The following is a 144,179-nucleotide window of genomic DNA, read 5'->3' on the forward strand; positions in this document are numbered from 1 at the left end:
GAAGTGTTGCTGCAAGTAGATTTTTTTGTCAGTTCTTGCATGCAAATTACATGAATCATCTACAAGTCAAGCGGTGTGAAACTTGGCGATTTGACAACTCACAGCATGGAGTCTGCTCAGCCACTCTTGCACTCTTGATTTGATGTCGTTGTGTGTCGCATTTCAAGTGACACAAAAGACACTTTGAAATCCGATTTTACCTTTCAGACTTTGGTGCATCTGTAGAAATCTGATTCAAACCACCTCCAAATGTGGCCTGGATCCAATTTTCAAAGACTGCATTAAATGTGGGTTTTTGCTGTCAAGACTTTCTAAAATCAATCTGTATACAATCTTACTATGCCAAAACATGGATTTGGGATGGCAGTCTGAACAAGGCGTGTATGTGTTCTGGTATTGGCCGAGTTACTGGCTGAATTTGTCGGACACTGTTTGACCACTAAACCGGACTTCGGCATACAGGTGCATGATCTATATATATATATATTTTTTTTTCAGTTACAATTTTCAACACAGGAATGTAAGAAACTCTAAGATACTGTAATGTTAATAGAGTCATTCCACGAAACCGGTACGATTTGGATGTTCACATTTTTTGATTTTTCACCAAAATGTATTACTTTTCTGAACACCCCACAACATTAATAACATATTTAACTTTCAGAAAAACATATTTTCCCACCTCAGGTATCAAATCCCTATTTTTTTTGGTTATTACATTTTGATATGTGCACCATTAGTCTTCAACCCCGTTATGGACACTATGAAAGCTGTCTGAATATGATTATAAAATGCATTTGTCATGAAATCAACATTTTCCTGTTAAGATGTCCCTAACACTAATTCAGTAACTATAAATAGAAAAGCTACATGAAATCTCATACTTATGCTTTACTAAAGCCTGAAATTGACACTTTTTGTGACACCAACCATATAATGTTTTTATCAAAGATGTGGTTTAACTTTAGAATTTCAACTAAAATCAGTATTCTTATGATTGTTCTAAACATTTCAGACATAGTTCCAACAATATGAAATATCATAAATAAATAAAAAAGTATAAAATGTAGGTGTGATGGGGTTGAGACTGGTTAACAGGGTTGAAGATAGTAACACATCCAGCTTAGAATATAAATAGTTGTGGGTTTTACTGAAATTCACTGTATGATTTTCTATAAACATTGTGTTTAATTATTTAACCATTTGAGGACAATAGATAACATTGCAGTTGAACTGAGTTTTTTTTAATCCTACAGCATTTTTTAAAATTCATTTTAGGAAAGTGAGGACATTCTGGCTGGTTCTCATTTCTTTAAAGGCCTGTTTGAGGGTCCAGGCTAGAGTGAATGTGAGAATTGGGTTTAGGTTCAGTTTAGGGTTGGAGTTAGAGTTAAGCATTTAGTTGTGAGGGTTAGGGTTAGGGATAGGTCAATGGAAATTCTCACAAAGATAGCCACAAAGTATATGTGTGTGTGTACAAGTTAGATTTATTTATCATTTTACAACACAGGGTTGTATAATGAGCTAAAGTTTGTAGTTCCCCTTATGCTACTCACAAAAAGTAATATACACAAATTATATACACTAGATTTGTGGATATTAGCCTTATTAATTTTCCTTGACAAATACAGCCATTCTTTGCCAGTGTGGTAAAGAAAGGTGCCTCTAGGCAGAACACACAGCTTTTACATGGACATTATCAGAATCAGAAGGAGCTTTATTATTATTACATTTAACATATGCATGTGGTAGGTAAGACTCTTGATCAAATATTGTTGATCATTCATTAAAATAATTGGATAACTTCACAACTAAATAGTTAAAACACAATACAATCCAGTCTCACTACCCTGTTATAACCAAAAAGTAATGGGGTTGAGTGTGACGGGGTTGTGAATCTTTCCCTCAAGATGGCCCCTGCTCTAAATGTGGTGAATTACAGGAGAGCACAAAGTCTGCATGAGATTAAGAAATCATATCTATTGTTGAAATAACAAATGTAATTTTCACAAGTAATAGTTTTCTGTGCTTGTTTCATGTAACTGGGTTGAGTCGTTAAGCTTGACGACCACAACATCACAATGTGCATGACTAAAATGTAGTTATAAACAAGGGCGTCACTCTGTGATGAAAAGTGGTGGGGACATAAGGGCTCATCACCTAATCATCACTTCATTATTTTTATGTTGGGTGGAATGATTTGTGTAACGCAGTTGAGGGGTCACTAGGGTACGGAGCTAAATAATGGGATTTTAATGAATAATCATGAATTCATAGTCATAAGGGACATGACAAAATAGGTGGCGTCAACTAAAAAAAAATTTTGACATAGAGATAAAATGTGTGTAATGTTTTTGCACTTTATGAAAAGGGGACATTTCAATTGATATAAAAAACTTTGGTAACCCTAAAAATGTGTGCATGCTTCAATGCCACCCCTGCATAAGGGCCACCCCCCGGGTCTTCCTGGTTAAATAAAGGTTAAATAAATAAATAAAAATGTCCACAGTTAAAACTCATGGTATTAACTTTTCAAAGCTGAGATGATACCCTAAAAGACTTAGACTAGAGCTGATTAATGATTCTTAACTGATTAATAAAAAGTGATTTTTAAAAGGCCAGTCTATCACTTTGAATTCTACTTATGTGTTCTGTGTTTGAATTTCACTTTTGGATGCCTTTACTGTCCTCTTACTCTTAGTGTTACAGTGATAAGAGCGCTTGTATGCATGCAAACGAACATATACACAAATTGTCAGGCATTTAGAAAGTCAGCCCTTTGAAAAATGAAATCCACAAAGTTCCGTCTATGTGCGCAAATTAGCTGGGTGAACACATTTATACCAGTGTTTGGTAGTTCTCATGACAAATAGTAGCTTATATGTAGGTTCAATTTCGCCACATATTTCAGTCAGTTTTCGCCTCTGTCGTCTTGACGTACACTGCTTTACAAGACTAGCCTACTAACTAAAGACAAAGAAAAGGTGCCTTACCTTGGGGAATAAGTGCTGAATTACCTTAATCCAGACGCTTGATCCAGTTACGGTCCCAGTAACTTTTCAAAATGACTTTCTAACCTTTCCCCCATTGGCTATTATTGCTTGCGCCAAATGTAGTCTCACAGATGTTCACCCCCCTCAGCAGCAGTCAGAGGAGTCAAGGAACTTGAGAGCGCATCACACTCTGAGTGCCTACCACTGTGTCAGGAGGCTTCGTGATGAGCTGGAGCGCCCGATCCCCCAACCTGCAAGCTGCGCTAATCGATGAATGACGTCAATTCCAAATGAATTCAGAAACGCAGCAAAAACCCTCGCGTTTACTTCTTGCTTTGAACATAACAGTGGCGCAAACATCATGTTTTAATATTAAAACGCCATCATGTTTTAACGTGCATCTTTATTTGTGGTTTGTATACTCTTAGCAAACAATGCGTTTTGTGCGCGCGTTAGACAGTGCTGTTTTATGAGGAAGTGTCATGGGCTATTTTTAGAAAAGTCACGAATTGGGTTGGTTTGGAGGGGAATTTGGATGATTTGCCATTCACAACTGACACAATATGCTGTTTTCATTCTGAATTATGTCCTACATTTGGAACTGCTATATATTTTTATGACTCTCTGCATAGCGCACTTTTGAGGAGTACTGTACAAATAAAAAAACAAAGGGATGGTGTTTAGAAAAAAAAGACATAGGCCTACAGAAGTTAAGTGAAAAAGCAAACAGCATTTTGAAAGAAATTATGGGTGTAAATAGCTAGTTGGGATTCCAATAAATTTATATTTCAATGTTCTGAAATAATGTTCCCTAAATTCCCCTTAAAATATCCTTTAAGTAGCTTTGAAAGAAAATAAAAATGTCTTCCCTTTGTTTAGCACCAATATATACAGTATTATATCCTGTACAGTAACTGCTCATATTAGCAGATCATTTATCACACTACAGTGGACACTGACACATTTTCTATTACCTCGCCTCTCTGCTTTGGTACAATGAATTTGAAGTGAAACTGAGGTGTTTATCTTCAGCTTCAAGGGTGTTGGGGGGTGTTCACATCCATATTGTTCCCATCTTGTAGCATTTACAACCCACTTATGCATTGCTCTTCTTTGAGCAGTATGGTACTAGTGGATGAGAGTCAATTTCCACCCTGTAAACATCCCTGTCTATAGAATGATTTACCCATTATGTCTGCAGTGGGATACTGTTTTTAATTACCCCACAACCATGGATGAAATCAATCACAGTGAGTGCTACGGTGCATATATGGTGGCACTCGAAAATGAATTTTGAAAATGTCTCAGAAAATGGGAAACAATCCAGTTTGTCACACCTTGAAAGCAGGGATGAATTACCTTCAAAAGAATTACACTGTGAAAATATTGCCTCGCATGCCGCTTGCTCTCCTTTCACACTCACACACAAAACCAACACACAGATAGGTGGCTGGAACTGATTGAGCCAAAAGCTTGAGATGAAAGCTGTGTTCGAGGTGTAAAGGTGTTGTCGAAGAATTAATTGTGATGGGCCACAGAGGGTGGCCAAAAAATGAATGTCCACAATAAGATAAAACACAGCATGAACATCAAAGTGGTCTGGTGGCGGGAATACAGAATAAGCATTTAACACTAACTTTGCCTTGCAAGGAAAAGTCTGTCCTGCCTACAATTTGGGCAAAACATTGTTCATATTTATTCTAAAACAGTACTTTTTTTTGCGCATACAGTGGCTCCTTGTAGGGTTTTGTTTGTGAAACATTATAGTTGGATAGGACATTTTTATTAGGAAGGAAAAGCAACGGACTTAGTACAGTGAGATCTTTGTACAATTGCGTATCTGCCTGGGACATCTTTTCATCTCACTTGAGAGGTCAGAACAAAATGTCATTGATTCATCCTTTCATTTGCTTACTAATTTAAGGGACATTTTGATGATGATAATTGCTATAGATGTGTGTCTGTAATGTTGTTGTATGTCTTTCTAATGGACCTTGAGTCTAACAATAAAGTTTAACTGAAACTGTATAGTATTGTTGCCAAGACATTATTGAACTTGGAAACAGCATTTGAGAAAACAAGATCCATTTATTAGCTGTTCTGGAGCTTTCAATCATATTACATAATCTTCATCAGCATGGAGTTAAGCTAACATGGACAGTAAAGGAAAATCTTAACATCTACAATTTTTTAACAACTGGGCAAATTCTTAATGTATATATGTCCAAAAGCTGAGCTTGTTTTCCTCAACTGTATCTTTTAGGATACATGAGTCTCTTATAGTTAGACCCTGCTGTCCCTCTCCCTTAGCATTACATCTGATGCAAAAACTGGACAAACTAGAAAAATTACCCTTAACACACCTGTATCTATTGGAATGCCCAGTCAAATGTGAAGTGTTAAAACATTTAACACCAGCGCAGGAAGATTAAAAACCATTTATTTCATTAGCAAGTAGAAATTACTTGTTAAGTTCAGTGGCCTATTAAGTTCCAACCATGCTACTAAAGCAAACCAATTAGTTTGACAAACAGCTAGCCAGGCTCTGTCTAAAGGTAACAAAAGCCCCCTACACTGTAAACCCAAATAAGTTCAGAATACTCAAAATATTTGTAGAAACTGATTACCTCAAACTTTTATAGTAGGGGTAATAGTATTTTTGAGTAAACCTTAACTTAATATAATTTCTGCATACTAAATTGCATTGATTCACTGATGCTTATTAAAATTAAATTCCACTAATTCTTTACTCAATAAGTGTAATTGTGCACAACTTGTACTCTGAGGGAAATCTACTCAAAAATTTGTGCTAGACTCAAATACTAATGGAAACTCAAACAAAACTACTAGTCAACTTGAAATTTACAAAAAGTCAATTTTCAGATAGGAGTCCTCAAAAATACAAATACAACTTCATTACTACAATTCAAGTTCCCTTTATTAGTATCAAAATCTTAAACATCTGTCATTTCTACAATTGACAAAAGGCACATCCTGCATAAAGCTGAATAGACTAAGTAATTGACTGCTTGATCAGATAATTAACCAGCAATATTTTTGATAATCAATTTGTTTTGTTCTTTTTTGCAACAACATTTGAACATTCCCTATTTGCAGATCCTTAATGAGATTTTTTGGTGTCAAGTTATAACTTGAGTCTCTTGAGATAAATAAAACTTCCTTTTACTGCTTTACTGTGTTTTGTGGAAAAAGCGACTCTGCATAATTTTATTCCATGAGTAGCACTTTTACTTAAATAATATAAAAGGGAGCTTTAAATGTGGAGTTTTATGGAATCATAACCAAATAAAGATAGCTAATAAAGATTGTTTAAAAGAAGTCCCACACTATGCAAATTGTTAAGTCAGGTAGACGAGATAATGGAACAATATCAAGGTTTCTGCAGGTTTCACCTGGTCAAATTTAAGACCACAAAATTACTTGCAGAGTAAATCATTGTATTCAAATTAAGGTTGAGTGATGTCTACAAAATTGGCATCGGAGATGTCAACAATGAAATACCGGGATGGATGACGACATTGATAAGCTATGTAATTAACAAGCTGGCATGTAATGGACCTGCTGTCGTGAAAAATGGATCACTGGTAGAAAAATCAGAAAGAAAGTCTTTGTCGACTTTATAAAACTTAACCTACTGCTACTGGATAAACTTAGGGGAGCAGACAGGGAGACAAACTACACCCCAAAAGCTAAACTTGCTAAATAAGTCTAGTGGGGTTGAATTCTAACCGCTAGATCTGGGAAACTTAAAATAATGGAAAATAATTTGGTTAGTTTTGATGCTCTCCAGTGATTTTACGTTCATTGCGCAGCACCAAGCAGTTTTAAGCCACACCACCTTAAAATGGCAGGAAAACACCATTACATGACTTGAGAATCATTACAGATAGGACAGTTTTTGCCTTTAGTGTCTTAATTTACTGCTTTATACATTAACATAAATAGGCCACATGAGAACCACCTCCCTTCTGTTTTACAAGCATTTCATTTGTACATCAAAATCCAAAAGAATAATCTCATTAGTTTAAGGACTAATGTTAATCTGCATCCCTAATTTGCTGTAACGTTACTAACCTCAGCTCTTCCGTGGTCAGTCCTTTTTTAATTTAACTATTGAGATGTACAGTAGAGGACAGAGCTGGAAACCTGACAATGCTGATCTTATCCTCCGCTAACTTTCACCGTCACTTTCTGATGCTCGCTCACATTCACTCGTCGTTCGAAGAATGAGGAGAAATATGTGACTGAAATATGTGGCGAAATTGAACCTACTTATAAGTTACTATTTGTCATGAGAACTACCAAACACTAGTATAAATGTGTTCACTGGGCTCTGAGTGAAGACTGGCAGAAACATACACAATCAGCTATCAGTTATCAATCCCTCCTGAAGTGATCAATAAGCCTGTGTGTACTGACAGCTGTTCTTGGTGTTGCTCAAGCTCAGCCTCAGGTTGTCCAAGAGCTCCAGGATTTGTTCCAGGGTGAGCTGAGCCAGTTTACTGCTGGACTGAGGACGGAGACACAACCGCTGTTCAACAGGTACCTAGGTCGTCTTCATCTCTGTCCGATTTGTCCACAGCCGTTTGTCTTCAGGATGCTGGTGGTGAACTGGTCCTTGGGGTGACAAGGACGACTCAGGACCATCTTTACCATCTCCTCACTGGGCCTGGGACACACTGACATTAACGGGGACCCAGGAATGTCCAGGTGTGTTCCTGTCGTACTTCTCACTGCGGAGCAGCAGCAGCAGACAGGACAAGGCCTCTGGGTGTTCTAGGAACACAAAAACAAAGAGTCAGGACTGATCAGAATGGAGGACAGGGACCCTTTCCAGGACACCACTCACCTTTATATTTAAGGTGCTGCAGGATGGGGATGATGGTCTACAGGGGGATGCTGTGAGCCAGGAACATGAAGCCACCGCGAGAAGAGGTGGAAGCCGCCGCGAGGACAGGTGTCCTCAGAATGTCTCACTGAGGATGTTGAGCACAGAGTCCTTCCTGAACATCACCAGGCTCCCTATCATGTGACACATCAGCTCCTGCAGCTGCAACAGAGAGAGACTTGCTTACTGAACACAACCTAGATCAGAACCAGACTTAAGGTTCTGCAGAGGTGAGTCCTGATCAGATGTTACCTGTGTGGAGTCGATGACAGCTACGATCATGTTGAGCAGCTAAACGCTCCGCAGCGTCTCATCTGCATCAACTCAACAGAGATAGAAACGTTCAGATCTGGATCTGTGTGTGTCGGTGTAGAAGGAGGTGGTGAGTTAGCAGAGAAGCTAGACGTCGTCCTCCTGACATGCCTTCATGCTTTTTCATTTTTATTATTAATACCCTTATTGAGACTGCTTAACGATCCGATTCTTGAACAATACCACCATCGATACTTTATTATTTGGTGATGGTTATTTGGTAAGACATGAGGCATGAGGTAGGCCTGCACGGTATGAGGAAAATATTCAGTGTGATACCATTGTTATATATTGATTTGACATTTGACTCAATAAATACACATATATTGAAGTGTGCATATTAACTGCCTGGTTGTTTGTAAAGTTTATAGGATCAGAGTTTAATATTTTAAATACAACTAAATGCTGTTTCTACAGCAACAACATTAATGTCCATCCATCTGCTTATCTGGGGTCGGGTTGTGGGAACAACATTAATGTTTACAACATTAATACTGAGTGACTTTTAGAAAGAACTCTGTATCATTCCTACTCTTCCTTCTCCCCTCTGCTGTTATTCACTGCCTGCAGGTAACGTTACCTGGTAGAAGGAGGAGTGGCTTGTTTGTTTCAGCTAGCAGCTGAGTTTACAACAATGTGCTAAATTTTAAGGTTGCAGGCAGACAGCTTTCCATTTAACTTGTTTAACATTTGGGTAATTGCCAAGTTAACATTAGCCTACAGGATGACAAATGATTTACCTTACAGATAGGTGTATTGATAACGTATTGTGTTTTTACTCTGGAAGGTTTTATTGCACGTGTGTAGGAGCTGTAGGAGCCGACAGAGCAACAGAGGCCGCAGCCTGATAAAAAGTCCCGGGCCAGTTTAAATGTAAATGCTCTGTATTTGTATAGCGCCTTTCTAGTCTTTGCGACCACTCAAAGCGCTTTTACACTACATCACATTCACCATTCACTCACATTCATACACTGAGCCTTAGTGCTCAAACAGAAACTAATATTCACACACAGCCAATTCGGGGTTCAGTATCTTGCCCAAGAACAGCTTGGAGGAGCTGGGGATTGAACCGCCAACCTTCTGATTAACGGCCAACGCCCCCACCCTGTTTCAGTGCCATCATTAGAAAGATTTGCTTTCTTATCCATTGCGTCTCAAGATAAATCAGATGAGACACTTGAGAAATAATGTTACATTATAGGACCCACTAGTCTCGATAGCAGTATTGATAAGCTCGGACCTTATTGATTTTCGGGGATTGAGAAATTTTGGTCTCAATCCCCATCCCTACTTAGCACTAGCCAAACTGATTAGCATGTTAGCCATTATTTAGCTCGCCAGTTAAATAAGTTCACCAACTAGCCCTGAGTCGTTACCGAGATTCTGGTCGGCCCTTTACACTAATGCAGTTACTGTTTGTACCAAACTCCATTTAATTTAGAGAACACACTCACACTCTGGCATTGGACGATGTCAACAATGAATCACTGGGATGGACGATGACACTGATAGGCTATGTAATTAAGAGCTGGCATTCGGTGCACTTGCTGCCGTGAAAAAGGTTCACGGGTGGAAATACAGAAAAATTACGAGTTCTGTGTCTTTTCTGCAACTTTATAAAATATAACCTACTGCTTATGGAGAAACTCAGAAGACAGACAGGGAGAGAGAGAGGCGGGGAAAGCCGGTGTGTTTGCAGTGAGAGACCAGAGGTATGTGAGTGAGTGCAGGGAGAAGTCAAGGCAGGTGCAAAGCAGGTACATTTAGAAATAAAAATAACATCTGTAGGGATTAAAACATGCTTTCGTAGGCTGGAAAATGTAAAAGTTTTGCAAGAGACATGAAATTCCACATTTTTTGGAACATAGTTATTACCACATCTGTGAATAACGAGTAAGATTTTGATTAAACTACACCCAAAAGCTTAACTTGCTAAATAAGTCTACATGCAGTAATGAGCATACTTTTTGGTTGTGGAGCAGTGGATAAGACACATGCCTTTGGTGTGAGAGACCTGCATTCGATTTCAACTGAGAGACATCCATCACTGTGTCACTGAGCAAGACACTTAACTCCTAGTTGTTCCAGAGGCATGCCTCCTTTAACATATATAGCAAGTGTAAGTCTCTTTGGATAAAAGCATGAGTTAAATGACTAGATGTAATATAAGTGGAATACACTCCACCTGGTTCACTTTACTGGTCCCACCGCCCTTTCAGCACCAAGGTCTGCTGACTTTGCTTGGTGTGTATGAGGCAGATGCTGCAGCATTACATCAAACTAACAACACTCAATAACATTATCAATACCAACATTACAATCTTTAATAATTTAGCCCTGGGGCTCATTTAATACCCATCACCTAAAAGAAACAATAGTTTGTCAAGACCACCACCTATAGGCAAGGCAAGGCAAGTTTATCTGTATAGCACATTTCAACAACAAGGTAATTCAAAGTGCTTTACATAAAACATAAAAGCAACAGGGAAATATAAAAAAGTTTAAAAGCAACATAGGGATATATACACTTTAAAATATAATAAAAGTTACAGTGCAGTGTACAATCAGGGTTAAACTAGTTAAATGGAAAATAAAAACTGACTGAGTGAGGGGTTGAGCAAATAACTGAGTTACAATTATTTTGAAAAGAGAATAAACAGAGAAGTACACTTAATCTACTCTCTCTAGCTAGTCTGTACTCGGGTCCATAGTAATCTTTGGGTCCACTGAAACTCCAAAAACCCTCGGACACTACAGAGAAACCAGGACATGTCTGTTCACAGGCCACTTTGATCCAGTTATATTCTGGACCCACTTGCACGTTTACAGGTGGACAGAGGTTCACGCAAATCCCTCAGGTGCGAGATTTAAGACCACTTCCTTCACTCTGTTCAATCTCACTCTCATTATCTTTTCACTCAATTACCTACTCATTTCTCTCCATGTAAATATTTAATTAAAAGCAATGGTAAAAAGCTAAAAACAAAGAAAGCAATGGTAAAAATCTTAATTTAAAAGAACTGACAGTTTCAGCAGACCTGCAGTTATCTGGGAGTTTGTTCCAGATATACGGAGCATAATAACTGAACGCTCTCCTTGTTTAGATTTGACTCTAGGGACAGAAAGCAAACCTGCCCCAGACGACCTGAGAGGTCTGGATGGTTTGTAATGAAGCAGAAGATCAGAAATGTATTTTGGCCCTAAACCATTTACTACTTTATAAACTAACAGCAGAATTTTTTAAATCAATTCTTTGACATACAGGAAGCCAATGTAAAGACCTCGGAAGTGGAGTGATGTGATCCACCTTTTTTGTCTTAGTGAGGACTCGAGCAGCAGCGTTCTCAATCAGCTTCAGCTGACTGATGGAGTTCTTAGGGAGCCCTGTAAGGACACTGTTACAGTAGTCGAGTCGACTGAAGATAAATGCATGGATAAGTTTTTCCAGGTCTTGTTGAGACATAAGTCTTTTAATCCTTGATATATTCTTCAGGTGATAGTAGGCTGACTATGTAATTGTCTTAATGTGGCTCCTCAGAATCAGGTCTGAGTCCATGACTACACCAAGCTTTCTGGCTTGATTTGTGGTTCTTAACATTACAGAGTGAAGTCAAGCGCTGACTTTCAATCGTTCCTCCCTGGTTCCAAAAACAATAACTTCAGTTTTATATTTGTTCAATTGAAGAAAATTCTGGCACATCCAGCCGTTGACCTGCTCAATACAGTTACTCAGCACCTGTATGGGATCATAGTCCCCTTGTGAAATGGTTATGTACATCTGTGTGTCATCTGCATAATTATGGTAACATATTTTGTTGTTTTTCATAATCTGAGCCAGTGGAAGCATGTAAATGTTAAACAAAAGAGGCCAGAATGGAGCCTTGGGAAACTCCACATATCATTTTTGCTAGCTCAGATGTGTGATTACCTATAGACACAAAGTAGTCCCTGTCCTTTAAGTTGGATTCAAACCATTTTAGTACTGTGCCAGAAAGTCCAACCCAGTTTTCAAGTCTGTCTAGTAATATGTTGTGGTCGACCGTGTTGAATGCAGCACTGAGATCCAGTAATATTAAGACTGAAATTCTGCTACTGTCAGTGTTTAAATGGATGTCATTGAAGACCTTAACAAGAGCTGTCTCAGTGCTGTGGTGTGGTTGAAAACCTGACCTAAAGACATCAAAACAGTTATTTAGTGCCAAGAAAGCACTAAGCTGTTGAAAAACAGCCTTTTCAATGATTTTACTTAAAAATGGGAGATTTGATATTGGCCTATAATTGCTCATTAGTGACCTGTCTAGATTGCTCTTTTTTAAGAGTGGCTTAATGACTGCAGTTTTCAGGGCCTGTGGGGGAAAAAACGGAGAGGAGAGACATGTTGACAATTTGTAGTAGATCTGAGGCCATGCATTTACAAACATTTTTGAAAAAACCTGTTGGCAGAATATCAAGGCAACATAAAGAGGATTTCAGATGTTGTATTATGTCCTCCAGGTTTTTATGGTTAATAGAATCAAATTGTTTCATGCTATATGAATTGTTTTTAAGTGGACACAGGGACAAGACATACCTGTTACTTACATGGAGGCACTGATTGCTTGTCTAATTGTTTAAATTTTGCCTGTGAAGAAGGAGGCAAATTCATTGCAGGCCCTGGTGGATAGAAGTTCAGAGGCTACAGACACAGGAGGGTTGGTTAGCCTGTCGACAGTAGCAAACAGGGCATGTGCATTATTAGTGTTTTTGGTGATGATGTCAGAGAAGAAGGCCCGCCTTGCATTTCTCAGTTCTAAATTATAAATGCGAAGTCTCTCTTTATAGATGTCATAATGAACCTGAAGATTTTTTTCTGAAATTATCTACAAGCTCATTGACTGAGACCCGTGAGAGGGTGGGTGTCGAGGAGAAAGCCTCAATAAATGTTTCACTAGTGTTTTCAGTGATATGCCGTTTTGTGATTACCTCTGTTTGTACATTTGTGTGCACACAGACAGCACTCTCAAAGAAAACACAGGAATGATCAGAGAGAGCAACATCAGTCACCACAACCTTGGAAATGTCCAGACCCTTGGAGATGACTAAGTCCAAAGTGTGCCCCTTATTGTGTGTGCGCTCCGTCACATGTTGGGTCAGTCCATAATTATCAAGAACACAACACAGTTCTTTAGTCCCTCTGTCCTGGGGGTTGACAACATGGATGTTAAAATCACCAACAATAACCACACAGTCAAAGTCGATACAGATTATAGACAGCAGTTCACCAAAGTCATCAAAAAAGTTTGCACAGTATTTAGGGGGCCTGTAGATATTTAGAAAAATAGCTTGAGAAGAGGAATTCAGCTGAAGAGCCACATATTCAAAAGAAGCAAAATTCCCAAAAGACATCTAGAGATCTCTCAAGTGGTTAGGAGTTGCCAGTAGTCATTTATTAATGTGTAGGCCTATATTATGATGTATTATCTTGAAAATTCTTTATTGTTAAATGTGTGTTGAATATAAACTCCTCTTAGGAGTTTCACCATTCAATGTGAATTTATCTGAGAATATTCTTAAATAAGGAAATCTCTTTGATGTGATTGGTCCTTGGCTACATCGTCATCCAAAATCCTTTTTGAGGCACAGCAAAGTGTCGTGAATCAGTACTAAGACTGATACTTGAGATTTAGTCCTACACTTCACTCAAATGAGTTTCCTCAAGCTTCAAAGACATTTCGGGTAAGATTGTATCCTTAAATAGTGTTGATGTATGGCTGAATGTTTCATTTTATCAGCAGTGAACCTAATAAACCCCTCAGCCCTTCAATTGCAGACACAAGTTGCCTCATCTGAAGTGGCTGTACTATGTATTTGTAAAGGAAAAATTTTCCACTGTGGTAATGAAAGTTGGTGAGGAATGTTCAGTTTTTATTTAAGATTTGAGATGCAGGGGGGATATTGTACTGTTTTAGAAAAGTTCATTAGTCCAGCTGTGACTGTGAGATTTTATAATGAATATGTATGTAATAGGCAGGCTTTCAGCCTAGTAAGGCCATGGTCTGTTGCAGCCTCTCAATAAAGCTCCACCCCCTGTCTCTCCAGAAGCAGGCACACACCTTTGCCTCCTTAAGAGTTGATTTATAGCGAACACTCAGGATCTCTCTGTAGGCATTGTGTTCCAGTGTGGCTAGAGAGCAGGTATGTCTTGTAGAAGTCATGTCAAGGCTGACAATGTTTTAATTTGTTTTCATCACAGGCATTTTAAGCCACCTGTTGTCCAGACCTTGTCGGCTGAAGAGCCTGTTGTGTTAAAGTTCACCGCAGATAAGGCATTGGTGGTTGATAACCCTGAGATACAAATATGCTATCTAGTAGAGCTATGCAAGTTTAGTAGTTTGTGTGCCTTTGATAACATGATTTACATTGCAGTAGGCCTAAACGTCTGATCCGTAAATGAGGTGGTGTCAAAGCTGGGCTGACTATTTACTGCATTGTTTGAGGTAAATATCATTTGTCAGGTATTTAGCAGGTATGTTTTTGTAGTATGTGTTAAATAACTGAACTAATTAAATTCTTGTAATTTTAGGGTTGTATAGCCACTGCTGTTTTGCCTGCCTGATCAACTGCTATTTTTTTTTTATTTTTTTTTTTAATGTGGAATCTTATTTTATTAGATTTGTTATAGGTGAATGGGCCCCTGTGAATGTTTTTGCCAACTGCTAAGGTCTGCTGAGGGTGTGGCCGTTTTCTCTGTTTTGGCTGTGTGAGTTCCCTCAGCTTGTTGGCCATTATTTCCCCTTCTTTTAAGTGTTGTGCCAGACAGACAGGGTGGAGGATTTTGAGAACCCCTTTCCCCTTCACTGCATGTGGTGGTGTGTATGACAGCTGTGTGCGCATGCTTAACTTAGTTTTATTGTGTGGTGTTTGATGTGTGTATTCTGCTGTGTTTAGGTGGCTGCGCACTGGTGTGAGTAGCGGTGTCAAGGTGGCCCACAGCTCAATTCATAGCCACATAATATTTCACTTTGATGCAGCAAAATGTTAGGTTAAAGAACAAGTTAGTTAAAAAAAAAATTGCAGGATGACCCTACATTTTCTTTTCTTGTCAATGCAGTGGTAAAAACTATATTCTTTTTGTCAGCCATCCTGCTTAAAACAAGTAATTGATTCATTATGTTTTTCTGTTGAGGCCCAAGTTGGAAACCATTAATCTGCATACATTTATGTGTTTACAAATGTTGAACCTATGCAACCAATTCTACTGGAGCTTGAGAGATACACACCACAACTGATTGCCCTGTACAGGCAGAAGGCCAAGAGAGCAGACGCCCTGCAGAGATCCTCCGGATTTATGACCTTCAAGTGAGTTTAAGATTGCCTTTGCCGTAGCAACAATGTTGATCACATAATGGTCAGTCAATACAGATTGGGACCTCTGTACTATAATAGTGAAATTTGATTATGATATTGTCTTGTGATGGATAGAGCCATTTATTTTCAATTGTCATTTCTCATTTGCATTCATTTTTGTACGTTTTCTGGTACATAATCACTTTAAAATCCATTTACAATCTTATTTTTAAATTCTTGGGCTGCCCTGAACACATAAACCAAGACAGAAAATCAACAATTTCGCTCAGATTTTATGTGCTGAGCATGACTTTTTATTTTTCTATCCGTCTAAGAGACCAACTCCATCCATGATTGGTCGCCATACGGTCTACTGCCAGTTGCAAGCAAACAGAGAGAGACTATAAGCCTTCTCCACAAGCAGCACACCTGCGGTTGTTCCCAAAGAATCGTGGATGAAAAAGTTCAAAACGTGTTTTTTGGGCAGTAAAACGTACGGCTGACAATGAAAGTTGAAAGCAGACAGATAGCAGCCTGTATGTGTGTGTCACTGTATGATACAGCAAGAAAGAAACTGAAAAGGGCGGTGCAAGCTGGTGTGTGTGCAGCATTGTGCGGGACAGAACTGTAGGCGCTTGTGCAAATCTCCGCATCCCAAAATTGAAAACCGCATACCAACCCAATGAAGGAATAGTCAAATATTTGGGTCCAGCCCTACTGCACTGGCTTCCACATCTCTTCTTTCTATTGTGATGTTTAAGGTTATAGTTGGCTTCTATTTCTTCTTTTGTTTGAGTCACTGTGTTTGTTTAAATTTGACTTGTCTTTAGTAGTTGCAGCTGGATGGAGTTGTTGTTGTTGTTGTTGTTGTTGTTATTATTATTATTATTATTATTATTATTATTATTTTAGAATTACATTGGTAGAACTGTTACACTTTATGGCTTGATGTGCTGTAAAATATCTGTATAATAATTATTATTTTGATTGTCAGTCTAGGAACAATATGAGGTACACATGGGATGCCACCCGACCCTCCGTGGCCTCCAAGTGAACCTGCTAGCAGATGACTGACGTCTTCAAAACCTGCAATGTAAGTAGGCCTACTCAGTGTACTCACAGAAATGTCTATCAACGACAAGTAAGATGAAATGTAATATGGAAAACCAACTCAAATACCTCTTCTAGCAACTGACAGGTTTAAAGAGATGAAAGAATACATAAGGATACATCCCTGGTCCTGGGACCCAGAACCAGGGAGCAGACCTGCTGTCGAGACGGGGGCTGAGGCCCGGGGAATGGAGACTCCACCCCCAGGTGTTGGAGTTATTATGCGACAGGTTCGGACCCATAACGTGGACTTGTTTGCATCTCGAGAGACTTCGCACTGTCCCCTGTGGTTCTCCCTTTCGCCCCCAGCCCCGCTAGGGCTGGATGCCATGGTACGGACGTGGCCAATGCTGCGCCTGTATGCTTTTGCTGATCGTGTGTTCAGAAGCGGGGAGCCCAGCCTTGGGAGACCCGAAACACAACAGCAACTGGTCTGCTTTCCTCCACCGGGAGGACCTCGGAGTGTAAATACTCAGTGCTCTGGAGTCAGGCACTTTCGGTTTCTCCTCAATGCCTGGAGTTTGCCCCGGGGAGGGTCAGAGCCATCCTGCACCCCTGTCCGGGCTATGTCCCTAAGGTTCCGTCCAGGTTGGCAGGGTCTACGGTGCTGCAGGCATTTCATCCCCCACCTCATGTGGCGGCGGAGGACGGGAGACTTCATCTGCTCTGCCTGGTCAGAGCACTGAGTATTTACACTCTGAGGTCCTCCCCGGTGGAGGAAAGCAGACCAGTTGCTGGTGTGTTTCGGGTCCCCCAAGGCTGGGCTCCCCGCTTCTAAACACACGATCAGCAACTGGATTGTTCAGACTATTTCCCTGGCACTATCAGGTGCGTGGGTTACCTTCACCTATGGCCGTAAGGGCGCACTCTACTCGAGGCATGGCGGCCTCTAGGGCCCTCCTCGTAGGGGCTTCGCTCCAGGATTTGTGAGAGGCAGCTGGCTGGGCCACTCCTCACACTTTCATCCGGTTTTACAGTCTGGACCTTCCTTCTGCACCCGGCACCCGTGCGCTCTCCTCCTAGTCGTGCCCACAGGTTTTTGCACGCTGGGGGGGCAGGCAGGGGCTTCTGCATGGAATAGTGGGTATTCTCGTTCCCATAGTATCGTCACCGACGCAGTGTCTCTCTCGGGTTACGTATGTAACCCTTGTTCCCCGAGAAGGGGAACGAGACACTGCGTCGGTCGGCCACACCTCGCCCCGCCTGGAGTGCCTTGCTTCATAGCAAAGACCTAATGTGTCCGGTGTGCCGGCGTGCTTATATACGCCTCCAGTTACGCCGTCACACGCTAGCAACGCCAATAGGATTGGAGTAGTTTCATTCATGATTTCAGCCCTGCCACGCCCAGAGGCGTTCCCATAGTGTCGTCACCGATGCAGTGTCTCGTTCCCCTTCTTGGGGAACAAGGGTTACATATGTAACCAGAGACGTTCTGAACCCAACAGCCCATACAGCAAGCACTGCAGCCTCTGTGATTTCAGAGAGGAATCTTAATTAAAGGGATAGTTTCTTAGACGTAGGCTAGCTCATCTGTAGTCTATAATTGATTTCTCCTAGGTGTTTTCACATATTTAAATTGACTATATTACATTTTCAAAAAATAGGGGGTCTGGGTTAACCGACAAAAAGATCATAGATGAAAGTGTGAAATTTACCAGAAGAAAAATTGAAAATTCCCTGAAATTAATGTCACAAAAAATCGAAAATCCCTCTGGTGTGATCTTCTGAATACGCCGAATCCAAGGCAAAGTCTCTAAGGTGCATGATAGTGATTGTGAGCTAAACTCATGAGTAGGCTATTTCTTCACTGCTAAATCTGATTTCAAAGTTTAATATAACTTTTCAATGCATGCATAGGCCGACTACGCTACAAGGCAGACGTTTGTGTGTGTGATGTTGCATCCTTGCAAAGTGAAGTTTCTCTCATAAATCTGTGACTATAATGTCAGAGAATATTCAAGTCTTTTACTTGTAGATTAATCTTGGAAATTAAATTCTGTCTCGGATTATTACTTTTTACGGATTTTTAAAAAAAAAATTTTTATTACATTGGACCTTATGTGCAGGTGTACCTAATGTACCTAGATAATTGGGCTACAAATTTACTCAATGCGATGCCAACAAGCCTCCCTGGCTTTGTCGTCCGCCACGATATTAAGCCGTTAACTTGTCTTTACATTCATAATTTCCTGACACTGCCAACGTGCATTCCTCTAGAGAAATACGGAGCATGCGTCGTTGCGAAAAAAACTCTGCCTGTACGGCCGAACACACCCCTTTGATGCGAACGCGCACCAACTCCAATTAAGTTAACACTGGGTTAACACCGACTGAACTAAACATCGTATCCATCTTCGTAGTACCGTTTAACTCCAGTGTGGCAGTCAGAGCTTTCCTGATAACCCCGAGTTAACTCTGAGTAGGTTGAACTCTCTTCGTAGTACAGACCACTGGGGTTTGATTCTGTGTATTTATATTAGTAGCATTGTTTTTGAACAGGGCATACTTTTAGAAAAAATGAGTATGAGTACCCAATGTGTAACAAAGAAACAGACTTCAGAACGTGGCTGGCATGTGCCCACTAAGGAGAACTATAGGTCTAAGTTGAGCAGAATAAAGTATATGGTGCATGGATCTCAAAACCTAAATTCCCCATATGAGGACACAAGATTTTATGAGGCTAAGTTTAGCTGAAGCTAAATAAGGCTTAAGCAGTCTAGTTAAAAAAAAATTAAATGGATATTGTTGTTAGGTCATTGTGTAGGTTTACTGTTTGGAAGGAAGTATCCCACTGATGCAGCTCAGCAAGTAAACACATAAAGGCTAACTTCTAAAATTGATATGTTTTGTGGCTTGTCTAAGTCAAACTGCTGAAGTCTCATATCTTCTAATGAACTTCAGAATTTTTTCCTCGTTCTCTTAAAGTTGAGTCAGATTAAGAAAGCGTTAGTCAGTATAGACAGAACAGCCACCAGTAACTTAACATTTTGGCATGTGAGTATTGTATCAAGACAGGCTTTGAAAAAATAATAAAATATGCTATTAAGTGTGTGAGTGTGTGTGTGTGGGGGGGGGGGGGCACTGATGAGCATGCAGTGCTAGCTTTCTTTTATAATTGTCCTCATAATTGGATTGTTTGTATTTTGCAGTGCAAAGGTGAACCAGACACTGTTGACACTCCTCACTGTGTACACTGACCTGGTGCAGTCCGCTTCAGCCGAAGTGAAAGGTGGCTGTGGATAGATTTGTCGATTTCTCTGAGGGTGGTGATGGTACAGTGGATAAGACGCATGCCTTTTGTGTGAGAGACCCGGGTTTAATTCCCCATTGTGACACATCCACCAATGTGTCTCTGAGCAGAACACTTTAGCCCTAGTTCCTTCAGGGGCGTGCGACCTCTTACACATATAGTTATTGTAAGTATGTTTGACTAAAAGCATCAGTTAAATGTTAATGTAACTTATGTACAAACTCCTGAAAGCACTTCTGAACTGGCCGTTCAGGCCAGCTGTGAAGAGGTCCACAAGATGAGGGAGGCACTCACTCACTCACTCACTCACTCACTCACTCACTCACTGGGTGACATCACTTATTATTCTCTATACTAATTATTTGTAAATGTACCTGCTTTGCGCCTGCCTCGACTTCTCCCTGTACTCAATCACACACACACCTTTACCTCTGGTCTCTCATTGAAAATACACAGTCTTTCCCCGCCTCTCTGTCTGCTCCCCTGAGTTTATCCATCAGCAGTAGGATATGTTTTATAAAGTCACCAAAAAGACACAGAACTCTTTATTTTATTTATTTTTAATTTATTTTATTATTCCTTACTTTTAAAGACCATGTCAAAGTCTGCAGAAACCTTTATTGTTCCATTACCTCGTCTACCTGACTTAACAGTTTGCATAGTGTGGAACTTCTTATTTTAAACAATCTTTATTAGCCATCTTTATTTGCTTATGATTCCATAAAACTCTACATTTAAAGCTCCCTTTTATATTATTTAAATAAAAGTGCTGCTGGTGGAATAAAATTATGCAGAATCACTCTTTCCACAAAACACAGTAAAGTAAGTAGTAAAAGGAAGTTTTATTTAGCTCAAGAGATTCAAGTTATCACATGACCCCAAAAAATCTCATTAAGATTCTGAAAATAGAGAATGTTCAACATTACTGCAAAAAAGGAGGAAAACAAATTGATTATAATAATTGTTGCTGGTTAATATCTGATCAAGCAGTTAATTACTTGGTCTATTCAGCTTTGTTGAAGATGTGCCTTATTTTGTCTGTTAAATGTAGAAATGATGGAAGATGTGAGAAGATAATAAAGAGAACTTGAATTGTAATAATGGAGTTGTATTTGTATTTTTGAGGACTCCTATCTGAAAATGGGCATTTTGTACATTGTAAGTTTACTAGTAGTTTTTGTCGAGTGAGTTTCCATTAGTATTTGAGTCTAGCACAATTACTTTTTTTTTTTTTTTTGAGTCGATTTCTCTCAGTACAAGTTGTGCACAATTATTTGAGTAAAGAATAAGTGGAATTCAATTTTAATAAGCATCAGTGAATCACTGTAATTTAGTATGCAGAAATTAAATGTGTTTAGTCAAATTATATTACCACTATAAAAGTTTGAGGTAATCAGTTTCCACAAATATTTTGAGTATTCTGAACTTATCCGGGTTTACAGTGTTAAGTAAGACATATCTTTATTTTTTTATTAATTTTTTTGTTTAATCCGTACAAAAAAATTAATTTTAAAACAAAAACTTGTGGTTTTGCAGGGTGTGTTGGACTATTTTACGACCGGCTGCAATGACTTCCTTTTAATTTTTATTCATGACTTTGAAGAAGACAAAACTCAAGTCACAGGCATGCATGTAATTGCCATGGGGCAAACACTTTCTGTTTTTAATTACACTCAGTCAGGTGGAGGCAGCATTCATTTTTCTAAGCATAATGGTGTAACAAAAGAAGATACTCCGCGTGTGTGTAAGTGTGCACACATACATTCTGGCCGTGTAGTCTGAGATTGTAGATAGACCCTTTGAGGCAAAAGAGGCAGTAGAAAGTGGACTGACAAGATGCTGGTCTGAGGTGAGCGCCGAAACAATGTATTACTCAAACAAAACTCTCATAACAATATTGTTGGCAGCATGTTGCATTTAAGTTCATTATTTGAGAGTTTGTCCATGAGTTTGTAGAAGCAGCCAGTCTCCATAGGCCTATCACTAGTTGGTTTCTCTCTTTGGGTTAACTGCTTCACATTGGTGATTCTGGATAACACACACGCAGACACTTACTATTTCACTCACTCACTCAGATTTCGCCCTTGTCACGAGACATGCCAGGTATTCATATCTGCAACTCCTGAAGTGTTTTGCATTTTCAAATCCATCTTTCTGTTTGATACAGCTGTACGCAGACATATTAGAACAATCTATTCAGGTTCGAGCAGTCTTTGCTGTGGCAATATTCTACCCACTTTAGACTGAACAGCCCCTTATGATATCAGAAATTAATCCGGCCTCAGTGTGTAAATGACTGACTAATGTTTTTTCTTCTATATGTATTTCATTAAACCAATGCTGTGCCCATAGCCAAATACATATTGTGTAGCTGATTTTTATTTTATTTTATTTTTTCTCCTGACTGTATGTCATCTTCATCCTGTTTTTCTCTGCACCACACTATTATTATTATTATTTTTTTTTTATGGTAAACCAATGCATTTACTGCCTAACAAAAGAACCATCCTAAAATGACCAGGGCTTTTTGAGAAATGTTCTTAATTTACAGCATGCATGCTGATCTATACAGTGTGGAATGGATTAGGAGCCACTAAAGACTATCATTAAATGGCTCCCTATTCACATGTTGGAATTTTATGGAATGGGAGCACAAACCAACTGTATGTTGTGTGCAGCTTAATTATTTAATAAATTGTATTACAAAAGTTAGTGATACAGCTCCAGCAATCTATATTGTGATAACATAAAACAATCAACAAGCATCCTTCAAAATTGAATAGATCCAGAGGAAGATATACTGTATAAACACATTAAATTATACAACAAGCCTTAAAAGAAAATGTGAAACAATAGCTCAATGAGCTGAGAATGACCAAAATATCTTTTATAAAGAAAACTAGAATTAAAGCATAGGACCTATCAGACGCTGAAAATAACACCCCATTAAAAGGTGACATTCAAGATCAGTGGAGGTAGCAAGACAAAGAGTCTGCAGCAATGCTTTCAGTTCTATGAGGCTGTACTTGGGCACAGCGTTGCTTTGGGCCAAATGCTAACATCAGCTGGCTAACAGGCTCACAATGATTGAATGATAAAATGCATGCTGATGTTCAGCAAGTATAAAATGAACCATCTTAGTTTTGCATGTTAGCCTGCTAACGTTTAAACCAAAGTACTGGTTTTGTCATGATGGTGCTAGTTGAAAAGTCAGGGAATGAACAAAGTCATTACAATTCTTCCTGACGGGAACAGTGACCGTCTGAACCAATTCCATTATAAACTAACAAATATGTGTTGAGATGTCACTTAAAAAAAACCCAACAAAAACATGATATCTGCACCCCATTTCAACACTGCCAACCTGAGAGCCACAAAATATTTGCACACCAACAGAGATAGTTCATTGCAGAGGTTCAGTGACTTACATCTATCAGACATCCATCCGATTCCCATTTAAGAACGTATAATCAGCCTTTTCACCCTTTCTTGTTTCTTTAGTTTTAAACAGTCTCTGAGGTGTGAATCTTACTTTTTCAACTTCGGGCCAATTCTTTCCAGGTTTTCCATTTTTATGTATCATGATATTGCCTATTCATACAGCTTAAACATGTTCGATAGCAGATTATCCTTAAACTGACTGCAATAACTTCAGAATCTCACTGACAGTTTCCCTAGGTTGTAGCAATAATAGTTGATTTCGACACTTCAAAGGGAATTTATTGAAAACTTGAAACAGAATGGCCAGTCTTTCATTTAACATGTGTTGCATGTATTTCTTTTGACCTTATTGCTATGCATCATTTTCACAGCGTGTTCCATAAAAGTTTAATGTACTGAAGATTACATCTCTACATCACACCATCTCCAGATCTCCAGCTCAGATTATGACTGATAAACTAAAACATTATTGAATTTACAAAATACATTTTTATGGATTATAACCTACTGTGGTTTGTGTATGGGTTTTTTTGTTATTTTGCATTACCTTGTTGTATTGTAATGAAAAACACTTTGATCTCTAAACAGCAGTGGTTTGTTTGACAGTGTCAGGATGTGACATAGCAAAGTGTGTTTTAAGGCGTGCCTTATACTCAATTGTTTAAAAGTAGCTAATTCACACAAGAAAATCTGAGTTTCCTAAATGCCCCGTCGGACCTGCTTTCACGTGTAGCCCAGCACCACTGATTTTCAGTATCAGTCAGCCCCACGTTTGATTCAGCTTTATGGAACTTATTGAGATCAAGAGTCCCTTGTCACAAAACCTAAAGGTTTTATGTCACATTATGCCTCAAGCATAATGTGACATAAAGCCTAACACTACACTTGTTAGAGGACTAACATTTAATGTCGAAACAATTCAATATCAAAGCCCCTGTTCTGCAGGTTATCAACAACTTGCATTAATTTGCTCTTGGAGCCGTCACTGCTTGACAGAGCCATTGAGCCTCTGACTGTAAAGTTGTGGGACATTGCCGACCACTGGCAGGCAGGTGAGTTTTACTTTGTCATGTGCAATCACTGTATTGATCTTATAGATGGGGAAATTACTGATGTTCTCAAAGTTCATGGTAGATCAGTGATTTCCCATCTCTCCATTCGTGTATTTTGGTGGACGATGCATGTGAACTGTTTAGTTATTGGGGGATTTGGGTGGAAACACTGCATGAAAACTTAATCGGCACTAATAAAGAGAGGAGGAGGGTGGAACAGTAACAACAGACAGGTAATGGGGGGGGATTTAAACAACTGCAGATATATTTACATTTCCGCTATCGCTGTGGTGTAAAATCCCTGTGATGGAAGATAACATCCAGGTGTCTTTCATAAAAAAGGAATAAATGTATAGATATGCACAGAAATAATATAAAAGAGGGACATGAAGCAAAGCAGTGTATCCCTTTCTATTAAACCCCCCAGTTATATATTATATTGTCTTACATATTTCATGCATAGAACCAGAAAGCATAACTCAATAAAAATGTATAATGCTAAACAAAATCCACTTCGTGAAGCTAAAGTTAACTCAGCAGCTAGCAGTAAAGTAGGCAAGTTGTGAGGCTTGTATATGGAGATTGTCCGCAAAAGTGGCCACAGATTCCTACTCTATATATGATGACTCGACTCATCTGTGAAAGTAAATTTTATCCTTGAAAAATGTTGCAGATACTCAGTCACAGGAAAATATGGCCAAATCCTGAACTGCATCAGTTCAGCTACATTAGTTCCATCTATTTCATGAATCCATCTTTTAAATAATATAAAGCAGAGGACAAGAAATATCAATAAGTAATCACCAAAGCCTAAGACATGACCAGTCCAGGGAGGTATTCTGCATCTGAAAAAAGGTACTGAACAGCACAACACTGAAAGAGTACGTGGAAGTGGTTAGTATTAACACTTCACAGCAAAAAGGTTAAACATAACCTGGTTGGAGTTTACATGTTCTCCTGGGGTCTGTGTGTGTTTCCTCCTACAATCCAAAGATGTGCAAGTTAGGAGAATCAGATGTAAATTTGTTTGACCATTCCTGTCTGTTCAGGGTGTATGTTGCCTCAACCCTAATGCATGTTGAGATAGGCTGTAGTTGCCGTTGAGTCTGAACAGAATAACCAGCACAGAAAATGAATGAATGCGTATTTATTGTGCAGGATGAGACACAAATATGGAGATGTTAGCATTGTCCTCAAACCACTGTGGAACCCAAACTGCAAAGAAGGGCTTAGTGTCGGTGTTTAGTGTTATTTAAAATTGTTTTATGGATGTGTCCAATTAAAAGTAAAGACAAAGTTATGTTTATCTAATTTTTAACTGCGATGGTACATTTAACGTCTTTGCAGATATGAGCAAGATGTCTCTGAATATTGGTAGGTTAAAAAAATCTATGGAAAAAGTTGCAAGACATAAAAATTTCTAGCGCAGCTTCAAAAACACAAAGAACCACCTTGCCTGGATCCGCTAGTTTTCAAGGTTTAAACACCAGGATTCTTTGTCACTGTGGGCAATTGTCAGCATGCTTTTTTTTGTTCAATTGTTGAAATCTGGAGCCAGAACAGTGTTGACAGTGACTGTTTTGATGTAATCCTTTTGTGTTTCTCAGAAAGGTTACCACAATAAGAGCATCCCATTCTGTCTTGCCATTCAACAATCAATGTAGCCTGAATATCGGGGTGTTTTTTGTTGTTGTTTTTTTTAAATTATGTAAGTATGCATCCAAGATAATGGTTATCTATCACAAGGACAAACTAAACATTGGCTTGTAATGAGCTTTGAACTAAAGAGCCCAATACAGGGCTGCCCAAGCTGCATTTTTCTTTATTCACTGTATTACTACAGTGAAAAAACAGCCATAAGAATGTGTATTGATTTATCGTGCATCAATAAAAGTTGTAGTTTGATAAATAAAAAAAAAAGAACTGTTCTGCTGCCTCCTGGTTTAGTGTTTCACTGTGGTTTATCTGCAAATGTGTAAAGATTTGTTAGCAGATAGTGGAGTAGACTTAAGTGGTTGATTAACTCAGCTCTGTCAATTATCAACCTTGGTTCATGTGTACTTCTATTTTATTCCCTGTATGCACCTTTCTAATTTCGACTATCTGACTGTCTATAAGAGTCGTCACCTGCACCCTTCCATAGGCACTTTTGGACATGGCAGGAAGAAACCCACAGACGTACTTGTTCTTAACATCGTATGCCTCTTAAGTGCTACTTCCCTTTGCTTGGTGAGGAATTGGTTTATTTTGTTAATATACTGTGTGATAACATGAAACTTTATTTTCATACATTTGCAAATCAATAACCTTTGTATTTCTCTGTTGTTTAGCCAACAACAAAAGTATTAGGTAGGTGATTTTTTTTTCAACCAAGACACAGAGTGCACGTGTTCCTTTCACCTTTCTATCGCTTTCGTTGTACGTTCTTTCATATTTATTTCACATTCACTTACACAGACTATGATGTGGATGGCGGACGGGACCTTGACATTTTTGAGATCAATGAAGGTACGCAGAAACAAGGGGGAAAATACACTTTTCTTCCTCATGTTTCCAGATTGTTATTCAAGTAACCAAATTTAAACCAATTTTCTTTGTGCTTGTTCTCCATAGAGGCAGGGTTGAATCTTGTAGAGGGAGATATCGTGCTTGGTGTGGTATGTTTATTTAACTGATTCAAATTTTCACCTGCACAATTGAATTTTGTGGAATACAGCTCAGGCTTGACATATTTTAAAGTATTTCTGATTATGTTGTTCCTTTCTGCCTGACCACTGCAGAGTCAAACTCGAAATTCCATAATAGGGGATGGGTACAGGTGGCCAAAGACGATCCCATACTACATGGAAGATGACTTAGGTAAGAACACTTGGGAAAGTATATGTAAGCTCTGAAAAGCAATTCAATTCACCTGGAATTCACCTAAAATTTTCTATAAAAATCTTTTTTTTTCCTACAAATCCCAAATAAGTATTTGTGTGTACATACATACATTATATATATTTGTTAATGCAATGCCCATAGTACACAAAACACAAATATTTATTATTTAAATTATTTAATTATTTGGTGTTATAACAATGCTTTATAGTAATAGTGATATTTTTACAGCAGTGGGATCTGTTTTACAGTTGAGCACACAATCATTTTTGCAACCAAAATGTTCCCAAAAAGTGTACACGTCATCTAAATTTACCTCAGAACACATAGACCACTCGGCGTATACTGTATGTTTGATGTTCAGCCGCTGCATTGAGTCAGACATTACCTTTACATTACACCTTATGGGTAATCTTGAATGTGAGCAGACTTAAATAATTCAGCAGAGGCCTTTTTTTCCGAAGATATATGTTTTCAACTTCAACGTGTATCCTCTTCTCTGCAGAGATCAATGCAAAAGGTGTGATTCTGAAGGCCTTTGAACAGTACAGGCTCAAGTCCTGCATCGACTTTGTGCCTTGGAGCGGTGAAGCAAACTACATTTCCATCTTTAAAGGGGGCGGGTAAGGCAAAAAGAACTTTGATTCTTTTACGGTCTGTTTTAGAGGGAAGAGACGAGCTGTACTTTCTCAAGAATGAACGCATTATATACTGTATTTCAAAATTTCAACTAATGTCATTGAGAAAAGACATTGTGGATTCCACGTGATGTTCATAAAATGTTTTTTTCTTCCAAAAGCTGTTTCTCCTCTGTGGGAAACCAGCGGGTTGGGAAGCAGGTATTGTCAATAGGGACAAACTGTGACCGTATTGCCACCATTGAACATGAGTTCCTGCACGCTCTGGGTTTCTGGCACGAGCAGTCCAGGGCAGACCGCAATGATTATGTCAATATCATGTGGGACCGCATCTCAGAGGGTACTGAATCTCTCACTGCTATACTCTGCCTCTAAATTATAATTAATTTAAAGAAATTATTTTACTAATTTGTGTTCCCACGTGTCATTTATGACATGCTTGCTTCATGACTTTGATTTGTATGTGTATGATTATAATTTTGTCAGATTGAGGAGTGTAAAGTAGCTTTTTATACATTACATTTATACAAGCTTTTCACAAAATTTACATTCTACTGAATCAGAAAAATCACTTCACTTAATGCAGTGTTCAAGGTTTTTTATGTAGGACTTGAAGGGAAGAACTTCATGTGGCCATTGATATATTGCTTTTGTGATAGTAAGCATGCACATGCGTTGTTTTCCTGGCTGCAGAATCTTAACAGATTAGCAAAAGACATCTGCTCATCAAGGAACTTCACACTTTTTATCTTAGCTGCACTGACCCACGTAAGTCTACCTAAGTCTATGAACAACTGTTGGCTGTTGATAAGCAACTTTTATGAGTGATCCTAGCAAACATCTCTGAAATCCACGCCCACATTTTGAGGGTGAAAAAAGACACTGTGGTAATGAAATGAACTGACTCCTTTTTATTTACGTCCGATCTGCAGGTAAAGAACACAACTTTAACACCTATAATGACACCACCTCCAGTTCTTTGGGCGTACCCTATGACTATGGTTCCATGATGCACTACAGTAAAAATGCCTTCCGCAACGGTACTGAGCCCACCATTGTCACCAAAATCCCTGCTTTCAGTGATGTCATTGGCCAGCGTATGGAGTTCAGTGACAGTGATCTGCTCAAGCTGCACCGCCTTTATAACTGCAGTAAGCATCAACATCCCACGACCAAGCTGTGTTTTATTATATACTGTAAATTAAGAAGGGATGTGTCAGCTTGCACCACCATTGATACCAAATTATTATTAGTAATGTTGATATTAGCTGTCAGGTAGACAGCTTATCTTCTGAATTATTGCTACATTGGAATATGTGAAGCATATCATTCTCTTTACTGCGTAATCAATCACTTTATAGCAGTTCAAAGTCACACCTGTGTATGTGTTATGAAATTTCTTCTAGCCCAGGGCTCCACGTTCCTGGACTCATGTGACTTTGAACGTGAGAACATTTGTGGTATGATCCAGGGAGAAAAAATAAATAATACAAGAGACTGGGAGAGGGTTGCCGAAGCTGCTGGAGGGCCCAGAACTGACTACTCTAACATGGGCAAATGCACTGGTGAGAATCATAATACAGCAATATACATGGCACGTGGTGCAGATACTGTGAACATTGTTGCATTAAAGGATAAATTAAAAAAAATTAAAGTCTACGGTAAAACAACACTCACATGCTGCCCGTACGAAACTCTGGAGGTAGGAAAGTTAAGTGTATTAAAGAAGCTAGATAGCTAACTACTGACATTAACTTACAACGTCTCCACCAGCGCGTGTCAGACTGGACTGGAGCAGCTGCCGCTGCTAGGGTTGTGGGCAGACAAGACGTTCAACTGACGTCAAAGTTAGGAAATGGTACGGTCCATTTTAGGGGTGTCAGAAATCATACTTCAGGATTCTTGAATATAAGGCATGAGTATGGGAAATATATTGTAATATTTATAATTACATGTAAGAAAGACCCCCCTGAACTGTTGTTTTTGCCTCTTTTGGGGGGGTCGAAGTCTTAATTAGGGGGGTCAAACCCCCAATCCCCCACCGTAATTCAAACCATGTGTAGGTGGATACAATTCAGTCCTTGTTCTGTGTAGAAAGTTTTCCAAAGGTCTAACAAAGCTAATATAAGGCTTCAGCAGTCTGTGTTAGACAAATCAGGTATCTTCTAAAGTTTTTTTTAGTATGATATTCCCTATTTGTTATTATTATACCCTCACCACTGCTCAGCAAGATAACACTGTCCTGTAAAACCCAGTTGTTTTTTTAACGTAGACAGATGGAGCCTCACTGAACTTAAATATTAAACTTTAAAATTCATTTTAAAACAAGGACTGCAGATTTTGTCCCCCAATCTCTTACATTAAATTGGTATTAAGAGGGGGATCTCTTCACATCCAATATGGACAGGGGTAACAATTATGGCAAACAAATTGTTTCAGTGTACATACAGTATCATAATGTGAGTGTTGTTTTAAGATGTAAACCTTTTAATGGTTGTGATATGATCGAGTGGCCTGTATAACCCAACCTCTTATCATCATGTCACTAATTGACATTATTAATAAAGGGAAATTTTTATCTTTAGGCTCGGGATATTTCATGCACTTTAACACTAGCGCCGCCAACACTGGGGATACAGCTCTGCTGGAGAGCAGGCTCCTTTACCCTAAAAGAGGATACCAGTGTCTGCAGTTCTTCTACTACAACAGCGCCGGTCCCCGTGACACACTGAGGATCCATGTCAGAGAGTATGACAAAGCTAACCCCAATGGAAAACTGCGCCTTATAAAGATCATAGATGGTGACTATTACCAAATTCTATGATTGCTTAAAATCTACTGTAACAATTTTGCTTGTGAAATATGGCCATTGTGCTCTTGGTGTTTTATAGATTGCATTTTTTTTTTTACCTCGTGCTGTAACAGGATCCCCTCAGGAGCTGTGGCAACTGCACCACGTGAGTCTAGACGTAAAAACAAAATTCCGGGTTGTTTTTCAAGGGACCAAGGAGGGTTCTGGGCCCTCCACAGGGGGACTGTCACTGGATGACATCAACCTTTCTGAGACAAGCTGCCCAGAGTTTATATGGCGTGTGAAAAACTTCAGTCACGTTATGGAAAACACCCCAACAAACACAGCTATTTTCAGTCCCCCATTCACCTCTAAAGAGGGTTACACCTTCCAAATGGAGCTGTACCCCAGCGGTAAGGCAGGTTACCCTGGTGAGCTCTCAGCCTATGCTCATCTGGTGGCTCGTGAAGGGGACACAGGGCAGAAATGGCCATGTCCCTGGAAACAGATAACCATGATGCTGATGGACCAACACCCACACATCCAAAAGCAAATGTCCAACCAGCGCAGTGTCACCACTGACCCCAACATGAAGGCAACAGGTACTTTCAGTGTATTTTCAAATCTATGCTACTTTACAAAACAAATCATGAAAGTGCTGTTTTGCTGTAATACTATATTTATACAACCTTTAAACAGACTCTGACATGTATTTCTGGGACGACCCTCGCAAGGTGGGCATTGAGGTCACAGATACAGATGGGTCCAAGTATTTCCGAGGACCTGGTGCCGGCACTCCAACGTATCTCACCCACCTCAGAGCCAAGAGCAGGGATTTTATCAAGGGAGGAGACGCCATCTTTCTCCTCACCATGGAGGGTAAAAGCTCCAGATTACAGAATGAACTTCACAAATTTCAACATAAAAACATAATGTGTGTCCAAAGATATCAAACATATAAGATACTGGTTATCATTTTTTGTGAAGCCCACATCCATCTTACATCATAGATATCGATTACTAGTATGCAACATACTAATCTCTGCCACCCGTGCGTGTGTGTGAAATGCATACCAGTGATGCATGGTTACATCCATGATTCATATACCCACTATGCTGAAAAAATCTACAGTCAATCACACGATTGACTGTAGATTTTAGATGTAGATCCATTCATTGCCTTTCATTTCATCATTCATGTTTATTGATGCTACTCCACTTGGATCCAATTAACCACTTTCTCACTTGCTATCCCTCTTCAGATGTGTCTAATCTGACAGTGACCCAGCCTCTGCCTTCCTCAACCCCGTCAACCCCGTCAACCCCGTCAACCCCGTCAACCACCACCACCCCACGACCTGTCACCACTGCTTCCTCTGATGTCTGCCTCAAAGTGCAGTGTCTGAATGATGGAGTCTGCGTGGAGAACAATGGAAAGGGTGTTTGCAGGTGTGTGCTTTTTGACTGAGCTCACAAAACTGCACATTTAACAATCCTGTCTGACTTTTTAAAATCAAATTTTAAAATCAAATTAAAAAATTAAATTGTTCTAATTTACATTATTCCTATGTGATTTTGTTATTAACATTTGGGAAATGAACTGCTGGCAGCCAGTTAACCAGTTAGCTTAGTTTACCAAGTAACACTTTAACATTTAATAAATAGTTTATAACACGCTATAATGTGGTTGTAAGCAGATATAAGGTCTTGTTAGATAGAAGTGTTGAAAACACTGCACATTAACAAACACCAATGTTCTTTAATCTGTCTATCACTATTATGTGATATGAACAATTTATTTTGTTTATGTACTGTAATAAATAGTGGGGTTAAAGTGAAGTGTCACAGTTTAGCATAAAGACTGGAAACAGCCAGGCCAAAGGTAACAAAATCATCCTCCCAGCATCTCTAAAGCTCGCTAATTAACATGTTTTATCTTGTTTGTTTATAATGTACAAAACAAAACACACAATGTGAAAAAGGTTTTACTGTGTGTGCAGCTATTTCTTGACTGGGCAAAGTAACTTTCTGTTACCTTTGGACAGAGTCAACTCTAAGCAAGAAAGTGAGCCTAAGTCCCAAAATGTCGAACTATTCCTTTAAGAGCCTTCTGGGATTAAATATGTGAATGTTTGGTTTTGCTAGTGGGTTTCAAATATTTGATCCTCAAAAACAGCACCTCACCTACATGAAACCTCATAAAAGCTAGTATATCAGTTCAGTAGTGAACCGTTTTCCATCTCATCTTCACCCATTAGATTTAGTTCTTCTCATATTTACCTTCCACCAATTTTCCTTCACCTTCTATACAGCTCTGTATGAACACTGGGAATGTCTTCAAGTCTGACTTTACTCTCCTCATCCTTCTCCTCTGCTCTCCAGGTGTGTGGTGGGTGATGACTGGTGGTACTATGGGGACCGCTGTCAGCACAAGGGCTCCATCATGGATAAAACCACCCTTGCACTTGCCTCTTCTCTGTCTGTGCTGGCGGTAATGCTAGTGGTTACAGCAGTCAGTCTCATCTGTGTGAAGAAGAAGTACAAGAAACGCGGAAATGACAGCAGTGTCTTCATGGCAAACATGAGTGCCAATGAGAAACTGTAGTGAGAGACTCTGAAGTTTCCAATGACAAAAACGTGAATACTAACAAACAAATCAACATTTTTAATTAAATGTTCTTGTGACTATATCTACATTTGGATTTCTAGATTTAATGCCAAATGTCAAGCCATGTATACCATAGACCAGAACATTATATGAGATTGCCCCCTTCTGGTCATTCAATGTAAAAACACTAGCAAACTAAATATTATTGTAAATAAATTATTTTGAGATTCTGAAGTCTCTAATATAAACGTTTTAATATCAAATATATTTTATAATTAAAGAAATCCCAGACAGCATGACTTATATTCACAAATTTAAAATTTATTATAACAAAGACAGGAACATCTGTGTTGTCTCTTTTCCATGTGGATATATTTGTTTGTATTACTGAACTTGACACAGTCATGCCGGTGATAACGGTTACTGTAGGAGGGAGGTGTGTGTGTGTGTGTGTGTGTGTGTGTGCAAAGAACTGTCGTTAGTGTCCATTAAGTACAGTGATGACTACAAGACATCACAATCAATCAAAGTGGAGCAAACCATTGCAACTTTCTTTGTGTCATTATATGGAATGTTGGGTTTTCTGACCTGCAATTGCACATATATGTGTGTGTGTGTGTAATTTGTGGGTCTACATTGTAAGGTAAGGAAGAGGGGCATGGGGTGACACCTCCATAACAGCAAACTCTTGGTGAATCACACATCCTCCCCACCACTAAAACCTTCACCGACATACAGGTATGTAGTTCCTTTAAAAAGCATCAGTATACAACATTTCTCTTATTTACAATCATTGGAGAAAAAAATCACCATTTCTCTCAGAGAAGATTAGTAAAAGTGACTGAGTCACCATAAAGAGTATGCAACTCCTAGGAGTTAGTATTCAAATTTCTACAAAAAATTTCTATGCCATTTTACAGGCCAAGAGCCATGATTTACTGAAGAAATACAGTATTTTAAGTGCCCTATCTACAACAAGTTAAGTGTGGTATTACTGGCGTACCATTCGACATACTTCACTGATAATAAAAAGATTATGTGTCTGTTTTTAAAAAGTTCTTTCAGCAACTTCACTGCTTTCACATTAAAAGATATGGTAGGTTCTTACAAAACAAACAAACAAACCATGGATTCGTCATCCATATTAACAAGTGTTGTGGCGAGCTAATGCTATTGCAAAGAGACTAGTGTTGATTACGTACTCAGCTGGTGGTCTAATGTAAAAACAACGTTCCACAGTCTGTGAGAAGTGCACAAACATGGACACAGGAGTGTGTCCACGGGTTTTTCAAGAGGGTTGAATATCATTAAAGGGCTCATTTGCTTGTTTCACTCGAGTTGCTTGGGTAAAAATGGGTGGAGCAGGTTACAGTGCATGGTTCAATGATGAGGCTGTGTAGAGCAAGAAAGGCTGTTTAGAAAAAGTATGATTAAACTCTTTCATGTGCATTGTACAGCCACTTGAGGAAACTCATTTGTTTGAAAATCAAGGGTGATTAGGTTGATGGTAGGCTTTTGTGCAAGCTGCAGCTGGTAGGGAGATGAGGCTGTAAGTTGACGGTGTTGCTGTTCAGAGAGGGGTGTCGTAGTAGTCCGTTGGCTGATCGGTCCCAGGCGGTTTCTGCTGTTTCTGCTGATGCTGCTTCATGATTTCCTTCACCTCCTCCTCCAGCTCAGGCGGGATGATGAACTGGTCATCTGGGTCAGGCTGGGCCGGAGCTGTGAAATAACCCCCGGACTTCTTAGAGGGAGCGTCAGCAGCCACCTCAATGAGATTGTGACTCTTTTCCTGGCGTGCCACCGACCCATTAACCCTCCTCTTGCCTGCCATCTTCCCTCCATCCCCACCTCCTACTCCGACTCCCTGCCACGACTCTTCTCTCTCCAGCCCGTTCTCAGCCTCACCGAGGCTCATTTCTTCCTCCAGGGGCTCTGGCGTGCATGGCGGTGGAGGAGGTGGGGGAAGAGTCAGCAAGGCGCGCTCCTGGCTGGAGGACGAGGGTAATGACGTTTGAGGTGATGAGGAGGAGGAGGAGGAGGTGGAGGACGGGGGGGAGGACTCTGCTTTGAGGCAGTGGACATCAGCCTCAACTTCCACACGGCTCCCATTAGAGAAAACACCAGCAATGGGCTCCTCGTCCTCGCTGTCCAGCCCATTGTCAGACAGGGCGCTGGAAAAGGTGGCGCTGGACAGTTGCCTCTGGAAGGACCCTGCTAAGCAGGCGGGATGGAGGGCACAGCAGCTGCGGGCAGAGGGCAGCTCTGAACCTGGGAACAGGTACTGGCAGGGCTGGGTGGTTGTGTGGGCCTGCTGGTGCTGTAGGGACAACGAGTGCGCTTGATGGTGCAGGTGAAGGTGAGGATGGTGGGGCTGCTCGTGTAGCAGCACCAAGGAGCTCTGCGGTGGCTCATCAGACGAGGCCGTGGAGCCCACCTCGCTGCTCATCTCGCTGGTACTGATCTCACTGCTGATTTCACTGCAGGAGGAAGGCGGCACGGGGAGGGAGCCATCTGATGGTCGCTCCTTGATGGCAGAGGATGACGGGGGATAGGAGCCCAAGCCAGGGCTAGGAGGTGGCTGGGGAGGCTCAGAACAGCAGCAGGAGCAGCAGTCTTCACTCACGCTGAGCTGGACCACAACAGCGCTGAGGCTGTCTGTGCAGCCGTAGCCCTGCGCCAGCGTGCACAGCTTCTTAGCAGCAGCCAGGCCATCGGGGACGTTTCGAACAGCCTCCACAGCCTCGGTGTGAGACACAGCATCCCAAAGGCCCCGGCTTCCCAGAATGAAGAACTCATCCTGGGGGGTCAGTGTGACTGTCTGCACATAGGGACAAGGGATGACTGATGGGTAAAGGAAGGAGTAGCCCATGATTCGTGTAGAATCGGTCACGCCATTCACCTTGTTGTCCTGTGGAAAAGAGTATAAACATCAACAGAGCCCTCATGCAGTGCACATCTAAAATTATATTTACATGGATGTACTCCATTGATTTCAGTGTACTTTGGGATGCTTTCAAAGATCTCTACCTCAGTGATGATGGCCCTGTGCTGCCTGAGCCTGCAGTATTCCTCCTCAAGCCCAACATTGTGAAGCAGCGACAGTGACAACGGCTTTCCATCGCGGCACAGGATGGCCTGGCACTTGCCCACATTAGCAGCTGTGAGTGTGAAGCAGCCAGCGGGGTCGGTGGGGTCGTGGCGAATGTGACACAGAGCAGCTGAACCGCCCAGTTTCTGCCCTGCAGTTCCCAGTTTCCTGTGGTGGCACAAGAAGAGGGGACAGAGTGATTATTTAAAATGTGTAGTCTCCATCAATAAATTGAGCAGATTCTAGTTTGTGCTAAAAAATTTGTAACATATTAAGGATGATTTGTAACAAAAGAGGACGACTGATTAAAATTCCCATGGAGCCTGTAATGTACCTTTGCATGACGAGGAATGTGTTTGTCATGTAGTCCTCTTCACTCTTGGTCTTGTGTAGTTCTTCCGCCAACACATCATTCATTGTGCACTGCAAAAGATAGGGCACTTCCACATTCCTGTCCCCATCAAACACACCGTACAGAGCCTCACGACTCCCGCAGAAACTGTTTACTGACAGAGCCGCAACACACAGTCTGGAAAGAAAACAAAAGGCCATCACTGAGGCATGTCCATGAGCGAAGAATGAGGGCTTCAAAGACATAATAACTGCTCTGTTCACATATTGTTCATACTGCTCCACACACTGAACCATGAAGACAATGCCTTCTGTGATTCATTGGACTGTACAGCACAACCTCCGCCATTAAAGAAGACCAGCCTCTTGAATATCACTTACACATAAGAAAATGTGGAAACAACATGTGCAACTGTTTGAATCTCTTCTTTAGAGTTCACATTGAAGTATTAAATTGGCAGCGTAGCCCCATACAGATATGTTGTGGCACGAGCGAGTCATCTGGCTTTAACAATGTGCATTCTCAGGAGGTTTGGATTACTGAGGCTTCACCGGACTGATGTGTGTGAGTGAGATGGTGGTTGTTTTTTTTCCATCATTGATTGAAGTGAACTCACTTGTTCTTGACACCCGAGGCCTCTGTGTAACCATGACTCCACACAGCGGGCCCACCAGACGCCTCATTTGAAAAGGCTGGAGGCGGATCAATACGGAAGCAGCGAATATTACTGAAAAACAAAACATGAAATAGATGAAATTCACTGTCTCATGTAAAGACATAAAAATACACAAGCTACAGTACTAACAGTATTCTATTCAGGTCATTTACTTAAAGTGGTTTCTATCATACAATGTTAGATTCTATTAGATAAAAGTAATTGGGGGGAGGGGGGGCGGACCATTACAACGGCAGTTTTTAACTTTTTATTAACAGAAACAACAAAAAACAGTATTAAAAAGCAAATTTAAACACACTGGCAGAAAAGAATAAAATACTCCATGTGCAAAATGTAGGTTACAGTCACATTGCCAGATGTAGAATTGCACTGTAACAAAAGCAAAACAACCCACAGAGAAATAATGACATACTTGAGCTGCTCGAGGGTCTTGTGGTCCAGACTGAGACGAGGGTTTCCAGTCAGGTCCAGCTCCTGAAGCTTGGGAGGCAGATTCTCTGGTAGAGTGATCTCATTGAGCTCATTACAGCTCAGATCCACACACTGGCAACAGAGGTAAAATACATGAATACTAACAAACATGCACATCCAGTACAGTTGCACAGAGGTGTGCTGTGACTACCGGTCTTACTTTCATCTCCATCAGCTGCAAGACCTCGGGAAAGACCTCGATGGAGTTGGAGTGAGCAATGAGTGTGTGCATTCGCCGGCAATTCATGATGGTGGTGGGCACGGTCTTCAGCATGTTCCCGCTAAGGTCCACCTCCTCAAGCTCCTCCAACTTGGCCATTTTACTGAATAATGAGGTGACAGTTTTGGGTGAGTTGAGTACATAAAATGATGATGATCAATTAGTCTAACTACAGAAAATTAACCAGTTAATTGCTTTACTATTATCATATTATTACCGAGCTATAATGTAAAGTGCTGTTCATCAATCAAGGAGACTTTTTTTGACTTGGGCTCTTGGAAATTGTGTTGAACATTTTTTTAAAACTATTTTCTGACATTTTGTCCAGTAATGGTTGGGCTTTAGTCTAAATGATTAACAGACTAATAAATAATAAGATGAATCGATAATGAAAATAACCATTAGATCCAGCCGTAATATAAAATGTAAAATACAGGTGAGTGAGTACTGAGAAAAGTACATAATAGTCAGAGGGAATGTGAGTTCTTTACCTGGCTGGGAAGGTCTGAAGATGGTTGTAGGCCATGTGCAGAACACGAAGGTGTGTGTGGCCCGTTAGCATTGGTACACACTTATCTGTCAGCCGGTTATTAGTCAGGTAGAGTTCCTGCAGGATGCTGTGGCTCTCCTCTGATAGGCTGGATGGCGGCAGGTGCTCCAGTTTATTGGCTGATGCATTTACGCATCGTAAGCTGAAAGTAAAAATTAAAGTACTTTTTGTGTTCTTTCAGACAAGGGGACATAAAAAACAGCGACTCGAGCCACTTTAATTACAAAATTCTACATGAATTTCTGCTCCTATGACCCCCATTAAAAACCTCTCCCTCTTCCATCCTTGTGCTGCTTGGTTGTTTTTTACTTGCCTGTCCTCCTTGGATGTGTTGTCCTCGATTAAAATCCTATTGATAATTTCTGTCCTTCATCTTCATATACCTGCATTCCTCCTACACTTAATCTTCTTGTCAGATGTCACATTAACTGAAACAAATCACTTCCAACTGATGATTCATGCTACCTGTCAGATTTGAGGAACAGGTTGCAGGGCAGCTCCACCAGTTGATTGTGCTGTATGTCTAAAACCTCCAGCAGAGGGCGCTCCACTCTTTCAGGCAGCTTCTGCAACTGGTTATGTCCTGCACTCAGCTTCCTCAGACTGCTGCTGCATAACAACCTGCGGCATGAAGAATATACAGACAGTTGGGTTAATACAAGAACATTAAGGAAAAACATATGACTGTTATGAAGCTACAGTCATTTGTTATGAACCTACATTGGTTGGTAGATAGATAGATAGATAGATAGGAAGGCTGACAGATGCAAGACAAAGAGAAGAGGAAGTGAGAGGCTGAACGGACCTTCTAAAAGGCTATATAAAGAGGAAGAGAATGGACAAAGGCTGATGAGGTTACAGGCTATCTGTGTGATTTATGAGGCTCTATGGGGGATAGATGACTGGCCGGCAAAGGGCAGGGAGAATAACGCAGCACTGTACTCTGCTTACAGGCGATTTGACACATTCACTGAGAGTGAGACTCACCGCGCCGGGAGCTCGCTGATGAGATTGTGGCTCACGTCCAGAACTTCCAGTTTCTTAGCTTCACACAGCCAGTCTGGCAAGGACTCCATATGGTTCCTACAGGAGGAGAGGGAGGGTGATTATGATAAATTATGTGCAGTTTGTAAAGCGAGACAGCTAACATAGAATATAATATACCAGGATACTGAATGTATTTGAATTCCCAACAGTCCTGCTCTAGAAAAGACAGCAGGTTCAGGTTTTGTTTAAAAGATACCCCCCCCCCCATATTTTGTGATATTTCAGATTTACTTCATCAGATAACTGAACTGTCGAGTGTTTCAGACCAAAAAGGCAACACTAATTACAGCTCTCGTCAGATTATCCGAGGTGCGACACTCCCTCAAGGGCAAAGTGGAAAAAGGATTTAAAAAATGAAAACATCTTCAAATAAATTCAGCACTTAAATCACTCATTCCATGCCTTTTTATTAACCACAAAGAAGCTTAGTACAGTAGCTCATTTTTCACGAATCACATGGCACGTAAAAGGTCAGGGCTGACATGGTTAAAGAATGACAGCTCTCTAACATCACCTCTAACATGTCACCACACTTTCAAAGATCCGTTTACCAGGTTCTTGGCTGTGTAGTAAGATATTCAAAGCAATCTGTCTCACCTACACTGAACAGTTGCCGCTCTTCTACTTTTGTAGAGCAGAGAGGATGTACTGTAAATGAGCTACATTTTCAAAATGCCTTTTCCACTTAGTGTGTGCGTTTGCGTGTGTGTGTGTACTTCTACTTTCTCACCTCGAGATGTCCATGTAACTAAGATTGGAGGGCACAGGACAGACATCCAGTTGTCGTAGCTCTGTGGGGAGAAATCCAAACACATTAACCTACAGCAAGGACAGACACGGCCTATTACAAAAGCAGGTAGATGGAAAATGGAGGGGAACGTTTGGTGTGTGTGTGCTGTGATGGCAAGTAAGAGAGGGATGTTGGAGAGAGACCGCAGCACTGATGAGAAAAATGAATGCACGTACAGTAAAGAGGGGAGCATGGGAGGAAATTAAGTTATATGAGAAAAGAAAGGAGTCAGTAAGGTAAGACATATGTTACAGGTCCAAACAAACATTTCTCAGTTTAGAAACTAGTGAGGTGGTGATGTGAGAGGGAAGGAGATCTGTCTTTTCTAAGCACACATGATTGCCCTCGCAGAGAACATGAAGTCCTGTGTGCCGGACCCACCGTTGTTGGAGGCGTAGATGCCTTTGAGCAAGCAACCCTTGGCCTTGAGGCCGACAACGCGGTTCCTCTCGCAGTGAAGCACCTCCAGTCTGGGGAAGACTGAGGCGTCCAGGTCCGTCAGCCTGTTATCCCTCACATCCAGCTGGGTCACGTGCCTCAGAAGGTCAGGCTCATCTGGCACCACGGTGGAGATCTTATTCAACCTGACAGAGGGAGTAGAAAGGTTCAGCTCCAATTGGATCAAGCTGAACTGCACAGGCTGTGGCCTTTCTTGTAAGGCAGGGAACATGCCTGAGGTGATGGCTGATTTATTGTGCAGTTACTTGAGTTCTGTTTAGTACTCAGCTGCTCTGTGCACAACATTGATGGAAGTGTTTTTTGATGTACAAAGCGAATTTGTTGCATTTTTTCATTCTGTCACCTACTGATGATATCTTATGTTCAGTCATTCAGTTATTAGAAATCTATGGCAAAAACTCTTGAGACATAAAAGACATAACGTTATTCTGTACTTTTAACAAACACCAAAATTTTATTTTATTTTATATATTCAGGTAATCTCTCATGGGAAAATTCAGATAATCCGCTTGTTCCATCCTCTCAAATGTGACGATTTCCTGTTTTTCAATATCTTATATGACAATAAAGTGAACATATTTGGGTTTAGAAATGTTGTCCACAAAAAACGCTGATTTTAAAGAAGTAACTTTTGCCCCTGGGAGCTTGTGTCAAGCTGTTTTAACATTTAATTTTTTTAATCATATTTGTCAGATTAATCAATAATGAAAGTATGAGTTATTTGCAGCCCTAAACTCATAGATAAATTACCTAATCACTTGAACACTTGAGTGGACAAGTGGAAATACATCAAGAAAAACAATCAGCTGCAGCACTGACAAAAGGATAAGAACACATCCTCATCAGAGATACCAAGTGATCTTTGCCCAAACAGGTGAGAATGCTGGAAAACATATTTACTGACCCCGTCAAAGCAAAGTCAGAAGGAGTGAAGCATTAACTTGGAAAATAGTGCAAGTCACTCCAGCTCTGTGCTTTTGCAGACAGTGGGAAGACACCTGATGGAGCCACTACAGGCAAATGATTTCATGATTCCGTGCTCTCTGGCAGTCTGCTAGTGTTTTTGTTTCCATCATTAATGGGATAAGCAGTGTCACTGAGAACATTGCTTTGACATGTCTGAGGACTTAAAGTGATGTTTTTTCTCGACAAAGTTGTTAAACTTCTATCACAAAACCCCAGTCATGATCTCCTAAATAGGGATTTAAAAAAGATATTTATAATTATCTGCCTACATGGCCGTACCTTAGGTCGATGTGTTTGACACGGAGCAGTCTGAAATTCTGCAGGGTGAGTGTTTCTAGATTGTTTCCTGCCATGCACAGCTTCTCCATGGAGGCCAGCTGCTCCAGCACCTGGGGCACGTGGTTGAACTGGTTGAAGGAAAGGCCAACGTAACTCAGCCTCTGGAGAGAACCGAGCTCATTGGGCAGCTCGGCTAGACTGTTGCCGTCCAAAAGGAATGTCTGCAAACTGAAAGGGGAACACAAGATCAGACGAACGAAATAACTTTCTTTAGCTGCACAGATAATGTAGCCCAGGATAAATGATGCAACAAGGACTTCTTCAACAATTTCAGCATTTAAAATCAGTACACTTTATGTCCAGCAGATGGCAGTAGCAGCATAAATCCTGCTGCCCACTTCAGGAATTTACAGGCATACCGGATCATTCCTGTAGATTAAATTCTCATCTAGCCTAGTTTAAACCCACACACCTGTTAGGTTTCAAATAAATTTAAAGAGCATGTACTATCCATATGTCAATTCTAGGCCCAGCTACTAAATGACTCCCTTAATCTACTGGATGTATTCCCTATTGTCATGATAGGGTAAATTGGACCGAATGATGCATGAACGATTACGTTTGAGACCCTTACTTAATATAATTTTCACATATTTTTACAGACTAACAGTGTTACAATAAAAAAGATAATTCAGTGCTTCATCAAAGAGACATCAATGTTTTACTGACAATAGAGTGAGTCCTCAAGAGAAAGGCAAGATATATTTTCGAGCTTACAAGGATCGACTCAAATACAACCTGAAAATAACTTACAAAACGACAGTGAATACAAATAAACATTTTAAATAGCTGAGTAATAAGAAAGGACTGGAGTGACTTAGGCGAGCCATTAAACAAACAAAAGACAGACCCTGAGGAAAATGTCATGGGTAAGCTCTACAGGTGATCTGTGCAAGTTGTGCCGTCATTTGCTCACATGTTGAAACTAGCAAGTGTGTCGTTGTTTGCTCACATGTTGAAACTTGCAAAGTAAACAATGCTGGTTGTTAGCTGTGTGTTGCTAGGTAACTCCCACATTTTGAGTAAAACTTGCGATACTCTAACTGGAAAAAGTGAGGTTAGTGTGTGAAAAGGTTCCCTGGTTTCCCAGCCCTAAGATGATGAAAGCATTGGCCCCAACAAAAAAACAGTAAGTGAAAGAGCTAGATGATTACTAACGTCACAATGGTAGGAAGAGGTAAGGTAAACAACAATCTACAGTAGAATAACTAACAAAGGAAGTACAGCTAGTGTATTTAATTTAGTTAAGACTAGTTGATAAGAGGTCTGTATCGTCAATAACGTCCTGTTGTTACTTACTTGGTCATGGCTCCCACAGAGCTGGGGACAGAAGACAGGTAGTTGCAGCTGAGGTTGACCTCCGTCAGCGTGGGGATGTCACAAATCGCCAGGGGGAACTTACCAAGGTGGTTGTTAGACAGGTTGAGGCTCCGCAGACGAGAAAATCTGGAAATAGAGGTTAAAAGTATTAACGATAAAGATAAAGAGAGCATGAGCGAATGACTGGACATGTACTTGCATCTTGAGTAGAAGATATTCATAAATATATTAATGAATATGAGCAATGTAGCAAAGTATAGCTTACACAGAATATGTTAAAGTGAAAAACACACAGACTCAACACACGCACAAACAGTGCCATCCTTAATAGTAAGTCTAAAGCTTCATATTTGATTGTTGAGCAAACAAGTGCGGCATTGACGTCTGCGTTGTTCATTCAAACACCAGTGACCATTGGCATTTGGCGCGGTGTCCTATGGCAGAGCTGTGACCTTCAGAGGGGTTTGCCCCTCAGGGGGTGGAGGGAGTGGGGGGAACAAGGCGAAGCAGAGGAAAGGACTTGTTTAATTTATCCATCTACAGATATACAGACAAACACATGCGACCTGCTATCAGCTATCATGTGTACAGAGAGAGCAGCTATGGCAAGCCGGAGATGAGCAGTGCGCCATATTGGCACAGGAGGCTGCTTTAACTAGCGCTACTTGATTTTACTCCCTATATACACACACACACGTTACACACAAGCACACAGTCTATCATATGATGGTGAAAAAAGGTAACAGAGAAGTCAGGGCCATTGATTAGAAAGGCAAAGTAATTCCAGCTGAGGATGACTCCTACAGACAGGTGGGGTGTTGTGGGAAAATGTCATTCCACCATTAAATCAGCCTCTGCAATCTGCTGAGTAATGCTGACACCCCCTCCTTGTCTGTGTCATGCTGTCCCATCATGCATTATCTTGCTTTAGTTTTTTCTACTACCCATGTGTATTTAAAGCGGCACTGATAATTTTTATTGACACTTGAAGAAATACCAAAGTGTTGCTTGAACTGAGGAGCTCACAAAGAATAATCACCCAAATATTCCGTACCCACTGAGATCTACGGAGTCTTTTGGCATCTTTTAGGTCATTGTTTTGGTTTTCTCCACTTTCATCAACATCATTTCCAGCTGTGGCCAGCAGCTGCTTTCGTTCAGCAAAATAGGTCTGATAAACCCACTGTATGCTACCTATGCTACCTGCCAAGCACCAAATGAAAAAAAGAAGTTAACGACTAGCTTTTAATGGAGCTTCTAGCAAGCTGAAAATATTTTTCAAAGACAAAAACAATATTGTACTTATAAGTGGTCAGGTGGACAGAAACAAGACTGCAAATGAAGGCTAATGCTGCTCCCTGTCTGCTGGATGAGTAAATTGTTTGCTAACAAGTTCATGATAACTTTATAAAGTGCTAATATGTTAATGTTGTGTTTAAGTTACAGCTCTGCTGTACCCAATCTGTACTAACTGTCCAGTACCAAACAGCAGACAGACAAAGTTGGCAATTTAGCATCGAGCAGGTAAACATAGTAGAGCATATAGAAAGCTAAAAAGTTGGTGCAGAGCAAACAAGGTGAAGGGAGGAGGTATATTGGACTTAGATTTATTAGGTGAACAGAAACACAACTCTAAATGAATGCTAATATGGCTCTGGGTCTGCTAGAGGTGTAAATAACCAAATGCTTGCTAATACTTTATCAGGCAATGATTTGTCAAAATTGTGTCTTCTGCTGGCCCGAAAAGGTCAAAAAATTAACGAGTGCAACTTGAATCCTTTCACTTGGTTTCACTTGGCCTTAAATACCCCCTTTCATTTGATATTTTGTTTCGCTGACACTATTCTGCCCAACTTTCCCCCGTTTCCCCTTCCTTCTCCCTTCAATTCCATTACTTTTTTACCTTTATGACTTGCTAAACTATCCTGCAACATATGCATGGAACGTTGGATACTGTCCTCAGCAAGTGGTGACCTGTGTGTCACGGAGAGATGCATGGTGGGAGGACAGTCCCATGGCATGGGGAAAGAGATAGTCTCCCAGACAACTGATTATGCATATCTGATTGGCAAATCACCCACCAGTTAGTATTTGACCAGAGAGAAAAGAGAGAGAAGGGGGGAGAGGCATGTGGCAGGTTCACACATTCCATTCCTCTTGGAAAAATACAAAGCACTATGACCCCATGTTAGATGTCAGAGAAGGCCAGTGTTTGTACTGAAACAAAAACAGACTCTCACACAACTGTCCACACCAAAAGATATACACCCACATTCATGGAGGGTCCACACAGAGGATAATTGTTCGTGACTCCAGCTCTTTTGACTTCAGTCTCTGAGGGGCAAAGCGAGTACTCAAGATACTCTGCTACATGTTTCTGTCAAAACGCCTCTATTTTCAGCTAACTATTCATCTCTTTCTCATTACTGACCTCTTTTTCTGTCATGCTGGGTCAAATGCGGATGAACCTACTTGGGTTTGGCAAATCAAAATGAATGTTTTCTCGCTTGACCAGCAGGGGAGCTGCGCATCACGCACTCAGATTTAAAAAAAAAAAAAAAAAAAGTTATTTCCCTTGCACTGGTCGAGGATTAAAAAAGAAAAAGATTATTCAGAAAATGACCATGGTAGAGCATCATAAAATCCTGCACATTCATAATTTTCTCTCAAGCATGCACAGCCACACACACACTCAAATACACATCCCTGTTAGTGTAGTAATCTTAAAAAATGTATGCCATACTGTATCCTTGTATGGACTGACCCCATATCTGTAGCCTGCAGCCACATTTTTTTCTGTTGCATACAAGACAACTCTCTCTCCCTCTCACACAAACAGACACTCCATTCTGCAGACATCACTTGTACACACTCATGCATCAGATCCACATAATTCACTCGCTTAAATGATAAAAATCTTCTGGCAATAATCTTCAGAAAGAAAGGCTGCGACAGGCGTGCACATCACACTGTCTACATGAATGCAAATACATGCATGTACACGCACACACACACACACACACACACACACACACACACACACACACGTCTTGGCTGTGGGCTTTAATCTGGGACCATGATAACCATGCAGCAGATGGTGCCCACAGAGAGAGAGAGTGAGGGAGGCCAGGCACATTAAAAGCTTCCCTGCAGACGTATCTACCCTTCTGGGGTCTGGGCTCGTTTGGCCTAAACTGGTACAGCACAGCCCTGGCTTGCCTCTTTGGTCCCTGCGTGCCAATGGCGCCAGACCTAGACTGCTCAGGTCGATGGCTCGTAAATTACAGGCAGAAGCTAAAGCTGCCCAAACCAGCCAGCCATGACCTGCTGTGTCCGGTGAAGTCTCACTGTGTAAGTGTCTTGTATCCTCCTTGTACAACAACCCAACCCAGCTCCTGTTGTGGCCAAATAATACAAAGCTTTGCCAAACCTTCTCAAGTCTCATCTTGCCCAAACCAGCCCGTCCAAACCACCCTGAATTGTCTCCTCCACCTGTAACGCCTCCGCAAGTCTGTCCCCTCCTTCCTAATCTTTCACTTCTTCCTGCCTCTTCCCCTACTTATAGTTTAGCCTCAGGTGTGTTTACTGTAGATTTTTAGGTGGCATTGTACCTCTGCAGCTGCTGCAGCCGCTGGTCTGCAGGCAGGAAGTTGTGTTTGAGATTGAGGTGGGTGAGGTCCTGGCTGTAGAACAGGTTGGGAGGAAGTTGCTCCAGGCTGCAGCAGGACAGATCTACCGAGTTGATTCTCTGGGACACCATCTGGATGGAGGTGGGGAGGAAAGCGAGAAAAGTGGAGAGGTAACAGAGAGAAAGAGAAACGTTGAGTTAAACAGGATTATCTCTACCACAAGACACCACAAGACTTTCCTGGTTTACTGTGTGTGAGGGGTCAAATGCCATTCAATGGCCAAATCTTCTTAGGATTAGGGAGTCAGGAGAAGTCGAGGGAAAGTCTGTGGAAAGGTTCGTGACCTAACATCACACATTACATCATTTTGTAATCTAGTTAACTGCAGGTGCATGAAGCACTAACCTGATCATTTGTTAGTCAAATTTACAGAAACATAGAATGCTGCCAACTAAAATGAAATGACAGCATAAACGTCCACTGCTTCTCAAAGGAGATAATCTACAGTCTGTGAACTTGAGCTTTTCAGAGCGGAGTTAGCTAGAGGCTCAGCAGGCGTCACTGGGGCACGTGCCGCTTCTATCCAGGCTTCTATTCTGAGTGGCCCTCTGGGTGCGGGTGACATGCATGTCCCTGTTAATATTTAGAAAAGAGGTTTTCTGGCTATGGCCTACTTGAGTTCAAACAACGAAAGAAAGGAGGGAGAGAGAGAGAGAGAGAGAGAGAGAGAGAGAGAGAGAGAGAGTGAATGCAGCCAGAGACACGGCAGTTATATACTACAGAGTGGACAGCAGTGAAATATGTGCGCTTTTCAATCCACTTGGCTTATATGGGCAGTGGGGGTCGCAGTAGGTGCAGTGCCATATTTTCATACTTTAACTTGCAGTCACGCGTGTCTGAGATACATTGCAGCTGACCCATAAGTAGCGCCTGGGAGCATATGCTTATGTTCTCCTTTTCTTTCTCTAACTCACGCACGCACGTGCGCAAACAGTACCTTGGCAGCGTGTCTGTGCCAGCGCAGGTGCTCCGTAAAGCTGTCAAAGCTGACGTAGTAGGTTTGACTCTGAGGCCCTGCCGAGCTGAAGGCCAAGCAGTGACTGTGCTTCTTCACCTCCTCCACCTGCAAAACAACACACACAGGAGTTACTTTACAGTCTGAAATACTGACATCCCCCCTCCCGAACATAAACTATAACCCCCATGCCTATAGAGTTAGTAAAAAAATAAAGGGAAACAGAGAGGAAAAGCTGACGTGTAGACGTCTCAAAAGTTCTTATTTGAAACCGTTCCTGTTGAAGGAAATAAGATGCTTAATGGCTGCAGGGTAGACAAATTTAACCAGAAGCACACAAAATATATAAGGCACGCATGATCACATAATGAACACATGTGCGTGAGGGGGAATAAATGTATGTCTTTTCAGATAGTCACATGATCTCTGTGATTAAATGGCTGACTAGTTACACTGTCTGAAAAGAATACTGGCACGCATACGCAAAAACTCACCACACGTGAGCACATGCATGGGTGAATGGTTGACCAGAGGTCATGTGTTGTGTGTGAAATGTTTATAAACAGGGTGTGGTGGGGTAAGGCGCGTCCTTTATGTAAGGCAGACCGGCAGAAAGGGCTTTTCAGGAGAACTGTTAGAGCTTATTTGGTGGCCTTGCAGGTAAACAGATCCATAAAGCAATAAATGGATAAAGGTCATTTGTTAGGGAGGCACTTTAGTACAGAGGGAAATAAGGCTACTTGAATGCTGTAGTGATCCATTACAGTAAACATTGTAGTATATCTTTCCTCTAGATTAAAAATAGACAACAACAAAAAAAATCCCTGCAGAATGCTCAAAGCATTTTGACTTTTAAAAGCCTGGCTTGCACCATTTCTGTTTGATCTTGAGCTGAAACGAACAAAGCAGGAAGCATTACTAGATGTCACACTAAAGGACAAACAATTGCTGAAGGTGAAATGTCATCAAGAACAAACTTCACTGCACAGGGAGACATTTGCAGAGGGTAATGAGAGACTTTATCAGGTCACTCTCTAGATCATAAACTCATAATGTCATATCACCACATAACATCACCATAAAATCAGGATGAGATGTGATTCCAGTCATGCCCTGTTGTGGTGTGACTTAGACATACTTTTCCTCCAATGAGAGGCAGGATGTGCATCTTCCCCGTCTGGCTCTGCTTGACAGAAGAGACGATGAGGCAGGTGCCGCATAGGATGACCTGCCGTCTGGTCCAGCGGTTGACCGGTAGCTGGAGCTTCCCTTTCCGAACATTGTATGTCCCAGACAGCTGGACCCGCTCTGAGCTCTCAACGCTTTGGGGCTTCCCTGGAACAAAGAAAGAGTGATTTTGTGTAGTTAGCACTGTAGACTTGACCACAACTCAGGTCTGTCAAATTATCAGGTACTGTTTTAATGAAAAGAAAGAGCATAACACCAGGAAATAAAATTAAAAAATCATAGTAGTAGTATTTTCAATAGAAAAATATAGCAATTCAAAACCAAAAAAAGATTAGGAGCCTTCAGCCATGCTAGCATCTTTGTGGGACTGTACTTAGGCACAGTGTTGCTTTGAGCTAAATGCTAATGTCAGCGTGCTAACAATGACAACACTTACATGTTGATGTTTAGCAGGTATAGTAATCATCATGTTTACCATCTTAGTTTAACATGTTAGCAGGCTAACATTTGCTAACAAGCACTGAACACATAAGTTACAACTGAGGTCAATGGTAATGTCATTAGTTTTGTAAGCATTTGGTAATGAAACAAAGTACTGGGCAAACAAAAAAATTAAGCTAATGACTTCATTGGATGAAACGTAGGGGTCAAGTCAATACAATCCATCCTCTGAGGAACATGAATGTCGGTACCACATTTTATGGCAATCCAATCCAATAGTGTTGAGGCATTTCACAAAAAGACATAAATGTCATTAGGATACATCAGGGAACCATGAGTAGGCTATCTGTTGGACGTTAAGACGTTTCCCTGGACAAGTGAAAGATATGACCTGCTCATGGCGCTATATGATAAGTCAGGGGATCACCAAAGTCAGAGGGATTCGTCATCTGTGGACAATGAGTACACAATTTCATGACAATCCATCCAATAGTTGCTGAGATATTTCAGTCTTGACAGCTGCTAGCATGGCTAAAAACTGTGTAGCCAGCCACTAAATAATGCCTCAAAACAGTGTTTAGCAGGAGAGCTACCACCACGATACGAGCACAGTGCTGGTTTAGCGTAAGATCTAAATACATTCAGCACAACTGTCAGCCCTGGTTGTCCTACTTTGCACACGGAATTGAATAGGACAGCATTCAGCGCAGCTCTTCATTAATAGGCTCAAATTCAATACCAGGTGCACATCTTCTAAATTATGCTCTTCTAATTTCTGAGCTGCCTTTATACATTTTTACCCATCTGACTGCCCCTTCTCCAAACACTGTTCTCTCCCTTCACCGCCAGCCTGCCAAACCTGACAGTCAGGCTGCTTATCAGGCGTTCTGTCAGCTAGGCCGTCTTATCGTTCTGTCTAAACATCCACCTGCTTTCTGTCTACCTCCACCTCCGTAAAAACCTCCCAGGGCTGGCATGCTCTGTCCTCCCCCCTGTCGTTTCTCTTCTATCTGTCCGGCTGCCTGGCTTTGGGTTTCTCCGTTCTATCTATGGTTTTTTTTTTTTTTTGCATGCAGAATTTTTAAACTTGCTGTTTTCCCATTTGGCCAAATATTAATGCCGTGGTTTACTAAGTTTTCCCTTCCAAGCGACAGATGGCCGTAGAAAATGTCTCACATCCCGTGGCCTATTGTACACTAGCTGCATCCATCTTGCTCTGTCTCTTTCACACATATTACACCTCACTCCAAACACACAGACCGAAGCAGGCAAAGGGGGGGGGGGGGGTTAAAGAGAGGAAGAAAGAGTCACTAGGGTAAGCAAGAGCAAACTTGCACACGCTCTCATGGCTTTAAATAATTCAGGTCTTTCACATGCAGACTGTAAGACTAATGCAGTAGAGTACTGTACTGCACACTTCTCTCATCCAACAAACTCAGCTGAGTTTAATAATATTCTGACCAGAGGTCTGCTTATTTGAGCTGATGTGGCTAAACCTGGTGTCATGACAATGCATACTTATTTTGAAACGCATACATATTTTATTCTAATGATTTTCACGAACATAGAGCTGAATTCACCTTGTCCAAGAGGCAAAGTTTTATATAACCTGGCAATCATAATTATTTTAAACCAGTACAGCCACTGAGCCATGACCTTTCCTCTGTGCTACAAGCTAATCTTGCGATCACAGTAGAATCAACAGCCTAATTTGCATAGGGATATTTGCTTTGACTAAATGCTGAGTGTGTAACATAACACACTATTGTTAAATGTAGAGCAGGAGTCTTGTTTGACTACAAGTGTGAGCAGTCTTGGCAGAGACTACCATACATAACTAGAGGGCATGCAGAAAAGCATGAGCCTCTGAATAATAGTACAACTTGCAAAGATGCAGCTGTGTTACTAATTTAATTGTCTGAGAAAAAATGAGAACGCAACACTGTGGATTATAAAGTCACACATGTTAGACACACATCAGACCCTCCCAACATCATACAAAACACGATACTGCTATCTAGCATCAGTATTTATTCCGTATGGAGTGGCAAACTCCAGAAAGTAAAGTGATAGTTTGCTAAATGACAATGAAGCAAACGCAACATCCATTTGTATTTAAACTGCTTTAAGTGGGTGGCTCCATGGAAAAAGATGTGTGTCTTACTCCTTTAAGTGAATGTCTATTTATAAATCTGCCTCCAGGCAATGTCAGCTTAAATATGGTCCTACAATAGCAAATTCAGTTTGTACTGTGCAGAAAGCTGTGAAGCTATCTATAATAATATACTGTATATTACAATTTAAGTAGCATAAAATCACACCTGTTTATAATAATTTCTCTCTGGCAGTCTGCCTTGACTTCACAGCGGTAATGAAAAGCTGGCATTAAGAACTTAGAGAATTGTATAAATAGGTTTTAATGAGATATCAGGATATGAAAGACATCTGTAATATTCCAAATTATTTGATCTTATGCTGTACTTACAGGTTGATGTTTACAATTCTGCCAAAATTCCGATTGGCATTACATTATTAGCAAATTCACCCAAATATCTTAATAAAAGACTAGTAAATTATTACTGCTAATGCCTTACTGATTTCTCTAAACTGGGACGGAGAAATATCACTGCGCTTCACAAATAAAGTTCTGCTAACACACTTTACATTTTCATTTGTGGTAAATCCCAACTAAAACCCATTAAATTAAAACTGTAGCATCTTCAATTACAATTACTCTTGTACAGTAACGTTTCATGAACCAACTTCATTAATTCACTTTAGTGTCACACAGGGAATGAAAGTAGCACCTGCCGCCCGCGGGTAACTTGGTGGTTGTGGTGGGTGAAATCGTCGGGCCATCCGCCGCTTTCATGGACAGGAAAATGCAGAACAGAAAGACACGTGTAGTAAGGTAAGCATATTGTGGCGATCGGTATCGCAAGCCAAAGTACACACAGCCACCAGTCAGCTCAGGAAATATCTGTGAAACGGTGTTTGAAACCAAACGCACACATCCGAAAGAGTCCCAGTCTGCGGATACTCATCGGAGGCTGCGGGGAAGGAGGGGGTGACTCCTGTGTTGTCGGAGACTTACTAAGCTTGTCTATTAAACACGAGAGGCGTTACTTATTTTCGTTGGCCAACCTTTCAATTGAACCTCAAACTAAGTATTTTTTTTTAGGTTTTTGAGATACACTCATTAATTAGTGGTTGAACTGTGTTTTGTATTGAGCGCATAATGTATAATACACTTTGGTGAGTTAGTTTTTCTTGTGGTCTGTTGGTAGGCCGACCTGATGATATCATATCATATTATTTAATGCCATGACATGACTCTTTTATAATTTGATACTTCTTCTCTACCATTGTTCATCACCGAATTTCATCATAACACAGGCCTGGCTTACAAGAGAGAACAGTGTATGTTTAATCTATCTAATATTGTGTTGGTCACTGATTTACTGCTTGTCCGTTTTGAATAAGGAGGTAAGGAGCTTAAAAATCAATCGCATATTAAATCGCAATATTGGTAAAAAAAAAAAAAAATCGCAATTAGATTATTTTCCAAAATCGTTCAGCCCTATTGGCAAGTCAAGGCCTTAAACAGAGAGCATATGACAACTTTGCCATCACAGGGATTCAACACATTTTATACAGTTTAACCAAATCCAAATCGTGTAAGCTCATCCACTTATTTGGAAGTTAAACTGTCCATTGCATATTGCGGGGCCACTTCCTGATACAGATTTCAACCAGCGCACATAAACACAAATTGTTTTATAAGGCAACGGACAAATATAACTGGTGTCCACTTGAGTTTTCACTTTCAAATAAGTGGTTTAGATAAGTAAACTGGGGTCTGAAGTTTCCTTTATGAGGAAACACAGGGAAGGAGAGACAGGAAAGATGAGATAAGGACGCAAAGTGAAGATGTGCTTTTTAAAGGGAAATATGTGTACCTTAAAAGCTGAACACACAACTTGTTCATCATGATGCTATTTAGGTTTCCTTTGAAAAATGCGGCTTGTACTTGTGTTCTTGGTTTAAGTACAAGAACTGCATCTAATGTTAATGTATCAACTGTTCTGCTCTAAACCTAAGTAAACTGAGGGGAAAAATTACCTTGGCATAACAGGTACACCGAAATCTTATATTCCTGATTATCACCAAAAAAATATATATATATAGTATTCTTTAGGCCAAGAGCTATTGTCCACCAAATATCATCCAAATCCATGTGATATCTTGCTAAAAGAGAGACAAACAAACTGGTGACTGAACAGACTGGTTACCCCCTTCCAAATTCGCTGCCTGGCAGAGGTAACCAACAGGCACGCATTTTCATGACTGAGCTTAGGAAGGGGGTATGTGTTGCATTAGGCAAATTATTCACAAGCTTTTAGCCTCAATATGTCACATGGGCATAGTCCTACTATTTTTAGGCCTTTTGTTGGAATGTGCTCTCTCCCACACACAAGCATATGCCAAAACACACGCACCCTACTCCTCCTCCTACTCGTCCCCTCGCTGACATCCACACACACTGACACAGTGACAGTGATTAACCATCTCCATATGTGCATCCATCTAATTGCCCTCACACACCCCACCCCATTGCACCCCCAAATGTTGACGGACCAAAAACAGCAAGAGACTCTGCAGAGGGAAAACAATGCAGACAGCTTGAGTGGGCTGCTTTTGTGATAAGAGAAGTTTGAAAGCCTCTGCGTGTGTGGATGCTGCAGTTTACAACCATCTCACATGGACGTGGGATGACTGGATGGAGGCAAACGGTTCAGTCTGGCCATGGGAGCGCACAGTGGAGGAAGCAGGGAGATGGGTGGGACTCCCACGTGAGCATCCTGTTTACAGCGGTGGGCCAGAGAAAATAAGAATCTCTTGGTAACCCTCCAATAAGGAAAGGAAATTATAAGAGACAGTTGCTGTATTCCAAACGTAGGCCACCACACAAGAAATATTTTCAGCAGCGATGATGTTAGTCATGGTGGTCATCCCCTAATCTATGGATGTGAATTTAAAAATAATACACAGGCAAGGTGGGTGTGTTCACGTGCAGAAATCATAGTTTATTCCTAGACTTACTGTATGCAGGAGTACTACAGTGTGTGTGTGTGTGTGTGTGTGTGTGTGTGTGTGTGTGTGTGTGTGTGTGTGTGTGTAATAGAGATGGCTTCCTTCCTTTTCCCCAAGCTCAGGAAAAGAGTGTTTCCGCTCCACATGAGGCTCCAATACCCAAGTGTGCGCACCCCTACTGCTTCAAACACACACATGAGCTTGTACAGGACCAATGAGCAAGCACCTTCCATTAATAATCTCACTTTCAATGAACCCGATCACCAAAAAAATAAAACGTTAGCTCAAAATTATTCATTCATTGTTAAACGCAGTCACTGTCAGACAGAACCAACAGCTACATCTGGGAGGTCAGCTGGCAGATTTACCTGATACTTAATTGTGCCTGTGTTTATGCCAATCAATTTTATTCATAATCCACTCATCCACTAATCCACTCAGTATTGGTACAGCTTTCTAGGGGCTCCTTGCTATACATATAAAAACAGTCAAACAATCCAACAATAAGGCAACTAAAACACATCAAACAGTAGAATTAAACACAGTTGGTTAATGTATACATGTATATATGTTGATGAAGTGTACAAATTTCAGTTTATATTTGAAAGACCAGTTTGTTCTTGTGTGGAGGATTCCAGATAGTGCTATTATAATACTGAAGGAGGCTCTTGAACTTGCTTCCTGCTGATAAACTATGCTCATTTGCATTGAGGTGGCGAATGTTAAAAATGCTAAATCCTAGAAACTATTTTAGTGTACTGCTATGGCCACATATCTTACATGGTAACACATTCCTGTTGTAATGTGTGGCACTATGCATTTCAGTTTAATTTAGGACTTTGAAACACACATTATAGATCCAGAATGAGCATGCTGATGTATAACAGCTGCTACTAGCTCTGGATATTTATATCGTATATGTATTAGTATATGTGATTTATTTTGGCAAAGTAAACCACATTAACATGGCAAACACAACAACCTGGTTGCTTGACATCAGTATTCTGAGCTAACGTGTCCACCACCAGACTACAGAACGCTGCCTCCCAAATGCCCCGATGCCCCTGTTATCCATCATTGTTAGTGATCAGTACCTAAAGGCTGACCTTGCTGCATCCATCTCCAATTTAACACATCAACACTTCTTTCTTCTGGCTCTTCTCAGTAATAATAAGGACACATCCCTGGTTAATCATCCTGCCCTGCTAAATGCAACCCGACATCAGCACACCTCCACCACAGGACAGGGCATGCCGTACCGTGGGGCATCGATGACCCACATAAGTCACAGCGGAGCACAAGCACGCATAGACACACACTTGCTTATTCTATAGGCAGTGACAGATGTGGAGACGCTTCTAAGACTACAGTGGGCTCTTACTTCTCCTGCATTGCTTTCTGCTTCTTTTGAAATGTATCTCAACTAAAGCATCTCATTATTAGGAAGCAAAAAAAATGATTGATGATACTATCAAACTAATCATCAAATAATATGTGCTGAGCTGTTGATATTCTGGCTCTTATTAAAGGGCAAACTAGAGTTGAGCAGAGTTGGTGGATATAGAAATAGGTGTAAGACAGAGCGATGCCAGCTGTTACTCTGTGACACAAATAGCTGCACTGTCCCTGTTACAAAACACACACAAACATGCGCACACACAATGTCAAAAAGCATCTACCTAAAGCTGTGTGTTTGCAGGCAAGGGAAGGATGTCCTTCCCACATCTGATCAGCAATGCCTCTTTGCCCAATTGCTCCATCCCTTTATGTGCTCTCCTCTCTCTTCCTCTCTCTCTCATTCTTTGTGGATGACTTGAGGTGATTACTCATATTCAAAGTGACAGGCAGTGTTAAGCCAACTGTCTGCTCAGGCAGCAGTCGACGAGCCTCGCTGGAAGGTGGCAAAGGCCATCACCAGTGACGGGTTGCTCACTGCACTCACCTCAGTGCTCCACATCTTTCTTCGCATTCCACTTTTGCTCTCTGTACCTTTCACAGCGATTGCACGCATTGAACTACGGGCGAAAAAACATGCAGCGGAGATTGTCGGGAAGGCCGTTAAAACCCCACAGTTTCACAGTTTCTGAGATGAGGCATCCTCAATTAGCAGCTTCTTAATCCTACAAACGTCTTCTTTAAAAGTTCCCAGATGTTCTCACATAAATGGGTCCACAGAGATAGGAGGGGCTGCCTCGCCCTCTGGGACTGAAGAGGTGTTGATGTGTGAAATGTGTTAAGCTGTCCTTTGTGTAATAGTGATAAGAAGATGAGGTACGTGTTTGCATGGGAAATAAGTGAGGCGCACGTGCATTATCGCTGTCTGTGTGTTCTTACTTTGAATCATGTTTAGCATAAACATGCAGGTTTTTTTTTTTAAAAGCCCAGAGTGCTTTTTAATATTTTGATTATCAGGGAGGCTAAAGAGTTAAACAAAATGTTCAGCAGTCAAAACATCAAAGGAGGACGGCCGGTGAGCACCGGAAAGCTTTATTTTGTTTCAGGTAGTTTGTAGCCACGTTAGCTAGGTCAGCTGGCACACCAATTTTGTCCAGACTGAAACCATTGGATGGATTGCAAAGAAATGTTGGTATGTTGGATGAATCATACCAACCTTTCCTATAGAGCCAAATTTGTGGGTTTGAGTAAAATAACTATTGGAAAAGACATTCATGTTCCCCTCAGGATGAATTCTAATAACTTTGGTTTATAAACCGAAGTGTTGGACAAAGCACTGTTAATGTTCAAGATCATAGCTGTGCCTCACAGACCTTTAGCATGCCTGTAGGGTCTTATTCTTGTTTAAGTGGCATTTATTGTTCTAGTCAAACGGGCTTCATTAATAGACATAAACAATAGACATTTAACATATAATAATCTCTCTTGATTATACTCTTGGTCGTGTTTCTAGGTTTTAAAGTTGCCATATTGTTTTATTCAGGCAAAAAAACTCAAAAGTGCAGTCAACAGTGGCATCATGATAAAACATCTGTAAACTGCAGTGTTTGGACAGCGCCACAAGCAGTTGATTAGCTAGATGAGGATTTATTTAATCACCCATGTTGCAGCTTGCTTTGATTATCTCTTTAATTAATAAAACAATTAAACATTATTAAAATGCATTTTAGATGGGTCACGCCACACTTGGAATGTGTTAGATTTAAAAAAAATAAAATAAAAGGGTAACAGTACAGAATTTTAATTATCTTGAATGTACTAAAACAATATCAACCAATCATTCAGGAATGGGCAGCAGGCCTGCCTGTGTGTGCGCATTTATTTTTTTGTTCTCAAGAGAGTGCTGAGGAGTGCTTCCAATCGCTCTAGGAAAAGCTGAGTGACACCGCTTTGTGCTCCTGTCTATTGGCAGACACTGAACATCCTTCAGCTCAAACAGCTCAGTCGAGGTGACACCCCCCCCCTTCTCCTGGTCTGCACTGCTCTCAGCTGGTAATGTAGCATTAGGGAGCACGGCCAGAGAGACATGATGGGGCTCGGGGAAAGTATGTTCCCAGATGACCATGAGACACCCCTCCATTCCAGGAGTGAGGGTGGAGTGGATAATTAATAGTTTGATGGATGCCCTCAAATCCTGATAGCTCATCTCTCTTAGGCATGTCACAAGTAAGGACACAATCAGCCAGAAACACGCACACACATACACACACACCAAAACGTCGTCTCTCAGTCCTGTGAAATGCATCCTGAATGCAAATAAGGTCACAGGCTGCAATGTCTTCCCCATCAAACCATTATTACCCTTTTGCCCCTGGGGAGAAGGGAACTAAACAGGCCTCTGCTATTAAAGGCATTGTACAATTCCAGTTATCAGGTTACCATCCACTACCTGTGTGTGTGGACGCATTACGGCAGGGGGATGACCTGAAGCAGGATATGTAGTATGGTCTGTAACGCTGAATAATCTTTCTTTGTTTCTTTTTTTTTTTTTACTAGAATTTGACCCACTTGTACACTCAGTTGCTCTTCTGCATTTTTAATTTCCAACATGACTTCATGCACAGCAGAGGAAACACACCCCACTTCATATATTCACATATCAGGTCATGTTAACCTGATGCAAATCTGTGTTTATGGGCAGAAGCAGAAACAGATGCAAACGATGTGTAAATATGCAATCATGCTCAGGCGCTTGACAGCTGGAATGAGGATCTACAATGAGAGAGGCACTGTAAGAGCTTAATAAATCACATTCTGCAGCTATGAATTTCTAAAGAAATTACTTATGTGCCTTTAAGTGAAAGAAATGCCAGCACTTGCCGTCAAGCTGCACCATCCTTCACACCATCCGCTGCACTGTGAACATGTTTCATCATGTCACTCAATCAATACCCATTAAAAATAGACCCAGACGCAGCGGACAGAGAGGAGAATTGCATTGTGGATGCTTCAAATCGCAGGTGTTGGCATCTGTGTGTAAAAAAAAAAAAAATACATTTTCTCCCCAGTGATCCCCTCTGTCGGCGGAAGGGTCAGATGCTGACGTACATAGACGTGTGCTCCCTCTCTCCTCTTCCGAGCTCCACTCCTGCTGCTGTTATGTAATGAGTGTGTGTTACGAAACCTTACATTGGAAAACACGAGCCCCCAGATCAGCTAGGAAAGAGCACACACACGTACAAGAGCTCTGGGGATTGTTTTCACTCCCTTGCTTGTGTGCGAGTGAATGCAAAGGTTGTCACTGTAGTGGACACACGTCTGTGTGTTTGCTCATGCAAACAATTTGTGTTTGTGGGTGCATACTACAAATTCATTAAATCCTGTGCATGCTCTTTAAATCCAAGAATGATTGCGAGGCTGTGAGTGCGCAGAGCTCCCATATTAATTATTAAGTATGTTTGTGGGTGAGCGCGTGTGTTAAATACATAAATAAAAGTACTGGTGTAGAAAGAACTATGGCAAGAGCCATAAAGAGACATAAAGACAGATGTATAGGATGGAAACGAAATAGAAATGGTCAAGGAGATATGGCAAAGATGGAGAAAGGAAAGAATACTGTATATATAAACAGAGAGAAAAGGAGTTGGCTACAGGCATCTCCTGTCACCTCAGGCAGAAAGACTCATGAGAGGAAATAACTACAACGTAGAGGTGAGTTAATCTCAGTTGGTATTCACAGACAAAACACTCTCACACAGACACTTGTGATGACAAAATGTTAAATTGTGGACTATAAAATCATGCATGAACAGATACTTAATGACAATACATCAGGGGTCTTGTAGTTTTGGCTATCAATTCTGATAATGTACGTAATCTGTGTGCATGGACAACTACAGCAAGCACAATAGGTCAACCAAGAATGCTGCCTGTGAACTATGATGGATGATTACATAGTTAGCTTTGGTATTTTCTTTCAAATCTTTCATAAGTCATCAGGCACCAGTTTCCGTTTTTTTATGTGTACAACTCCCAGATCTATTTCTCATTTGACACTCAAATTTTAACATGCCGGAATTGCCCTTCAAACAGCAAAGACATACACATAGTCCTAAAATGGCAAATTCACAGAGATGCTACAAGGTCTATTTATTGAGGATGAGGAAGCAAGCAAGCTTTCAAACAATACCTTGCATCTCATAGTGCCAGGTTAATTTAAAGCAATAACGCTGATCGTTTCCCCCCCCCTTTTTTAAGGTTAGCAACTCAGAAAAGACTCTGATGTGATGTCTCAATCCCTTCCAGTGAGCGCTGAATATCTTGCCAGCAAAAGGTCAGATGTATTCTCTGTCAAACCCTCCAAGTTTTTACGTAATGCTGCTCCTCTATGTACATGGAGTTCAAATGCGTGATGAACCTGTTCATCGGTGTGGAAGAGGAGGGCTATTTCATGTTGGGAAATAATGAATTATCAGCAGGTCATGAATGCGTGAGAAAGAAACGGGAGGCTACACTCACACACAAAAGAAAGCAAGCCTGCACACGTGTGAGTTACTGTTGTGTGATAGTAAACCGGCAGCAAAGCCACGGTTATGCGGTTATGTAATGTCTCTCTGTCTTGCTAGCACTCACACACACACAAACATACACATGTTAAAAACAGAAAGGCTTCAACTACATTGTGTGTTTGCATACTTTAATGTTTCAGAGGGCACGAAAGGTCTCAGCTGAACTGAAATTTCAGATTTTTCCTACTTCTCTTACTCCATTGACCATTCCCTACAGTATATAACACCAGGCTTCAACATCTCCAGCTGTCATCCACACTCCCTAACACTTCTCTCCCTACTTTCTTCTGTTCAGATTTAAAGTGTGAGTGGTTTTATGCATTGGTCATTTCTAGCCCAGCTTATGCACGACCTGACCTCTCTTTCTTCACACCCTTACAGAGCCCCAGCCTTCTTATGAATATGTCCTGCTTAAGTGTCCTTAGGTAGTGCACACAGGCTCGGGGGTTGCTGCTCTGTAGCTGATCATTCTCTCTGACCTACCCAAACAGAAAGAAGCGTAAAGAGAACTTCCAAAAAGAGACAGCTAATGTAGAACATTAATATTAGATTGCTATTCAGCCCTGTGCGGCTCTTAGAACTTCCTCTCCAGCCCCCAGACTGGCACACCCCTCCACTGGCCCCACCCACAGCCCTCCACATGCCAGCAGTCCCTGCAGTGTGTCCTCGGCACAGGCTGTGCCATCACGCTCAAGGATACGCTGTTGACAGCTACGGGTCACTGCAGTCCAGGCACAGGGTGGCACACACTCATGAATGATGCAGCACTTGCCATCAGTGTAACAGCTCTCTCTACTAACACATGAGGACACATAATCAGGCTCGATCACGGGCAATGCATGCACAATGACACCTGGGCAGGCCGCAACATGTAGTTAAGGTGCAATTAAAGCAAATCCCAGAAGCCAACATACAATGTATGACAACACTGTGAAAGATTCTCTGGCTAGAGAAGCTTTTAAATAAGGTATGAACTGAGACATACTGTACATCCCCAATATGGGCCCCATTATACTGAGCAACCTTCTTGTTTGTCATGGATCATTGCAAGTTTAGTGCTGAAACAATTAGTTGAGTATCAACAGAAAATGATTTGAGAACAATTATGCTTAGTGTTGACATTATTTATTTAAAGGGGTACTGCAGCAATTTTGTACTGTTCTTCCATAAAGTTGTGGCACTTGCAAAAAAGGGAAGAAAAAGAATGGTATAAAGCGATGCAACAGAGGCTGAGATATCTTGACTTTTAGTCCTCCTATGGAAATTGCTGCATCCTACACTACCCATAATGCCAAATATTTTTAGCATTCACCTTCCCATGCCTGGTAAACTCCCATTCCTATCAAACTCCACAGCCCTAGTCTGTGAAGATTTAAAGGTTTTATTTGTCACATGCACAGTGATATTCAGGCTGGTACACTCTGGAGGCGGTGTGCTATACTGCAGGATTACTTTTATGAAATTGAAGACTCAAAGCCAAAGCCAACATAACGCTGATGACATCACAAGGGCCATTTGATCAGAATAAGGAAAGCTCTCTCCGGAGCCACAGAAGACGTTCTACATCTGTTTTTACAATCAAAGTAAACAAAGCTTGGTTTGTAAAAGTGCCCCTTTTAGCAAAAATACCAAACATTTGCTGGTTCCGGCCTCTCAAATGGGAGGATTTGCTTCTTTTCCCTTTTTATATCATTATAAATTGAATTCTGTGTTAGGGCTGCAGCCAACAATGATTTTAGTAGTCAAAGCTTCTACAGATTATGAATCTACATCGATGCATCGTTTAAGAAGTACTTTTGCTTGGGGGCGCCGCCCCCCCGTAACGGGATCAGCTGCGTAAGTTAACTCATGACTGTGACGTTACAACCCAAACTCATGGCCCAACCAGGTGGAGAACAACAAACGCACATGTATGCATTTACAGCTGAGGACTGCGTCTTACTTTGCCTTCAACTCAACAATCAATCATGGTTTCAGTTAAATGCTAATGTTGCTGTTACCTTGTCTGCTCCGTGGACTAGATGATAGACCGGGTGCTTTCTGATCAGATGCCGTCGTGCAGTTGCGGTAGGCTACATAAGTTTTGTTTTATGGTGGACAGACCATAACATTACAGAGTTGTTGTTTTCTTTTAGCTTGAAATAATCCCATACTTTGGACACTTTTTTCTTCGTTCCCCACTATTTCCTCTCTCTTCCTCCACTTTTCATCCAGCGCCATCATAATAACGTTGTATTGACACAGCGTAAGCGCGAAGTGCGACAGTAACAAATGTCCGTGCGAAACCGTGCGCTATATAGTTATATGGATTAAATTAATCGATTTAATCGATGAATCCTTTCAGCCCTATTCTGCTCAGACAAAATCGGCAATAAAAAAGTCTGCCCTTATCCAGTTTGAACTGGTGAGATTGGGAAAAGAGAATTATAGTGATACCCATGTTTTTTTAGACAACACAAATCATGCGAGAAGTTTCTCAAACACACATATTATCTCATAATTCAGGACACCAGTTGCTCATCAGCAGCGTCACTGTGTCACTTCAGCCTCCGCATTCTGTCACTCAGCAGTTGCTAATGGCCTCTATACAGCAGCAGCCTGTCTCAGCAGCACTCCATAAAGCCTTGATAAAAGTGCAGCGCCTTATACTGTATGGGGGGGCTTAGAGAGAGCGAGAAAGAACGGGGAGAGAGGTATTGTCGTCTTAAGCGCCTGTACAATAACCCCCTCCCTGACACAGGTTTAGGCTTACCCACCTAGCATTCAACCCCCCTGGGAAGTGCATCATGGGAGGGTGAAATGTGAGAGCCAGGGATGAAGGGAGAGCAGCGATAAAGGAGCAGGCTGACAACACCTCCCTCTGATACCGAGGCTAAAGAGGCGAGATGGGAACGCTAATTGGTAAGCCTGTGAAGATTTGATGTCGCGAAGAAATGTTAGAGCTGAATGTGGGGGTGCACGTACAGGCACGCGCATATGCAAGTTTATGTGTGTGTGTTTGTGTGTGTGTTTATGTGTATGTCAGTGATTCATTAATTGCACGGACTCCCGCCTCTCTGTCGCCCTGGGTTTCCCCTGTTCATTTGTACCGCTGCATTAATAATGCCTGTCGTTGATTCAGAACGCGCCACTCTCAATCACTCACTCTTCCCTTCCTCATCATTTTCATGGTCCTTTTAACCAACATTATAATCATGGTCAATACTGCCTTTAACAAAAAGTTCCTCCTGTTCAATATCAGCATCATGAATTCTCTTTTAGTAAATCTGACAGCCTACTGAAGCTATACAGCAACAATCAGTCTTTTCACATAGGAAGGAACAAGCAGATATTGCTAATATACTTACTATACTTTACTGGATTTGAATACATTTTACTGTAAACTATATTTTAATCTCACCAGAATCCACCAAGTTTAGTTTTCCTGAGCGAACAGTAAATGTTATTAACTGTATTTGAGCAAGGTCCTCCAAGAATACTAATCTTGCATAATTTCAGTATGTCAACAACTTCGTTTTTTGAGTTTAATCTTATTTTTGACACTCAGACACTCCACTAACCCAGCCTGAAGGCCACTAACCCAGCCTGAAGGCCAGCATGGATGTCCATTGGAAGGAGAAGGTCACAGAAGAGCAAAACTGCGAAAGATGATCGGGTAAATTGTTTGTGTCGCAGAACTGGGTGAGACATGACATTTGCAGATTTTTAGCCAAGTATAAATAAACTACTTCCTAATTGATGAACCGTGTTAAGTGTGCATTACACAGCTCTATGCTCTTATTTAGGGGAATTCCAGCATGCATTCTGAAGTGATTCATATTGTGTCATAAAGTTAAACATGTAAGTGACAAGCAAAAATTCCAATCACAGTAGCATCAGAAACCATCAAACCCCCTGTTTTCTCATTCATCATGCTATGATGAAGCTTATGTATGTCTAAAAGGTCAGAGGTGAAAACAATGTGGTACGTGTGTCTGTAAAATAAAGAGACAAATCTTATTACACTTTCTTTCCTGTGCCATCTCCAAGTGTGTGTAAACAAACAAAATAATCTGCAGATTTAAGTAGGCGGCAGCAACATTTTCATAGATGCAGTACTAGAATAGCAGTGGAGTGAGCAAGAGACAGCGCGAACACCAGATCAGTGTGCTGCACTGTAATATCACGAGGAGTATGTGTGTGTGTGCGATTGGTGGGATGAATATTCTGCTGGGCGGACCAAAGACTGCAGTCTGCTTGAGGCTTCTGTCAGAACTTGTTTTGCTCATAAACAAGGATATGAAAGTGAAGCATTAGGGCCATTTGATATCACAAACACACCAAAGCTGATGCACTTTTTAAACCATTAACTGCGAGAGAAATATAAAGTGAGTTTTACCAGGGAGCTCATCCGAAAGTGACAATCTCTGTGAATAACGACACAGCCGCTGTGTAACAATGCATGATGTTGGTTTGCCAACAACTTTGGCCCCGCTGCTTCCAGTGTCTCATCCATCATAATGCATTATGCACGATGCTAGGACACTGTCTTTATGCGAGCAGTGTGCGGTGACAACAACATCATTTGTATCACTGATTGGAATTATTAGCTGCTAATCCACAATGAAAGGCAGTCAAATCACTTTCAGCTTCCAAGTTTTTCCTAAGGATAGACCACTGACACGGCGATAAGCATATCGATTGGATGTTGCAGGCATCCAAGTTTGTCTAGAAGACTTTAAATTAAAGGCTGCCATGTTTTAGCATTCCTTTGACAGTGAAAAAGAAGTGTAATAAGGAGATTCATACAAGGGAAGAAGAAAAGCAATAATAAAGGTAAACAGTGACTGTCATTGTTTCTAATCCAACAATTCTCCTATTTCATAAAGCGGTCTTTCCAAAACTTAGGGTCGTGACCCAAAATGGGTTGAGGACCTGTTTTTATTGGATGCCAATTGGCAGAGTAAAATATGAAACAATGCTATGCAGTGCTTAATTTTATAAATCTGGAGGTCTTGGAACACGGAAAGGGTGCTATTATGGCATGAAGAATTAAAAATGCATCTGATGGACAGCAGTCGCCTTGGGGTAATTGAGAAGGAGCGACAGAGTCTGTTCTTTAATTCCACAGTAGGACAGGCCACAAAGAAATCAGACCCCAGATCTATGGTTAAACCTACAATCGGTCCGGCTCAGAGCAGAGAGAAAGGAGGGAAAGACAGAGAGGACAGCTTTCACACGAGACAGAGAGACAGAGAGAGAGAGAGAGGGAGAGAATTAAAGGGCTGCTCTCTCCTGATACTGCACAGGGACAGGACGAGTGAATGAATGAGATTGTGATGTTGTTGCACATTCTCTACCCCCACGTGCTCACTTTTCTCTTTCTTCTCCTCTCCCCCCCCCCCCTCCGTTCCTTTTCTTTTGTTTTGTTTAAAATTTAACAAGGTCTGGAACAGTGGAGGGCTGAAGCGGGCATCCGGGGTGTTTTGGCTCAGCTTCATGTCACATGCAGGGGCCATGTGAACACAGTGGCACTAAGGGGTGGGGGGTGGGGGGGTACTAGCTGAGCAGGAGGGCAGTGAAAGTGGGGGCTGGGGGGTAGTGAGAAAGAAAAAAAGAACTAAAGAGGGGAAGTCTTTAACCAGAGGGGACTGGGAAGCAGTGAGAGCTAGAAAAGAACTGGGTGGGAGCCGAAACAACTGTATTTATGAGAAAGGCACCACAAACAAAACAGGAACTAGAGACAGAATAAGACTGGCCAACAGAGGATAGGCATGAGCACAAGAAAACATAACATGCAAAGGAGAAGGACACAGGGAAAGACAGAGAGAGGTAACTTCCGGGTGCAGCAGGTGACAGCTCCACTTTTTTTCCCCCTCCTGGGTGATTATCAGACTGCACAGCTAACAGCAAGAGGCAAGCAAATTGTCATTTTAATGATTTAGACAGGCTGCACATGCAATCTCTCTGGACTGAAAACTGGACTTTCAGTTTCTCTAATCACAACCCTTACTGACATACCAATTTATTAGGTACACCTATGTAATTTAATGCAATCTGATATAATAATCCTGCAATACATTCTATGTTAATGAAGCTCATTATGTTTTATTTTTGGGACAGCTTTTAAGAAAATATTAGTATCTCTCGATACAATAGGTATAACTAATAGGTAGTTACACTTAGCTGTAATTGGACCAGCAACTATAATAGCTGCTTACACATGAACACATCTGCAACAGTAATCCATTTATAATAAAATAACTTTTTAAAAGGGGGCGTTCTTCTGTATTTTTTACGTGTCAGACTTTAAATCTTACTAAAGAAGATTGTTGACTGTAGCAGACACGGAGTAAAATCTGAATTCATTTGGAGTCGAGTTTCTGAACACCTGATGAACGGAAGTCCAATATTCACTCTCCTTTTAGCTCTGCTTGCGCTCCACCAACACCTGAGGGAAATGTCTGGCTCTTTAACTGCTAAAGGCTCTAGCTAGTCGCTAATTTTGTGTATATGCTTTTTGGTGCTGGGCAGGTAGCGTACACTGGGTTTTTAGAGAATATTTGCAGAAGGCCTCATCTGATTACTGAATGCCAGTAACAGTGGCAATACAGAACCACAACTACCTACAGTCTCAAAAATGTATTACACAATGTTAAGATAATGCTGAAAAGGTAGTAAAGATGTTAAATTGCAGCACCTCCAGGATCACATTATGGTACCCCGCCTTTAACCAGTGGCCATTAACCATGGTGTTGTGCAGACTGTTACTGTGACTTTCTGTTCGCTTTCACAGCCTCTCCGTTAAGACACACAAACTTGGAAATGAGGAAGTAACATTCTTGTGCTTCAGCATTTTTTTGAGAGAGATGATCTGTAAACTAGGTAATTTTATGTCAACAACCCTTTCTGTTACGGCAGAGTCCATAGAAGCGAGCACCCAAACACACCTTATCTAGCTGTGCCCAGATGTCACAGACAAAGATTCGGGGACAGTTTGGTAACACCCTGAATTCCATTAACGCAATACTATTGACCGACACTTCATCTACTCGTGTGCTTCTGTAAAAACAAAACCTCAAACAAAACAGCTGCCCTAGAACATAACTGATCCTATCCTTTTGTAATTCTTTAAATGTGCGTTAAAGAAAATGAAATGCTAAGAAATTAGAATTTTGAACACAATGCAAAATTGTCCCTGTAGAGACTCCGGCTTTGTAAAACAAATCAGTGTAAGCACCACTGGAGCGGTGGTATTTAAAAACCTCCCCATCTAGGAATTGACACAGTTCTGTCCTGTACACTAGCAGGCAAGCAGGCTATGTTCCCTAATCGGAATTTTTGGGCCTCTTTAATGCTGAGAGTTGCAGATGTTGCCTGGTATTAGGCTGTGCTGCTGCTGATCAAAGCTGCGGAGAGCGAGCCCCTGCTGGCCTGCCTCTAATCCCCCCCTCATGCATGCGGTCAGGGCAGGGACTGGTGCTCTGCTCACGGGGACAGTCAGCCTACTCCATGACCCCACTGAAAGGAGAACCTTTTCACTGCCTTTGCTGGGGACCACCACATACTCCAACACCCCCGAGGTTTCTGGGGAGCATTCGGCAAGGGCAATTTGACAGACAGCCGAGAGGCCGGGCTGCTCCCATAAGGCAGGAAAAGCTGCTGTCCTTCCTTGCCCCCTTCCCCAATTCCCTATCTCAGAACGTGCCAGCAGGCAGACAGGAGTGACATATCAGCATGACATTGTTCAGCCTAGATTTAGCTGCTTTTCACAAAGCAATGGGAATTTCAAATGCATTCCCCTCTGTTCCTTTTTTATGCTTATTTTCACAGGGGGCACGGACAAATCACAACTATACACTCACACAGAGAGGGGACAATGAGAAAGAGTGCTTTTAAGTGTGCGAGAGCTGCAGAAATACTTACCTAAGCCTAAGTTTTTGCCTTTTATCAATATTTTTTAAAGACAATTATGGGAGACTAGTAATTCTTGGAGTGAAAAGCAATAGGCTTTGGAGAGATGAAGAGATACGGGAAGATAAATGGAAACTGTCAGATGGTGTGAGGGAGGAGGAGATGCGAGGAAAGATAGCGAGAGGGAGGGGGATCGATCATGAGAGAAACTGAGAGAGGGAGGAAGATTCGGCGTGAGAGGAGAAGAGGGTGGGAGGATGTCAGCCAAGAAGGCAATCTATATTAGACAGAAAACAGTTCCCCCGGCTTTAACGGCTACAAGATGACACCGCTGTCCTCTCTGTGTCTGCCTCAGTAGACACACATGTGTGAATCCTCAGAGATACGCACATCTAGCCCCGCACTGAGGCTGTATGGGTACATTTAATTTAAGACAACTTCTACACGTGTGTCTCACACGACATGAAATTCTTCATCATAAATCTGTTCCTTGATTGCCCGTTTTTATCTCGGGCACGCACATACACAAGTGGACGCAAAAAAACCTCAGCACACACAGACACATGCGTATTGGATTTGAGCTCTGGAACGTGTGAAATCTGATTACACAATTACATAATGACTCAGCAACAGGCCATTTAGAAACACCATTAGCTGTCAGGCCAGGACATGGATGTGGAAAAGGATGAGGCAGCCTAGTGCCTCACTTCTGCAAAGTCCTCCCAGGAGTGTTTGCATACATGCTGATGCTGTAGTATTGGCAAACTAAGCCATTTTTTTCTAGATTTAAGTGAAACTGACACTTGAATATGGTACTTCATAAATCTCTGGTAACCAGTAAAGCATCATTTGAATAGCAGAATCCATTCAAACTAAACCACTGTACGGGAATTTCTTATAGTTATCAGGATAGCCAGTGACTGATCATAGAAACAAAACAATGACAAAATCTGCGCAGACTGTTCTCCTTCTGCCTTTGAAAATGTTTTCATAGAGATGCAAGTGTGATCGTGGGCGCAATCTGGTGTGCTGACTGTACAAAGAGAGCGACGTGGCACAGACAAGACAGAGTGAGCGGTTCTCTGCTTAATAGCTGCCACAGCCTGCTGGAGAAAGCTGGGCGCTTCATTAAGCCTTTAAACCCTGCAGAGTCCTTTAAGTCATCACGTCACCAGACGCTGCCTCCTCGGAGAGGGCCTGATGTTAGAGTGGAAAGATACAGTCCTGAATTGAGACTCCCCTAAGCTTTTAGAGTAAATGAACTATCACTGTCTTCTTACAATGTTAACATCTTGTGTCTGCATGGAATATAGATATCGTATCGTTGGGAGTCAAGCTGCTTTCATTACTCATACCTCTGTTGTGATGGTTATAAGATGACAACTTTTATTTTATTGCTTCTAATATTGATTGAAACTTTTATTCAAATAAGATGGTCACAATTCAAAGCCAGAAATCTGTTTTATATTCATCATTTCACAATACTGATATTGTGTTCATTTTATTTTTAATTCCAACCGACAGTCTATTAAGCATGTCTGCTAAATGTGACCAGAAATTAAGTTGGAGAAACAGGCGGCTCTTGTGAGTAAATTAGAGAATCTATTGCAGAACACTGAAAAAGTAATACAATACACCGAGAACACATTTAAATGATTACTATGAAATGAACTTTCCAAGTCTCACTATGAATGTGGCGTTTCGGTTCTTTAAAAAGATGATAACCTTAGAGTTGTCGCTAGGCCCCAAAGCAATACAATTGCATGTTAGTATTTGAATTTTGTAAATACGCACATCAATAACAGCGAGGCAGCATGAAATCAAAATTATTGCAGAAAAACTTTCTATTAAAAGCATACAATAAAAAGGTGCACTATTTTATTTTGTCAAACTGAGAAATAATTCCCATAGCTGTCAGTTTCTTTTAGACCACACATACACCCACATACACCCATGCAGTACTTGTATATTCAACTACATATGGAATTAAACAATCCCTCCTACAACTAAGGATTATCTGACAGGAACATTTCCATAGGGTACTAACACATACCAGTTTCCTGAGGCTACACTTCCTGATACTAATAGTGATCACACGAGAACAGTGAGATTATAACTTTTACCTTTTGCTTTTTACCATAAACGTGCCAAGCTATTAAAAAGTGTAAACAGGTACACTTTTGTTTTGTAAAAGCAGAGCCATTATCTGCAAACGTTCAATTAAATATCTCCACTTTTATTAGTTTCGCATGAACTCTTCTTCCTGCGAAATTCACCTTGCTGGCAGATAACAACATGGGAATTACTGAAAATTGGGTGTAGCATGTTGAAAAGCTTATCAAACTTGACTTTGTTTCACAGAAGCTTGAGCAAAGGAACCTGCATGGAGCTGACAAGAATTAATACCTTGATAGTTTCTAAGCCAGTATGTGCCAGTGGTCATTATTTTTGCTCATAAAGCAGGCCAAATCTTAACACCACTTTACATTTACAAGAAAATGCTTTTAAGATTACAACTTTAATAGGGTAAGTAGAAAGCTCACAAAATGCAGTGGGTATGCTCTGGAGCATGGATGACAGTGTTTGCAAAGCTGAGTAGCCTAATGAATCTAAATAATTTAATGTGCTGCTTTAGTTTAGTTAAGAACTCTGGGTCCTCAGCCTCTACAGAAACCCTGTGCCAGTGTGTGTTAGGGTTCAGTGTGCCATTTCCTTTTCTTGCAAGTCTACACACACACACACACACACACACACACACACACACACACACACACCCCTCTGGGTTAGGGACCAGAGCCATCCAAGCAGGGGGCAGCTCCATGACTTGCTGGGCAGAGGATTTCCTGTCCTCAGCAGAAGCCCTGTTACTGAGCGACGATGATTTGAACCCCATACTCTTACCTGAATGGGCTATTAAATCATGGCCATGACTCAGGTGTATAGCGTACAGAAACATCTGCTGAACACAACTCTCTTGAGGAAGTGCACTTTTATTCCGAGCTATGGCATTTGGGGCCTCTCAGCAACAGTATGTGCATGTATATTTATTTTTTTCACGCTTTTCCCTTGTACTCAAACTCTAATAAAGCTGGCTCAGCATTACAAGAGGCTCCTGTGTGGGTAGCTCTGAAAGGATCACTCGTCAGCCTGCCAAAGAGGACAGCGGCCCTTTGATCTAGGCAGCCTTCTGTACGTGTGTGTGTGTGTGTGTGTGTGTGTGTGTATCCAGCAGGGCAAAGTCTCATCTGGCCACTGCCGAGTCTGTGCAGTCAAAGCATGACCTGAACCCTTCAAAGTCAAACTGGCCTCTGCATTGTCCAAAGGATCTGGCAAGATGCACCATAGCAACTCCTCGACTTAACAGTCTCTTCCCATCATGCTCCTGCTAATTGTGCTGAGTGCTGACTGCCTCATCTGTCGCTATTATTAAAGATATAGTACAATTTTCTGGCTGCTCACATACTTAATATCTAGGTTATATCTAGCATTAAAATTGCACAGTGCTCTTATTGAGCAACATGAGACATTAAAACAGAGTTTAGATACTGGACATCCTGTATCAAAGGCCGCTCTGCATGCACAGACATGCAGACAAAAAAGGCCCTATTTAGTGTGACTGAGGTCTACAGTTGTGGCAGCTGCGTCTGAGTGTAAGCCAGCAAGTCAGCTGAGACGGTCTCTATCTCCATTATCTGGGCAGGGCAAACATTCAAAGCCAGCTCAACATGTGTCAGCCCCCTCCCAAAACACCCTGCTACACTTCCTCCTCAGCAGACGTGCCGGACATTCTAGACGAGCCAGCGTACATTCCTTACATGCTTCCATCGCGTAAGGAAATGGACAAAGAGCAGGCCAGACATGTCACAAGAGCATCAGCGCTGCTTTCTTTTTGCAGTTTGAGCGTGCGTGTATGTAGGGGTGTGTGTGTGTGTGTGTGTGTGTGTGTGTGTGTGTGTGTGTCTGTGAGTGCTCTTCAGTGTCCATTTCTATGTGACTGAATGAGAATTAGGCCTTTTGTGCCGACAGCAGCCTGGGTGTTGAGTGGTGTTATTGGCTGTGGTGTGGGGAGGGGCTGGAGAGGGAGCTCAGGTGACCACAGTTAAGCTGTCTCACACGGGTTGTGGAGGCGTCGCCCTCAGAGGGGCATTTTGCCCGCCTTCAGCGGTTGCCGCTACTGCCGGTTGAGCTCAGCTGACAGCACAGGCTCGTGTAGGATTCATTTGTTTTTCTTCCCTAAATGCACATCCATCCACATGAGCCCCAGCCTGCATGCTCATACAGCCTGCCATATGATGCTATCTAAAAGAAATCATTCTACCTCAAGCAAATCATTACTCAAGAGCACAATAGGTCATGAAGTGCATGTGAGTGTGAACGTGAACGGGGAGCCCATGTGGCCATTTTCAGCTTCGCATTGCTTGACCTCTAGTTCAACAGCCTCTCGGGACAGGAAGCTAGAGAGTGTTAGTGCCTCGCTTGTCCATACTTCAGACCCAACAAACAGTTTCTTCTCAACTGCCCCCCCCCCCCCCCCCGCACGCACACACACACACACACACACACACACACTGCATTAACAGCAGTGGTAGAGGCAGTGGCGTGCTGAAGAAAAGGGCTTCCTGAGCTTTGGAGGAGCACGTTAACCCAGCTTGGCAGGCAGTTAGTTAGTGTGACAGTAGCCGCACTAGATGCCAATAGGACAGGCACTGTGCAGCATCTCAATGACCACAATTCACTGGGTCCATAGAGAGGGTTTAGGGTCCTCCCAGCCATACCGCTCCCACCACTACTCTCCATCCAACCACAAAGGCATTCAGCCTTTTCATCAGGATGATAATGGGGCAAAAGCCGGAAAAGGGCCCCATGTCTGAGCGCCATAAGTTGTGGTGATGGCTTTGTAGCAATGTCATGCATGTCCATGGGAGCACAGTGTGCTGCTACGGTCCAAAAAATACAGTCCATGACAGAGGAAACAACAACAACATACAAAACAAAAACAGACCTGAACATTTAAAGGAAGTACCTGAGGCAACGTAGATCTGGCAAACCAGCAACCTTTGGACCATGGCCTTACTCTGACCCATACGTGCCACCACACAGTTAAGACTTGAACATGGTAAACCATTACTGGGAAGCACGCTTAGGCTGGACTTTTAAGAAAAAACCTGTAAATTGCTGCCGCAGTTATCAGCAAAGGTCTTGTGCTGCACTCACCTTGACTGACAGCATTCACAAACCATGTGTGGTAATAATATCAGGAACATGTGGGCCTGTTCTTTTCTGTTCTACACTAGACTCTGAGCTCCTGCTAGTAACTGTGTGCACCCAGAGCTTGGTCAGTGTTCAAATTAAGAAGCATGCGCTACTCTGCTGTGAAATTTGTACTCTGTCTCAGCAAAAAAGGAAATAAATTGTTGCTTTGCCCCATTAGTAAATGTCACAATGTACACCTGCATGAATGCACCTGCCTCATTTTGCAATACAGGTTGATAACCTGTTACACTGAGGATCTGCAGTCCAAACTACGTAGTGTGCAAAAGAGAAGGCCTCAACAAGTCCCAGAATCATCAGAAACCTGATCATGAGAGAATGTGATTATATCGGATGGCATCATTTAACTTACCTGCATAGAAACGTAACAAGGAGCCAATTTCTGTGTTAAGCCCTTCCTCTTGAACTCTCCAAGGGTCCTTAAATCCAAGCTTAAAGAGAAAGTCATTCTGGATCTGCAGAGGCCTCTCATCTGGGCTAAGCCTCCTGACAGCTTCACCGTGCAGCTGAACATACAGCGTGGGGCTGGAATCACAGGAATCTCCATTATGATCTGCTGTCAGCCCTGACTTTAAAGTACTTTGGCCACAGTCCGGATCTTGGATGTCAGGTGTATTACCTGTAGAACAGGCTCTTGACAAAGAGCCGGCACTACTGCTGCTTGGCAGGCTGCCCAGACTGTGTGGGTTGAGTCTGCTATCTGGCCCCATACTGTTTGTCATGTTGTTTAAATGTCCATTGTTGCACTGCTTGTAGTTGGCAGTGATAGCGCTGATCCCATTGGTGTGATGCTGTGAGATGGGGTCCATGCTTGTGCTCGATGCAGGACAGTCGAGCTCCAGTTCGTCTGAGGAGCTGCCATACATGTCGTGGCCCTCTGTGGCACTTTCAAACGAAGGGCTGAGGATGGACGCCTCTGTGCCCAGGACCATATCATCACTGAGGGAGTCCCTGTGCTCGCTGAGCCGAGCCCCAGAGCTCAGGTCATCAAAGGCACTGCTCTCCACATCTGAGCCAGAATTTAATCCATAGCTGTCCGTGCCGTTCCTGTGCTCCGAGTCATCCTCATTGGGGGTATCCATATTAGAGTTAGAGTTCAAATCTGAAAGGGAACAGGCTATGTTGTCTTGCGACTCTGATTCCGGGGTGAAAAGTTTTCCATCAACGTCCTGTTGCTTTTGCCTCTCATCTGCATTCTCCATGAGCAGCAGTCTCAGCCTGTCACTTGGGTGGCCCCCTAACTCTGTGGATTCCAGGGGTGTCAGGTGGTTGCACTTTATTCTCGACTCTTCGTTCACCTTGCATGGGTTATCATTATATTCATACTTCACATTGCAGTTGCCATTTTGGTCAGTCTTGGGGTTATCTCTACAAAAAATGCGCATAACGGAGCTCGACTTACTGCAGAGTTTACTCAGACGGAGCGCCACCTCGCCGGCTGTGGTGTCCATAGTGCAAAGGACCGGTCTGGGATATGAGGGCGTCAGTCTGTCGTGGACATGTACGGAGCCCCGGTGGAGATCTGCTCTCACCCACTCCCGATCTGCGGGCTGCAGCTGCATGTTCTGTCGGTGCTTCAGCAGAGTCTTCCGATCCAGACTCCGAGTATGTAAAGACGCAGAAGACAGGGCCGAGTTCATCTTGGCGCCGCAGGCGGCCGTGACAGCTGAGGCGGCGGTGGCTGCAGCTGCGGCGGAGAGGTTCCTCTTCAAGCGCCTCCGTCTCAACAGGAGAGAGCTGGAGTTGCTGTACGAGCCCCGGCCATTAGACGCCACAGTTCGGTCTGACGCACTAGGTCCCACTGAAGAGGCGGAATTAGAAAGGCTATTCCCGTTCTTTGCCTCTACACGGGAGGGTGCCAAATGTCCACCGCCATCATCCGCTGGAGTCCCCGGGGCGACAGACAGTCCGCTGGGCTTCTTCATTAACTTGGTCGCGCCTCCATCCGACGCGCCATCCTCAGCGACAGCCTGCACACTTTCCATCTCTGCAAATGAAAAGTCCCCCACTCTGAATAAATAACGGTGCGCACTTGGTTTACACCTAAGCTCTACATTTAAAAGCCTGAATGCGTTCCCTCCGCGGTAAATGTCCACCAACTGGGCGGTGTTGCTGACTTATTCCACTAGTAGTCATTCACTTCTTGCCTTCCTTTCCCTGTCGGAGTCTCCTCCGCTGCTCGAAAAAAAAAAACATTTTACCGATTCAGTTCCCTGGGAAGAGGCTGGGCGCGCGGGGACAGATCAGGGCGGAGACGTGACTGTGCGTCCCATTTAGACCAAAATACAGTGCTGGAATATGAAATGAACGTCGGCCGACCTCCTACGCAAATACTGACTGATACATATTCATGAGGACACAAGATGGGGTCGCTAACAACAACGCAGGGGATTGTGGGGAATGTATTGTGTCGGTCTGCGTCCTGCAATCGCCGCTGTTGGGAAGACATTGTGCCATAAATACATTTCCCAAGTAGCTTTTCTTCCGTTTCAGACAAGTGAGGCGGTGAACAGATGAGAGGCGTAAACATAGCTCCTATAAAATGTTTGGTGTGCCGCTATACTTATCTGCCGTGGCGTTATCTCCACTGGCTCGCGTATGTGCAAAGTGAAGAAACCCAGTTAAGTTTCGTGTGTAGCCTACACAAAACTTATCAGCTCCCAACTGTAGATACATTTTTCCAGCGGTCATTTATTAGGGTCCCGTTCACAAAAAGATAAAAGGTTACCTCCCTTTAATAATTTTATCTGCGTGGCACAATAAAGCTTGTTTGTTAGGTCTATTTCATTTTCACTAGTGGTGACTAGGCAAATAACTTCAGCACCATCTCATCAGGACGCCATTTCACAAGGCCATACAGCCCGGCCTTGCTTTTATTCTATTGTATTTCTCGCCATCTAGTGGAGCGAACCGCAAGGCTTGACCCGGACTTTTTCCTGCTGAGGATGAGGAAGCACGGTTCCTGGTGGGTTTTTTTTCTAAATTAGTTTATGGGTCATACTGACTGTGTAACAATGCAGCCTATGGGTTATATCATTCTATACGTCCCAAAACAGTTTTACATTTACCTTTATCTAAAGTGACTTACAATTGCTATATATACACTGAACAAAAATATAAAAGCAACACTTTTTTTTTGCCCCCATTCATCATGAGCTGCACTCAAAGATCATTTTTCGAGTGGCCTTTTATTGTGGCCAGCTTGAGGCACACCTGTGCAATACCCATGCCGTCTCATCAGCATCTTGATATGCCACACCTGTGAGGTGGATGGATTATCTCGGCAAAGGAGAAGTGCTCACTAACACAGATTTTCGAACAATATTTGAGAGAAATAGGCCTTTTGGGGCGGCACGGTGGTGCAGTGGTTAGCACTGTTGTCACAGCAAGAAGGTCGGGGGTTCAAACCCCGGTTTCCCTGGCCTTTCTGTGTGGAGTTTGCATGTTCTCCCCGTGTCTGTGTGGGTTCTCTCTGGGTGCTCCGGCTTCCTTCCACTGTCCAAAGACATGCGGACTAGGATGATTGGTGACCCTTTAGGTGTGAGCGTGAGGACTGGCGCCCTGTCCAGGGTGTACCCCGCCTTGGGATTGGCTCCAGCCCCCCCGCGACCCTGTACAAGCAGGATAAGCAGTTGACGATGGATGGAGGCCTTTTGTGTACATATAGAAAGTCTTAGATCTTTGAGTTCATTATGAATGGGGGCAAAAACAAAACTGTTTATATTTTTATTTAGTGTATATGTCAGAGGTCACACATCTCTGGTTAAGTGTCTTGCTCAGAGAGACATTGGTGGATTGAACCCCGGTCTCTCACACCAAAGAAATGTCTTATCCACTGCGCCATGTCCACCCCAGTTTTAGTGTCAAATTTGGACACTGCCTTTTGCGGCTGCTGATGTAGTGCAAAGTGATAACTTACAGATACCTTATTTTAATAATAGTCAGTGTTTGGAACTTAACTCCAGTGGTGGAAGAAGTATTCCTTTAATTAAGTAAAAGTAGCAATGCCTACATGAAGTATCAAAAGTACTCATTCTGTAGAGAAATGGCCCCGGTCAGTGTTTCACTATTATGTTTTTTGGTTAATAATACTGCTGCATTAATGTGTATGTTGCATTTTACTGCTGTAGTCTAGATGTTCATGGTTAACTAGGCTACTTTATATAGGCTACTGTTGTGTAGTTCAATCTACAGCAATGCATCGTAGTATATACGATCGTATGATGTTTGTAGTGTCACTGTCCTGTGGGAAACACTATCTTTAAAAAGAAAATTTTTCATAGAAAGACAGCCCCTTTTTTCAGCTTTGTGATGATGCATTTTCAGTTAATCCAAGGTGCTTTTTAAATAGTTTATTTATCTTATTAAAATAAAAGAACATTTAATCCTTCAGTTTATCAGAACAACTCAAAATGACCACATTTGGAGATACGTGGCATGCCAGCAGAAAATAACTGGAACCATTATGTCCAGTTTTTACTTCACAGCTCTCATTGTAGTAAGGGCTCTTTTGAGGGTGAGGAGTCAGTGTTAAATCAATACTCACATGCCCATATGTACATTGAAGCAGGTTCAGCTTGCTGTAATCATTCCTCCTGGTCTTCCTGGTCATTAGAAATCCCTTTCTTATGCACTTCTAGTTTAAGTAAGGAAAACTTGTTTCAATTTACACATGGGCACCGGATTATTGTTTTAAGACAGACTTATCCTTTAAGATGGGAAGATACAGGATGTCAAACATCAACTCTTACAGTATGTGTGCCACAATACTTTCGCATTCATAAGAAATTCTCTCAGTCTGACCCTGAATGTATTTCACCTAAATAAAAATTTGTTATTAATAGGACTAAAGATAAACTTGGATGCAGATGAGTGTAAAAGTGGTAAATCACAGGAATGTGTCAGAATCAGTAAAAGTATCTTTCAAAATTGCAAGACATCAACAGGGGTAAATTTTTTATCTCAAAAATGATAAGTTAAACAATGCAAATGCATTCAGAAATGGAATTTAATTGACATGATACATCCTTTACATGGTATTCTGTATTTCAAAAATGAAAAAAGGAACACTTTCAAATTCATTCAGTTGCTCCACCATGTAAAAGGAAACAGATTATTGCTGAATTCATGTTCCTTGATTCCAGCAAAATGGAAAAACCTCATGCTCAGCCCAGTGGCTCAGGTTTGTTTCTTAGAGCTGAAATGAGAGTATTTGTATGAATTCATTCCTATTATGCTCTATTTTACTGAACCTATGGATGGAAATTTTCAAATAATGGCATGATGCTGGAATCATACAGAAGCTGGTTCTAACACAAAAAGTACCTCATATTTCAAAGTCTCTGAGAATAGATGACCCAATGAAATTATGATTTAAAAAAAAATAAAAAATAAATGTGACATCACCTTTGTACCGATTCTAAGGGGAAACTGCTCCAAACTGTAACAAACCCCTATTATTTCACATAAAAACCATAAAGTGTGAAACAATTAAGTATGTTTTCGGTTTCCAGGTTTTATTGGGTCATCTATCCATCACCGATCAAGACCTTGAAAATAAGGGAGAACACATTTTCCTCTGCAGACAGATGCGTTATAGTAGGTGGCCGACAGTCTTTCCCCTCTACTACTGACAAACAAAAATTTCATATTGCAACTTTAAAATTAATACAGTAAAAAATAATAAAAATATTCTGTGTACATAAAGCTTATGAGCATTGGAATACTGGTGTAGGATCTGCGATCAAGTAACAAGACCGTTAACAGTGAAGAAACAAAACGGTCATAGATCAGAAATCCAACAATATTTTACACACTTGGGCCCTGACCTTAAAACAGTGCCCATTGTAAAGCCAAACTCCTAACAGTGCAACAAATTTTAACAATAAAACGTTTAAAATCCTGAATTTACTAAAATCTGCACCCAGGTTTCAAAATTGAGAATGCATCGTCGTGTTCAATTGTTGAATGAGACTGTTCGTTGGTGGCTCAGTCAAGAAAAATGAAGAAAGAGTCCTCCTGAATAAAACCTTCCTAAAGCAAAGCAAAGTACAAAACAAAAGCAAAACCCTGAAGTTAGGCGTAGTGTATAAGCACAGTAAAAAAAATTTTGAAAAAAAATTGGTGGGGAGTACACCTGTAGTTTAACCTTTTCTCTACAAACAACAGATATTGCTTGGTCAAAAGCTTATAACGACATGAGTATAAAAGTAAAGTATAATACAATGCACATTATGAGCAAATATCATTAAACACACTGCTGCAAACACACACAAAAATGTAAGCGATAACTTTGTGAGCCAGCTCAAAGAGCTAAGACGTAAAAACATTTGAATTATGATCCATGTCCCAATCAAAACAACTAAAAATTGACAAAATAATAGAAAACAGATATATTCTATATATCTGTCAGCTGCATTTTTTAAAATTTTTTTTTTACACTAAATTTATAAGATTGTGCCATGAATGAAACTTGGTCAAGCATGATTTTTCTTTAAATGTAACTTTTTTCCTCCATATAAACAAAATGTACATTTTAAGAGAGTGCAAGCTTTCACCCAAACTCTCAAATTCACAGTTAGCAATTAGATGTCAACATTGTCGGTACAGCGAGAATTGCACATGAGAGAAGAAGAAAAGTCAGGACTACATTGTAATGACACAGTGGGGACTCTAGAGGGTGCTATAGCCTGGGAAAAGCACAAGAAAAAAAATATTGCACGATTCTAATGTTGGACCCCTCCCTGCCTTCTGTGTGTCTTTCTAAGTAGGTTCAGTGAAGATGGATCTCCTGCTGATATAGTGAGCTCAGACCAAATCAACCCTCCAGCCTTGCACAGAGTTGTCCATAAGTGCCAAAGGAGTCCAAGTGACAGCATGATAAAGAAGAGGGATTAAAAACATGTCCACTGAGACAAGTCCACTGGCGTTATTGATGAACCAAGGTACAGTTGCCCTCCATAGACGTCCAAAATGTCGATCAATTGCAAACAAAAACTCTCTTGCTGTCCAATCGCCACAGAACTGAGGGCCTGCCTGAGAGCTCAGCAGAGAGGTTTAGGAGACGGGTTGAGCAAATTCCATAGAGGGGCGATGTGAATCAAGTGGAGTCATAATGTGCTACTACAGCGGATGGAGTAGTGGGTGTCTGCATCTTGGAGCGTAGTACCGACTCAGTTGTGTGGGTCTTGAAAAGGCATTTCAGAAGACATGGCCTTATTGTAGAAACGGGCACCATTTTACTGTCCAGCACTTAAGGTTCTCAGTGGGGGAGAGCGCCGGTCCGGCACTGCTCGAGACAGTGGTGGTCTACTATGGTCTACTATGGTCTGTGAAACCTAAAAGGTGAACAGAAAAAGTATTGTTTTCAAACATCTCATCGCACGGCACAAAAACCTCCATTAAGACCCGAGATAGTCACATGCAAATTAATGGATTTGGGACATTACCTAGTTAAATGGCGACTTGACTCATGCACTTCCATCTCATTGCTCTTGAAATCGTTGAGTTCCTTCCGTATAGCTGCCTACAGAGGACAAACAAGAAGGAAACTTGAAAAAAGCTGCAGAGGCTTAGTACACAAACTGCAGCCTCTAAGCCTCGACTCTATCTCCTTTTAGCATGCTTCATTCATCATTTACGCTTATCTTGAGGGCATGAATGATTCTAGTGAATTCTCTCAACACAAGAGCCCTCGATTTCCTCTTCTTAAGACATTTAGAAGCATGAACAATAATATATCCGCTGGTATACTTGGGTAGTAAGCTTGTTTTAACTATACTAAAGTAGCAACACCATGGATTGACAGATTAAAAACATACATAAAAAACATTGAAACAAAAAGTTTTTATACAAACCAATGCAGGTTTATTTTTAGAACACCAAATTGTATCAAGGTGTTACAGGCTGTCAGTGTTTAGATCAAAAGCTGAAGTTTATAAAGACATCTTCATTGTGAAGAAGGACTACAAATCATAGAAAATAATGGAAATTAGAAGGGCACTCAGAGAGCGCACACCTCCGCCAAGGCCAATAGTCTAGTCTTCTATGATAAGCAAATCTGCAAGCGCAACCACTGTATGGATAAATTTCCCAAACTATTAGAATTACAGTATGTCAAAATATGGTTGTGCCCAGCTGAAGCCTCATCATCTCAGTTCACAACTGACCTATCTCGCAATGTTAACGAAAGTGAAAAATAATTTGTGTATCCGCCCCATGATTCAGATCCACTTCAAGTTTCATGAAAATCCGGCCAGCTGAAATACAAACTATTGGCATCGAAAACATAACTTCCTTGGCGGAGGGTAATAAAACATTGTTTCAGTAACTTCAACCCTTATACATGGGTGTTTTTTTAAATATTCCTACATACTTCGGGTCTTTAGCAACCCAGCACTAATAACGATTAAACCATATAATATATTACTCATCAAATTCTTGTAAACCTTTCAGAATGTATTAAGATTAACAAACACACCAAAATAGATTTTTGCCAATTTTTTACAGTCATTACATGTCAGAAATGTGTTTTGTTTTAATTTATCAATATATTTTAACAAAAACTTAATATATTTCATGCTTAACTGTAACTATCTAGATTGTCTACTAAAACCTCTCAAACCTACCGAACCCAAACTTGAGGTAACTATATGAGGGGCATCTGCGAAGATCATCCGGGTCATGGATATCCAAGGTAGGTTAAAATCAAGGGCAACTGTACTTGGTTGAAGATACTTCAAAAAGTAAATTCAAAACAAGTCCAGTTGTCCAGTTGTACTTGATTTTAAACCAGCTTGGATACATAAGAGTTAATAACATCATTTTAAAATACATTTCCAGGAAGCTTTTTGAGCACAAAACAAAGCTGTTTCCCGTTTATGAAGTTCTACACATTCACATTTGGGACAATGTCTTGTGAATCGTTGCCTCTAAGCAGCACCACTGTAGCAGGGGCTAGGTGCCTTGCCGAAGGGCAGGATGGTCAAAGAGATTCTCAAAGTAGGGATGAGTCAGTGTTCCAGGAAATACAATGGTGTGCTGTGCCTTTTTAATAACCTAACATCCCCTCTAAAATGTCATGTGTGACAGCAACCCAGCCGGATGATGTCATTGCTTGTGCGATTCAGCATGACTCAAGGGGACATCTATAGCCTTGGGGAGGATGCTTCTGCAACAGGAGAACAAACAACATTCATATCTGTGCTAGAAGGTAGAAATAGGAAGGGAAAAAAGCATCAGGAGAGCAGCGCTGCGCCTGAGGGTCCTGAGGCACTGCTTGTCCGATTACTCTCTTATGTAAGGGGAGTTGTTGCATAATCAAAACCCTGAATCCCTGTGATTTTCACATGAGTGGTCCTCAGGTGTGACCTGGCGTGTTCAGAGCAGTGCATCGTCACAGCAAATGAGGCAGAATCACTGCTCTGCAAAAATCAAGAACTCATTAAAAGTCAGAGGCATAGGCAGCAGGACCGCTCCAGGGTGTTTACTCAAAGGGGAACCAAACAGAGGTGGAACTTGCTGTAACAAGGCAGCAGAAACACATCCTCCTACCATCACGCTCCTGTGTTACGGGTTGCGCCATATGAGGCACAGAGGGGGTGGAAGGGGAGCATGATGGTGGGATCTTGAGATTATTAAAAGATTATCTCAATTTAACTATAAGATTAGTGTAAGTAATACTGGCCTTGTCAGCTGCTGTGAGCCGGGTCCAGGGCTTATCTGCCCGCCTGTCATAGTCCTGGGCATCCGACACCTCCACGTAGTCACTGAATCGGATGAGAATTTTGGCCTGTCTCAGCTCCTCTACAGTGGGCCTTTGGCTCAGCTGGAACAGAAGAAGAAAAAAAAAGTTGGAGAACAGAAAACTAGGTAAAGTATTTTAGTCGCTGTCATGGTTAGCAGCTTCTCAGACAGAGGGATAGGGGAAAAAATACTTGCACATCCTACATATTTATCCAGTAGGTGCATCAGAGAAGAGTTAAAAATTTAACAAAAACATTACATTTCAGTTCCTGCAGACCTTCTTTAGAGTATGAGTTCCTCATAAAGATTACAAGGAACAGACTAGTTTATCACTTAAGCACCTCCAGCTGTGCACCTCCTTTACACAGCAATCTTAAAATATTAAGAAATGTTGATGCATTTAATTAAAATAAATGTACCAGTTTTAGATGGAAAATGGCAAATTAACCTTGGTATATCGACCAATCTTACCATGTCACAGTTAATCGTGACAGCTTATATGATGGTTGATAAATTACAAGAAACTGCAGTACATAAATGTCAAGAGGTAGAAACAGTGATGCCATTGCACAGTTTGTCCATCAGAGAATTAATGGACACCTTTTTCAACAGTAAAATGTTAAGATCAGTAGATATCCTGATTAAAATCTTTTCTTTTAATTGAATTTAAATGTCATCTTATGTAGTTATGTACACAAATATATATCAGCCAATATAATTTAATCTCGATTGGCCTCCAAAACCCAGTATCAGTCAGGCAATGCACCATTTTATATATTGAGGTTCAAAAATGCGACTTGGTTCCCTACATGAGCAATGTTCTATGAATGTGTAGTTAGTGTCATATACAGTATGGATACGGATGAGCATTTTGTTTAAAACACAAAGGAAGCACCCGTGACTGGAAGGCCGTGAAGTTTACACACTGCATACAATAAAAGGCATGTGATGCATAAAATAAACTCCTTCAACAGCTGTGAGATTTTTGTTTTGAGCAGCTTGTCTGCAGGTGAGCAGAAAGTGCTATAATCTAATTGAAAGTGATGGGAACATGCTCAACACCTCGATATGGGGTCAAAGGATTTGGCAGCCAACATGCTGAAGGGCCAAGGGCAACAAGGGCATCAGTGTCTCCTGGGGGGAGACCTGAGAACTACAATACAAGAGCAGGCCTGTAATGGACTAGATTCTTACTTCTCACTACAGATGAGTCACTGTCACACAGCTTGTTTATCCTGGCCAACAATTTACCCCCTACAAATAATTGAAAATCCTGAGTGGGTTTGCACCTTTGGAGCTATTTTGGACTCACCTTTCGCGTTAGCCTTCGTTTTATCTCCCTCTTCTCCTCCATTTCCTCTTGCTCATTGCGAGCTGCAGAAAATGAGAGGCCGAGTGTTACACTGAGTATAGGCACATGCAACCAGTGGAATGTATATGAAAATGACTGAAAGGGAAAATTATTATTTGCATAACATGGCTCATTAGATTCCCATTAAACTGGATACATTTCTTAAAGCCTAAAATAGTTTTCATCATTGGCTGTTTAATACTATTAGGAATGGGTATCAGGGGAGAATGATTGCTTTGTTGCTTTTAAGTTGTCCCGGGGCTTTTTGGTCCATGTTTATGATTAAGTGATTAACCTATTTAAGACTTTTTCTTGCATTTCCCTAAAATTCCTCCATGTGTTGCACTGTATATTTATAGTCAAAAACCCAAGTTAACCACATTACAAAGAGGAGACGAGAGTAAACAAGGAGTATACTGGGACACTGCTCCTGCTTGCAAAAGCTTCGGCAGTCAGTCTGCATTTGTGCAAGTGCTGAACACAAACTGTATCTATAGTACTTCTCTCAGTTTTGGATCCCAGGCGGTACCTCTCTAGAAAATAAAAACCTGTTTGTTTAACCTTGCTACTGTATGTGTGTGAGTGATGGGGAGGACTTGACTTGTCACTCATGAATTCTTTGACTTTGAATTTTCCTCCTGCACACTGCCAATCATGAAGGAGCTTCTAGGAGAGCCGGGACTGCTGCTAAATCAGTCTTTGATTCGAGAGCAGCAGAGTCCCAGGCAACAGAACGGCGGCTTCTCTCTGATACTGCATCTGTTTGAGCTAAGAAACCCATCTTTCTGGACATGACTCCTCAGGGAGCCCTGCTGCCTGCCTGCCTGTCTAAGATCAAAAAGGCGGAATAAAAGGAGAAATGTAAGCCACAACTTTCATATAACTAGGCCTCTCAAATCACCAGGTAGCACTATAAGAAGCGTGAATGCACAAAAGGCTGCTACAAATATGGACTCATGCTTTGCTACAATGTGTTTCATGAAGCGCCACACGGTTAGAGAAGGCATTTTTGGCGGTTCTGTCACTTTGACATTTTTGTTCACTCGCGGCTTAGAGATAATGTTAAATATACAAGTTTAACACACTCACGTTTGAGGATGTTCCTCTGTTCCAGCTCCTCCGCTGTGGGTCTCTGACTCAAGCGCCTGGTTAGAAACATGCACCCATGGTCAGCACATAATCACAGGCACTAGGTCAGCAAGGCAACTGAATCAATATGGGGGTCATCCTAATGCAAATCAACCTACTTTACATGTAATCATCAACTGTCATTGTTCAAAAGAAAATCTATGTAAACATTTCACCGGTTCTTTTTCTGTGGTACACATAGTGACACCTGATTCAGATAAAGCAGCTCAGTTTTGTTCTTTTGCCCAGTATTTACTTCCCTGCTTTGACATCAACTCCCAGCGAGGTTATCTTATCGGCATTTTGACTCACAGCACGAGTGAAATGTACAATGTATTATGAGCAACGGAGTTCAAGGTTGTTTTTTTGCATCTTATTTAAGCTCTTGGCTCGTGACAGCTTGACAGGTGCACATGCATTATAACACACTGGTTTAAATGCAGAGAAGGCGGCCAGTAAAAACCTGATATTCCTGAAGACTAGGGGACTGTAACATGGCCACATGCCAACTGAAGGGTTTTAACACTCAAGACAGCTAAAATAAACCCTATCACGTATATTTACACAGACAAAGACACATGGAATGTGACAGTCATACACTGCCCCCATCACAGTTTTCTTTCTTTTCTGCGACAATTCCCTCAATTTGTAAGAGGCTAAAAAAGACTAAAATCCCCAAAGGCAATATCTGAAAGGTTACTCTAAGTGCTCTCAATTGGGGACTCCTATAATAGCACTGTGTCAGGACCACATGGCAGCAGACCTAACTCTGGGCATTGGATCAATGATTGTCTCCATCTTGTTAGAACTGACAGTATTTTGGAGCTGCTCAGCCCTGTAAACTACTGTATGCAGGGTTTGGTCTGTGCTCAGGCTGGCTTGTCTCATCTCATGTCATTTGTTCTCCCAGGTGAGGGATATCGTTTGGGAAAAGTCAAGACAGTGAATCTCAGACGCAGCAATAGCAGAGCAGCAAAAACGCAGCTACTATAAATAAACATGCACAGACTAGTCGGCAAACATCCATGTGGATGCTCCTTCCCAAATAATTTCTATCACAATCAGGTTTATTTAACGCCCGGACATTATCAACTAAGTGCCTGTCTGCCTATGCAATATGAAGACTAGAGACGTGAGTATAATGAGATTATAGAAGGAGTTTTACAGATTTTTTTTCGATGTTGCTGTTTAAGGCTTCACTAATCAATATTTTTATATTAACAATGGCTCATACTGACTGTGTAATGTGAATGTTGTCACTCGTGACAAACCCACCAAGACTTATCATTAAACTCTGCAGTATTTATTTGGTAGGGTCTTCAGCTGATTGCGCTCACCGGGGCCCATGGGTTATAAAAGCTGGCCCATGTTTTCATTACGGTCTCTCCCTTCAAGCAGGTTATATCCACGCTATGGCATCTTCTTTTGTACTTGTGTTTATTTTAGTTGAATAAATTATACTTGTTTTAACTAAGTACCGTGGAGTCCCTCTTTGTCACATTCCCTGATCCAGTTTGTGACAGTACGGCATAGTCCAAGAAAGCCAGACTATTTTTGTTGAAATCCTCTCATGTAAACTTGATATTACTGTCTACCGAGTTGATGTGTTCTGTGAAGGCTTGTACTTACTGGTTTTAATTTTGACCCACGTGTTGTCGACATATCTGTACTAGTGGGTCAGTGCTATTCCTCTGAAGGAGTTCAGGATTCCATATAGATTTGGTCACAATAGGGGATACTGGTGAGCCCATGGCACAGCCACGCTTATGTCTGTAGAATCCTCCGTTGTACAGGAAAATGGGCTGACGACCACAACAGCTAGGAGAACTAGTGGTATCCATCACCTTGATGATAACCCCACAGAGGTTAAATACCTGGGACACCCTGCCAGCCAGTTAGAACTAAAGAAGCCTCTTGGATTAGAGGTCAAACAAGTATCTTCAATCAAGTCCAGTTGCCCTAGATTTAACCCTACTTGGAGAGCTGAGATGGTTTCCTCACAATAAAGACAAGATCCCTGGGAGTCCAGAATACGCCCGGCCAAGAAGTCTCACACATAAATTCTAGTTTTACAGGGGGTTGTCGTTTTATCACAATTTTTTGTCCAGATTAAACAAACAAGATTTAACATTTTAATTTGTGAGCTGTAGAGATGCTTGTAGGCAGACCTTTTTACTTTTGTATAGAGACATGCTAGCCGTCTCCCCCTTCTTCAAGCCTTATTGCTAAGCTAAGCTAATTCTCTCCTGGCTGTAGCTTCATATTTTATTGACAGACATGATATCGACATGGTATCGACATTCTCAGCGAGAAAGCAAATAAGCTTGAAAATTTCCCAAAATGTCAAACTAGTCTTTTAAGAGACATAAACCACAAAATACATTACATATTAAAGCAAGCAAGACCCACAAACAATAATCCAAAGACGCAGCAGTGTTTATCAACTTTCTCAAGGGTGAAAGCTGAAACTCTCCCGTTCAGTTTTCACCTTTGAGATTAAGCGTCTCCAGGGTTTTCCCAGTGAATCAGGTCAATACAAGTAAGTTGAGGTCAGCGTGTCCTGAAATAGCATTACCGTAATCAATTCTGATTGGGCTAGCACAAGCGCCAACATTACATTACACAATACTCTTGGCAAAAAGCCTGAAATTAGGACTTGGGCATCGGATGACACTGCAAAGGACACTGTGAAAGAGCTTTTTGGGAACATGACAACTAAGCAGGCAGGCCTTCTGGGAACACGCGCTGTGTTCCAATCACAGCGGGGAATAGTGATGTGTGCCAATGTCTCTAGATAATACTCCGTTATTCCCTTGCAACCATATTTCCCACATCTCATATCTTATTATACTATCCAGGCCTTCATTTGTACCCATCCGCTTGGCAGTCTTTTCCCCTCTCAACGCATCATTACATCCCATTCACTCAGTCATGTTCAAAAAGAAGAGTGAAATCAAATGAGGCCTGTGATCCGTTGGGGGAAAACATTATGTCGTTTGATCTGTTCAATTACTAGAACTCACATTTATGATCACAACATATGTATACAAATTCCTCTGATTTGTACGCACTGCACCAGGGTGTGTAGAGAGAGAGAGAGCGAGAGAGAGCTGCTGGTATGAAGCGGCTTGCGTGGTGCTGCTGTGTGGAGGAGTCGGGTGGAGATGGTTTGGCACATGCATCACCGTGGTGATTCAGTCAGCGAGGGAGGAAGTCAGGCAGGAGGAAGAAAGAGAAATGAGAGAGAGTGAGAGAGTGCTAGAGAGAAGACAAAGAGAATAAAAACGAGAGGGGGGGGGGGGGGGGGGGGGGCGATGCATCGCTGAAATTAGGTCAGCTCCATTTTCAGAGCCTCATTTTAACGAGATAAAGCGTTTATCTTTATCGGATGTTGAGAAGGAGAAAATGAAAGGCTATAAAAGTGTTTGGATAGAAAAAAAGGCTCACATTTGCATCGGCTTTGGACTGAGTCACACTTCTATCAGCCAGGATATTGGGCCGTCGTCAGCCCAAAGTAAGACTAAACGCTTGGATTGGCTGAGAGCAGCCGCTTTTGAGTTGCAGGAACATCAATCAGGTCTACTAAAAATATTTGGACCATAAATTGTGCATGTGTGTGAATGTATTCAAGTTTAAAAATGCATGTATGTAACATGTCTCACCTTGTGAGTTTTGTGCCTATCTGTTGCCTAGACTCCAGTCTCTCCTCATCTGTCTGCATGGGCAGGATGTTTTTCTCCTCCAGCTCTCTTTTGGATGGACGGTTACTCAGCTTGATGGCCAGAGAGTCCTTCCTCAGCACCTTCTGTGCCAGGGTACCTAAACACAAACACCATGGTCAAACATGAGGCGGTGCAGGCACGAAGCACGGACCTGAGGCCTCAATTACCAAAATGCTCTGACTTTTTTTCTTCATTTCTACTGTATCTCTCAATTTTGATAAATAGGAACTTTATTGATCCCTCGGAGGGAAACTGCAGTGTTGTAGTAGCAGAGGTTTACATAAACAAAACATGCCTGAGGTTGGTAAACAAGCATGAGGTAGTTAAAAAATGAATAATTCTGTAATAATAGAATTGACAAATTTACAAACATATAGTCATTCAAACTACTAGTAGAAGTAAAAAAAAGACTTAAAGATATGTCTCTCTGACTTGGTAAATGGGTATAGAATATGTACTGTTATTCAGAAGAAATAAGTCTGCTCTCCCTACATAGAGGGGAGTCATTGTATATTTACATATGTTGTCATCTTTATTTCATGGTTCTGATGCTGAGATTTAAATAGTTACAAAGTCTCAAATATGAAATACTTCTTCACCCTAAATATGATCTAAACTGTGGAGAATTGACAATTATTTAATGTTTAACTGTATGTAATGTATAACTTATAACAAAGATTTATATATACACACACACACACACACACACACACACACACTAGTCTCAATCAAGCTGTACCTTTCAGTATTACTTATACTTTCAATGCCTCTTAAAGTAATGATGTTGCATATTGAACGATTCCATTACACATGGCGTCTCACAAAGACAAGTTTCGGCAAGAGGTTGCAAGTGAAATATTTTCCATTCTGGATACACTACTCTGCAAATCTTATTTTGGCCATGCTATGAAGGTCAAACTAGTTCCGAGTTCCAGGAGGCTTCGGGTGAAGCCAGCAGTATCCATTTTTTGTCACTCTCCACAACTTGCCTTTGTTTTTATATTTGACAAGGAACAGATGTGAAAAATTCTAAATAGACACATAATAGAGCTCTGTAGATGCATTTAAAGCCTAATTCACACTACACAATGTTTAGCCCGATTTGCCACTCGGCGAGCTCGCCGACTGTCAGGCTGTGATCGGGTATAAATCAGCGGTCGCCAGTCGTTATGTGTGAACTACACAAGGATGCATCAAAACGGCTCCCCGACACATTTCTAACACATCGCTGACGTCTGCCAGATATCTAGCATGCCAAATATCTGGAAGAGTCGGCCGACTCGACATCCACATCCAGCCAAACAGAGCAGGCAGCTGGCAGAGCAGGCAGCTACTTTTTCACTGCAAAACACTTTTTACTCCCCTCCAGCTCTCTCTGTAGCTCAGACATTACCTGCGTGTGGTAATCCATTCTTTCACCCAGATTCTTTGTCTTTATTATTGCTATCTTTATAATAACAAACAACAGCTGTTTTGTGTGTATTTTCGCACATTCCCGTTTCACATTTCACGTGTGTTTTCTTGCCGCTGTCAGCTTGTGTAGTGTGTGACCTTCTGTCACTGATCAGTCACGTAGTGTGAACGCCACAGCGACTTCAAGACTCCCGTCACAAGACGGCAAGTTGTGTAGTGTGAACAGCAGGGCCATCGGTCAACGGTGAAAGTCGTGTGTTCTGCACTGTATTAGGATACTGGGGGAAAAATGTAATCCACTGACTATGACGTCAGCTTTTTCATCATTTGTGAAATTTAAACATTAAAAGACACATTAGGGCCACCATATTTGCTGCCACTCACTTGTAAATATGGAGTCGTCATCTTCCTCGTCGTCCTCGTCATCATCCACGTCATCGTCCTCGTCCTTATACATGCTGGGCAGATCTTCATAGTCAGACTCGTTGGGCATATTCTCCTTGTCATCCTCGTAGTCAATGATCACAGACGGCACTTCTCTTCTGTCCAGGGGAGCACACTGACCACCACCGTGCAACAAAGAGCTAGTGGGGTGAAAGGCACCAAATGTGGACATTAATGTCACGGCTCATGCTTACAGCCAAAACACCTGGCCTTGCTAAGAGGATGAGCCTGCCCAGTGAAGGCAAGTTTACATGGGCAACCTCATTTTTCAAGCCTAATTCTATATCATGTTTTTAAAGTCAAATATTGTTTATGCTATGTAATATTACTGACATAACTCTCACAAACCTTATAAGAATAAAAGATGCTTCTGGTTCATTGTCATAATCCAAGTATAGAGGGAGGAGAGATATACAGTATAACTCTAGCTGAATGAAAGTGGAGTACAAAGAGCCTGAATACATACCAAATACAAATCTAGTCCTACGCAATGCCATGCAATCCTCTGAACTATACAGAGGAAAAGAGTAACTCATTATACAACTTGTATAATTCAAAACAAGGTGACAAAATAAGCTCCTCTTTCGGGAGCCATCATTTATATGCAAGTGCTAATCGGTGACATATTTGATGGATTGATTAATCACAGTCTAGTTGAAACTTCTTGTGATGAACCAATGTTATGTAACCATTTTCAAGCTTTCAGGCTATTGTGAGCCATGTCGGGGCCGTTATTTCCTTATCCCTGCCTAAATGGCTTTGGTGAAAAAGAGATCCTAATGTAAGAGGTTACATAACGTCCAATCTGCGACCCCGTCCCTTTTCTCCAAACGCAAAGAAACGCAGCTCTTGTAAAGAGCAGCTGGTCATGTTATGTCAGGCCAACTGCTGGAGGGACGCCTACTCCATCAGCCTGTGCCCACACATACACACATTTACTTCAAAATTAGGCCATGCTTCCCTGTGAGCCAGTGTGCTGATTTAGACCTGTACACCAGCTTTGCATGGCCTCGATATCACCAGGATATATTTGAGAGTAGCGGACAAGTGTCCACAAAAATAAAACCTAATAAACAGGACACTCTATGTTCATTATAATGCTTTTTCCCCCCAGTAATTAGTCTGATTAGTGCTGTTTTGGCAACACTTTTTACTAACAAGAAATAAATTTCATCATAATAACTCGAGGCACATCAAATGAGGGAAAGTAGTTCTTCATAAAAGGAAATATGTCACCGGCAACAACCCTTTTGGCCAATCATTATTAAGCTATTACTTCAGTGAAAGATTTTAAATGCCAGCATGAAACCATTACACATTTAATTCTCCAGAGTTTTGTCAAAATCCAGATATTATGTGTGATGTCCAGACAGTCAGACAAACAGAAGCCGATCCATAATCTCTCCCTGCCTTCTCTAGAGGACAATCAGATTTAATGACCTGAGCACTGATGGCTACTAACCTTTCAAACCTCTGCATGGAGAGCGCCAGAGTTTTATTGAGCTCCTCAATGATGCGGCTGGGCGCATGCAAGCTGCCGTACTGAAGCTGGAGCGGGTGTCCGTGGCTCTGATGAAGACTGGCGAGACCAGCGAGGTGAGAGGGCAGCAAGGTGCCATGGTGGAGGGACATGCCCTGCGGAGGGCCACACTTTTGGGAGAGAGTGCTGAGGGGATTGGGGGATGGAGAAGGGGAGCTGGAGTCCAGCCCCCCCGGAGGCACACAAATCATCACTTTCTTGGGAGGCAGAGGTGGAGAGTGCTTCCCCCCGGGCATACAGGGCAACTTCATTGGCTGGCAAGAATCTAGAGAGAGAAAAAAAAAATCAAGTATAAACAGGACAGAAAAAGGGATTACTGAACACTGAACATTCTTACTAGATTAATTTATCATAACAAATCAACAACATTTTGCTGGTGCTAACATATAAATAGTGATTATGGATGATCAGACATGGCTCAGACGTCAGCTTAGAGTGGTGGGAATTAGGCCAGGGTAATGCTACTTCCCTCTGACTAACAGAGTGACAGTGACAGAGAGAGCCCAGCTGACCTTAACCACAGGGGAATATAATAAGACTACTATAATCCTGTGCACATGTGTGGTAACGCAGGTGGGGTTTAAAGCAACAGCAGTTATGGCGGTGGTGGAATAAATACCAATAATGTGCAAAGTAATATGTATATATCTTTAGGAAAAAGAAGTTACTCGAGTCATGTAAACTGAGCATCAACTAAGACCACTGACCTGTGCTATGGTTTGGGATCCTAGAGAAAGGCTTTGGAGGGAGAGCAGGAGGCTGTTTGTGGTACAGCGGCGGCTTGGCTGGGGTATCCTGAAGGTCACCTTGGTAGGTGACCGATTTCTTGGCGGGCAGGACCATAGATGACTTAATAGAGGGCTCCCGAGTGCAGACTCCACCGTCCATCGAGGATCGGAACTCAACAGTTGCTGAACACAAAAAAGAAACAGTCTGACAAGAACCGAAAATGTGTTTGACTGCACAAGAACGACACTTCCCGAGAAGACTGTTCAAACAAAGTTTAACTTGAGGTGTTGAGACAATGGTGGGGGGGGGTGGGGGGGTGGGGGTGGGGTTCAGGAACTTAATACGGTTTAATGACCCAAGAGTCTTTTATCAGCCCAAACCAGACCAAGGAACGGTGTCAGCCAAGCAGTTTGACAGAAGCTTTTTTAATTCTTTTACAGCAGTAAGCCATTTGATGTTTTTTGCGCGATCACATTTTTAGGCTGACGGTCCAATTCACACTACTGTTCACATATTCCAACAAACAATGCATTAATATTTCCCTAATTTAATCTTGACAGAACAAGTCTAGAAAAACACAAAAATGCTTACCCGTGTACAATTCGGGAAACAAAGTTAGTCTCTAGAGTAAGATCTGATTGTGTATTATTTATGGATCCATTTCTATTTTGAGCATACCAGAGAAGAACTTATTTTGTTGTATATCTATACATCAGGGGGAGATTGTCAATGTTGATAACATAATACAGTTCTCATAGGTATTTCAATCTCTGAACCAAGATTTAGCGTCTGGGGGAAATAGCCAGTGTTTCAGGCCTATCAATATCTTGGTCAAGACTTCCTGATAGCTGATGGGTTCCGTGATTGCATTTCGACCAATGCATTCTGCCTTGCTCTCCACACAGACTGTTTAACTGCATACCACCGAAGCCTGCACAAATATGATTGGTCAATACTACTCGGACCACAAATGGAAACCAGAACCCTCCAGATACCAAAATCGTGTCCCTTGTCTACAGATTCTGCATTCATATGCAGATATGGGTTTATAGAGATTATAGATATATTAAAGGTTTGCTTTGCATGTATAAAAATAACCACTGCTGATCTATCAAGCTCTTCACACAAGCTTTTTTTGATTATGGAAACTAGGTTGTCACTGGGCAGGAGAATTGAGAACACCTAGCCTCACAAAATATTCATTCTAAAGAGTGGCACACTTACTGTGCTAAAATAGGGGCAGTAGCTATCAATTAATCAGCTTTGACTAATTCACTGCGCTCCGTGTCTGTAAGCTTAAGGTGCACATAGCACTTTAGGTCAAGGAGAAGTGGCTTGTATTCTATGAATACAATATTCTATTTATATTTGTACTGTATTTAGGCCAGTTCGTCAAACATTTTTTAGTTTTGAAGAGTTCTTATTTTTGAACATTGTCTACAAAGCTCAGTTTGTAACACAATAAAAGTGGCCATATATTTCCTTATTTGCTCTGTTCACATCTTGGCAAGAGTCATTGGACTTTAATCAGCTTCACCAACTTCGTATTTTATGTCCTGAGGCATAGAGAACCCTGCTGTCAGACTTAAATATAGTCTCTAGCTTTGAATATGGGATGTCTAAGGCACATCAAATCAAGATCAAAGAGTTTATTAAACACTGCAAAATTTCTATAATGAAAGATTATATCTCTAGATACCCCATGCCAAATCTTGAAGAGTGCACTTCAGAGACCACTGATTAATGAGGAGATGAATAACTGAAGACCTTCCAATTTAGTGCACCATAGCTACCCTTCTTGCAGTTTCCACTTAAAACCATGACAGTTTCCAGCTCTGTTAAATAAGGTTGCAACTCTATAATATCAGCTCACCTTTTTCGAAGATCTCTTTCAGCACTCCTCTCTTGATCAACTCATCTCTGCTCTGTCGCATTGACATTTTCCTCTCCAAAGCTGAGGGGGTAAAAGGAGTAATAATGGTAAATGTCATTTTCATATTGGTAAAACCCTTCAATAAACACAAAATAAAACTGAAAAGCTCTCCGGAGATCTAGACGTCCACAGGTAAAATTGTTCGCTATCACAAGCCATGGTTTCAGTAGATCTTTACCAGTGATACTGGCAATACCGAAAAGTCTCTGGGGGACTTTAAAGATAGCAGGGCATGGCCGTCAAATAAAATTTCCATATCCATTGCAAGATTATGTCCCAGCTCTGGTAGTTTTTCTGTCTAAAAAAATAAGTGCTGATAATAAAAAGAAAACTAAAATGGTTTTCTTATTGTCAACAAATCCCATTCATTACAACTGAAGACATAAACCTTTTAAAATGATACCTTCTTTAATGCCTTCTTAAAAAAGCTGTAGACTTTTAGAGTTTAAGCAGGACATTTGATGGGGACTACTGTCAGCTGCAGATTAATACACATCTGGTGGGCTACTGAGTATTTATGGCAACAGGACGGTGTATGTGGAATTGATAAAAAAGAAAAAACTACAGTGCCCATATTCATGGCAGTCAAGGAACATGTCACTCGTGTTTTTAACAGCTACAGCAACAACAGAGGTATATGGCAATAAGAAAAATATGTCAGGCTTTGAATACACACGTAATATTTGTTATTAGATCAATTAATTGTTGGTTTTTCACTTTATGGATTTTCACTACAATACAATGAGAAAAATATAGATCATCATCCAACTTAAACTTTAAGTAAATGCATTTTTCACTGATTTACCTGAACACGACTGTATATACACAGTATATTATTGGTCTTGATGTACATGTATGGGTAATGGTACGTTTTTGATCTTTTAACAGATAAAAGATCAAAATTGCAAGCAACTTCAGTCCAGAGAACAGCGTACTGAAATATTAGATTTTGTTGTAATAATAATAATAATCTGTGAAAGTGTGACTTCTCTTCTGAACACCTAAAGCTAAAAAAACGGGCCTCGATTAACAAAAAGAGATAAAGGCTGGAGGAATTATTCCTGGAGGAATTATTCCAACAACACTTCTCCCTGTAATGTATTATTGACAAGATAGCATGCCCCATAGCTACTGGATGTTTCTACTTTTAGCTTAAAAAGTTGAAGCACTTCACATCTTCTATCAGTAGGCTGAAAAGCAGTAAAAAAGAAAAGAAAAGAAAAAAATCACATTAGTAATTTTAGAAATGAGCCCTGCTTTGCAATTAAGAATTTGGAATGAGGATCAGCAACAACACTTGAGCACAATGCACAACAAACTCCCTGTAGACCTGTGTAGCTCCTGCTTAAGAGGGGGATCGCAGATTGTGCCTTACATATGACCGAGGAGTCCTTTCCCACCTCTATCAGAAGGCGTTGTGTTCAAAGCTAATACAACCTTAGTGTGGACTCATGAAAATACTTACAGCTTGACCTCTCTTTCCCTTGCCATTAGTCACAACACAGTGGATTTAAAACCAGCTGCTGAGAGTGAAAATGAAAAACACAAATGAGAGTCATACAGACGTCAGACGGTCAGGCCTTCAGAGCAGAAATTTGGATACTCTATGCTTCAGTGTTTGAAAATACCGTAGCGGAGCAAGTTATCATCAAACAGTACGCTCCATTATGAGTTTCTCCAGGACACCAGATGTTCAGTATCGCTCTATACTTCAAAAGTTTTTGAAAGAGAAGCCTATTTGAGAACAGCTCCAAGCCAAGAATTACTAAAGCAGCGTAAAAAAAAAAAAAAATTGGGGAGTTGGGGGGAGATGGACGTGACCAAAATGTCACCAGTGTGTCACACAATGAATCATCTTCACTGGAGCCCTACATAAATTGAAGAGTGTGAAATGAAAGGAAATTGTGCCATTTGTAGATGCTACTTGAGATGCTAAAGCTGGCAGCTCTATCAAAAAGTGATTTTCTTTTTCTCCCAGAGGCAGAAAATTTAACATTAGGTCAAGTATGTCAAGGGGGTAGTAAAAAGATTTATCAAAGAGATGGCCCAGAATCAACGCAAAGGAATGTTTATAACTGGGAGTGAATGGAGCCAGTTCACTAGATTGTTTATCCAAAAGCACCACAGGCATCAAGAGACAGTCATGCATTGCACATTTCATTTCACTGTAACGGTGCTTTTTCAAACTTCAGTTTCTGAATTGTTGAACATACTAATGGAGTTTCTATTAATAATTTCTGCCCGTTGAGAAATGAAAAAAGTAAAACTTGTAGTAGCCTAAATTTCATCAAAACTAGGAATCTCTGCACCTTGGCAGTCGATTTTCCTAAAACTCCCACAGTCCTCTTCAATTGACCAGCAATGACTGTGATTTAGACTATTAATGTCTTTATGAGAATTCTTTAAATCTTTTTTGGGATGTACACCATTAAAACAAAAAAAAAAACAAAAAAAAAAAAAAAAAAAGTGAGACTTTTGGTTGACAGACACTATGTTCATCAAAATTACAAATCTCTTTTAAAAATATCAGCATCATGAGGGAAAACCCAGGGCTAAAGGCTGACGGTAGGCTGACAGTGCTGTAATATGTTCAGGGATTATACTGCTGTTTCATTCAAAATGAAAAGTAATTACTCAAAGCTTTATGACATAAGTGCTATGCCACGGGATGTGCACGGTTATGCAATACCATTAACTCAAAAGGCTTTGCGAGGATATTTCTTCAGATTAGATACTCTGCCCATAAAACAGAAGAAGAAATTGTTACAATAGAAGTGGACAGAGCAGTAGGTGTGCTGGACGAACAGGAGTTCATTTCATCAGGAAAGGCAAACTCATATCACAAATATTTAACTTTCAATGATAAATATCAAAGGATCACCTTTGATATTTATCATTGACATAATCATCAGGTCAGTTATTTGTGTTTATGTACGTATAGTGTTCAGCCGAGGTACACCTACTGAAACATTAAACAAACATAAGTATGTCCTCCAAATCACCTTGAATATCACCCAAGTTCTATTTTGGACAGTCTACCATGGCCAAAGTTGCGTCCAACACTCCAGCTTCTCAATCTGTACCAAGATGAGAAGATCAGACACTCATCGGGGAGACTCAGCTGAGAGCATATTAAATGAAACTGGCATATCCAAGTACAGGCTGTATTGATCTGAGAACACTACTGTTTTTTAGAGAAAATATATTCCACTGCGAAGTGACCCAGATAGTCAGAACACATCCTACAAACCCTGAGGCTCAGTAGCTCAAAGTGGAAGCTTTTACCGAGGCTTATTCTTTCAGCCTGAGCCTCACAAAAACTGTATCAAAACTTTCATAGAGTCTTTTATCAATGAGAAGCCCAAGCTTTAAGGTTCACACGTCAGAAGCTTGGATATGGATAAACCAGAGCTTGATACACACAAATCATATAGCAGGTTTGAAATGTGACATTTGTTTTTCCTCCTCATATGGTCTAGACTCAATGGGCAGGTAAGAAACCTGTGATTTTTTATTAAAAAGTATTCTAACAAACAGTCATAGTAGTGCATTTAGATGACTGCTGTTCATAAGGAAATCTGCTAACTAATTGGATTATAAAATAAAAATGAAGATAACATTGGACTACCACACACATGTTCTTTTGATGAATCGCTGCCTAGTGAGATCTCTTTGTGATACAAGCTTGCTGTGAGAATGTACTGAGCATGATAAAACAGCACGATAAGACATCCAACTGTCAGGCCCTCCCTCCCTGAGGTGAAGAGTACAGTCCCCCTGGGCCTTGATCTTCATCTTCTTTATATCACAACACATTCATAATCCTCTACTGTGCTCAGTGCCCAATTATCTATGACAACATCTGCATGCCCTGTGGCTGGTCTGCTCCCTACTGACACAGGAAACATAATCAACAATAAGGCATCACAGACGACTGCAGAGACAAGACGACAAGGGAAGTCCAAGATCACAGCAGTGCAGCAGGAACGGCGACGATACACTTACCATCAACTTTTTCTCTAATGGTATGAATGTAAAAGTGCTAAACATAAACATTTCCCCTATTTTTAAGCAACAGGTTGACAAATGACCAACAATGCCCTCTGGAAACTGCAAACAAAAGCTCAAGCTGCCAGCTGACAAAGTATTAGTACAATAAATTAAGTCAAGTATGATTCTTAGCCAACAACAAAATGGACTGGATACTCGAGCAGGTGAATATAGTCATGTATACCAGCACACATTAGCCTGTATTTTGCAGATACTATAAATATGAGGCTAGAGGTGAAAATTATAAAACTTTGAAAATGCAGATGTTTTAAGATGTTTTGAAATTGGCTCATAAAAGATATGTTTTCATATAATATGTCAGACAGAGTTTTCATTTAATGATAAAGGAATCTCCACTGTCTTCGAACTCCAAAGGACAAACATCAAACATGACATTTTAAGGCCCTATAAAGCTAAAAAGGCTAACATGACTTCACAAAAACTCTAATATCCACTCTTTTTCTACCTCCATTTTCACCAGCTTCTGAGGGAAATATGTGGATCTTTAGCTGGTAAATTATTTACTATGTTCACTAGCTACCTTTGCTGATTCATCCTGAATAGGTAGCATACATGGGTTTTATCAGAGCTTTTTTGTGAAAACAGATGCCCTGCTGCTGGAAAATGGCCAGAGTTTGAAATTAAAGGGACTTGCGGTTACGGAGATATGAAATGAATGGATGTCTATGGGAGCGTTATTTGATATTCAGTTAATAGCGCCACCTAGAGGCCGATTGACACCAAATTTTGCACAGCTCACCTGGAGGGCGTAGCACATAATGTTGTCAAGATTGGTGTTGTTCGACCATTCTAAACCTAACATATGACATCACTTCCTGTTTTGTGCAAATATTTGTTAGCTTATAATTGGAACAGTTTGTGACGTATCGATCTGGGGAGCACAAGCCTGTATCAGCTTGTTCCAGACATGGTTTGTGCCAAGTTTGGTGTCGATCGAACTTGCGGCTTCAGGGGAGTTAATTAAAATAGGTTTTTCAGTTTTCACGATTTAGCAAAATTAAAACGTCGTTGCACAGAGGAGTGTCCAATACCATAGGAATTGGCACTATCCCCCAAACACGTAGACATAAGGTGTATGAATGTGCGATGTAGTGGTGCATAGTTATGTGGCAAAATGTGCCTGGTTCTAAATCCCATTCAAATGAATGGGCTTTTCCTCGGTATTTGAGCTTCTATTATAGCGCCACCTTTTGGCCGAATAGCACCAATTTTGTCAGGTGTCATCAGGGCCCCATGGGGAAGAATTGACCTATATTTGGTGTCAATCGGACCTGTGGTACTGGAGATATAAAATGCATGTCAGTCAACGGGAGTGTTTTTTGATATACAATTAATAGTGCCACCTTTTCGCCGATTGACGCCAAATATCACACAGCCCTTTGGGAAGTCGTTCCACATAAGGTCCCCAAGTTTGGTGTTGATTGGCCATTCCAAACCTAGGCAAAATGTGCCATGGTTTGAAATCCCATTCAGTTCAATGGGCTTTCCCACGGCCTTTCAGCTTCGATTATAGCGCCACCTTTACGCCGAATGCCACGTTTGCCAAATTTTTCAGGTGTCATCAGGGGCCCATGGGGAATGATTGACCCAAATTTGGTGTCAATCAGACCTGTGGTACTGGAGATATAAAATGCATGTAAGTCAATGGGATAATTTCTTTTGTATTTAATCTGCAATAACAGCGCCACCTATGAGCACATTAGGGTCCACTTTGGTGCCTGGTGTCAGGGGATGGTACTGAACAATTTGGCACAACTTTCATGTCAATGCGACTTGTGGTTATAGAGGAACAAATTTTTCGGGTTAAAACAGTGCCACCTAGGGGCTAGTTGCACCAAATTATGATATCACATATGAGATCACTTCCTGGTACTAGCGTTTTGCGTCAATAATCGTTAGCTTATAACTGGAACATTTTTCCTTGTATCGATCTGGGGAGCACAAGCCTGTATGAGGTTGGTCCAGAGATGGTCTGTCCCAAGTTTGGTGTTGATCGGACTTGCGGCTTGTGAGGAGTTAATTCCAAGAGGTGTGTCAGTTTTCGCGATTGTGCGAAAAAAAAAAAATAAAATTATAGGCGGAAATGGGCGTGGCCTATACCACGAGATTCAACAGGATCCCCCGAACCTAGAGGTAGAAGTGTGTGAATTTTGGCACCTGAGTTACGTGCAGTGAACTTACCTTACCTACCCTATGAGTTTCGCGTCCCTAGCAATTACCGTCTAGGCCGCAGTATGCGTTTTATGCATGGAAGAATAAAAATAATTAAAGCTGCAAGCAGCGTTGGGCGGGCCCTCGCACGTGTAGGGCGTCGGTGTGTGAGGTAGCCGTGTTGCATATTCTGGATCTCTGACGGTGCGGCTATGAATTTGCTACGCGCTTCGGACGCTGCATGAAGGTGTTTTACGTCACTTCCTGTGTCCCCTTTGTGGCACTACATAGCACTTGGCGCTATAAATATAAACTAATATTGGCGTGTAGATGTGTTCGGGGTGGGACAGTTATCAAGCACGTAAAGTTTTGTTCAGATGTGAGCATGTACACTGAAGTTACAACAACTTCCTGTGTCATGGCGAAGAGTTGATCTTTGACGCCACGGACACGCCCATTGACGAAAAGTCACAGATAGCACAACTTTTCATCTTCAATGCCTTTAGAAGGCACAGCAGAAAGTTGAAGTGGATGCGACTAAATCCCTAGGAGGAGTTCCTTAAAGTACGAAGTGTGTAAATCATCCAAAAATGGCCGTAAAATTCAAAATGGCCGACTTCCTGTTGAGTTTAGGGTATGGGTTCTTGAGGCTTTTTTGTGCGTCTTGATATGATACATGTGCCCAGAAAATTTCGTGCATGTAGGTTGAACATGGATGAGGGGCAAAATTTTTCTAATTTTGTAGGGGGCGCTAATGAGCCATTTTGCCACACCCATGCGCGAAACCCATAAAACACAAAATTGAGTTTACTTTGCAGAAAAAAGAAAAAAGAGAAGAAGAAAAAATGAATCTCTTCAGTTTCAATAGGGACCTCGCACAGTTCGTGCTCGGGCCCTAATAAAAATCCTAACGATTACAATAGGGTTCCCAGCTCCGCTGGTACTGGGAACCGCGATGCCTTGCATTCGCGGGTTCCCAGCCCCATTTGGGCTTGGACTCCTAATTAATTGTGTTGACTGCTGCAGTTCAAAATCTCTGAGCCACTTCCTGTCACCCTGAATTCACAACACTGGCTCACACTTGTGTGAATTTTTCCTCTTCCTGCACGAGTGCAGGCCACATTCCTCTTATTTGGGGCTTTAAAAGTTAGGTTGATGTTGAAATTGATGTGACAGTGTGTGTGCAGTTTACAGTGGCGTCACTGTGGCAAAAGAAACTGCCTGATCACTGCAGATACTGGCAAGATTAAACAGCGCAGAAGTTCCACTTAGAGGCCACTCCAGTGAGATATGCTGGTAGGTCATAATCCACCATCAAAAATGATTGAATAGAACAACAGTAGCAAAATAATTATTTGGAGACAGCAGCATTATGCACACAAAACAAGTGGGTAACAAAAGTGATAAGAGCTTTTTCACTCAACTCCACTGTGTGTTAACACCATTGTAACAGAAAAAAAAAGCCCTTTTGTTGCTCAGCTCTTGATTATTGTCCTTCACTACATCAGGGAATATGCTGTCTCATACAGCATACATGAATGTTCCAATGAAAAGAAAACATCTCCCTGAATGTTTCATCAAGTATGCAGTAAAACGTCAAAAAAAGTCAAGCATCTAAGGCTAAAAAGCAGATTTTGTCAGCACTTTTGTGCCTTACTAAAAATACCACCAGTGCCAAGGGGACCATGCTGGGGCAGAAATACAAAACTTCAGCCAAACAGAACTCTGGGAAAAATAAGAGCCACAGCCTAGCTGAAAGGTAATATCAACCTAGAAGTCAAATACATGTTTTTTCCTTCTGGAAAGTGATGGAGATGACAAGACATCACATAAGAGACTGGCAAGATTGGCAGTAAAAGAGCAATGAGGCAGTCACAGCAAACCTGATCAAACCAGACAGAGACATTCATGATGATTCATTCAGAAAACTCACACCTGGAAAATGCTTATTTAATAACACTGCTAAATCAGAACACCCTGTCCTGCTCAGACCAGACTCAGGTCTCAGTGCAATTGCTCATCATTCCACAAAACCAAAATTGTGCTTCGAACCCACAAGATGCAGTCTGACAAAGTGTCTCCTCCTGTCCACCAGGCTGACAGCAGAATTCAGGATGTGCCCGCCATGGAAAATAAAGAAAGCCACATCTGAGGACAGCATGTCCTTCACTCGCCCCTGACAACACTGGGCTGCAAGATCAAAAGGAACTCTTAAAGAGACCTCAAAAAATGAAATTCCAACGCTGCACTTTTGCTGAATCAATTTGCCGCATTTTCAATCACCCTGGAGACTGAAACTTTATGCTTATTTTCTTTTTGCCAAAGGATTTACTCTGAATTTCTTTCAACAAACAGGGACATATATACACACACACACACACACACACACACACACACCACACACACACATATAGTCAGTGCTGGGCAATGATTAAAATTTTTTAATTGCAATTAATCGCATGATTTTCTTGCAATTAATGGCATTGTTTTGCGCAAAATTGAATAATGAATTCTAAAGTAGTGTATTGCACACTTTTGATTTAAATGTACTGCTACATACACAAAAGTGCAATAACATGTGGTTTGCAAACACTTTAAACAAATAATGTACTTTTTACCAGCAGTATTCCCTTTAGACAGCAGCAATAAAATATTTCTTGAGGACCTTGTGCTCGACCACTTCACCTCACTGTAACAGGGAAAGTTGCTGCTTAACATAGACTGTTTCTGCTGCTCCCTGATAAAAGAAAAATGTTTCTGCTGATACCTGCTCAGAAAAAAATCCCAAGAAAACTGGACTCTGATGGTAACTTGTTTTAACAAGCTAGATAAAAGGTAATTCCCTGGCAGTGGCAAATAGCTTTGGTTTAATATTTCATTTGATTTCATTAATGTTTAAGTTGAGATTTACAAGAAATATTTTATTGCTACCGTGTAAAGGGAATACTGCTGGTAAAAAAACAAAAAATAAAAAAATATATATATATATATATATATATATATATATATATATATATATATAATTGTAGTAAAAATGTCATGTACCAGCAGAGGTCTGCTTGAACTTCTCACTTTTCTTCTTCCTCCATTTCCAGGGCTTGAGGAGGCGTCCCAGAGTGGCAAACTTACTCCGACGACGGATGGGTGGAGTGTGGGTACCAGAGACCAAGGACTCAGAACGCATGGCGGCCAGCCTCTCTACTTCCTCAGCTGTAAGGGAACAAAAAAATACATTTAAAAAAAACAGGGTTGAGTTTAGGCGAGGGTGCAGAGGAGGTGACATTCTGGTAATCATGCAGGACAGCTAGCAGTGAATGCAGCAGACACGTTTGCTTACAAAAACATCCAAGCAGCAAGACTCTGTGCCAAGTGGCCTCCTGAATTCCCTAATAACTGGATGAGGTTGGGAGAGGATAAACAAAACCTGCATATCAGATAGCATTACGCAGGATATGCTCAGAGTCTAAACAGTTTGAGGCTGCATCACACTGAGCTGTTGGCATTAGCTTTCCAAAACAGACAGATAAGGGCCTCATTAAGGGGAAATCTTTCTACTCCTCATCAAATATTCACAAGTCCCCGCCCTTTAGACTTTAACATACCGTTGGACATCAAAAGCAAAGAATGTTAAGCATTTTATTATAACACAAACTATTAAAAGCGAAGTCATGTTACACTTGAAAGATTCTGCAATCCGAGGCTACAAACAATCCCACTTATAAAACAAGTAGACACCAGTGCACACACACACACACACACAGACAAACAAGGTTTTAGCAGAGGTATGATCATAAACGAGGTATTCAAACTGAAATCCCTGACTCATAAGGACTCACCAGCTTGTGAACAGATCTAAAAACTGTCAACACTGCTAGCAGCAAATAAACTACGATTTGCCTTTAGATACGGAGCCGTTTTTCTACCCTGTCTCTTTCCTACAAAACAAATTTAACACAGACATTCAAGCAGTCTTTCAAAACACTTATAAACAAAGTAACATGCTCTAACAGTTGAATGCAGCCATCTTGCAAGAACAGAAGACCAGCAGAGTTGTACTATTTCATTCTTCTCACTTAAATAATGACAGATTGCAGACTGTAATTTGCTATGTTTACCTTCAAGGCAGTCATTGGTTTCCCTTAATTTCCACACAAAATAAAACTTTCAGAGAGTTCATACTTGCTTTGGATGGGTAATCCATTCTGTTTGCTTTCATTCTGGCAAACACTTGCAACGATAGTCTCGCATTGCCAGACATCAAGATATCGGCCTCATATCCCCGCCCAACATAGAAAGAAGACATATCACCTCACTTAGACAGGTTCAAGAATGAATGAACGGATACCAATAGTTGCCTACAAAATGCCCTAACCCCAAAAAATATCTTAAAAAGAGAATACTTGTATGAATCTACAACACTAAGTGGAAAACAAAAAAAAGCAATAGAAACACAGAAAAGGCTTCTCATGGCTGGGTCTGGATAACAGACTAGAGTCTGGATGTGACCTCTAGTACAGTTTGTCATGTCAGTTGTCAGTGTCACCACATTTCATCAGATCATCACCCATGAAATGCTGTCAGGGAACCTGCTGGTCACTTGATTTTATATAATTACATCACAATCATGATGTTTGCCAACATAGACATATCACTCTACAGGCCAGTCACCTCCCCAGGGCAATGAGCCAGGGTGATAAATAATGTGACAGTAATGCAGTGGGAATCAGTGCCACAGACCATCACCTGAACGCTCTGGTGCCTCAGAGCCAACCATCTTAGTAATCCAGCCACCACGGCGCTCTATAAATAACTCCACAGTCAATGCTAATCAAATCCAGCAGAGATTCAAATTACTTCATTAGAGGCCCAAAGGACGGATAAAGACAGGAAGACAAATATTCACATCTAAGCAACCAGCTCTGTGCACTGTACACACTTTTAGAAACTGCAATAAAAGAAATGCCAATACCAAGTGAACATCTGCTCACAACTTCAAATAATTCTTTGTAGGCTATCTCCTACACATTACTGAAATATATATTATATTGACAAAAGAAGCCTGTTTTTGTAAATAATTTTGTGAGTAGGTGATTTTTGGTGCATTCTGTAAAGATGAACCCTCTGTTCTCTACCCAAAGGGGTCTATGACTGTCTGTACTGGTGCAAAAGACTGTTGATGCCCAAATATTGTTTAATACTACCAAATCTTTGTTTTTTCCCCCACTGAACCAGAGTGTCTGCAGTTTAAGAACATGCTGTTGTAATTATTGGCACGCTTGACAAAATCCTGGCAGAGGGGAGACAAGCTCAATCTACAGAGTAAAAATCCTCTTCCAAGTATCCAAACAGTGATTAAAAATGGTCTGGTGTTTTTCAGGCAGGTGATCATTTCCTGACATACTAGCATTTGTGTCTCATAGTTACGGTGTTGCATATAACCTACATTATCCCACTACTGTAACAAAACACAAGGATGTGCTGCTTTTAATTAAAAACCCTTGTTTGTGTACCAAGATGGCTGAGTGATGATGTAATGACACTGAACTGGAAATGGCTTTGTGCAAACAGTCTGCACAGTTTCATGCCATTGTAATAACAAGCTAAATGGGCAAACTGGATTAATAGGCTACCTAAGCTTCTCGCAGGAGCAGGATTTCATAAATATATTTTTTTGTGACGCAAACAGGTAGCAATTGAAGTCAGAGCCCAACCCTAACCTATAAGAAGTTCTGATCCAGTCAGAAGCAGTTTCCACAACAGCAACACTGAATCACTATCGTTTTGTGTTTAAAGGGCATGTACGCTGCCTGACCCACTTAAAAGTACAGAATATCGTCACACGAGCAGACACATGAAGGAGACGCAAAGCACATTCAATGATGGAGCGCCTCAACTGCCTGTCAAAACGCGCATAGGAACCCATAGGCATGGCGATCGCCAGATAATGAGTAGCAGCCTATATCCCGGATGGCAGTACCGCAGGGCTACTATGGGCGAAAACCACACAAGGATTGAGTCTACTCACCGTCCTGTGTGTCGTTCCCGCGACTGCAATTGCTGCAAATGTGCTTTATCTCTTTCCCGATGTGACAGTGGATCGTAAAGGGCATGTTGTTGTTGTGGTGCGGATGCTGGCCGTGCCCTTTCTTGTTGCCGAGAGACATTATTTTGACCAGGCTGAACGCCTTTTTCTTGGGCTTCTCCACCGCCACGGGCGTGTTTTCTCGACACTCCGTGGTAAACCAAGTGCCGTGCATGACGGTGGGCGCAGGATCCACCGTCGGGTAATTGGCAGTCCTGAACATTAGGACGCGAAAACGGAGCAGCGCTTCAGTGCGAGGTGTTAAGACGGTGGCTGATTTAAATTAAAAGGGCAATCAATTGAGTCCTACCTGACCTACAGTAGCGGCTTCCATCAAACCCAAATCAGCCGCTTCCCTCTGCTGTATCCCCCACACCTTTACCTGAGACCCGAATACGTGCAGCTACTTGGTTGCGCAGTGCAAAAGTCTGTGCTGCCAGATCCAAGTGAGCTAATAATAAAATAGAGAGTGAATACTGAACAGCAACGACTACCTCTCCCTCCCAGAGCTGTAGACTGCAGTCAGTTGTAGCTAATCCACGATTAGTGGAGCTGAGTAGTGAGTGTCTGTGATTGGCTGCACGGTGCGCCCCTCTAATAGGCCAGTGTGACAGAGGAAAAGTTGCTCGTCTAATTTCCCAATAACTGCTTTTTAAAGGAAGTCACCTTATGACACACCTTTTCTGTATTTAACATCAGCTTCAACTGCACCTAAGCAATAATACATGAAGCCTCACTTCATGATAAATGTCTGAGCATAATACAAAATGTTATATACAAAAACAGTGAGTTATGTTATGTTATGATGTGCTTTTGGGTTAATCAACATATTTGTTATTTTGTCAGAAGAGTTAAATGATAATTCATCTAATATAATCTGAAGGATTGTACTAAAACGTAAAGTAAACAGTCCACAAGAGACTGAAAATACTGATGATACTGTTAATGATTTGGTTGAACTGATTTCCTTATGCGGTCATTGTACTAGGCTACTGAGTCTTGACCACAGACCTGTGTGACTATGCAAAGAAGAAATATGACTAAAGTCAACAATGAAGGGGACTGGACCAAAAACGAAGCCCTGTGGATAAGCAAATATGTGGATTTTGAGTTGCCAACAATGATAGAGCATTTTCTTTGTGAAAGGAAGAAAATGAACAATGTTGCCATGTCAGTGATACCAGTCAGGTGCTTAAGACATGTATTAGGCAGTAATTAAAATTAGATGATTTACTGTAAAATAAATAAATAAACATACTGAGGTCTTCCATTGTTACAATTTAGCAGTTTCCTCTTGTATCTGCTGTTAAAGGATTTTTAAATAACTAAACTCCTCCTGAAATAGTGAACATTTGCATTGCTGTGTAAAGCTCTTCAATAAGGCTGTACAGAAAATATGACTTTAAGTTTAATATTAAATACTTTCTTTGAAAGTAAACAGCTGAGAAATAGGCTAATGAGAGTTGATTAATCAAGAGGAGGAATAGCTGTGTGTCCTCTTTGAGCAACTTGGTGTGCACACCTCCTAAAGTAGAAGACAATGCAAAGGTGAAATGATTTGCAGCAGCATTGCTTTCTGAAATTGTGTTTAAGTATGTTAAGTGTGTATCACACACTATTTACTTTTGTGTGAAATGCAGGGACCTTCTGGTAGTTCACATACACATGCATATCAGTAATTAAACATTATCCACAAATGACATCAGTGGATAGCAAATTAAGGGTATGTCCTCCGCACTGATGTAAAACTGATATCAAAGGCTAAAAGATTATGTGAGATTTGGAAAGTCACTTTTAAGTGCAAGGGACAACTGAGATGGATGCTAAAATAACAGCATCCAGCAAATTTGGTCTTTATAACAGACAAGAGCCCAGAGAATTAAAATCAAAGAAAAGGAACACAGCAAAGGGACCGTAATCACATATCAGAAAGCTCAATCCTTCAAATGAGAGAGCTCAGCCTAAAGTAATAGCAAAGCATTAAATATTCTTTCTTTACATCACCAATTCCAAATAGCCACTCACTTGATCCCCAAAGTTACTCAGCCCATTTTGGGGTAATTGATATACATTAATGGCCAGTTAATGAGGCGTTAATCATGGAAAAGATAACAGACCCCATGGCATTTCCAACCACATTTCCTACAGTGAATGGTCGTGGGTTGGGGATGAGTATCTTTGATGTTCCTTCAATGAGCTGCAGCTTATTCCAATGACATCAAAGCCTTCTCTGAAATGAGGGACAGAGGCACTTCATTTACTCCTACCATGGTGCAATGCAGCAGCTGCCCTCAGTTGCCTCTCTGCATTCATATACATTAAAGTTTAAGATACTGGCAAGGAAGAGCTATTTTTATGTATGAAAAACATTTAGCAACAAAGAGTCAGAGCTTAACGGATAAAGGAGCGAAAGTCTTTGAATGACGTAATGATACTGTAAGTGTGACTCTGGATGTGTGTGTGTGTGTGAGAGTAAAAGAGTAATGCTTTAAACAGTCAAGAACTGCATGTTGCAAATGCTGTCTTGCTGCACCATAAACAAGGACAATGATAACTTTTCTTTCTCTGTTTACTCCCATCAGTGCACATTATTCTGCCTGTAGACCTTGAATTATTTTAAAAACTTAAATAAACAGTGCTCTGTGCCAAGGCCCAACGCAGGCATTGGCCTCAAAAGTTGACTTACATGGGGCCCACATCTTGTCTAGCTGGAGGCCACTCAAGCCTCACTTTCATATTAGATCATTCTTTCAAGAATCAGATAATTAAAGATACAAAATAGGTCATTTGTCGCATGTGGCAGTGTGGTTATGTAATGACTGTCAGGCGTTTCCTCACTCTTCCTGCCTTAGAAAAAGTTCCTTTGATTAGATGCATTTGGAGAGTTTGTGTGTTGTGTGGTGGTTTAAAGTTTATTTCAGAGGTGCTTCCATTAAATCTTTTGGGTTGAAACTTTGACTAATTCAACATTAAATCCTGGCATCAATGTTGCTCTTCAAAAACTAAATATACTTTCTTTTGGTTGACAACATACCTGACATTTGTCAAAGTGTCACAAGAAACGTAAACTGTCACAGTAAGCTCACCTAAAGCTGCTAAAAGAAGAATTTGCCAATCCTCTCTGTTGGATATGTTGGCTCATAGTGTTGTGCCAATAAGCCTCAGTCAATGTTAGTTCATACCAGTGGAAAGCATGCTGTCTTCTACACTTATTAGAATACATTCTAAATAAACTGTGAAATGGGTGAGATTCTACTTAAAAGAGAGTTGTTGCCGTTTCTTTAATATTTTGTGATTCTGGTTCCAACTGGTTTCCATGGATGTGGTGCAGGTTTTAGGCAAAACAATCTTACAACTTCCGACTGAGCAGGCTGTCACTACAAATCTGCTGTTCCTGTTCTCCCTGAATCTCTCTGTCTCTTCCCATCTGTCATTCTCTCTCTGCATTATTATCTGTCTTACTGCCTCATACTTACACACACACACACAGTACCACATTTTCTTGACAAAATCTGAAAGAGAATTAATTAGATGGTAAAAGTACGGTGCCTTGCCTTTTCCACTTTTCTTATTTGCAGTAGGGAAATGTGAATGATAGTTATGCAATTATAACCTGTAGGGGGAATGGTTCCTCATCGTTTTATGCAGTTCTTAGCTCCACCTTCAGCTTTAAGCTCATTCTTCTTCCTGACAGGCAGCAGAATAATGTGACATGATTATGTAAAGTCCACAGACTGCAGCGCTTCACAAGTGAAACTGTGATGTATTCATTTGGAAAAGAAGGACAAATGTCAAACTGAGATAGAAATTTTTCGACTTGTTTTTATAAATAGCTGTGCATGTTGACAACTTTTCCTCTTGACATTAACAGTCACTGTAAATATAATACTGTTCAGCCACTGAAGCTAACAGAAATATTCATAGAGCACTGTCACAGACTGTCAGGGATTGTGGTAAGATGCTTGCGACTACAGTTCCAGAAAATTGTAAACAGATGACTGCTCGCTTTTCATCTTTGTTATAATTCGCTCTTGCCTGTCTTTTCCTCTTCTCCCCCTGTCTTGTCCTGTCTCAATATGTTTTCTGTACTGCTGGATAAATTGACAAGCATGACAGGGCATGTTAACAGGTAGTAACACAACATAATATATGATATTTTGTGTGATATATACCTTATAAGGACCATATTGGTACATGGTGACTGTACAACAATGATACTTTCTTGACAATAAGTGAATACTTTTCCAATGTGGTTTATAATTTCACTTGTTTCTAATAAATAACAACCAGTATCAACAGTTTTATGCAGCATTGTTGTATTATAGGCAATCCCTCATATTTTTTCTAAAAATCTTGAAATAGGTAAAACTGTACACGTACATTCCTGCTGTTTTGCATTCGAGTAAGAAGGTAGTAACTTTATGCTATGTGAACACAATTGATTATTATAAAGTGCCAATAAAACCATAATGTAATTACCAGCAACTGGTAACGCTGATCAAAAGGTTTGTATTATGGTCTGCAAATAAAACCTGTAGCCTATTAGGCCTACATGACATGCTGCTATCACATTGTGCCACTCCATTTCAGGGCTGCCAAGCGTATCCCATAGTACAATGCCTCCATCTAGTGGAGTAATTTGGTGACAGATTATTTTGTGGCACACTAAACAAACGATATACAGAGGGTCAATGATGAGTTGTCCGCTGCTTATGTGCCTCATCCCAAAACCGAATGCATGTTATTGGCAATGTCTTCTGTGCTTTATAAATGCCAGGGATATTGTTATGAGAACTGTACTAACCTTGGCAGTATGAAAATAAAAGGAAATCTGCCACTGATTGGCTAGTACTCGTTGTCTCACTATGGTTAGCCAATCAGGGGCAGAGTAGAGGCCGATGGCTGGTTGGGGGGAAAAAGTTGCGCATTCGTACGTAGCGACGTCATCGGGACGTGGCTTCCATATTCCACAGTCAGACATATGGCTGTGATGTTAGCGAATAGCCATCTTCATAGAGAAAAGGATACGTCCATAACGCCAAAATGAGCAAGACAATAACGGATGGTGAGTGTTTAACACTCAACTAAATTATACCTCCATTCACTCCGCATTTGCACGAACCTTAGACAGGAAGATAGCGTTAGAAAGTGATGCTTTAGGGTAACGCTACCTTTAAGGCTAATATGGAAACTGTACTGAATATTGTAACGTTAGCACTGCAAAAAATGTGGCGTTTATTGTCACTGTAGCGATAGTTGTCTCTATACTGTGACTAACCATACCGTTTTAACATTTCTTTCTCCAGGTTTCCTTCCCCTTTCCTCTCTCCGTCTTATCGTGCCCCCTCTGCAGCTTGTGTCTGCAGCTCTGTGGGAGATAGTGAAGCAAGGAGCTGTGATGTACTACGGTCTGCTGGAGGAGTTCGTTACCACAGTGTTGGAAACAGTCCCTGAGCTGCTCACGTACACTGAGAGAGTCCAATTAGTTATGGGCCTACGTGCAAAGGTAAGAAAAATAGGTATCTATTCTACCTAGGTGTCTTAATTCTGTAATACTGCTCCTAACTGGCCATCTGCTGTCTACCAAAAACACTAACTAGAGGGTCCAATGTGCTAAAGAGATGAGAGATTACACTTGTTTGGTCTGCAGTTACTCAAGTACTGTACTTGTGCAACTTTGAGGTGCTTTACTTGGGTATTTTCTTGTTCTGCTACTTTACACCACTGACACTACTACATTGTAAACATGAGTATTGTACTTTTTTACTCTCCTAAATCTATTTGACAGTTACTCTGCAGAAAAATATAATAAACATAAAACCATTATATGCCTCACTCTTCCTGCATCACCTAGTATAATAATATGATGCTGAACTGCATCATTATTAATCATTAATAATAATTAACTTACAATCTATATATAATTCTGTAACACAGATGGGCGCCAATCTGCACAAAAGGTACTTTTACTTACGACGATAATAGTTTTACTCATAATGAAGACCATATTCCTACTTTTTAGGTAAAGTTTCTGAATGATTTTCCCATCACAGGTTGTCTGACAGTTTGAATTGGCAGAACCAAATAAGTAGTTGCCCTCATAGACAAAAGATATAGGATTATTGAGCTCATGATAAAATATAAAATAGCACCGCAGGATTTGGTAAAGAATATATTACTACACCTTATATATGCTTATATATTTGTTTGCAAAGTTTTTGTGCACATTAAGTATGTGGAAAGTATACGTAAATCAAACTGCATCATTAATAATTAATTAAGTTTAAGTCTTTGCAGACTGCAGAAAAATAAGTAAAAAAAGGGGGAGATGTACAGTGTGTGCATTAGAATAGGCCAGCTGACACAACCAGGTTTCTCATGCTCTGCGTAAACTATGCACTTAACTGTTTAATATTATATTATATTTTATTACATTTAGACACAACACAAAACCAGGAAAATTGAGTAACCATTTTCATATAAATGCTGCCAGTGCTTTGCTCGAGGTGCTTGAGCAGAGCCAATATAAACTTCAAAATGAAAGCATTATTATATATTATTCACGTGATCCCGCCAATCCAGCTGCCTCGCAAGGTAATGTGATTTGGGCAGCAGGACTGCTTACCACGTGAGACCAGCAGTTGGTTTCCAGAATCCAGAGTTATTTTCCAAGGCATAAAATGTGAGCAAGCCCGAGGCAGAGCAGTTGGGAGGCGTGGTTCAAGGAAACACTAGTGCACTTACTCTATGGCAGAGCTAGTCAACTATATTGTTCAGGGGTCCACATTTTCAGAAAGCTAGGGCCGGACATTTCCCTGAGCTATTATTGTTATTATGTACGTATACCTGCCACCACATTTTCAAAACTTTTAATTTGCGACATTGCAAAAGTAGCCTAATTATAAACTAAAAAAGAAACTACATAGGTCTAAAGTAAAGTAGTAAAGTAAACACATATTTGAAACAAATGTAGTCTGCAACACATCATGCCAGCTGTTTGGCAAGCTGGGGAAGTTTACATCCCAGCATTTCCTATAAACATTTATAGCCTTTTTTTGTTTGTTTTCTGTCTACTTCTACGCCTTTAATGAACCATTTCACTTGTTTTAAACAGATAAACATCAGTTAACCTGTGCCACATCCATTCAGTACTCTCCAGTTCTCTTTAACTCTCACAAATCAGATACACAGATAGGCCTAGCCTCCACACCGATAGGCTATAATGAGAGACTGCACTTATTTGACTGGGCAATGGTAGACAAGGCCGGTTGATATGAAGTGAGGGCATACTGCAAACAGTGATGAAAATGCTCGTTTGTGAAGCAGGCAAGAGTATTCAGTTTTATGGCATTCATGTGAGAGAAGCTGAATTCGCAGTAGACAATAGCATGCAAAGGAGGGCTTTCGTCATCCACAATGCATGTTTGTGATTGGTTGTTACTGTCAGCACAGCAGCACTCTGCTGGTTTTGAAGGATTCTTGTGGCAAAAATGTCCATTATTCGCATGATTTTTTTTCTTTAGGTTTTAAATTGTATGTATTTGTAAGTACAATTGATGCCCCACCAGCTGAATAGGCCTGCTCTACGGACTGTGCAAGCTATGCAGAAGAGCCGGGTAATTTTATTCCTGGAATACAAACCTTTTTGGCATCATGCGACACTGAGCAACTTTCATTGGAATGAACAGGCCCCCCCCACCTCTGACGTTGTATCCAGTTCTCTTTATACTTCCATGACCTCCACATCTGAAAAATAAAACCTTCACTAAATTGTCTTGATGCCAACAGGTGGTGCTAGAGTTGTGTCGCAATGATGATTTCGCCAGCCCTCAGGGCATCCAGCCTCATCTGAGTAGAATAAACACCTACATTACAAACCAGGAGAAAGAGGTAGGTGCTCTTGTTAAATCTCCATCATTCTGTTTGTCATTTGCATTCACTTATGTGCTTTTTTATTTCCTTCGTAAGACTTCCAGTTCTGAGGTAAAAGCATCAGTGACAAGCTTCTTTAAGCTTGTTCACACTCTAGTGGAAGATCAATGCCAGAGGGAAATATTTTATCAGGTGAGTTGGTTGTTATGATATCTTTTAAGAATATGTCCTATGGGGAAGAAATGTTCAAAGTTCCTATCATTATAAATGCTGTTTGATTTTATTCAGGTTGGTTGAATGGTAGCCTTAATATAACTATCACGATATGTGGTGCCATCAAAGTGGCCCTGCAGTATTTTGAGAAGTGTTACGAGTACTTTTCTCTTTATTCTTTAGAAAACCTTCCCAACAGTGTTCGGCCCTAAATATGACTCAGCCCTACAAGCTCTAATGAGAAAATTCCTCTTCAATTTGCAGAAGCTGCTGCCTGTTCCAAACCTTGAACAAGTGGGTACCTGACAAATAGCAATCCTGAGGCAAATAAAGCAAACAAATATAGATATTTAACATTTACAACAGTTTCAGGTGGACAACTGCACCTATTTAATGCTCACTATGTTAGCAGTAGTTAGAAATGGTAAATGTTTTTCCGTCCTATTTGTTCTCCACAGAGCATGTTAATTGTAACTTTATTCTCCTCTGATATGTTTTGCTCGTAAGTATTAGTCATAATAATTCAGTAATGCAGTAGTGTGAGAGTTGCAAGATAATTTGTTTTGTAACCTGCATGTGAATCAGCTTTATAATGGATATGAGATGCCCAGCAGATATTATTTTTCCCTGTCTGTATTAACTTGTTAAATAATTATATCTACATTGATGCATATATTTGTGGTTACTAGAAGAGGGAGAACAATTGACAATCACTGGTTTCTAGTTGACCCTTCTCTGTGAGTTGTTGAGAGACATTCTGGCAAATGTAGAAAAGCAATTACTGATGTAAAGGTACACAAGACAATTTTATGGACGTTGTTACAAAAATACAAGAAAAGTAACTAAATATAGGACAACATAACACAATAAATGCAAAGGTGGAGTGAATGATGAATATAATAATGATAATTGATTTTGCTTGTTCTGTTCCATTTCAAGACTTCCCTTTGGCTCAGTCTCTCTCCTTTTATCTTGAAAGAGTGCGTAGACTTCATGAATCAACCTGAGCCCCTGAATACACTCATTCAGCATCACAAACATCATGGGCACAAAGTTCCACAAGGTAGCACCTAACAGGAAGTTTCACACAATTCTTGATTGTCTTTTGTATTAATAATTTTTGCTTCAGTTTTAGTAACTGAAAATAATTTTGTGTTTGTTTTTTTCCAGCTTCATCTTCCTCTGGTGATGATTGTATCCTTTCCAGCCTGTCCTATCACCTACCAAAGGTGGACAATGTTGAAGGAGACACACTTGTCAAATCTGGAATCTCACAAGATCGGAAAAGAGATAACTTACTTGGCAGTGAGTCAAAAAAGGACAAAGAAGGAAACTTGAAGGAGATCAATTCAGAATTGGTTAGGAATGTAGAAAGAAATGGACAGCAGCATGCTGATGATATAACTGAAGAAGAAGGAGCCTCTGTAGAAGTAATACTTCAGCCTTTTGATGAGAGTGAGTGTAATGATGATGACGACATGGACAAAAAAATGTGTCACCATTTGAAAACTGGCAGTAGGACCTCTCCAAAAACCTTCAAGTGTCGTGTTTGTGGCAAAGATTTCGGTTCCCTTGGCAAACTAAAGAGGCACAGGATTACCCACGGTGGTTGCGTTACAAACAGAATGAGTCAGACATATTCTACGAGCCAAAGTATCTTTTTTGATCAGATAAATTTACACCCTAAACCAAAGACTTGTATTGAGAATAATGCTTCTAGAATAGAGAATGAGCTTTCCTCTTTGCCAAGTGCCACACATAACCCATCAAATATAATTAATCTTCCTAACTTTGAGCAGTCTAATCGTGGCTATAATCTCGTCTGTCATGTTTGTGGCAAGGTTTTCACTTACCCAAAAAATTTTGACAAACACCGGAGGTTTTGTGCGGTCAATAGTAAACAACAAGCAGAGACAGGCCCACAGTGTTCCACAAGCTTTCCCAGTCACTCCAAACCAACCCCTGCTGATAAGACCAAAGAGTCTTTCTCTAGTGAAACTGAAACTGGGCCTTCAGGTGTTTTACCCCATGAACCAACATCTTCCGACTCACCACAAGAGCAAACGTGTAAAAGAAGCAGTCGTGTCAAACAATGCTCCGTATGTGGGAAAACATTTACCTGCTCTACTGACTTGACGAGGCACATGAGATTCCACACTGAACAGAGTCCTCACCTTTGTTTGTATTGTGGGAAAGACTTTGACAACTACGAAGACTGCGAGGGACACCAGGAAGGTAAATGCAATTCCTCGAGCAACGCAAGTAAAGGGAATCAGGATAGTGGTGTAGCTCAGATCCCAACAATCACAGATGCACCTGCTAACTTGCAGGCCATGCAGTCACTGACGTGTCCGGAATGCGGCCAGGGTTTTACGTACTACAAGAGGTTTGAGAAGCACCAGAGGGAATGTTCCAAAAGAGCTCCTCGTAGGAAAAAGCGAAAAAACATGAACCATTTTATTATAAATGCGTGTAATATCCGATCAGCTGACAACAATGGGAGCCATTCTGAGACAAGTTCTGAAACAAAGGAAATTGCAGAAACGGCACTCTCCACAGACGGTGCATATGGCTGCAAGGCAAAATCTCGCACAATCAAGTGCACCATGTGTGAGAAGAACTTTTCAAAAATTGTCCTCATGAAAAGACATTATTCCGAGTCACATAAAGTTAGCGGCTCATACCCCTGTCCTTTGTGCAAGAGAGCTTTTGTCAGGTTGTGCGAATTGGTTCGACATCAGCAAAACAAAAAACTGTACCAGTGCGCTGCCTGCAACAAATGTTACACGAAGCCCGGACTACTAAATGATCATGAAAAAAAAGTACACACTGCAAGCGTAACACCACGCGTTTGTGAAACATGCGGCAAAAGCTTCAAATATCTCGCTCATCTGATTCTGCACCAGCGCAAGCATAGAGAACGGCAACCTAGCGTTTGTTCCTACTGTGGGAAACAGTTCAGTACAAAAGACTGCCTAAGAGCGCACATGGTGAGGCACACAGATGGCTACCCGTGCCCAGTATGCGGGAAGAAATTCTATCAAAAAACATACCTTAAATGGCATCTGTATAAACACACGGGGCAAGAGCCGTACCTGTGTGACACCTGTGGGAAAGGCTGGCCGAGTGCAGCCCAGCTCAAGCTTCACATGGTCCAACATACAGAGGAAAGGCCGTTCAAGTGTGAAGACTGCGGCGTGTGTTACAAGAGGGGATCCCATTTGATGGCTCACCGTAGAGCCAAACATATTGGGTTGCGGCCATTCGTGTGTGAGGTTTGCAGCAAAGCCTTTAGATTAAACAATGAGCTGAAAAAACACACAATGGTTCACACGGGGGAACGGCCATACACGTGTCCAAGGTGCAACAAAACATTTACGAGAAAATCTCGCCTTAGGGAACACAGGGAAAAGGCATGTGTGTAACTTCATGCTGTTTGTGGACTGTGCTGTGTTAAAACGAACACGATTCATGTGCCATTCTACCACTACATACAGTACATACATGTACCATAAGTTCTGACATCAGCTGTGCCTCAATGCTGTATATGTATGATGCCTTTTATAGTTAAGCCACAGATGTGTAAACTACTCCATTTTGTCTGACATTGTGTGACATTTTCCTTCACTGAGAGTAAGAATGGCCTTGCTGCACAGTGTGTCAAATTAAAGTCTTAAGGTTTCTCCAAGGGCTGCAAGAAGCTCAAGTCTGTTTGAGGAGGAGGAGGCAGACTCATAATTTGGGTGGATTCATTCGTAAAGAGCACAGACAGTGTTAGAACTGGTGAAACATACACTCACGGTAATATGATGCTTTAATATCTGTTGTGACATGCTTAAATAAACCCAGAAGACACATAATGAGTGAATTTCTTGATTAATTTTGTTTGAACAGGGCTTTGCCTTTGCATACATAGGCGTGGAGGTGAAATGGTTTGCCAGCTGAAAACGAATGGGCAACAATTTTGATCAATAATCGTAATTTTTCAAGCTATAATGCCTTACACTCTGTGAGACCAGTTTCTTAAATGAGAGTTTGCTGCTGTTCATTGTTGTATAGCATTATAAATATCTTTAGGTTTGGGCTTTTTTCACTATTTTCTGATGTTTCTAGACCAAACTATAAACCGATTCAATGAGAAAATAATTGTCAGATTATTTGATAATGTAAATTATTATTTGCACCTCATCATAGGATTAACAGCGGCTGGAAAATACATTTTCAAGTATTACAAGCAATTTGATTAATGGTATTCAAGTTTCTAAATTAGTATGTTTAAGTTTAATGTTTTTCCATTGAAATTTCAGACTGCATATGAAATTTTGCCCGTGCCTGAAGCAGATATAATCCTTTACTTTAGCAAACCGCAATGTAAAAAATATCCCTTTTTAAGTAAAAGTCCTACACTCGAGCTTTTACAGAAGTAAAAGTGTAAAGTATTTACAGCAGGCATTCTTCCACCGTACCTACATTTGGGCACCGTTGGGAGAAGAATTTTAAAAAGTAATCAGCATGTACTGATTCATGAGATGAAATTACTCTGTAAATTGCAGGCTGTATTACGAAGTGTTACCATTTAGTCTATAAAATGTCGAAAAATTGCCATAAATTTTTTTCTTGGTAAATTTCTTGAGAGGTTAATCAACTGTTAAAATTGTTCGTGATTCATTTTCTGTTGATCAACAAATTGATTATCCAATAAATAATTTCAGCTCTAGTGTATGTATACACAGTTTAACCGTGTGCAGTAGCCTACTGCTGCAGAAAAAGCACTGCTCCACCAGAGAGCAGTGGTGCTCTGGGGACGATTTTATGTACAGGATGTGTGAGTTGATTCATTCTTAATTTCATGCATCACATCCCACGATTGAGACACGCAACAAAGTTCTGTGAAAGCATGTCCAGCTGTCAAAGTGAAAAAAAGACTTGAAAATTGTGTTTTCCCACATAGGGAACTGTGGTCTCCTTTAAGTTTGACAGTATAAAGACGCAATTAATGCTAAATCTTTTATTAGATCTGTTGTCTGAAACATCAGACCCATCTTGTCTATTTTCCTTTCATTTGTTCTATGCTGAGCTCTGTCTCAGCAGAGCACAGAGGAACCCTCAGCCTAGGTTTTTCCTCGTCTGCTAATTAAGAAACAGTGTTGAAGGCAAGGTGATAGAGGGTGACAGACAGCAGCTTTTTCGAAGAGGAAATGAACATCTCTGTAATAACCGCACGGTTGAGGTGCAAGGATGTTTCTGTTAGTCCTGTTTAATGAAAGGTGCAATAAGGGAAAAACAAACACTGTATACTGTCCTATTTCTTTTTAAAGGGTTGGGTACAGGATGTTCTTTACAAAAGCACATTTTGAAGTAATAAGGTTTGGTTGTATGCTCTCAAAATCACACTACTTGACAGCAAGCAAGTAAAAATCAAAAGAAAAGACATCCCACAAAATGAAAGCAATCTTCAGTGGGCTCTGCAGTGTCTTACTAGTAGGCAGACTGCCACTCCTCTGGGATGTTCTGGCTGCCTCTGTCTGCAGAGACACTAGAGTTTTTCTCTGACTGAAACCTCCATCTGTCCTGCTCGCTCTTGATAAACACCACAGAATGGAGTGGACTATTAACTAAAGAGCTTAGGTCCCCTCTGGCCTCTTCTGGCTCTGCTGAAGTTAAGACTCATATCTCCTGGTCTCAGGCGCAGGTAGCTCAGCATCATATAACATGCCACATCAAAGAGTTTTCCTAGTTACTAATGAGCCATGGCTGCTGTCAGAATTGATGCTGTAACTACAGGATAATTCCCCACAGACCATGATACAAGAATCCATACAATATCAGTCATTTTGAATCCGTAACGCCTTCTGGTTTGGATACAACAATGGCACTTGATGTGAACCCATTTACTCCCAACCCAGAATCCAGACATGTTATATGGACATATCTATGTTATATGTCTGTTATATGGACAGAAACTCCAGTATCGTGTTTCAGCTTTTTAGAAAGCTTGGTAAATGTAGTTAACCCTCTGTGAGAAACTAACTGTATGTATAGGCATAAAAAACGACAGCAATTATGCTAATCAGAATAATGTGTAACATTCTATAATCACATAAATATTAGTAGTTAATATATAGTATATAGTATATAGTTATTATGTCATATGATTACAGATTCAGTTTTATGTTGGATCTGTGAGATTTGCTGGGGAAAGGATGGGAGCAAAATGTCCCCTTGGTTCGATCACTTAATTCCACAGAATAATTCTCTTCAGATCCCAGTCATTTCTTCTGTAGGCTATTAGCCTGTTTATACACAGACTTACATAACTGTCTGCTAATTGCAGGCATAATTTACCACAATGTTCTGTATAGAGCACACTCAGTACATCTCTGTTTCATTTGAAGAGTTTCACTCCAAAATACGTTAAGCAATAAGACATGGTATGACAACATGACAGTTCATACTGAAATCTGAATGGAAAGTAGCACTTATAATATTTATATAATAAGAATATTTATTTTGTGCCAAAATATTTGAGAATAACTAATGGCCTGAGGATTAAAATGGAGTGGTGTAGCTAATCAAATAATACATATCAGCTGTTAATGTAAAGGTTTTTTTCATCTCATTTAAACAGTAACAATATTGACAATGCTGGTTTGGAAGTGAAAGAGCCAAAATGTATCCTGACTTTTATCATTAGAAAGAGGATACAATTTTGAAGGACTGCTGAGTGGTGCAATGCAGCTTTGATTGAATTGACTCCCAGCTTTGCAGCAGTGTTGAATGGATTCTGACTCTGTAAAATCTCTTACTCAGCAGAAATGTCCTTAAGAGCTGGTGCACTATGGAAGCTGCACTAGTGACGCCAGCAACAAATGCCATCCTGTAGACATTCTTCATATCCACTTAATGGATGCTCATCGTTTGTCACCCCAGCTGCCTGACATTATCTCACTGAGAATACACATTTTGTTGGCACATTAGATTTCAAGGATATCACCCACCCATCCTTTGGGCATAAGAGTGGATACAGTGTGCTGCCTCCTTTCTTTTCTTTCTTTATACCCAACAGAATGCATTGCATGTTGCTTTAAATTCAGTAAAACCAGCATCAGACAGTAAGTGATTCAGGCGGAGCTCTCTCCTCCAGTGTAATTGGTCCTTGGCAATGCTGCCATTCAGAATGCAGTGGTATCTTTACCCCTCTCTGCCCGATGATGCTGCCACACTTACTATAAATATGACCCATAAGCACATCGTCATGCAGCTTTCTTTCGACTTGGGAGGCTTTTGAAAAAGGCGTTATTTCTCAGCTGGCACGTAGAAAGCACATCACAGCCAGGACCGTTTCGCACACTTCCAAGTGTGGCAGAGAGAGAGAGAGACAGAGAAATGAAAAGAAAGTAGAGAGAGATTCTGGGAAGATGCAGCTTCCTGCAAGTTCTCAAAGAGGACACCTGCCTGTCATTTTCTTTAAACCATCTTGCTACAGACGTTGGCACTGATGGTTGATTGAACTTTCATGTAGCAGGAGCATCCAGTAAGGGTCCTGGATATAGCGTTGCTATTTTTGCTCTGATTTTTCCCACTCATGTTTTATTCAGAGCTGGGATGCTTCAGCACAAGGAGGCACATGAGCAACCAAGTAGGGAAGATGGATGCATGGTTGTTTTTTGAGATGCAGTGTATCATATGATGGTCTCCCCCTTCCTTCCACCCCTTTAAAGTACACATTGTGAATGTTGCATTAACAAATCCGATACACATATTAGTAACTACCATATTGCATACTGTCTTTATTATTCTTTTATAACTTGTTGTCAATTTCATATATTTATATTTTTATAGGTTTATGTGTATTTTATGTGTACTGTTACGCACCTACTCACAGAAAGCGTTCCTTATACGCGTAAAAACTATTTGACAATAAAGCTGTTTCTGATTCTGAAATGTCAGCTGTGTGTGTGTGTGTGTGTGATTGGGGGGGGGGGGGGAGGGGGCTGTATGATGGAGAGATAGATTGAAAGCGACATTGACGGAGAACTGATAGTAATCTCTTGCCGCTAATTATCACCACTTTGTGAAACACTTTTGCTAATGGCCTCTAGTGTTGCTGCAAACCGCTAAAAACATCACATCACTGGCTCCAGCCCAGCTACTTAATCTGAAATTCCCTTTCCCTTTGAGAAAAGGACAGACAGCTCAAATTGGTGATTGCAAATTCTACTTGTTCTTGAACTTGTAGTTACATTTAGCTGCTTTTTTCAACAAAAAAACTGGATCATCTGACTAGACCTTCATCCATGAAAGTGTATATGCAAATCATTTCTAAATTATTAACAGAGTAGTGAAACACAAAATAACAAAATATCTAAGCGCATAGAGAGGCTACAGTTAAATCCCTCCCAGTGCCTGTGTTTTTCTCATATAATGTGAATTCTCTGGTAAACCCTGCTGGCATGCAGAGCTCTGCAGCAGAAAATTGTCCCTTCCCAACATGCAGCTGGTGTGTATTGATTGTACTCTTTCGGACAGCAGTGCTTACTGTACACCGAGATTGCAACACAGAGCAGCAGAGGGAGAGAGAGATGCAGGGAGTGGTGGGTGGTGAATGAGTTGAGTTTAGCTTTTTTTAGCTTAATGTGGCTGCAACAAAGAGTACATGTACATGCACACAACCAAACAGCGCGTGTTAAAGCTCTCTGTACATGTTGCATACTTACCTCTAAATTTGTAGACATGATTGAATTATCAGTTTAGTATATGTGTAAGGATATGTGCAAATACAAATTAGCTAGGGAAGTACCCCCTATCATCTATCCTCCAACAACTGCAATGCAGCCAAGTACGGGCTTCGGCTTTGCCTATTTGCATTCAGGCCAGGTATAATGGTGGAAGCTCCAGCCATCAGCGTTCCCACACCTCTACCCTGCACATGGCATCCAGCTGTTCGGCACAATTAACATCTGTACAGTAGGTGTGCTGTGATTAATGTTCCATCTGCCAGAGCAGACCAGAGAAGACCCCAAGCTTGTAAGGACAAGCTAGCCTGTGTGTCGAGGCTGCAAGGTGAATTGAAAAAAAAACGTAAAAACTATTCTAAATTGCAATATACTACATGATGCTTTAACATACTAGTCATTAGCTGTGCACAAATTCTGGCATGTCTTGAAGCAAGTTCTATAGAAGTTAACAAATTTTACCTAGATGACCCCTTAATTTACTCTTTTCTTTTTGCATAATTAACAAAAAAGCTATTCCTGTTTAAATCACAATATTAAAGAAACATGAATGTGCAATATTCACAACACAACTGTACTGAAAACCACAACTGCAATTGCACCAGACAGTCTTATATTATAGTTAAAGGTATCTCACAAAAACAGTATGAGTATCTATTAATTTCACGGAGTATTGACAACAAAGGAGTATTACCGAAAGGTGTAGAATGCAGAGAAAGAAAGAAGACACAGAGTAAAAAGGTTAGGTTGATTGTGTTGGCAAAGATGATAGAAAACTCACAGATGTCTGGTCTCTTTCGTATAAGGATCTTAGTGGAAAATCAAAAGAGCTAGCTGCTGTAATATAGAGAGTTTCTTGTGTGCAGCATGAGCGTGGAGACAGAAAGCAGATGGGGTACTTGAGCCGCTGAATGATCGATGAATAAAAACAAGCAGACAACCTCTTCTAGTGAGACAGATGCTGTGTCAGCAGGCAACACATACACATCACACTAACAAGGGACAGATATTCATGCATGCACACACCTCAGAAACATGCACACTGACAATAGACAAGGTCAAGACCATAGACAAGGAACCTTAGGTAACCAATAATGATTGTAGTTCCCCAAACACTGTAATCTCTCAGCTACTAGTCCAGATAAAAATGTTTGTGTGTGTGTGCGTGCGCGTGTGCATGCGCGTGTGCATGTGAGGCTTAGCTATAGCTCCATAACAGGCAGTAATGATTGAAATAAAACCTGTGAAGTAGGTCAACCATCCATGTACACCTACATCCTCAAATGTTTTATGACTGGTGACACAGCCCGTTGATAGCTGCACAGTAACTGATGCCATTATGTTGTTATGTCTTTGCGACTGTGTGCGCGGCAAATTAACTGTGGGGCAAATTACATTAGTGCAGACGCTAAACAGGTCAATGCAATAAAGTGATGTTTCATACGTGCTCCCTGATTCCATTAGAAGCCCATAGAGTATCTGTTATTTGTATGCTACAGTCTCGTTCCTGGAGATGTCAAACATGTAGTAGAGGCTTAATCCCCATAGACACCACTGATCCATGTATGGGCTAACTGAGCTCAGTTTCAGCATCAGGGAATAAAGCAATGTTGGCTGTGAACCTTGGATTCACCTCCAGATTTTCACACAGGCAAACACATCAAAGCAAATTACACAACTCAATCTCATTGGAACAGAGGTCAGACTGCCAGTGTCTTGACTATAACGTGACTGGGTTCGATATTAAAGTGTATTCTCTCTGTGAAGTGGCAGTTCATTGATGAAATCATGAATACAGTCATAAAATGTCTGGTGGCTCCAAAATAAATCTACTCACAAAACATTGATCCTCTTGTGTCACTCTTTGCACACTATATGAAATCATTTTTATGATCCGTGTATAATAGTAGGCCGTGTTTAGAACCCTTATAATCGCCCTGAAATAAACATAACAAAAAGAGAACCAAAGCCACTGTCTTGTCCAGAACTACACAGAGATAATTGCTTAGTTCTTGTTTCACATCCTTAGCAGCTCTGTTCATTTATCATTATTAAGCACCTGGACACACAACCACGAGACTTTTGGTTTCCTTGGCAATAAGCAAGCTAAATCCTGCTCCACTTCTTCAGGTGGAAGTGAGTCAACAGTGCTGTTGTACAAATCGCCCCCATACCATCCTCATGCTTTGTGTGAGCTCGCTCTAGAGTAGGGAAATTGAAAAAAAGGGAGCATAGAGACAAATGACAGTCCTGCCATCGACAACAAGCTCGTCTCCACAGGCCAAACACTCATGGGCAAGAGAAGCCTAGACCTACAGAGGCTTATATGAGATAAACATGCTGGGGGGGCTTTTTATTCAGCAGTCACTCATCCAGGTAAACACAACTGAGCACCCATGCTCTTTTCCAGGAGCGCCCTGGTTCACATTGCTCACCTGGGAGCTGTCAATACAGCAGCTACATTGTTGAGCCGCTGAGCAGCTGCACAAGAGAAAGATGCAGTCACTTTATGATTAAAGTGATGACCCTGCGATTATAATCCCCTCAGCCTCTAGAGTCCAGAATGCTGTCCTGTCCAACTGTCCTGACTTGAGATAACACAAATTCTGCTTAGTTTCCTTCCACAGTCAAACACATTGGTGCTGAAGTGATTAGCTGACTAACTGATTTGCTGGCAGGTTTCCAAGTGTGAGGAAGATTTGTAACATTTCTTTGTTTATACATGTGTTGGTCGGACAAAACAAGCAATTTGAAGATGTCACTTTGGTCTCTGTGGCGTTGTGACACATGACGTGGTGGACTGAATTATTAAATGATTGATAGAAAAGAATATTAGTTGATTAATCTATAATGAAAATAATCTGTAATTGCAGGCCTACACACAGACAGACACACACACACTGCTTTGTCATTCAAAAAGCTTACAACAGAGGATATTTACACTGTGCTACTACTAGCCTATATGTGTACACTATTCTAAACTTTAGTTTAACTGACAGGTTTTTTAGTTTTCCACAAAACAATTAACATTCCTCTAAAAAAAAACACTCAAACCATGTTCTTCATATCAGTGCATTCAATAGAGCAAACCCACAGTTACCAGCAAGACATTAGCTTAAATTGCAGTCTACAAACCATCTCCCAAAACCTTCAATGCATGCTCTATAAAACCCCTTATTGAATTGGGCCACATCCAAACACCGCAGTAGACTATAGGTGTGGTACTCATCTCACACATTTTGCTGAGTGGATAGATGGCTGTGACTCCAGCAAGCTGAGATGCTAGGACAAGGATATATTTATAAAGTTGCAATAGCTCTTAGGGCTGTGAGGACTAGGTGTTTCAAAATATTAGCACCAAGAGAACAGAGAGTGCGTGACTTGTGATGTCATTCTAGTCATTACACATGTGGGCACAAATGAGACCAATAAGAGATAAGCACATGGGTTACTGCTACAAACATCAAATATCTTTCAGAGGTGATAAAAAAGACTGACTTGGCTACCAGGAGGCCTGTTTTCAGATGCAGTGTGTATGTTAATCACACTGTAGTGCAAAATCTGAATCCTGTTGACTCAGTCAGCATAAAATGCCATGTCACCATGGTAACTGGGGATGCAACAGCTTTGTAAAGGGTGATGGAGACAGAAGACTGCTCACCAGGAGCATCATCACGGGATCTATTACAACTGTTTAAAATGTGGTGATTAAAATCTACCCCAAAAGAGGCTGAACACACCGGATATCAGATTTTGTGCACCAGGACCACAGCCAAAGCTTGGGCTACTACAGGTCACGTTGAAGCTTCTTCATAGCCTATTATGTAACTGCGCTGAATTACAGTGGTAGCAATTACCAAGAACTGACTAAATCAACATTTACACAAGAACAGCATTTACAGGTATAAAATCGCTGTTTAATATCTTAACTCCATCACTGTTTTTGCGCCAGACATGTCATTAACCACCAGCGTTAGTCTACAAAGTTGCATAACATTTCAGTCACATTTCTCCTTGCCATGCAGGAATATTTAGATCTATCCATTAATGCATTTTAAAGGGATACATCTCACAGGAAAGCTATAACACCAATTCACAAGAATAATACCCTGTAGGGTAAACGTTGTAATTTTTTCATTCGCGTAAACTAGGATCGTATCTCAGGCTGTGACCCCCCCCCCAGTCCACCCACATTAAGACATCTGGCAAAACATCTAACAAAACGCTTTGAGGGCAGGGCGGTTGGATGTGCGCCTACCTGTCCGCAGGTTGAAGGAGAGCCGGGATTCAACAAGATATGGGGTATCGCTCTTGGAGCGGAGTCTCCTTATCGGTCTGCGGTCTGTGCTGCTGTCTGGAGTGGTCGCCATCAATTTGAACCAGTGTCCAGGGATGACTGCTGGCCGACTGGGGCAGACGCAGAACCACGGCCACTCACACACTGAGAGGTAGCTGTTGATGGGGAGGAGGGAGTTCACACACACCGAGAGAGAGGGAGAGAGAGAGAGGGAGAGAGAGAGAGAGAGAGAGAGAGAGAGAGAGAGGCGTTGGTGGGAAATCTGGCATGGATACACGATGATCAAAAAAATGTATAAAAATGGCAAAATATTGGGGGTGGGGGGGCTATAACCGGCTAAAATAAAGCTCCTACATATAAATAAAATGTAGCCTATATCGTCAGCAGTCTTTCATAAATATAATAGCCTATAGGCTAGGCTAGTGATGTACGACCTACAGCAGCTTATGTATATATTTTATTTTTCTAATTCAAAAATAGCTTGTCCAAATATAGCATTGTCCGTATTGTTGTACAGGTTTTAGCTAAGCCTAGATCTAGCCCAGTAATTTGTAGGAAAGTAGCCTAATACAACGAATAGGCTAGCTTTCACATTGCTACAATATATCCTGCACACAAGTGACACGATTACCTATAGCACACTACAGCGACATAATACTGCATGGTATAGGCTACTAAAGGCAAGCAAACAATTCCAATTGAATATAGCCTATATATTATAAGACGAGATATAGTTTAACACTTAAATGTAAAGGTAATGGTGAGAACCACAGAGGAGACAAAATGAAGTGGCAGATTTTGAGAAGAAGTAGCCTGTCGTTTCATTTGATGTGTGATAGTCCCTGAAATATTTTGCTGCTTCAGTTGAGTAAACTTTTTGCAACTAGGCAGCTTACAACATAAACATAAACACAGCAAAATTCGACGATATATGACTTCAGTGGGGTAGCATGAAGTGTTGCTGTGTCTCTGACTTGAGCAGGAGAATGAATGAATCATACTGAATGAAGCAGACTTACAGCAGTCTACCACCAGATGGTGCTCCTAAACTACACATTTTTGTCTTCTCGTCACCTCAGTTTGGTTTATGAGCATTTCTTTGGAGCGCGATTTACGACAGTGTGGCACGTTTACGGCTTCTCGTGATAATTGTGGTGATAGAGGTAAACAAGCAAACTCGACGTATCTTTCTGCTTCGAAAGTGGGAATTATCACAAAGCTAAGTAAGTACGATACCACTACTAAGGCAATGTATTTTAAATACGCATGTATCCGCTGATATCACAGAAGTTAGCTTTTACACATGTTATAATGGATGTGCACGTTAGTTCCTGCCTAACGTTATGTGACAGAGAGCACGACAACACTTCATCATCAGCAAACTTGGTTAACGACGTTACAAGCATTGTTGTGTTAACGTAAGTTAGTGGGTTACATCTGCGTGTGAAGGACTCTTCAGCTGAAGTTAACAACTTGTACTGTCAAGAGATTTTACTATTGGAAATAAAGCGGCTGGTTTGTCCAAGATAAGCAATAAACAGAGTGCAGTTTAGCTGTAACGTTAACTTGTGCTAATATGCAGAATGTCCTAACGTACAGCTCTTTGACTCGTTAATTATAATCTTTTATACATTGGGCTGGGCAGGCTGTTAAACCTGCCTCGACACATTTGGCTGTAGGTTTGTTCAGGCTTGTAGGCAGTATTAGGCGATTTAAGGGGTGATAAGGAGGATTTCATATAACGTTATGGGATTAGAAGAGAAGATATTCACTAAAAAAACGTCAAGATGCATAAATAGCTGTAGAATGATGTGTGTCCTGTAGTTTCATCCCTCTGTCAAATATTAACAGATCGACTACTGCTTCTTGTAGGGCGCACCCAATTGTCTGTTTTTTATTGGTTATTTGTTTTTGAATTATACCGCTTAAAAGCCACTGTTTACGTTTGCTGCCAACCATATTCTTTTTCAGATTTATTTTATGCACATTCCTTCCTCAGCTCCCTCAGTTTTGTCCACATTACTACATTTAAGAGTATCACTGCTTTGATTGTACAACCACATCAGATGCATTCTTGCAGCCATATCTTGTGTTTATATTGATATGTCGGTAAATATGCCATATATAAAGGAAGAACTACTTTATGTACACATTTGCTATACACAGGCTCACTTCTACTGGATATTCTACTTAAACTTACCTTAAAGTGTTCTAACCTTTTTTCACATACTGTATAACAGTATAGAGAACACACATATAATGTGCATTTTCCTACACTTCATTGCAGCTATTAGTGAAATGCTCATGAGTATGTTCTTTATGGCTGCACTATTACAACATATGCACATATTGTACATTGCTTTTGCATGATGTATGCATATGCCCCGAATATAGCGTGACATGTAGTATCTTTGGAAACTTTAATTATAATCGTAATAATAATTTTACTTAACTTTACAAAGTGCTTTGACAGACAAAGTGAAAGCTGGATACTCAGAAGGTAGTATAACAACAGATGCCGAACAAAGCAAGACAAGGTTAAAGTAAAACTTTGGGATCACAGTTAGGATTTGTAGCAACGTTCTGTGGGTTTAAACAATGCTGCGCTGCACAACATGAGTCTGTAAAGAAGACCTACATTTGACTCCAGTAGCGTTCAGGTTAAAGGATGATTTGTCATCTTTATATTCAGTATAGATAAGTCATAATGCATAGAATATATACAGAGGAAATGTGCACATCTTCACAGCAGCTAGTTTGTGTGAATAAAGATAAGAGTTAAAAGTGGGACTTTCTTTTCATTTCGTGTGCTTTTACTTTTTTATGTATCCATCTGTTCTTCAGTAACAAAAGTGACAATGCTCCTCCAAAATCGAGCTGTGTTTGCACTTCGTCTTCGCATGTGCTCCACTCATGTGATGAGAGGACCTTTGATGGACACAGCAAGGCCCAGCTCAGGTAAAATGACAGCTGTGTCAGGTCAATATTGGTCCTTCATTAAACATTGGACGTCAGCCAGTCAGGTCATCCTTTCTGACAGCACCGTATAAGAAAATGATTCTGCAAATTAGTGAAATTTAATGTTTTAAGTAACACTACTATGTAGTAGTAGACTACATGCTATGTTAATGAACCAGTGTGTAATGATTACTTATGTGTAAATTTGCATACTGACTTCTTTCTCAAATCAATTCTTCCTGACACCACTAATGCAAAGTATGTGTCACCAAAGGACACCAAAAACACTACAGTGTATGACTCAAATATTGTAATAATACTAACTGCAACACTCCACCGTCCTCTCCCCAGACTTGGCATTAGTGGATATGTTGTTGGGAGGACAACACAAATTTTTAAATTGTTACTGAATATTAGGACAAGATGTTGGAAATGATCAACTTGAGAACAAAAGCATTGAGTTGTCAAACATATCTGCTTGTGAGTTGTCTTCCCTTGTTTGATAGTAATAAATATATTATTGAATGTTTTTTTTAAAAAAGTATAGACACTTAAAAAAGCACTTGAAAATATGTTGCATTTCCTTTTTTTCCCCCTCCAGACATGTCTGAATTCCGTGCACTCTTTTCAAAAGCCAAACACATAGCTATCATCACAGGCGCAGGTGTGAGTGCAGAGAGTGGAGTACCGACCTTCAGGGGAGAAAATGAGAAGTGGAGGAAGTGGCAGTCTCAGGTAATTTCTTAAAAAGCAAAACACACACACGTGTACATGGCTGTATTTTTTTTTATTTAAGTCAAAGATTTATGTTTGATCCAATTTCCAGCTGTGGTTCAGAGTTGTTGCTGTGAAGTGGGTGTATTTTATGTTTACATAATACATCTTCACAGCTCAGCGGATTTATCCAGGCAGCAACAGCCGGTAAAGAGAGAAATGGTGTTTGTTGCATAATCTGGATTCTTTGTTGTGGGCTGCACCAAGATTTACCTCCAGGAAAGAATCAAAAATGGTCTTTCATACGACAAACTTATAATCTCCCTCCCGAATTGAGGTGTTTAAACTTAATCTATGATGCCTTTCATTATCTCTTCTAATCCTCGCTTCTTAATACTGCTCTTTTGAAACCTTTTTAATACTTGAGTTTTGACCTATAACACACATACATTGATGCATCCCCAGGACCTGGCAACCCCAGAGGCCTTCTCTCGCAACCCGTCTCGCGTCTGGGAGTTCTACCATTACAGAAGGGAGCTGGCTTTGAGCAAGAAGCCCAGTGTCGCACATCTGGCTATAGCAGAGTGTGAGGCCCGACTGAGAAAGCAGGGACGCTCCGTGGTGGTCATCACCCAGTGCATAGACGACCTCCACCGACAGGCCGGGTCCAAACACGTGCTCAAGATTCATGGTGAGAGTTGGACTACAAATTTTTAAAGGAAAAATCTACCCTAAAATAGAACCGAGTGTATTTTTGAATTTGAACAAGTTGCCATCTAGAGGCAAAAATGCATAGGGAGGTTTCATTTCTTTGTGGGAATTAAAAAAAGTAAATTGTGACTAAAATCCTGAAGCTGCTCCATAGTCAGTGATTACTAGAAAATATGACCGAGCCACATATATCCCAAGCTTTTACTTGGATATGGAAACATTTTGTAATTCATAGTTGGTCTTTCAAACAAACATCCTAGAGAGTCCACAGAGTGAGTCACTAATTTAATGTCAGTACATCAACTCCAAAAAAAGTGTCCTGTGATGATATATTTCTCTAAATTCCTCTATTTCTCTAATCTCGTTTCCATTTTAAGGCAACAGTTTTTTGTGGCTTTTCTGTTTCTGGGTGGATTATGGCAAAAAAAGATTATAAAGCATTTGACTCGTTTCTTTGCTAAACTCTTGTTTTAATTGACCTGGATGAGTCCGGGCGCAAAACTATCATTGTCAAGTAATTCTGTCACGAGGGAGATGTTTTCTGTGACTCCAGCGGGCCTAAATGATAAACGGCTGTGTTTTCCATGTGTAACTACAGGCAGTCTGATGGAGACTCGCTGTGTGAGTTGTGGACACGTGACCACGAACAAGCAAAGCCCCATATGTGCTGCCCTAAAGGACAAAGGGTAAAAGGCAGCACCTCTTGAGTATACACACACTGATAAACATGCAGGAGTTGTTGCCTGATCTCTTCAGTTTGACCCTCGTGTGAGTAAAGTGCCTTTGTGTTTGTTCTCTTAATGTACAGTGCACCTGACCCAGATGTTGCTGATGCCCAGATTCCAGTGGATAAACTGCCAAGGTGGGATTACTGTCACTTCATATTAATAACACTGAGGGTCAGATTTACTAAGCCTTTTGTAGTGCTTTTCTGATGCATACTACACCTGGAGTTTTCCTTTATCAAACAGGCCTGTCATCTTGTATATCTCCTCTATTTGTATTACGCAGGCAATTTGAGATTGCTTCATTTTTTGTATGCCAGTTTTACGTGAAACATTCTCTGCCTATAAAGAGCAGTATGTTACAAGGGAAGATTGAGGTGGGAGAGAAAAACATGAATGAACCTGAGTTTTAATTCAAATGCGCACATTGTGAACAGAAACACTGAGAGTACATACAATGAACATGGGTTATATGGTTGAACCCATAGACTGTATAAAAAAAGTGGACAAAGTCATGAAGACGACACCTGTTGGTTTGTGGACTGCCGTTTTGAAGCCTTGAGTTTGGCCGATAGGGTGCCGCCATGTCGATTTTTTGCAACCAGCAGCACTGGACGTGACTATATTTGGGAGAGACGGTGGAGCTAACAGCTGTGTGTGGAGCTAGCTAGCTTGCTTAGCTAGGTGCATCTGTAATTCACGTGAACTGTCATTTTAACAGGGCTGACAATTTTGTCTAGCAAACAGTCTTAAAACTAAATGTACTCACCAGAGAAAGTGAACAGCCAACCCCTAATAAGGTTTTTCAACTAGTTAAATTTACACAGTGCCGTGGGTATGAGTCACTCTAGCCTGATTGACAGGTCGACCATGGTAACGACTTGTCAATCACAGATAATCCCTCCCTGAAGCATCTTTATGGTCTATTTTCCTCTAAATGGTACCATAATTTACTAAATGAACATCAAGTTGTATTGAAGAAGACATGAAACTATTGATTAAGAACATAAACTCATAAGGAAAGTGTTTACTGAGGTAATTATTCAGCTGAGAAGTAGGGTCATTTTACCATAATTTCTAATGAAGCCGGACTTCTTTTTGCAACCGGAAGAGTCGCCCCATGCTGGCCGTTCGATAGAATGCAGGTTTAAGGGACTTCGGCGTTCGCATCAGTTTGCTGACCGGAAGCTTCCCGCTTGGTTGAACCATAAACAACAATAGGAAAGTGATTATGCTTTATTTAGTCTCTATGGTCGCCTCATGTCTGACTCGTCATTTCTGCATAATCATAGTGTGGTATGGCCAATTATTCTGTGATAAATGCAGTATGACACAATTAATCGTCTAAGGACTGTTTGTTCCTGTTGGTATCAAGGTGTGACGAAAGTGACTGTCACGGTCTGCTGAGGCCCAACGTGGTGTTTTTTGGAGAAACTCTGGACTCTCATATGCTGACCAAGGTGGAAAAAGAGATGGAAATATGTGATCTCTGTCTGGTGGTGAGTTATCCTCATTTGTATATGCATACACATCATATTCTCCTCTGTGTAATATTGTGTAAAGCAAACATTTGTTCAGAAGGACTGGACCTGTAATACAATGTTGTATAGATTTCAAGTAGACGCAAGTGTCATTGTTCTCTGTTGTAAAACTACAGGTGGGCACATCTTCAATTGTTTACCCAGCAGCCATGTTTGGCCCCCAGATTGCATCCAGGGGCATCCCAGTGGCGGAATTTAATATACAAACGACACCAAAAACTGGGTATTTCACGTAAGTCAGTCCAGAAACTGAGTGCATGTTGAAAAAGATAAAACTGTACCACCAATCTGGTTGTATAATGAATGAAGTTAGCATGAACATATATGAATGATAAGTAAAACCAGACCATAGGATAGTGATGCATGTTTCTATTGATATTTAGTGCCACCCACTGGCAGCAGAGGCAGCTTCCAGGGCTCTGTTTCGGAAAGCAGGTTTAATGAAAACCCAGAGTATGTTAAGCCCGAGATGAGGGAAACTCTGGGTTTTCGGTTTCAGAGACCGAGATCAGATAAACTCTAGGTCAGTAACCCCAGCAACTTTCGCTGTGAACCTAACCTCCTCGGGAGTAGGTTTACTTCTATAAACGCTGAATTTCTCTCTGACTCCCCTCCTGCGGAGCCTGAAGCGGCTGTCTGACATTTACTCATTCATACTGTCGATGTCAAAGCACATATTGGAACGCAATTAGGCTACGTCTTTAGAAACATCGATATCCCGGTTGGATAGGCTATTTTTTTTTTTTACCTGAACATGATCTTGAGCATGACCGCTTTTATGATCAATCTCTCATCGATGTATGGACAGAGTTATCTTTGGACATGGTGGATTTATCCTCAGCACAGATTAAAATCTATAGGCTACACTGTCCTTTATGACATAGTGTGGACAGCTGTCAGGTTGGCAACAGTTGCACAAAAACACTTACCGTGAGCTACAGTGCTGCAGCAATCCCTGTTTAAACTAATCAGTATAAAACTGATCAATTAACAGTAATCTTTCATATTGTAGTCGCACTGATTGGAACAGTCCTTGTAGTTGTCAACTGGATACAATGTGAATATTTCTGAGTGAGGATGACTGTGGTGCAGCTGAAACAAATAAATGTAGTCTAAAAGTGAGTTTTTGATTATTAGATGCATAGTCTGAATGTGTTTTTACAGCATTTCATGAAATACAAAATGAGCAAGATTTTATTAATGTAAAATAGATGTCTACAACTTTACAGTCAGTTTGAACCTAGACACATTTTCCAATGCAAAAATATGTCCATGAGTAAACTGTCTTATATTTGATACATATTTTCATCTTCAGGTAGCCACGATTGCCACCGGCATTTTGTCCCGTCAGCTTACAGCTGAATAAATAGACCTAAAGCCTATTTAATAATAAAATTTAGCCTATAGAGAGAATTCCAGCACTTTATCATTCATTAAAGAAATTCCATTCTGGTAAATGATGGATGAGCAACGGTAGCATATTGATCCTTTCTCCACTGCTGCGTTTTAACATAAATAGCCTATCAGAGTCTGCGTTGACACGCATTCATATTTCTAGCCCCAACCGATTAAAATGGAGGCTCTGCTTTACTTAACCGTTGCCATGGTGAATCGTAGAATCGGAGCTCCATTGATGATGGCTTTTTTTCATCCCCACGCACGCGCTTCCATCAGGTTCAGCATACTCAGAGTTGACTGAACTTATTCTGATCAGCTCAGTCTACTCAGAGCTCAGGGTTAAGCTCAGTGTATGTTAAACCTGCTTTCTGAAACAGGGCCCAGGCCCCTTTCCACTATTTGTTACCTTGAATCAGTCGCCCAAACCAAGGCACTTTCAACTCAACGAGTGACCTTCCGCCTAAAATTCATGTCTTGTTTCTCTGTGTGTGGGATGTGTCACAGGCACCATTTCCAGGGTCCATGTGGAACCACACTGCCTCCAGCTTTGGCGCGACATGAGTCAGAGGTTATTTAAGAGCCACAGGAATGACTTTACGGACAGCAACCAGTGGCTTCTTCTACAGACTAATGCAATCCAAGGTTGGGAAGGGGCAATCCATCTTGGTATAAGAATGGGAATACTGTACTCTGTATGTAGTTATTTGCATAGGAAAATATCTTTTCAGATATCAGAGGGTGTTGCAATTCTTTACATATCTTGTGTATTAGATGCTGCTTAGGGATTGTCATATTTTGGATGTGTTACTAAAATTATGGCTGTAGATAAGAACACGTTACTCCTGCTGCAAGTGGAGAATATTCCTCTTTTTTCTTTCCACCGACCAAACAGATGCACAGAGCGTAGCATAATCTTGTGCCTTTCGAAAGTGTTTACACAACCTTGACCAAATGCTCGCTTTAAACCTCAAGTGCAAATCAACCAATGTTACAGAGATTTAGCCAAGTGTACAGAGTTTGATTTTGATCAGGGACACAGAGGATAGAGAGAGAGATTCAGTCCCAGCCTGAATCTGCATTCCCTCTCATGCTGTTTGACTGTAGTTATTATCGTATCAGTATAGTTACATGTTGTGGATGATTCATGATACATTTTTACACATTCAGTATCTGATTTCAAAAAGTTTGTGTTCAACCACTGTAGATGGAAATTGTCCAAAAAATTAAAGCAATCATATATTTAGTAACATGATTATCTGTTATGTAAACAACTTTAAACATGACGCACAATTTCTTATGATGTATTCTATTAAAACTGCCAATTAAAATACATACTGTAGAACATAATTATTAAAACACTATATGTATGTTTGCTGTTTATATGTTGTTGTCTGCACTAAAAAACTGTCCATGGCTTTTCACAAGCCAGAGTGGAATGCACTGTACTGTGTGTGCCCAAAATGAACAGTAGATGCCAGCATGTAGCTTTCTATCCCAATCGTAGATTGTACAGTAAGGCATAACTGCACTGAAAGGGACACAGAAACCAACCCTGGGTCCACATGGATTCTTAGTATGCATGAGCAAGAGGAAACGTAGAGTTAAGTACCCTGAGGCCATCGGTGAAATCAGCGTTGTTACAGCTGAGCCGAGCTGCGGAAACGGTATCGGCCTCTACTGCACAGTGCTGCTGAAAATGGAAACAGTTTGAAGTGGTAAGCAGTCAATGACACAAGGTGGCATCTGTTGTCCCAGCTGATCTCTTACACTGATCTTGATTTATTTATTTTATTTTTTTTCAGAACTATTTTGTGTGTGAATGCAAAAATATTCGCCGTGGGTGAAGTTTTTTTAAAATGTGGTCTTTTTGCCTTTGACTCCTTAAATCAAACACTGGCCTAGTGCATCCTAAAGGCAGAAATCCATCCATCCATCTTCAACCGCTTATCCGTACTTGTCCAGGTGCTGTACGCCCTGGACAAGTCGCCAGTTCTAGAGGGTAGAAATACAGCTCCTAAATGTGTTTGTCTTTATTGACTGGCTGGACTAACATGGTTAAGTCATTCAGTGGAAATCGGAGGGACTGAGGGATAGGAGTCATTCATATTAGCTATGGAAGACATTAGTTAGTGTTCATTAGACAGTATTATGATAATGTAATAATCATAAAGGAATTGTCTCAACAGAGCTAGCTGTATAGGGAGAATAGTACAAGCGCACGCACACAGGCATGTAATCCCTCTTTGGTATCTCAGGGGAGTCCCTCAGGGTAGTTAATTCCATGCCCACTGTAGTTAAAGTTTTTTTGTCCACACAACATTGCAGCACCACAAACACACCACAGTTGGACCACATTGGTGAACCGGCACATGGTGTGGAAATACCCAGCACTTTTTCCTCTCAAGTATTCATGTCCACTGTGGCACCTCACAACTTGCTTTCTTCGCTCAACAATTAGCCTCCAAATTAGATCCTTCTGCCTGCCATCTCCACCTGTTAATGTATAACATCATCATTGCCATGATTACATTTCCTCATTTCCTGTGCTATCACTGCCGCTTCCCATAAGGAGAGGTAAGGCCCTAGTCCCATTTGTCATCAGGAGAAAAAGTACATGGGGAGGCACTTAAGAGAAATCTCAGCTATGTCATAAAGTAATTTCTGCCAGAGAGATGACAACTTCCTTCCCAAGTCCTGCAGCTCATTTATGAATGAATATAGTGGGGAGGTGGAAAGGTTCTTGTCTGACCCAAAAGCCTTTGGGGTCAATAGACTCATCACCATTGGTGGCAGCTCGATAAATATCTCTCTGTCTTTTTGGATGAAGAGGTAGATTGACCCGGAGATGGCATCTGTGTGTGGATTTAATGTGCGTGTCTGTGTGCATGATTGACTCTGTGACTTATTTTGTTGGAGTTTGTGTTTGGAAAAAGCTGAGAGCGGTATTTGATGGACAGTTGGATGAGTGTATATTTGCGTGTGTGTGTGTGTGTGTGTGTGTGTGTGTACAAGCTTGCACAAGCTTGCACCAGGGGGAAGAATGTGTCTGAATGTGTGTGTGTTGTGTGTGTGTGGTTTTTTTTGCTGTATGTGTACTGGTGTGATGTTTCTTTCTGTATGCAGACTGGGAAAAGTGTCAGACCAAACCAGGTCAGGCTGGGTGAGGAGCCGTGAACCTTACACAGATACACATATTGTAGCTTTACAGTTACACAGAGCTTGTCGGTGTCCATTAGGCATGGCTGGCTCATTCTGCCACTTCAGGAGTATCTGTGTTTTGTTTTAAATATTACATATCAACTATTTGTAATGTAAAAAAAAAAGATGACCAGAGCAAGTCTAAAAGGAATAGCTATATTTTAAAGGATGGATAACACATTGTGTATGAAGCTACAGAGATCAATGGCACTGCAGCCAGATTTTTAAAAGATGGATGCTCTATAATCACATCCCATAATGTACATATTTTCAATTTGTGTTTTAATTTGTCTATTTTCATTTGATACAGTACATAAGTTATCCAGTAAATTGGACACAATTGGGTGAGATAAGTTAGTTGGCATATATCAAGTAATCATATTCAATGTCTAGATGCAGTATTAATGGCATAAGTGGCGTTCCACAGGTATCAATCTTAGGACCCTTATTCTTTCTAACATAAATAAATGATGAAAACTGTAGTTTATTGTTAGCTTTCTCTGTATGCTGACGATTTAGCTTTGTTAGTGAGGTCAAAATGTGCCTTTACTTTTGAAACAACACACATTTTTTTTCTTCAGAAAGTCAATTTTGATTAAAATGTATCTGGACACTTAAGATATAAAATGTCCAGAAGGTTAGTGCCTGTCTAATATGTTTTATCCAAGAAATAAATTTTTTATGCTTAGCCATGATACAATCAAGAATTGGCTCTGCATGTAAATTCCATTACCATGGTCTTTAAGCAACAACAGGCCCACTTGCAGATTCTAAAGTAAAATATTTTTGGGAAAGAAGAGAGATAAGTGAATGTATTATGTTTTAGTAAAAATTTACTATTTGCACAATCTAAAAAGTACCTCTATCATAATATATATTTTGTCTTTTCACGTCCAGGTCCCATGTTGGATTGAATTTATGTATTTTGCTTTGGTTTTGTTGTTCTTCTTCTTTTGTTGTTTTGTGAATCCAAAATTGATTGCAGTAGTTTAGAGGAAAACAGAGCAGCAGGCGGCTTATGAAGGCCTATGTATTTTTTCACAACTTTCAACTGTCAATTCACAACACTGCTGTGTACAGACTGGGCCTTGTCTCACATACATGTAAACTCATGCACAGTCACAAACACACAAGACACACACACACACACAGCAACACATACTAATCTCCTCACGGTCTCCTCTTCCTAACCTTTCCCTTAATGCTGTGTGTTTTTAACAGATGTGACTGTTATAACAGAGGTTTACCATGAGAATTATTTAAAAGTAGCAATAGCACTAATCGCCCTGCTCACTCCCCTCTTTGAAAGACTCACCTGTCCCCACCCCACAATGTTTCCCTGAATTGTGCTGATGCTGGTGCTTCTAGGTAGCCTGATTGGGAGGGATCTGTTGTTTGAGAAAGGCTCAGGTGCAAGCTAATCTGCTCTAACCCTGTACTAATTAGGATCAAGGCCAGCAGCCACTTTCACCTGGTTATTGATCACCGGCCCGCCTCACCCAGAGAAGAATTTGGCTCCTATGAGGACAGCAACTCAGGGCACCCACAAGAGGAACCTCTCCCCCCTCCCTGCCTGGTGAATCTTGTTTGTGTCTTTGAAATTCAATATCCACTCCCTATTCAACATCAAGCCTTTCCAAGTGTTGTTGAGTCTCATCTGTTATGACTCCAGTCACCCTGCTCGGTTTGTGCTTGTTTCCTAGATCAGTACTCTTTAAGTGACCTCATCTGATCCACTCAATAGTCATAGTATAGGTGTCTGTTAACTAGCAGCATGGACATCTCCATCTGTTTGTTTTTTCTATCTCTCAAATCTGCTCTCTCTCTCTCTCTCTCTCTCTCTCTCTCTCTCTCTCTCTCTCTCTCTCTCTTTCTCTGTGTCTCATTTCACTTCACTTTAACTTGAAATAGGCTTTACTATGACATACACTATTTCCAAAGGAATATATTCATTTCTACATAGTCCGGTTGCTATCAGCTGGCCAAGAGAATTGGAGATTCTAATAAATGCTCTTTATGGCCATTTTAATTTTTGATGATCTACATTTATATATTTTCAAAGTTAAATAATTGTCATTGTTCGTGTGAAGGAAATACTTTCCTATTGTTGTCCTGCTTAAAGGATATTTGTGAACTCCAGGTGAGGTTCATTCCAGTATCCTCTTTGCTTCTCGCTCTGGTTTGGTCTCCGCTAATTATTGAGAGAAATATCTGGCTCTTAAGTCATGACAGTAAATGCTCCTCTATGTTCACAAGCCAGCACTCTTAACTTTGTCAGCAATTTGGTGCTGGTTAGGTAGCGTGCAGAGCTTTTTCACTGATAACAGCTGCCCGCTGAAGCTGGATATGACACTGAGAGTGATGAGACTGCACCAAACCAAACAACGTTGTAGAGCATAAAACCAAAACAATGAGCTGAAGGACGTTCAAACACTCCATAGAGCTGATGGGAAATGCAAGGTCAGCTGTCTCAGTGTGTTCTAGGAGTGACACCTTTCACATTACACATTTGATCCATTTTTAAAATGAAAAGATTGATTAGAGCAGTAGTCATCATTCTTGTTGGTTGAAATAACTCAATTATAATTGGTCACAAGTCAGGAACACAAGTAATTAGATCATATAGGATTTAAACCATCCCCCAAGTTAGCCTAATTATTTGAAAGAGAATGCAAAAGTGAATGGTAAAAATGATTTCCTAAATGTACACTGCATGCTTGTGAGCACACACGGTCTCTGTCTCACTGTCTGATAGTCTGACTGCTTGGGCTTCTTGCTCCATTGGACTTCATTGTAGCTATGTTTCCAGAACTCAAGAATTACTTTGGTGAGTACAATGTTATCAGAAACGATAGAGACGGCCAAAACTGCAAAAGAACTTGATAGTACATATTACTTTTCTCTCTCCTTCGTAGCCATGTTTAATGTCCTAGTAGAGCTGATTTCAGTGCCTAGATGGCTGTAATTAGTGCTGTGTTTTACATTATCACATCTTACTCGCTTTCTGTCCGTCTGTCTCTCTCTCTCACCTACCTCGTGTGCTGCACAGTGAACACTCAAAGCACTGAAATCCAGTGGGTGCACGTGATACTTTGGAAAACAGCCTTCGTGGGAGGGGACAAGGCACATGGATTGGACACAAACACACGCACACAGATACACACTCACACATTGCCTCTCACCAGATTACTTGCACTATCAGAAGCTTTAAGAGGATTTCACAATGGGAGGGCTGCACTTGAATCTCATGCACCTGATGGCTATTGATCCATTATAAGCTTGCACACAGACACACATGCGAAACAGGCAATGTTACTTCTTCTCATAATAAACAAGCTTCGCTTCTGAACTTACTTCTTCATTTTTCAGTGTTAAGAGCTGTTGGATGTTCTACTCTGCAGTAGGCCACTCTTTTGAATTCAGGTCT

General features: G+C 41.0%; 5 protein-coding genes and 1 long non-coding RNA gene across 19 annotated transcripts; 4 read left to right on the forward strand and 2 right to left on the reverse strand.

The window, feature by feature from the left end:
- Positions 1–14,459: 14,459 nt before the first annotated feature.
- LOC119902044 lies at positions 14,460–20,425 on the forward strand. 2 transcript variants are annotated; one of them, XR_005444276.1, is made up of 6 exons: positions 14,462–14,690; positions 14,865–14,953; positions 15,458–15,552; positions 16,535–16,633; positions 16,729–16,880; positions 19,800–20,425. It is a non-coding gene; the product is annotated as an uncharacterized LOC119902044 (long non-coding RNA). The 2 variants fall into 2 exon arrangements; XR_005444275.1 differs by having other exon boundaries at positions 14,460–14,690; positions 14,865–15,552.
- Positions 20,426–26,472: 6,047 nt separating this feature from the next.
- LOC119902973 (meprin A subunit beta-like) lies at positions 26,473–33,540 on the forward strand. Its single transcript, XM_038719372.1, has 14 exons — positions 26,473–26,622; positions 26,724–26,742; positions 26,851–26,901; positions 27,007–27,050; positions 27,174–27,252; positions 27,779–27,896; positions 28,073–28,251; positions 28,844–29,062; positions 29,318–29,476; positions 30,497–30,712; positions 30,837–31,304; positions 31,402–31,581; positions 31,965–32,151; positions 33,085–33,540. Exons 1-14 carry the CDS (start codon positions 26,473–26,475, stop codon positions 33,305–33,307), a joined length of 2,292 nt encoding a protein of 763 aa, XP_038575300.1. The 3' UTR covers positions 33,308–33,540.
- A 70-nt stretch (positions 33,541–33,610) lies between these two features.
- phlpp1 (PH domain and leucine rich repeat protein phosphatase 1) lies at positions 33,611–76,389 on the reverse strand. Its single transcript, XM_038717927.1, has 17 exons — positions 74,435–76,389; positions 49,371–49,567; positions 48,215–48,340; positions 47,200–47,348; positions 43,568–43,714; positions 42,209–42,436; positions 40,886–41,088; positions 40,445–40,505; positions 39,655–39,750; positions 39,133–39,288; positions 38,609–38,809; positions 38,058–38,220; positions 37,839–37,969; positions 37,367–37,477; positions 36,733–36,927; positions 36,338–36,566; positions 33,611–36,218 (listed from the first exon to the last, which is right to left on the reverse strand). The coding sequence occupies exons 1-17, from the start codon at positions 76,065–76,067 to the stop codon at positions 34,881–34,883; spliced, it is 5,364 nt and encodes a 1,787-aa protein (XP_038573855.1). The 5' UTR covers positions 76,068–76,389; the 3' UTR covers positions 33,611–34,880.
- A 2,683-nt stretch (positions 76,390–79,072) lies between these two features.
- LOC119902047 (phosphatase and actin regulator 1-like) lies at positions 79,073–129,648 on the reverse strand. 8 transcript variants are annotated; one of them, XM_038717935.1, is made up of 13 exons: positions 108,701–108,908; positions 108,334–108,605; positions 105,354–105,518; positions 96,027–96,107; positions 94,132–94,335; positions 93,347–93,689; positions 91,825–92,024; positions 89,968–90,124; positions 86,267–86,322; positions 85,139–85,200; positions 83,768–83,908; positions 81,531–81,607; positions 79,073–81,419 (listed from the first exon to the last, which is right to left on the reverse strand). In XM_038717935.1, exons 2-13 carry the CDS (start codon positions 108,563–108,565, stop codon positions 81,404–81,406), a joined length of 1,734 nt encoding a protein of 577 aa, XP_038573863.1. In that variant the 5' UTR covers positions 108,566–108,605; positions 108,701–108,908; the 3' UTR covers positions 79,073–81,403. The 8 variants fall into 8 exon arrangements, with proteins under 8 accessions (XP_038573863.1, XP_038573864.1, XP_038573866.1 ...); XM_038717936.1 differs by lacking the exons at positions 108,334–108,605; positions 108,701–108,908 and adding an exon at positions 129,469–129,648; XM_038717938.1 differs by lacking the exon at positions 108,334–108,605 and having other exon boundaries at positions 108,773–108,911.
- LOC119902046 (zinc finger protein 665-like) lies at positions 113,320–120,335 on the forward strand. 6 transcript variants are annotated; one of them, XM_038717931.1, is made up of 8 exons: positions 113,320–113,455; positions 113,697–113,896; positions 116,179–116,280; positions 116,359–116,454; positions 116,659–116,769; positions 117,415–117,538; positions 117,646–117,669; positions 120,114–120,335. In XM_038717931.1, coding segments are annotated over exons 1-8 (681 nt in total). In that variant the 5' UTR covers positions 113,320–113,433; the 3' UTR covers positions 120,116–120,335. The 6 variants fall into 6 exon arrangements, 4 of the variants coding, with proteins under 4 accessions (XP_038573859.1, XP_038573856.1, XP_038573857.1 ...); XR_005444277.1 differs by lacking the exon at positions 120,114–120,335 and having other exon boundaries at positions 117,455–117,538; positions 117,646–117,691; XR_005444278.1 differs by lacking the exon at positions 120,114–120,335 and having other exon boundaries at positions 116,740–116,769; positions 117,455–117,538; positions 117,646–117,691.
- A 941-nt stretch (positions 129,649–130,589) lies between the features above and the next one.
- LOC119902049 (NAD-dependent protein deacylase sirtuin-5, mitochondrial-like) lies at positions 130,590–138,910 on the forward strand. Its single transcript, XM_038717941.1, has 9 exons — positions 130,590–130,730; positions 132,352–132,465; positions 133,067–133,200; positions 133,645–133,870; positions 134,489–134,576; positions 134,699–134,752; positions 135,991–136,114; positions 136,273–136,388; positions 138,059–138,910. Exons 1-9 carry the CDS (start codon positions 130,595–130,597, stop codon positions 138,129–138,131), a joined length of 1,065 nt encoding a protein of 354 aa, XP_038573869.1. The 5' UTR covers positions 130,590–130,594; the 3' UTR covers positions 138,132–138,910.
- Positions 138,911–144,179: the final 5,269 nt, after the last annotated feature.

Source organism: Micropterus salmoides, unplaced genomic scaffold (genome assembly GCF_014851395.1).
Source record: "Micropterus salmoides isolate LMB-PRFRI ecotype aquatic unplaced genomic scaffold, ASM1485139v1 Ms_hic_scaffold_14, whole genome shotgun sequence".
NCBI classification, from domain to species: domain Eukaryota; kingdom Metazoa; phylum Chordata; class Actinopteri; order Centrarchiformes; family Centrarchidae; genus Micropterus; species Micropterus salmoides.

Coding starts and splice junctions, on each gene's coding strand:
- LOC119902973 (XM_038719372.1), top strand. CDS start 26,473: ATGCACCTTTCTAATTTCGACTATCTGACTGTCTATAAGAGTCGTCAC. Junction 27,051..27,173: donor GAGATATCGTGCTTGGTGTG/GTATGTTTATTT, acceptor TGACCACTGCAG/AGTCAAACTCGAAATTCCAT. Junction 31,305..31,401: donor CCCCAACATGAAGGCAACAG/GTACTTTCAGTG, acceptor ACCTTTAAACAG/ACTCTGACATGTATTTCTGG.
- phlpp1 (XM_038717927.1), bottom strand. CDS start 76,067: ATGGAAAGTGTGCAGGCTGTCGCTGAGGATGGCGCGTCGGATGGAGGC. Junction 37,478..37,838: donor AAGACCCTCGAGCAGCTCAA/GTATGTCATTAT, acceptor TTTGTTTTTCAG/TAATATTCGCTGCTTCCGTA. Junction 36,928..37,366: donor GCCTCGGGTGTCAAGAACAA/GTGAGTTCACTT, acceptor TTTTCTTTCCAG/ACTGTGTGTTGCGGCTCTGT.
- LOC119902047 (XM_038717932.1), bottom strand. CDS start 108,613: ATGTTCAGGACTGCCAATTACCCGACGGTGGATCCTGCGCCCACCGTC. Junction 86,323..89,967: donor ATAGGCACAAAACTCACAAG/GTGAGACATGTT, acceptor GTTTCTAACCAG/GCGCTTGAGTCAGAGACCCA. Junction 81,608..83,767: donor GGCTCACAGCAGCTGACAAG/GCCAGTATTACT, acceptor TGTCCTCTGTAG/GCAGCTATACGGAAGGAACT.
- LOC119902046 (XM_038717928.1), top strand. CDS start 113,434: ATGAGCAAGACAATAACGGATG. Junction 113,456..113,696: donor GAGCAAGACAATAACGGATG/GTGAGTGTTTAA, acceptor TTCTTTCTCCAG/GTTTCCTTCCCCTTTCCTCT. Junction 116,281..116,358: donor TTACAAACCAGGAGAAAGAG/GTAGGTGCTCTT, acceptor TTCCTTCGTAAG/ACTTCCAGTTCTGAGGTAAA.
- LOC119902049 (XM_038717941.1), top strand. CDS start 130,595: ATGAGCATTTCTTTGGAGCGCGATTTACGACAGTGTGGCACGTTTACG. Junction 133,871..134,488: donor ACACGTGCTCAAGATTCATG/GTGAGAGTTGGA, acceptor GTGTAACTACAG/GCAGTCTGATGGAGACTCGC. Junction 136,389..138,058: donor CCAAAAACTGGGTATTTCAC/GTAAGTCAGTCC, acceptor GATGTGTCACAG/GCACCATTTCCAGGGTCCAT.